Below are 123,694 nucleotides of genomic sequence, written 5' to 3' on the forward strand. Positions count from 1 at the left end.
ATCAAATAAATCAAACATGTTTTTAACTCATTTTATTTTTCATGAATTGTAAATACCACCTTCTATAATTTTTCATATCTAAAATACGTGCTTTGGGTGTTAAACTAAGCAATCTGATACCCACCATGTTAAGATGTACATCTGAAATTCTTTACTTGTAAGTTCAATTTAAAGAGTGTGAGAGGAAAAAATAGTTATTTTTAGAGTTTATAAATTTTTTTTAAAAAATGACTTTAGAGAAAAATTTTAAATACTTTTTAAATTTTTTCTTTTACAAACATATAAATAAGAGAAGAGTTTAACCTCTTTTTATTTTTCCTTTTCTATCTTCTAAATTTTTTTTTCTTCTTTTTAAACTTTTAGACAAAAGCTTAAAAAATATAGCAACCTCAACACTTAATGTTGACAATTTTTTTTTTAATCTTATAAAAATAAACTAAAAAATTTATAAAGGATAAATACTTTTTTTAAAAAATTGTTTAGTCTTTTAGTGTGGGGTGAAAGGATTTTGGCTCAAGCGAAACTAAAATAGAATTATACAACTTTAAAATAATTTAACTATCATGTTATTCTTTATTCACTAAATATTATCTTTATATACAAGGTTAGAGAAATATTAATATCAATCTTTAATGTTAATTTTAAGCAATTCAAAGTAAAACAGTTCCATTAAAAAATATATTTTTTATAAAAATATTTAAAAAGTGAAATAACTTTGATAATTTTTTAATAAAATTTATGATATTCATATGCTTAATCAACTCTAAAGATGTTAACAAAATCATAAAAAGTTTAAACATGTTATAAGTTGAATATGTTTAGTCAATCACTGGTAATATTGAGAATATTTCTTTTCTTAGTCAGTGCAATGAATTATCTCCGACTCCATTAGTGATGCAAAGTTTATGATGACATGCAAGATGATTCCATAACCAGCAGTCAATCACTAGCTAAACGTTACTGTAATAGATGGTGACAAGAACTAGGGAGAACATGAATGAAAGTTATCAAAATAAATGTATTTTTAACTTATTTTAAAAAAATTATAGTCAAATTTATTGCACAAATTCTTATATAAATATTATAAATAAAATCTGTTATTTAAAAAAAATGTGATTTTTCTTCAACAGTATTAGTTTTTAAGTACATATAAGAATTAAAGTGTGAAACTTTGTGTCATCTGGTGAGTTTAACTACTATTTTTTTCCTTCTTTTATTAATATTTTGAATACTTTTTGGCTCATTAATTTGTTTATTATTTTAGTTTGTTGATATTTATGTGTGAGGATCGTCTTTATTTATTATGCGTGTGCAGTAAAAGAAAGATTATGAAACCTACACAAATACTAATATCTTTCTCTTTTTTAATGAACACTTTTAATAATAGATAAGAGTTTAGTCTTTTGTTTATTAGTTTGTGAGTCTTTTGTTATCGTATTTTAAAAAAATAGTTGAAGGTAGTAAAAGATGCGAATTGATCAATGTTTGTTCAAGGAACTTAATTGTTGTTAAGTAAGATATTTCCGGGGTTTATATCCTAAAAATGACTGAAAGTTATATTTAGATTAATAGCCCTGATCTTGTAGACTCAATAATTTTTTCAATTCAAACCAGTAAAATAATAAAAGAAATTGTGATAACGAAAAGCTTGGAGACTTGGAGTTGTCATTTAGGAAACGAAAAAAAGGTGTTATTAATAGAGTTGAATTGTTTTGTTTTGTAGCCTAAACTTGTTAACTAGGGAGATCAACAATTAATATATATATCATGCTAGATGTGAGTCTCATTGTGATGATAATTTGCTCCCTTTAATATTTTCTAAAATCGTAATAGAAATACAAACGTTATATTTTGATGAGAAACTCTAAGTTGACTATTCTCAAAGAAATATTATTTAAACATATAGATAATTCATCTCTACATTTCCTAGTTCTATCTATCATTAATTAGTTTCTTAGAGACCTACATTGTGCTGCGTTTTTTTATATAGTAGTATTATTATTTATTATGAGTAAGAATCCGTTGACATCAAATCAAATGATAAAGTTAAATATTTGTATTACTTAACAATTTTTATAAAATAAAAGTTAATTAATTTAACTGTGAAACTATTTTATATTATTTTTTATTATGTATATCAAACATTTGTAATTATATTATTAAAAAATTAATATTTATTTATATCTTAAAAATTTATTACCATTGAAATAAAATAATGTAAAAAAATACTTAATAATTTTATTTTTTTATAAAATTATAATTTACTTAATAAGAATCTTTAAATTAATAATTAAATTAATTAATATTGTACTTTAAAAAATATTATTATGACGTGTAAATATATAATTTTTACATATGTACTAATGGATGCTAATTTTTTTATTATTATGTAATGAAAATTTTTTTAAGCCATTGTGTGCGTGATATTAAATTAACCCTATAAATAGAAAAGATAAGGATTGACTTTGGCTACAGCAGTGTATTGAGGATGCATATGGAGCCAAAAAGAGCCCACCTTTTCACTCCGATCGACCCGGTTCACACTCAAGCCGGTCCCAGTAACCAAGACTCCAATCCATCATCGCATATTTGAACCATCCATCATATTCAACCCAATGAATAATTGATGACAAATAAAAGAAAAAAGAAAAACACACAATGAATAATTGAAACCTTCTGCAAGACTTGTGTGAAGCATACTTAGATAACTTGTCTGACCAGTTTTCTTTATTATTATATGATGCACATATATTCGACACCTACTCTACATGCTCCTTCACGTGCTGAATACTGGCGATGCTTGCCATTCAGATTAAGTTTCACCAAATTAAAAAACTTAAGAATTTCTATTTGTTTATTTTGTTCAGAAATTTTGTACAAAAAAACTATATAACAATATGAGTGCTATGAAAAAAATTTACATGATTAGATGATTAATATGATGAAAAGAGATGAAGGGAGAAAAATGATTAAGTGTTATGAGAATTATTTTGCATATCTAATAATCCATTCTCAAGAATTGGAAAGAATGCCAATAACAATGCAAAACCCGTAATTCATACGAGCTAAGTCGTCACTTTTAGGACGGGTTTTGTGGAAAGATAGGAGTGTGTGAACTAGGCTTGTAAAAGGTTGTATTAATCGTTATTCAAATTCCACCAGTTGATGAAACATTAGGATCGATCATCTGTTATTCCTCCTGAATACCCAATTTTAAAAGTTTGATTATTGGGTGCACAAACAATAAAACCAGAGTTATTATTTAGGTTTGAAACCTCAAGCTTAAAAAAAACTAGGTTTTGATCATAGCGTGATCATAGACTGGTTAAAAAATGAAAACATACATAAATATGAAGGGGAAATAGAGGCTTTGTTCATAGTGTGAGAAATACAACCCGTACACATTACAATAAAAAATATATATACAAACAAGACAAACACTAAGATATTTCTCTGCAGGGACAACAATTTAATCAAGGGAATTCACCATTAAAAAAAGACAGAGAAATAAGGCAAATTAAATCTAAAGGAATTAATGCATATAATCCTTGCGAATTATTTTTATGATAGTATGCTTACAACTATATATGAACCAAGTCCATTTTGTTGTATTACTTTTCTAATAATATGAACAGGATTCAATAATAGAATCCTTTATAATTAAACATTTTCATCACATAAAATATGGCCATAAATAATTCTTAAAAAGTATCATTGGGGAAGGAATTCACAGTTAGATCATGCAAACCAAAGTCATTATCCATAAGCAAGCCATCAGAGACAACCATGGTAGTGGTAGGCCTAATTGAGTTACCCGAAGATGGAAGAAAACCACTGTTTTTCACATAATCAATGGAGTAACCATTGTGGTGTTCTTGCAACAACTGCTGCTGAGGCACTTGTTCCTCTTGCTTCTGCCAAGGAAGATGTGAAGGCACTTGATGAACTTGGTTGTTGTTGTAGCTTTTGGTACTACGAAATGGTAGAATTATTCTACTCGCGCTATGTTGAATCTTTTGTCCACTCCCTTGTTGGAAATTTAAGGTAATAGGTCCCTTATGGACCCCTAGTGTTGACATGGTTGTGCTAGGACAACCTGTGAATTGCTGTACTAATGCTCTAAAATTGGTGGTATTAGCATTGAGGAGTGTGGTTGGAGTTCTTTTGGAAGCTCTAGACCTCCTTCTAATGGGTTTGGATACACTACCTTTTGGTGTCAATTGGCCACTTGTTGGGCTCAATATGTTGTTGCTTTCTGATGGCATGGTGGGTGTGGGACTAGTTGTCATCACAGTTGCATCAGAGAAGCCTTCTCTGTTTGGTGGCAGAGCATCCATTAGAGGTTGTTGATAGAATTGCATCCATTGATCAGTAGTAGCAGTCATGGTCATGGTCATGGTATTGGTATCCCTCATGGGGGTTTTGATTTTGGTGAAGTAGGTGCTAAAAGGTGAGGCTCAGGGATCACTCTTTACCTCTATGACATACTCCTCCATTTTAAAAAAGAATGAAACTTAGCTCTATTATGTATATAGTGCCTTGTCATAGTCAAAGTAAAATGTCCAATTTTTGACTATTCTTTGATAGAGACGGGGGAGAAACTTGATTCCAAAGAATGGCGTGCTTCCAGGAAATAACGTGTTAGGAAGTTTATATTTTTTACATTCAAAATGAGACAATTTTTTCTTTAAACCCCAATTATCTTTTTTATTCACTCTCAAGACTTTGCCCAAAGAGATAATTTTATGAAATTATTTTTATTCATAAAATTCGAACTCAAAATTTTATTTAAGGAGAATCAAAGGTGTAATATTAGAAGTAACTCACATTGATTAAAATAGACATATTTAAATTTAATAAAACTTGTATTTAACTTAATTTTGAGATGTTGAAATAATAATTATAATGGGTGACGACATGAAAACAGGGAGTTGCATCACTTTTGGACTCCTTGTTTGTTATGTTGGAGCATTTGAGGGGGTCTTGGTCAGAAAAATGTGTACTGTAAGGTTGAAAATGATAAGATATGCGTGCTCATAGCCACCCACCCACCCACCATACTAGACATGATTGTATGAGGTACTCGTAGTTATAGTAGAAATTCAATGTGTGAACCCACGTGTTTTTACTAGAAGCAAAGTCCATGTCAAACAGATCTAATAGGAGAAAGAGAATAAGAGTTATGTCTAATAAAGACACTTCGCAGCCTAAGTCTTTTTTGACCATAGCTAAGTGCCTAACTGAATACCACACACTCCCATGTATCCATCTAAACCCCAAACCCAGAGAAAGAGAAACAGAGCATGTTCACATTTCCCATATTTATTTTTATGTGCATCTATTTGAAAATATATTTTAGCAATAAAGATAATAACTTTTAAAAATATTTTTCTCTAAAAAATGGACTAGTGTGTCATTGCCACGTTATTTTTTAACTCTCTAATTTTTGTTAACTTATAATTTTCAATTGATTTTGTATTTTGTTCTATAACTTTGTGGACGCCTCTGATTCAACCATGTCAAAACATTTATTTCATGTTTAGATTTAAATGATCATAAGTCAAAACAAAATTAAGCATGAAATACAAAATGAAAGTCATAATTCTGTTATTTTTCCTAGTAATTTCTTTATATTATGCGGATGTTTTTAAATTACAAAAAAATAAAATAAGGAGAATATAAGATATTGTTATTAATAATTATAAATACTTTATTATCTTAAATAAGAATAATTAAATATAAATATTTTCAAATTTTAAATAGCTATAGAATAAATCATTTAAATCAATTATAAGCTGGGAAAATCATTGTGAAGAAATTTTTATGTCATTTTAAATGAGTTTACTTTCAACAAAATACTTACTACCAATTTCCAGTTTTATATAATCTTTCTAATAATCCTATCGATTAATAGTTGTATTAATTACTTTTTTATTATCATCCCCAAGGTTACAAAGGTATTATCATACTGGAGTCTTGAATTGGCTGAGTTATCAATATCTTAAACAAAAGCAACACAATGGATCCTAACCATAAATTTTATCAAAGACTATAATTTTTAGACATGACCTGACTCTTCCTTTATTTTGCGCACAACTACTAAATATAACAAATAAAATAAAAGGTTATATTGTAACTTAGTTACTTTTACACTCGGTTCTTCTTGTAGCTATATATAATTTGATATATAGAAAAAGAGACATGGGTGATATAAACAGAAAAAATTGATAAATTATATTTTATTTTCTATGATATTACATTCTTTAAAATACGTGTAGTTTTTGTGGGTTACTTAATATTTTTATATATTTTTTTTAAGTAACACCATCTTATATATTATACTTGTCATGCAAATCAATTTAGATTAATTTTGTGTCAGCAATAAAAATAAAGGCAGTGTGAAAAGCATAAAATGTGACATAAAAAAGTAAAAGGAAGATAATTTTGTATAAAAAATTATAAATAAATAAATAAAAATGTTGCATACTCATAAAAAAATTATGTAAAGATTATGAAAGTTACAAACGTAGGCCTATTTTTAAAATTTCAGTACAATTAATTTGAATAGAACTAACTTTAAGCTTATCAATATAATTAAAATATGTATAAAATTAGTCATCGTAAAACAAGTACTTATCTTGTTATACAATATTCTATAACAAATTAAATTAAAAATTACAAATTTATGTCATTTACATACTTCTAACCTTTGGTTAAAAAAATTTTCAAAAATTTACAGATTTAAAAACAATATCTGTAAAATGTTATTACTTTGTAAAAGTTTTAAAAAATTACGATATCATACTCATAAATAATGGGAGTATCAAAGTGAAAAGTTATGATAAAAATCTGAATATGTTGGAGCAAAATGATCATCAAATGTTTAGACAAGTAGCACGAACTTGTTTTAGTTTAACTAATCATTTTAAGTTTAAACGTTATGTATATAACTATATTAAATACTACAAAATTATGTTTATATTAATTTCATTTTATTTCAAGAAAAACATCTCTTATAAATAAATATATATATATATATATATATGTATATATATAAATTCTAAACCCAACAGAAATAATTTAAACTCATGCATTATATTAATTTTTATTTAACTAATAAAAACTGCTATTACCAACGAACTTTGCATGAGTCGTGCTTAAATTATTTTATTATAATAGTTTTTGCCAACTACGGGTCAAATTGGCATCATTCAACCGCGAATTGACTTTCAAATCGTCTTTAATTTTCATTTATAATCCATCAGAAAAGCATTGCCTACACTTCAACCGCATCTATTGCACTCATATTCTCTTCAAAATAGGTAAAATTTAATATACCTGAGATGTTAATTTTATATTAATAAATATAACAGTAGAGTTCACAGATTAATTTAAAAAGATATTAATATTTTTTAATTTTTAAGATAGTAGAAAAATTACTGTCATTAATCTAAAGAGAATATAAAATATCCTTTCAAATTTATAAATAATGTAATAAATACTTAAAAAATAATTTTTTTTTAAAATGGAATCAATCAGAGTAAATTATGGCTTAGTTGCATTTTATAATTTAAACTATGTATAATCTTAGTTTCATAATTTATTTACCTAGTTAAGTTTTTTCATTTTTAAAAATATAGAAAATTTAATCTTCTATCATTTTTTATCTTTATTTTTTTCAAATTATTTATATATTAAATTGATTGAATTATCTTTACTTAAAACCGATCAACTAAAATATCAAATTTTATTAAAAATATTTTAAATTTTATCAAATTTCAACTAAATTTCTTACCTTTAAAATTTTAAAATTATTTCATATTTTAATTTCATTACAAACTCTAAAAAAATTGGATAAAAAATTAAAATTTGAGAGTTCTGAGCCGAACAAAATTAATGACAAATCCAAAATATGTACAATTTTAAAATTGAAAGGAATTTGTTTAACTAAAAAAAAATTTAAAAAAAGTGTACATATCCTAAAAATAATAAAAATGCAATTAAATCATAAATGATTTAATGTTAACATGAATAATTAATCTCAAACGCTAAAAATAATTAAATGCATTAGATCAACAATATTTTTTTAAATCAAAAATATTTTGATTGAATATTTTTAAATAAAAAATTAAAATAATAAATTAATATAAATTTAATGTATTAATATTTTTTATTGTGAATAAAATATAATTCTATTAAATTAAATATAAAATGGTGTCTAAATAAGATTTTAGTACTTAACAATAGTTTTAGTCCCTTTAAATAATTTTTTATTTTAATCTCTACTTTTAAAAAAAATATTTTTAGTCTTTATTATTGGTTCAATCCACTAAAATGTAATCAATTGTTCATATTTAGGTGAATTAAAAGTAATATTTTACTAAAATATAGAGATCAAAAATATATATAAAAAAGGATAAAAACTTTAAATTATAGAAATTAAAAATACATTTAAGCCTAAAAATATTATTTTGCTTTGCTTTATTTTCAAATATTACCTTTTGTTTAGAAAGGATAAATTTAATTGTCACTGCGTTGAAGGGGGGGGGGGGGGGGGAATCCAAACTCCTTGAACATGTATTCCTTTCATAATTTATCTCCTTTTTAATTTTAATTAAGAAACAAAAATGAGAATAATTATAATTATAAAGAACAACTATCAAAAAATGTCATGCATGCACCAGAAGTTTAGTCCGAATGAATGTTACAATAAACTTTTGTAGAGGCATGTAAAGTGTCTTCACTTCACATTTCAATGCCTTCATAGACTTTTTAGTCATTTTTTAGCACACTGAAAGGACTTCATTAATACTATACTCACAAACTTGTTAATTTAATTTACTACCTAAAATGTGGACGATAATTAATTATATTTTAGTGATTAATAAAATTAAAATAATTTATGTTACTATCAATCTTAATTTGCCAATATAATTAGTCAATAATGTTTAATCACAGAACTCGAACCGTACGCGTGTTTTCTTCTCGTTTAAATAGGGAAACACAATCTTATATTTTATTAGACACTTAGACACATACATGTAAGTTAGCAATGTATCATGCAGTAATTTTGTAAGTAATTATCCTTTAAAATACAAGACAGATATTTAAAAATTTGAATCGGAGGAAAAAAATGAAAAGGAAAGACAATTGATTTTATTTATAAAATTAACTTTTCTTTCCTTCTGAGTAAAAGATCATCATTTGCATTTTCTTTCTTACCCAAAAAGAAGATTATCTTCTCTCATCATATCTGTTTATTTTATGTAGGGATCATGCTAGAGAGGTTGACGTGCCACTGTGCCAATCGATAACTTTATTTTGGCTATGAATTTTTTTTTCCCGTCTTTTTCTTTTATATAATAATTAACGATGTAATATAATAGTTGAAACACATCTCGAATTAGATTACGAAAACTCTTCCTCAGTACTTAATTTAAAGCAATGTCAAGTCTGATGAAGATCAGATGTTTACTTGCCAAGGACACTGCAATAGTGTGTGTCATAATGAAATTCAATTGAAATTGAAGTTGGCAGGAAGAGACATGGACCCCAAAGTAGTATGAGCGTGATGTTTGTACTGAAAGATCACATCTTAATTTAAACGACGAAGAAATGTCAGAATTATTGCATTCTATCTAGAGTCCAAGATCTTACATGGAAACTCGTGCATTCTTTGGCTTTGCTCAGAGATTTGACTGAGTAAATGAAAAATTTTGGCGATGATATTATACCATCACCAGAAAATAACACATAAAACCATACTATTATAAATCATAAAATTATAAAGTTTAATTTTGAATAATGTCTTTTAAAAGTTATTTTTATATAAAAATTGTAATTTTAAAAAAAGAATATTATTTTAAGCTACTTTTTTATCCTCTTAATATCCTAAGAAATATATTTCAATATAAGCCTGAGATTTAAGCAATATATATGTAATGCGACAAAGAATCAAGTGATATTTTTCGTTAGCTTCCATGAAACAATTTTTACGCGTATACTTAGTCAAACCTCATTTTTCACTACACAAAAGATGAGAGAAACAGAGGTAGGTGGAGGTATGGGAAATCCGACTTCTGTAATGCAATTTACATGAAAATCAACTTTGACAAACTACTTTCTTCGTTCTTCTCCGTCGTTGACTCTTCAACTTGTTCAATTCAACACACAAAAATTAAAAGAAAATACCAATTACCAATCAGTGTTCACATTGCTATTTCTTGCGGAGAGAAGCGCGCAGTAGCATAGCAAACTAATATTTCACTTAATCAAAAATGATATGGGTAGGCCTTTTTATTTCACGACACTCTCCATCCTAAAATTTATTTTTAATACTAACTAATGTAAATTAAATTAAGTAAAATAACTTTAAAAAAATTCAAGCACTTGTTTTTTTCTTTTATATAACTAACAGACCATTTTAATAATAAATTGAGTGCAATTTTCATTTATTATCATTTTGTTCAATTATTTATGTATTTAAGTATTAGGTTAAATGATTAATTTTAATAAATTTTTAGAAAATATATTGTAATTTTAAAAGTTTCAATTGTCCTTATAATTTTAAAATCTTATAATAAAAGTCCTTACTAATTAGCAATCGTTAAGACTCTATTAACTTTCATTAAACTTCAAGAATCTTTGACAAATAGCGTTTTTGAATAAGTCTCAGTATTTCATGTGAATTTTTAAACAAATCTCTATAATTTTTTCCCCTCAAGGAACTCAATATCTGAAAGTAATGTTAAATTTCAGTTAATCTGAGTATTTAAGAAAACAAAGCTCCCCCTGTGCATATTTTTTCTATTCACAAAACATTACCTAAAAGAAATTAAGAGGCTGTTTGATTTGAAAGAAAAAACATTTTGTTTATTTTTTGTTATTACTTTTACTCACTAGTGTCCAAGACCCAAAACAAAAATAGAAAAAATTTATTCAAAAACATCTATCACATCAAACTCACAGACGTAATTAAAATTTCGTTTTTTTAATTAAACGCATTTAGTAAGGTGTATGCAGTAATCCTCTTTAAAATAATTAAACTCACACCCGTAAATATTAGAACCTGCTTTGCTTCCGGACACACATGGCTCCATAGAAGAAGTTAGGCAAAAATAAAGATGGGTGAATACAGCCATGAATTAGAAAGGAGAGAGACTGCTATACCAATTACAATTCAAGTACAATATACAATTAATTGGCAGCTACAATTACAACAGCAACCCTGGGAGGGCAAGAACTGAAGGAACATGCACAAAACTGGAATTACAAGTTCCGACTATAAGACATTTATACCCTCAGAAGCTAAAATCTATAATTACTCTCATTCCTTTCTTGCTATTCTACAATTATTTCAAGTATTGTAGTAAGTTTGGGTCTTCTATATCTTTTAAGAAGCAAAGAAGAGCAAACAACACTTACAGAAGAGAGAGCCATGCATGCACCAGCAACCCATGGTGGCAGCTTGATTCCCAGTGAAGGATACAAAACCCCAGCAGCAACTGGTATAGCCACAACATTGTAAGCCATGGCAAATACGTAATTCAATCGAATACGAGTAAAAGTCTTCCGGGAAAGATCAATGGCTGTGATCACATCTTCCAGGTTATTTCTCATCAACACATAGTCAGCAGCTTCTATTGCAATATCAGTTCCAGCTCCAATTGCCATACCAACATCAGCAGCAGCTAAGGCAGGAGAATCATTGATACCATCACCCACCATTGCAACTATGCTCCCATCCTTTTGGAATGAACGAACAACATCAGCCTTTCCCGCAGGCATAACCTCTGCCCTAACATCTTGGATGCCAACCTGTCCATACAATAAATTTATTATCAGAGTTTGACAACAACATTAATTTATGTTATAAAATATATGTTGCGGCTCAACATGTACTTCTTTGCTTTAAACGGGTAATTGGTCACTTATGATTCTTAATAGAGCTCAAGAAACTGGTAATTAATGATTAAAAATTCAAAATCATACCATTTCTTTCACCTATACTATTGTAGTTATGGGTAAGAAAACTAACAAAACAAAAATTCATCCATTGATTTCAATCATGCTTAGCAACGATTTGATTTAACTGTCCCACTACACACATCAAAACTACAATAATGCTTATGTGTTTATTGGTCTTCTTTGACAAGAGCCCAGATGTTGAATGCTGATACAAGAAGCATAGCCTCAGCCCTCAGGAAATACACTCTAATAGTAATCAGAACACCAAGTTTTGATAGGCAACATAATAAAAGATGATACAAATATATACAGACCTCCTTGGAAACAGCACGAGCTGTTCTCCAGTTATCTCCTGTAACCATAACAGGTGTGACACCCATTTTCTGAAGGCCCTCTATAACTACAGAAGCTTCTCTCTTTAGTGGGTCTGCAACCCCCAAGACTCCAATTACTATATCATCATATGCTACCAGTATCCCTGTCTTTGCACTTTCTTCCAGCTCTACCACAAAATTTTCCACTTCTGTTGAAATATCTATGCCACTTTCCACCATCAATTTCCTGTTACCAACCTGTTGAGGACAATCCGTCACATATAAGAAACTGTAGGGAAAATATGAAGCAAATCTATGTAGAGATCAACACAACCATATAAGTATTACAACAGTAAAAAGACACTACCAGAATACGCTTTCCATCAATCAAGCATTGAACACCTCTTCCTGGAAGAGCAGAGAAGTCTGAGACATCAAAAAGCCACCGAGGCTTTGCATCATTCTCAGTGTCAGTAAGAGCAGAAGAGTCATCAAAGAAATGAAAATGCCGTGCATATGCTAATATCGCTTTGGCCAAAGGGTGTTCACTGCTAGCCTGAACCATAAAAAATGAATTATAACAAGTTATAATTGATTCCTCTAAAGGCATCCAACAAGAAATAGAAGGGTGTAATTTTCTGACCATCAAACATGTAAGAAATTATGATTTGCTAATCTACTCTAATCTTGCTCCTCGTGCCATTACACTATTTAAAGAAGTCTATAACAAGAAGAGGAGAAGAAATATGGGAAATATCCCATATAAATTTTCTATAACTTCACTTGAATCTTAGGTCTGAACCAGATATGTATCAATACCGTAAATAGACAAAAAGAATAAAATAAGTAACAATCATCAAGGAATTGGAATTCACCTCAGCAGAAGCCACCAATTTAAGAAATTCTCCACGCTCCAATCCTGTGAATGCCTTGGCAGTAGTAACAGTGGCTTTTCCCTGAGTTAGAGTGCCTGTTTTATCAAATATCACATACTTCACCATCTGAGCCCTCTCCAAGGCATCTCCCCCTTTAATCAACACTCCATTGTTAGCACCAACCCCTGTTGCTACCATGACAGCCGTTGGTGTTGCCAAGCCAAGCGCACAGGGACATGCAATCACTACTACAGATATTGAGAACATCAGGGCAAATACAAAGTTATTTCCATTTTCTGGCAGCCATTCTTCTGGGTAAGCTCCAATAGAGCCAGCAATATACCTACATATAATAAGCCCAAACTTTAAGAGAAAAGTAGGAATAAACATTCCAATCACATCAGATCTCAAATCCTATCAATATGCCAAAACCCGTTCAAGTGATCTTACCAGCCCAAAAAAGTCAATAATGCCAAAGAAACAACTGTAGGAACAAATATGCTAGCAACCTGCAAGTCAAGAGAATGGCACCTGAGTTCATATTTAATATTTCTTCAATCATCTATGGACCAATCAACTAGTCCATGTTATAAAAACAACAGAGGGAGGGAAAGAGACTAATTTTGGAAAATGATGAGCAAATGAGCAATTAAAAACAGCCCCTTCAAAACTTGGAATAAGTGGTTTCACTAACGCCCAAATTTTCAGTAATCAGAGGTAAGTCTTCAAAAGATAACCCCACCTCTACAAGCCTAACTAGATTAGCCCAAAAAGCAGCTGACAAACAGACTAAAAGCTGACTCCTTGCCACTCAATGTAACTGTTCTTGAGAAGAGGTATGCTAAATTCCACAAGTTTACCTTAAAATATATAGAGAGAGTAACAACCATGGGCTAGAACTACCAGAAATCCATCATGAACCAAAAGCATTATCATCCCTCCTTTTAAAAAGCAAAAATATTAATATGTATCGTGTTCTATCAAAGAAAATCTAACTTAAAAAATTAAGATTGACAAAATAACAAGAGTTGTAAAATTAATGTGTGTGTGTGTGTGGCTGTCTAGTGCCAGGTCACTCAAAACATGAAACATTTGGCTGAACTGCAAAACTGTTTCACAAGTTAATGCTTTCTCTAATGCCAAATAAGCAAAAGGCATACACTTCATAAGCAACTCCAGAAGAAAATAAGGGTCACCCCTAATGCAACATAGCCCAACACACTCATAACCAAAAAACTTACATAATCAGCAAACTTCTGAATGGGAGCTTTGGACATCTGGGCAGTCTCAACCAAATTAATAATCTGACTCAAAACTGTGTCAGATCCTACTTTGGTAGCTTCAATGTGAAGGACACCATGCAAATTTATTGTACCACCAATAACAGAAGCATTCACCTCCTTTGAAATGGGTACAGATTCACCAGTTACCATGCTCTCATTTACATAACTTGATCCCCAAGTAACAATACCATCAGCAGGAACCTTTGCACCAGGAAGAACTTTTAATGTGTCACCAGGGTGAACAAGCAAAGAATCAATTTCCCTTTCTTCAATAGATCTACCACCTAGAAAATCAATATAATTTTATTTGTCACAAATGCATTGATGAAATCAAGAATATGACAAATGTCGACCTTCATCAATGATCTTTCAACCCAAATATAAGATAATCAAAGCCAAATATGTTTCATCTTCCTTTTATTAAGATAAGAAAACAAGACAGATAAAAAGAAAAGTATATGCACCTTTATCTTTGACAACTAATAAAGCTGTTGCAGGAGCAAGTTCTACTAATTTCTTGATGGCATCAGATGTCTTGCCCTTGGCGAGACATTCCAAATATTTTCCCAACAATACAAATGTTATGAGCATAGCACTTGTTTCAAAGTATGTTGGGGACCAAAATCCAGTAAGAGCTCCATATAGAAGTGCACAAACGGAATAAACATAAGAAGCTGTAGTTCCCACTGCAACCAGGACATCCATATTTGTTGAACCATTTCTAAGAGCTCTGCCAGCTGCAATGTAGAAGCGCTTACCAATCACGAATTGGATGAGACTCACTAATGCCCATTTCAACCAATCACCCATGAGGAAAGGCCCACATCGCCGAAGTAATAAGGAATACACAAGTGGTATATGAGGACAAACTACCCTCATGAAGAAAAGAGGAATCTGAGACATCAGACAAGTAAAAATAAATTCAAAAGATCTAAGAAGAAACTAAAAAATCAAGTAATGTTAACACAGTACACAGACTCAAATTTTGAATATGACAGTTATTCCTTTCAGCAACATCCAACCTCATGTTGTTTCTGTATATATATTTTTCAAGAACAGAAGATGACATAATGACAGAATGCCTCTTCTTTAAACAAAATTAATGTATGGATGAATTCCCCATGAAGTATACGTTTATGGGATGAGAAAATTGCAGTCTCAACAGTTAATATAATGCCTTCCGTTAATGTATGAGAATAGTAATACTGAAGCAATAAATGACTTCAATCCCAACCCCCCATTGCTCTTTTACTATTCTATTTTTCCTTCTTCAAACGGGATACATCTAAGAATCCCCATCTAAGGATAGACAAGTACATTTACTCCTATATTTCTGGTTTCCAAGGTACAGCACTGCTCACAGCTTTACCCAAATAATACGTAACAGTTTGCAATTACCAGTACATCATATAACAAGAATTTGACAAACGAGTTCACATATCCATAGAGATAACAATCAGATGGAGAGGAATACAAATAAAGAAAGAAAGGAAAATACAACGAAATTATATGATTGTTATATGAATTCAGATTAACAAAATACTCACACTAAGAAACAGACTGGAGATAAAGAGCCGAAACATAGTTGAGGTCTCTTCACCGTCTTTAGAAGCCATCCTTGTATAAGGGCTTCTAACATGTAATTTAAACTTTCCATTGCTTCCCCCCTGGATCGCATCAACTATGGATCTAGAACTGAGAACTTCGGGATCAAACAGAACATCCAATTCACCCGATAGCTGATCAAAATGAAACTGTCTTACTCCTTTTGTGCTGCTAAGAATGCCTTCTAAAACTTGTGCATCAATCAGGCTGAACACACCAACAACCCCTAAAATTATTTTATCCTGCTCATTGCTTTGTACAAATGAAGCTTCAAAACCAGCATCTTCAATTGCATTGACTATATCATCTTTACTAATTACACTGGGATCGTACTCAACTTCACCTGACGAAGTAGCCAAAGCTACCACAGCCCTTTTAACCCCTGGAAGATTTCTTAAAATACCTTCAACAGAGTTTACACATGCTGCACATGTCATACCTCCAATTGTGAACTGTCCCACCAGTGTTGCATGTGGTATCTTTCCAACTGTACTGGATTCAGGTAATATGTCTGCTTCAAACCCTGCATCTTCAATTGCATTTTTTATGTCTTCATCCTGAAATAAGACAAGTTTCAAAATATAACTCAATATCTATCAAAAACAAGCTTCCAGTACTAATTAATAAAATTGTTGAAGAAAGCAACTTTTGCGTTTTTATTATAAAGACCAGCGTTTCAGCCCTCAGCATGCAGCTGATCAAGAAAGGTATTATCTTACAGTATTAGCAGAACCAGATGGTTAAAGATGCCTTGATGGCCACACTAAAGATATTACAGCACAAAAATATTTGTACTACTACAAAAGCAATAACATGCACTCTTGAATGAGTTAATGAGAGGAGGATGGGTATCAGTTGAAGTCTGTAAATTATACTACAAGTTATCGAGAGAGAGAGAGAGAGAGAGAGCTGAAAGAAGAAGCTTCGCATCAATTTCAGTCAACATATTAACAGAAAAACCTGCATAGGGATAACCTGCTACTGAGGACCAAAAGCAAGTTCATATCCAAGAATAAATAACACCACCATAATACAAGGGAGTTGAGCAAGACGAAGAAAGAATGCAGGGATAGCATAGCATACAGAATCACACTAAAAATCTATTACAGTCATAGTTAACAAAATGGTCTTAATAACTAAGGGCACTGGTTAAAAAACAATAAATAATAAGTTTTTATTTAAAATGACGTTGGAGTGCATTAGAAATTATAGAAGTGAATACATTTTTACGTTTTTTAATAAAACAATTCTTTTTTTTTATTCGTCAAAGGACACCCATTAGCATTTTCCTTAACATAAACAATTGTAACTACTAAGTAAGAGCTGAATTGGAGAATGTTTCCCAAGGAGAGTTAATGAATAAATGTCATTTAACTGAGCCAAAGCAATAAATGTGGAAAGCAGAACTATAATAAACAAACACAACAGTAACAAAGTTCATCCAGAAAAAAGAGGTTCACGAGATAGCCAACAACATGATTACTGATTTAACGAGCACGCATCTCTATTCAAATATCTGACACAAACCAATCAAGCACGTGTCCATAACTAACAGAGCAAAACCCATGCAATCAATTAAGGTAAAAAAACTGCAAAACAAATAACAGTATATAGTAAAAAAAAAAAAAAAAGAGTATCAGAAATATTATCTCAAGACTAATCACGAAATAATAATAGATTAAAACAGGGAAGGAGTCAAACACTTCAATTCAAAAAAGTTGAATATTCAGAAGAAGTAAACGAAGCGAAACAGAGGAAGAAGGTAGAGGAACCTGGAGCAGAGCAGGGTTGAAAACGACGTCGGCTTTGTTCTGGAGAAGCGCGACGGAGGCACTGAGAACGCCGTCGAGAGCTTTGAGAGCTGATTCGACGGAATTGGAGCAAGCGGCGCAAGTCATGCCGGTGATGCTCACCTGAATCTGCCTCATTCCGGCATCGATTTGATCGTAGGAGTCGAGGAGGCGCACGTCCTCGAGGTCATCGGAGTCTTCGGCGGTGATTTTGCGGTCGCCGGAGAGGGAAGTGAGCTGCAAGTCTCTAACACCCGGCGCCATCGGGTGAGAGAGGGAAGAAAAGAAAGAAACGGAAAAGAAAACAGAAAAAAGAAGGTGAAGAAAAGGAAAATGGAAAAGACTGATAGGAAGGGAAAATATTTGGATGGTGATGTTGTTAGACTCTGCTCTTTTTTTTATACCTCGTTTAAATAACTCGCGATTCTTAAAATAATTTCCATTCAGCGGAAGGGAAGGGCGATTTGTTTACCATTTTGCCCTTAAACTTTTTGTAGAATTTCCATTGAGTCCTTTGTACTTCCACGCTCGCATACGTTGTACTGCACGCTACGGAGACCATGTCCGCTCGAAGGTGTGTGCGTCTGCGGATAAATGAAATTCTCTCCCTGACCCCTATCTTGAAGTTAAGACATAAACGCATTTATTATTTCTTATTATACCATTTTTCTAATTTTTTATACAATTTTATTATATATTTTTTGTCTGTTAAAAACATCATTTTTATTACATGATATTTATTTTCTTTTAAGAGATGTAAGCAATATTTTTTCTATTTTTCCTCTACCTAATAAATATGTTATAATTAATAAATGTAACATCTAATAGAATTATTCAATTTCAAGATGCAATTAATTTTATTTATATATAAATATCAATTTATTATTAAGTTAATTATATATCACATTGAATAAATATATATAGTATTCAGGGTCAAATTAGGTAGTCAATTTTATTTGCATACTAGTTATTGTAAATTATTTTTTAAAATATATTACTAATTCATCAAACAACTTTACTGTTAACAGTTAATCTATATTTTTTAAAATAAAAATAAATATTAGTTATAAAATTATATTTGTGAATATTTATTTTATTACAAAGTTATATATTTAATTAACGATAATATATAACTTTATTTAACAATTAAAATGAAAACAAGTAATATTTATACAAAATCAGTGAAAAAATTGAATCTCCACTTATACATGCGTGTGATGTGGGAAGGGGGTAAAATCGAGGAAACATAAAAAAGGTTATGTAGAAGTGAAAATGAAGGTTAAAAAATAAGAGCTTTTTGTAATGGAGCAAATGTTGTTGGAAGGATGACATTTTTCTCCACTACATTTCCATACTATTTCAATTACTTTCCACTACCCAAACTAAAACTAAAATATAAACAAAATTTAAATGTCTTTTCTTCCGCCAATAACATTGTGCTGTGTGGCACATCATCTTATGTGGCATCCATAAAAGCTGAACTTAATTCGAAAGCAAATTAATTGGTAGAAATATATGTTTATTTAAATGAGAAAAAGTAATACCTTCAATTTGGATATTTATATTCAAGAAAAATGCTAGCTTTTGCTGTTAAGTGGACACAACATGTGGCTGTTAATGTGCTTCCGCTAGTTATGCCCAGCAACTCAAGGTGCTGAATATGTGCACAATAATTGTGTATTTGGTGGAGCTTTTAGTTTTAAGATTATATATTTTTGTGTACAAATGTTAATTTATTTAACCATTGTAACTATTTTCTCTTTGAATGGAGTACCCACTGTATTTTATTTATGAAAAAGGAATATATTATTTTTAATTAATAAAAAATAAAGAAAAAAATGTTAACGACATGTTTTTAATATATTCTTTGATATATTATTGGTTATTAATTAAAATCTATTAAAATCACAAAAAACATATGAATCTCACGCTTATTAATATTTCTTACTCTTAATTTAATAACTTTTATTTATATTCTTGTAATTTTAATAAATTTTAATTAATAATTAAAAATATATTAAAGAAGTGTGTTAAAAAAATACATTATTAACATTTTTAAAAAAATTTAAAGTCTCTACAAAAATTTGTATCAACAAATATACTTTAGGTCTTTGTTTAAGAATAATTTTTGGAAAGAAAGAAGAAGAAAGAAAAGATTTATGTAATAACTAGGTTTTGTTTAAAAGTTAATTTGTTGAAAGAAAAATAAAATTAATAATTATCTTTGTTTGTGAGTTTTTGAATGAGGAAAAATATTTATAAATTCTCTAAAATTTTTAATTATATCTTTTAAAATTATCTCAGTTCTATTCTTTCTCTTTTCATTTTTTATTTTTTATATTTCAAACATTACATCATGCTTCTTTCAAAACTTTTAAACAAAGTTTAAGTTTGTATAATTTAAAGAGTTTGTATTAATTCTTTTTTTTTCAATTTATTTTATTTTTTTCTTATAAATTATCAAACAAAAAATTAAATATTAAAATAATTAAATTATAATAAATAATTTTAATTTAATTATAAATTAATATAATTTACAACATGTGATCATTAATAATTTGTTAAAAATTATAAGATATGTATATCTAAAATGAAGGTTAAATTAATATACCTACGTAAAAGAATAAGCGAGGAAAGATTATTTACAACTAAAATTTTATCACAGAATATATAATAAATTGTCTGAAAATAAATATTTTAATATAGTCACATCAAAGTGAAAATTATTTTATCAATTACTATGTGAATGAATTAACCTCTCGATAAAAAATTGACAAATAATATTTATTATGGTAACTTATTATTATTATTATTATTACTATTATTATTATCTTTATCTTTCATGGTTATGTAATTCAAATAATTAATTCATACTAATTTGCAAAATAAATTTAAAAAATTTAACATTTTTCACTTAAATAACATTAATTTAATTATTAAAAGTAAAAAAAATTATTAAAACAAATAATCAATTATGGGTTAGGAAAATTAACTCCTAACAACACAAAATTATATTTAAAAAGTGTAAATTATATTAATAAGTGTGTACAACGACATATGATGATAAAATATCAATAAATCTCGAGATATATAAATAATAATGTATATCGACTTCATTATTTAGATGTCACAAATATTAAAGTAGTACAATACATGGTTCAACTTTGTGGTGTTCTTTATCTTTTTAATAAATAATCATATAATTTGTATGTAAAATTATAGAAATTATAAGTATTCGCTTTAAAATTTTATAACCCAAAATCTTCGTACGTTACATGAAACAAAAACCCTTAAAAGAAATATCACAAATAAAGTAACCCATTTAATAACCACATTTTTAAATCCAATATATGTGTGCATTAAGATTCCTAATATTTTAAACAAAACATGATTACTGATCAGTTTTCATTTACAACTCACTCAAAATTCAATTATAACAACAAAGTATAGTTAAAGTACAAAATTGAGTTACTAACAAAGATAGCAGAAGCATATAAACCTTTATAATGAATTTATTTTTATCAGGTCGAGGACATAACGTTAAGAGAGTTTTTTTTCTCTCCTTTGAATAGGTGTATTGCATAAGAAACAAAAAATCATATAAATTATTTAAGAATGTTTAAAATTATATTATTTGTAAGATAGTAAAATAATATCATGTGACTTGTCATTATAAATTTGGATGCATAACACAACTAAAACATCAATAAAGTTTTTCATATTGAGGTCGCTACTCAGCAAATATTTTATTTGAGTAAAAAAAATTAATGCAACTGCTAAAAGGAAGAATATTATCAATAATATAAGACAAAATGATAAAATTACTTTTACTAGTTTTCAAGTGTGTGTCATGAGCTATAATATTTTTTTTAATACAAATAAGATCACTATTTGACGAGACTTTAATTAAGTACCATTATTTAGAGATTTATTTTATACCACGAATAGATTTGCTCAACCTATATTCAACAAGGTTCTTTGTATTTTTTTAAAAAATTAACAAACCATCAAACTAAACCATAAAAGCACCATTAGTTTAATTTCCATTTAAAAAAAAAGGCAATTTTAATGTTCACTTGCAACTAATTAGTTTACAATAGTTTGATTATACCACAAGATCCAAAATACAGTCAAAAACCACATTTGCCAACTTCTCATACATAACATTCGATCAATAAAAAACATACCATTTAAAAAACTTTTTTCAATTTTTATGGAATCGTTTTTATTATTGAAGTCAATCTCATACTCTTAAATGTATACTATATAGTTATTCAAATTAAAAAATTTGTGTGCATATTTTATTTAAAAAATAAAGCTTATTCAATGACAGAATTATGTTTCCGTCTCACGAAATTATTTTCTTTAAAAAATTCTAAATATCGTCAGGAACTACTTGAATGACGACATCCATTAAGAATAATAACCTATTCATATTTTTTTCTTGGACAGACTAATCTCATTCTATTATTCTCGCTATTCAAGTGGTTATAAAAAATATAACAAAACTAGACTCTTATTACTCATGCAAAGTGTAAAAGACAGTAAAGTTTGCTGCCACTAAACCCCATTTAATAGTCAATAGAGAAATGCTAACGATTTTACGATCAAGCAAGAGTTACAACTGCATGCATGGGAATGTTTTAAACATCAAGTAAAAAAGTTTCTGTATAGTTTTGCTAATTATTTCATCTAAGAATATATATATATATATATATATATATATATATATATATATATATATATATATATGAAAATAATATTTCTATATTAGTGTAAATTTAAAAACTCTTATACTTAATCTGAATCTTTATTTAACTTAAATTTAATGACTAGTAAAATAATAAATTATAATTTGTTAAATTTAAATTAAACGAAAAACTGTGACTAAGTATAAAATTTTAAACTAATACTGGTATAAGAAGATTTTACTCCATATATGTAAAGAGAGACATAAGTTTGAATAAAAATAATTAAATTAACTCAATTATATTTCTTCATATTTTAAAATTTATCAACAATTAAAATATTCCATCCCATCTCAACAAAAGAAAAAGAAAAGGAAACACGAATATTTCTGGTCTAAAATTTAAATGTACTAAATGCAATGTCTTACTCAATGCAACCATCTTGGGAGGTTCCAACTGTACTACACACTCTCAAATTATACAAGGGTACTATAGTAGTTTACTTCTTTAATTCAACTGTATGAGTGTGATAATAACATGTGCTACAAATATTATAATTATAATTCATTGTAATATATATACGTCCTGGATTTCAAATGAGCTGAGTATACCTCATGGTTTATAAAAATAAATGCTATAAAGCGTGTTTTACACGTCTGTACATAAATTTAGTAGAAAGTGAAGTAACGTGGATTTTTTAAAATATAACTACAAATTAAATTTTTGAACTAAAATACAGTTAAATGTATTCAACATTCGAATCACGGTATTGTAAGTTAAGGTATAAATACAGTTTTAGTATCTAAAAAAATTAATTTTGATATCCATACTTTAAAAAAATAATATTTAATCTTTATAATTAAAAAATGATTTAAATCTTTATTACCTGCGGTTCACTAAAATATATGTCCCAAATTTATAAAACTATGAAATTTAAAATATAAGTAAAATATATTTAAGCCGTGACTAAATTTCAGTGATTTCTACTTTAATTGATAATTAGAGGGAGTGATGTTGATATTAAAGAACAAAAGGTTATTTGTTTTAGAAATATTATTATAAACGACAAGTATGTTGTTGAAACGTGAAAACGCAGACCGTCTTTTTGAAACAAAACCGGAAGAAGGGAATATTACAGCCTTGGAATTCTGTGGGCCGGCAACTGCATGAAGACTTCTTTTTAGCGTGTACTGTCACTCATATATTTACTAGTTAGCAATCTGTATCTAATATTTTATTTTGTTTTGGATTATTATAAAATTTTTGTACGAAATTATATATAAATAATTAATGTAAACATTATTTTTATCGTGATTTTTCAGAATTTATAATCAATAATCAACCTCTGAATTGTAAATTTGAAACATTTAAGGTATTCTCGTTCATAGCGTCCATTTTATTTTTTCTACCTACTTTTTTATTAATTTTTTCCTATATTTTAAAGAACATAATTGCTGTTTATTTTTTTTTATTTTACATAAACTTTAATTTAATTTTTGTGTAAATACTCATTTTTATATTTATAACAAAATATTACCTTATACCAAACATTCAAAATTTCTATTATATTTATATTTATAAAATTTTGGTATGGTATGAATTGCAAACAAATTTCTAAAATTTACTAAAGAGATAGCACCCTTCAGGACAAAAGTGATATACCTGGAGTGTGCTTTTTTAGAATACAGACACAAATACAAATATCTACTTTAATAGAATCAGTTAGGGGTTGAAATTGGGTATGAGTTTTGAAATGCATAAATAAATATTTCTATAATTGAAAGTGGGAATCAAAATTTTATGTCTTTTTTGAATTTTTTTCTCAATCACATTTTTCTAAGTTAGTAGATATTTATAAGATTTGCAATTAATAAGATTTGATTTTTCTTTCGACACTATCTTATACCCCTAAAAGGAGTAGATTATTAGGTTCTACAAATACCATAATAAAATCTATTAACAATTTATTTAATTTTTTAAATACATCATTCTCAACTTCTTTTATTGTATAAGAAAACTTCTTTTGATGAATAAGAATCAATTGCGTCATAAATATTGATTCCTCTCTTACCTTCATTTTGTTTTGTGCAAATTCAAATATTACTTTATTATTATATGATTTGTCTATAACGTTAACTTCACCATTTTTCCATCTTTCATAAATTTCATCACTGAGTTAATACCATTTCAAAAATACATTTTTTACTTCCTCTAACTATTACATCTCCAAAATTACATCAAAACTTACTATTAAAATTAGAACCACTCAAGTGTTAAAAACAAGGTTTTACATATTTAGTTTAATATCATGGCATACTTAATGTGATATATATCAAAACATACTATTAAAAGTAGCTCAAGTCTAAATCCGTTAGACGAGATAGAGGATTTTAAATATTTTAAAAAATAAAGATGATTGTTATAAGATATTTTCTCAACTTCTGTAAAAAGAATAAGAAGATAAGACTAAAAATAAGAAAAAGATAAAAAAAAGACTAAAAAAAGTGTCAGTAGCACTTCAAATAGTAAAAAGTACAAGCATGACACACAACAAACATAAGTCCTATACATCAATTTGGAGCACTGAAAGCGTAAGGATATACGCATCATTATTTATGTCATGGATAATTTCAATATTCCATCCCTCTCTTGAAATTCAGTGGTAAGTTAGAGAAATATAATATGTAATATGTAAAATCTACCAAGCCTTTTCAGAGAGGCAATTATTCAATGGCATAAAGTAAAAATCATTTAAAAATGGAACAAACAAATTTTCAAATTAGTTAATTAATTTTGTTTTAGTCAATAAATTATTTAATTATAAAAAAATCATAAAATGACTATTCAGGCCCATTTGCAGTAAGGCGAGCGAGAGAGAATACAGGCCAGTGAGGCCTAACCCAAGCCCAATAGACAAATGACACGCTAGGGTTTCTATCTATATGTCAGCAAATTGCAAAAGGGTTGGAGCTTGGAGTGCCTGTGAGACGAGACGGCGAGAGAGAGAGAGAGGTAAGCGAAGATGGTGAAATTTTTGAAGGCCAACAAAGCGGTGATTGTGCTGCAAGGACGGTACGCGGGTAAGAAAGCAGTGATAGTGAGAACGTTCGATGAAGGCACACGCGAACGCCCTTATGGCCACTGTTTGCTTGCCGGAATAAAGAAATACCCGAGCAAGGTTATTAAGAAGGATTCCGCTAAGAAAACCGCCAAGAAATCGCGCGTGAAGGCCTTCGTCAAGTTAGTCAACTACCAGCACCTCATGCCCACGCGCTACACTCTCGACGTCGACCTTAAAGACGCCGTTACCCCTGACGCGCTCCACGCTAAGGATAAAAAGGTCACTGCTCTCAAGGAAACCAAGAAGCGCTTCGAGGAGCGGTTCAAGACCGGTAAGAACCGGTGGTTCTTCACTAAGCTGAGGTTCTGAGCTCACATTATCAAATTTTGTGTCGCTTTTTATTTTTATTTTTAACTATAAGAATGTTCTATCTAGTGTTTAATTCTGAACTGTTTTGGATCTTGCTTTGTTGTTGATTGTTACTTTATAATGCTACATTGAGGTTAGATTTTGGTGCCGCTGATTGAATTTTTGTTATGTTGTGTGGTTTGTGGATTTGATAGGGTTAAATTGTTTGAAATTAGTTACTGAATTGGAGCGGTTATAGGTTGATGTAGTTTCGTTTGTGAATGTGCTGAGTTTGCTGTTAGATTTGCGTGTTGACGAGAACGAGATCCTTGAGCGTTGTTTGATCCGGTTAGTTTTAGGTCCTCGTTTTGAGGGTGCTTGTGTTGAACTTTGGTCCTTTGGAAAATGCTGTGAAAACTCGAAAAAACTGATTAAACGAGCAGTGTCATCCATTCATTTAACCAGCCAAAACAAGAAGTTATAATCATTGTTTGAAAAATGTTGAGATTAAAATAATTAATTTATTATATATCTGAACAATTGATTCTTTAATCGATGGATTTAAGCTTATAACTGTTACCTTTACTTTCTGAGGTGAATCGCTCATTTTAAAAATAGCTAAATTCATTTTCCTTCTTTTATCTCGCGTTTTGGAAGACTTTTTCTTTTAAACAGAGGAAATTTTCATGTATACAATGACGTGGCAGTTGCAGTATCTGGTTTATCGATATAAAGTTCAGAAGACGATCAAATTAAGTATTATTTTTCTTCTTATTTACCCGAGGAGCAACATTTTTTGGCTTCTTGTTTTGAAATTCTGCCTTCCTTCTAGTCCAGATCATTCGATTTGAGGGTATCCATTGTAAAATGAGTCGGCATTATTTGGGGTGTGTTTGGTTTGGAGTTGGTAAAATTGATTTTCGATTATTTTGAAGAAACTTGTTTTGATTGAATTGATTAAGGTTTGAAACATTTGCTTGAGAAGTGATTAAGACAAGATGATTGATGCTGGAATTGTCTTCACAATTACTTTCAGACGCGTAGTTACTAACAAAAGGGGATACACCTTGAAGCGTTGAAATGGATTCACTAAACACGCCATTAATTGTTTATATTTAAATAGTGCCATGAATTATATAAGTAAAACTTTTTCACTGCACACTTGATTTAGTGATTTTGGAACAACCTTGACGTTTCCTAAAACAACTGTTCGATGGCACATAATTTGAAGTGATTTTTGAATGAAGTAAAAATTCTCAAAGTAGCAATAAAGAAAGCAAAATTATTACTTTGTCACAAGCAGCATGATTTAGCAGCATCATCCTGAACTTGAACCCGTTATATACTCTTTTGTTTTTCTTCTTGTGAGCCAAAGAACTTCGGCGGTGTCTTGTCCAAAGTCAGATCTATTTGGTGGCCAGTGAGATGGGCTGGTGAGACTTTGAACTTCAACCCAATGCATTGGGGAGGGAACTGCGGACAACGATGATTTATTTATTGAAGAGGATTTTACCAGTAATTTTAAAGTTTTGGATGATGATTTAGTAGTAAAATATGTAGAAAATATAAAATAGGGAAAGAATTGTACAAAATGCTATTATTTTAAAAACTTTGATTAAGTTACAAGTTCGAATGAATTTAAAGGAATATTTTCCCTATAAAAAATAACTGAGGGAATTAAAATTGAATAAAATGGATTAAAAGATTGAAGTGACTTTCAAATTAAACCTCAATTATAAAATTACATTAAAAAAAGTTAGAAGATTAAATCAAATCTTTATTTAAACTTAAGAGGACAAAATATACAATTTAACAAAAAAACATGGTGAATTGTTAGTAAATAGTACAAAATAGTACTCAGTAAAATTTCTTAAAAGCATGTATTATAAATAATTGATTATAGATTATCCAAATGTAATTTATAACTTGTATAGTTTTAATTAAGCTCATTTGGTCCGCGCGGATGAAAAAAATAATTGTAATTTTGGAATTTTAATTTAATTAGAATTGGAATTGATTAAGCAGTGTGTATTTAGTTTCATGTTAAAAAAATTACTTCAAAGTGAGAGTAACAATATTAAAATATAAAGTTAAAGCCACTAAGTAAAGTTTGATTTTTGTTAATTATCACCATAAACTTTAAACTGTGGTTAATTAGTATCATATAATTATTTAAATAATTTTTCTAACCCCTTTTGATAATTCATTAATCGCAAAATACTAGTGCAGACTTCCTAAAGGCAGCCTTTGATAAGCATGTCCCTGAAACAGGGACAAAGACAACCCATAAGTGGCGTTTGGAGGCAAAAGGACATGCACAGGAAAGTACAAAGCGGGACACAAATTACACAAATTTCATGTCCCTATGGAGATGAGGTACATGGATAATATAAAAATGGACAAAGTGACAATTGACTAAAATGTCATAATTTAATTTTGAAAATAACATCCACTTGTTCTTAGTTGATAACTTTTTCCAATTTCAACCTAAAATTTATAATAAATTAAAAATTAAAAATAATTCAAATTAAAGGGCAATTTAGTAATTTTATATATTTTTTCCTACATCTAAAATAACTAAACAACCTACACTCACACACTCGCACAACTTAATGGACATGTCTATTGTTACCAAGTAGAATACACAGATACTAGTGTATTGTGTCTCAGTCCATCACATCTACCAGTGTACATGTCCTCAAGTACATAGACACTTCTCCCAAATGCAGCAAAGAGTTTATAACCTTGTCAAATATTATTATTTCTTTTGCATTTCAGCTTTGTACCTAAACATTGGGTCAATGGCAACTTTGCATTTTAGTGTGGCCTTTTCTTTGCTTTTTAACTATACCATGGCCTAAGCTTGCCAAAATAATAATTTATCATGTTTTGACAATAAATTTATGATTTAAGCATTTAAAGTATGCATGTGTAATTAAATATGTAATTATTTTTTTAATGTTAATGGATAAATTGTATGTATGCTTTTTAATTAATTGACTAGAAGTAGAGAAAACTAGTAATAAAAATAATAATTACTCGTTAAACAAATAATTATATTTTTCATTGCAAAACCTAAATCTAATAAAATGAACAATGGTAAACAAAACTAGGAGTTACATATTTATTGTGCAATATTTAACTTATAATTTATGAAAGATTATTTTTGTCTCAAAATTATTAGTTATCCAATAACTAAGAACTAATAGAAATTAAATTTATATATATATAAAGATGACTCATCAAAGAAGAAAGATAACTTGAACTAAAACATAAAATAAATAATAACATTTATTACATTTTGCTCATAATATACTTTGTTATATATATATATTTATTTATTTATTATAAATCTAAATGTAAGTACATTTTTATTTTTGTATAAAAAGAAAGAGTGTGGATAACATTCAAATAACATTTTTTTTAAGATTACTTTTTTCCACATAAAGATTAAAAAATACATTTTTTGACATTTTAGTTAAAATAATTCACTATATTCTTTATTTTGAGTGGGAATAATTTTTTTAGAATAAAAAATTGTATGTTATTTTATTAAGGGTAATAAATTAATATAATTTAATAATAAAAATATAAGTTAGTTAATTTTTTAATATTTTTTATAAATTATTTTTGTGTGCATGCACATGCATGTGCATATGTGTTAAACTTTTAAGGGTAAGTTCAAGAAAAAAAACTTAGACAAAAAAAAGAAAAATATATTTTTTAATTTTAAATTTAGAAATTATATATTATTTATTACATTAAATTCATAATAAATATATTAAATTTATGTTAATATATATTTTTTATTTTAATAAATATTAAATTTAAATATATTTATTTAAAATACAAAATATGCGTTTTTCTTTCTCTAAAAATTATTTTTGCCAAAAATGTTTTATGTTTTTTTAATGAAAAGAATTATAATATTGTTATTATTATCTTTCAAAATTAAAGCAATAATTATCATTTCTTCAACCTCTACTAGATATTTCTTAAACTATCTTTCATTTAAAACGAATAATTATAATAATTAAAAATAATCAGTTATAATATTTTGTATTTTTGTGGGTAAATAGAGAATTCCTTATGTGACACTAGCTGGTTGATTTTATCTCAGACTTTGAATTTAATAAACTAATTTATCGATTTTAAACTTCTAATTAATTTGTTAGCTCTCAGATTGATTTTTTAATTTTAAGCTAATCTGTACACTGCTTTTGCAATTATTTTTTGAAGTCAAGAAAACCATCATTAAAAGTCTGCATAAATTATCAATTAAAAACTTTAATATGGAATAGAAAAATAATAGTTGAAGTGGACGCTGCACTTAACTTTTGTGAAAAATGAAAAATTAAACTTGACATCCTATAATTACGTGACCTTACTACAGTGAAAACACTTGTAGTCAAAATAAAAATAAAAATAAAAAGCTGAGGGCAAATAATAAGAGGAAGCAAAGTATTTGAGAGTTGATACCTAATCTGGGTCTTGCCCTTGTCTCTCCCAACCCAAGCCTTTCCCTTATGTACCAAATTCAAATCCCTTCTGTTTGCGTTCATCCAAACCCTACAACCATTAGATCGAACCAACGCGATTGCGCCGATCGAAAGGTTTTCACTCTCGATCCTTCCGAAAACTCGCTTTTCTGCTTAATATTCCTTCACCATTCATGATCCATCACACACTGATACATCGTTAATTTTATTATTTATTTATTTGATTAATTAGTTTTACTTTAGAACAATGCAGGTTCTGCTTTAACAAAGCTTGAGCCAATTACCTTTTATTATATAATATACGGAAGATAGGAGAGTTTGCAATTATAAGCGTAAAATTATGGTGTTGATGAATTATAGGTCCAATATTAATTTATTATTCTCTTTATCTTCCCTGTGGATTTTGCTTGTCCGTTTCTGTGTTTCTCTAGAAGGTGTTAAATGTTAATATTTGGAGTGTCAGTTATGCACAGTGAATGCATTCCAAGCTAGGCAAAGGAAGAATAAGGTTGTAAATAGTAACGCTACCCATGCATTAATATAATTTATGAATGATATTGTTATACCTTAAAGCTCTATGCTTCTTCTTTTGTCAATTTTAGGTCAGTTGTAATTTGTCTAATTCACACGTGCTGCAGCCTAATCGGGTTATCTCAATTTTATGTGTCTCTTTTATTTGGCCTGAAGTCCTAATTCTATTAATCTGAATGCGATCATATCATGTTTGTTGTGGGTATATATACATAGAGCACAGTTGTCTTTGTTCTATCAAATGGGGTCAAAACTCAAAACTCTTACAGTGTGAGTTAATATGATATTAATTGTCCGTATATCTGTTTTGGTTGGTATGAGGATATTTGCATGTCATGGACCATTTTTGAGGTGTTTCTCTGATAGGTGGTAAACTTTGTCGGTTCTCTTGTCTATTATTTATCTACGAAGTCAATTGTTATGCGCAAGGTTGTTAAACTTTAGGGTTTATGTAAACTCGTGGAGGTCCCATAAACACAAATCATAAAATTGACACGAATACGTTTTCTTCATGCAAAAAATATTGAAATAATCACTATAATAAAGAAAAATATAAGAACAATGAAAAACACACTCAAATAAGTTCAATGTACAGCGAGCAACTGAGCAAGGCACAGGGAGACTCACTGCAGAGAGGAAATGGAATGCTTGAAGTGAGAAATCAAAGCACGAAGGAGTATGAAATCAAAGTCACAGCCAGGTTATTCCTCACAGTGGATTGACGCACGAAGAAGAAAGGAAATCACTGCTGGATGCTTGGCAGCTGATTGTTGAAGGTCGTGCCAAAGAGTGATGCAGTTGGATGCTCTCTGTTCACACAGAGGAGCACTGGTTTCTCTCTGTTTTGTATACACAGTTGTGGGTCTGTTTGCACAAAGGAGCATACTGTGCAGTAGGAATCTCAAGTGGAAAAAATAAACCCTGTAAAAGGGGTAGAACACCGTTGTTTCAGGGGAAAACAGGCCTTTACCTGTTTTCAACTGAGATCATAAAACCAGAGTTGAACTTGTCAGTTTAATCGAGTGTTGCAGGTTTTGAGTTTGCATGCGATCTACCTCGATTTGGGCACCTAAGGTTGTGAACTTGTAAAACTTGTACATGTTTGAGTTAAAACTCTATTTTAACAACCATTGTTATGCAATTAAAATAATACAACATATAATTACTGTTAGTTGGTTTTGTTTTCAATATTTTGAGGGTTTATTTATGTATTTGATTGTTGCTATTGATTCCATTATTCCGTCAAGCAGGTCATTGTAAACATATTTCTTGATCATTCATTAGCTACAAAATATAATTGATGCATGTGTGTGTTGCTAATAAAGTGCATCAATTTTGCAGCTACTCAACCAGAACAAACAAGAAGAGTGAAAGGGATATCTTAGATTTGTTGCCTCAACTGTGTAATCCGGTAATCTGAACAGTAAGCACTTGTCATAACCAATCTTCATTTTTTTTTCAGTTGTGCTTGCAATGGGCAAGGGAATTAGAAATCTCTTAATTTATTATAAGTAATGAAAGTATATGGTGGAAAATTATTTCATATTTTCTTTGTATGCTTGGTCAGATTCTTCTTTACAACTAAACTAACTGTTGAAATTTGGCTTATCTACTCTCATCAAATATTTTAGTTCCATTGCGTCTGAAGCTGATAGCTTTATCATATGGTTTGTATGCTTATTGCTTACATGTTTTACCTTTATGTAGTATAGTTTTTATCCTTTTTTGGTATGTGCAGCCTTTGAATTTTCACATTACTTTGTATAGTTTTAATTGGTTGAACCCTTTTTGTTGACCCAGACTTTTCTATTGGGAAAGGTTCATGGTCTTCTCAACTGCCTTTCTCCATGAAGATGGCCCCATTTTTTCTAGAAAAAGGCCAAGAGTGTCAGATCTTGGACTTCAAGATATAGATTTACGTGCAGATGCAGGAATTTGCAGTGATATTTCCTTGTTCTTGCACCAAAATGTAGAAAGGTCTTCAATTTTCATGCATTATATGATATATTGACTCAGTCTTGTCATGTAAACAACTTATATGGTTGAATGTATTAATCAAAACTGTTTTAAATGATAACTTGTCAAATATGCTTTATTATTCACATGTTTACGTCAAGGTTCAATTTGCTCTGTACCATTTATTGTGATTCTTCCAATCAGTTCTTGATTTTCTCAGTCAATTAGCAATCATCAATTTGTCATCCTTGGACAGCATGGCAAATGGATTTTTCTGACATTAGATGCTCCTGTGATACACATTTTTCTGAATTACACATATATTCCATGTTATAAAAAGTAAGAATTATGATTGTTTCTGCTAAACTCACAAAAGTCCTTGGCACTCCATTTCTAATGAAATTGTTCTTCTCGGCCTATGATTCCTTTCTATAAATGTGGCTATCTCCAGGTATAATTTTGGAAAATTGTAAGATAGGGACTGTCCCATTTTCAGATGCCTTCCTTTACCTCTGGTGTCTTTCTTATTTTCAATCAATTTCCATGGAAGGTTTTTATTGCTCTTTGGTCTTTTCACTTTTCAACACCTCTTGTAACTCATTTTTCTAGAATCTTTATGGCAGTTTATTGCAATGGGGCCTTGTGCTGTGGTGATGTCTTGTGTGATTATGGGGCTTTTCCTCAAAGTGCTTAGCAACTTTTTTTTTTATCAGTTAGAGGGGTTTTGGAAGGAGCAAGAAAGGCAATGTTTTTAGTTAAACATTTTAGTTGGTGCGAGGCTGTGGAAATTAAGGCAATATTGTTAGATTATTAGATTGGGTTCTGCTTATGGCCTCCCTTTTTTGTTCTTTGTGCATGATTCCTTTAAAGGAGTCTACTTGAAAAATATGAGGAGTGATTGGAGAGCTAGTTGGTATTTACTACTTAAGTTTTTATTTACTTATTTTTTAATATCCTTTACTTAAGTAGGATATTTTGGACTCTATGGTATCCTTTCTTTCTGATAAAATAGTTTCTTTTCTGAAAAATGAAAAACACAGAGAGATGCTGACGATTAGCATACCCATAGATAACCAAGCTGCTGCTGAATTAAAACCAGTTTTTAAACTTGTGATATTAAAATGTGAAAATACCTTATTTTCCCTCTTTTCATATTCAATTCTCATACTTAAATGGTTCCCCTGGTGCAGGAGCACTAGTGATATTCCCTCTTCCAGCAATATTGATGATAAAGTTGATCCTGATTCTGGAATGGAGATGAACTGCCCATCGATTGTTAATAGTGGTGATGTTCCTGTGTGTTCTCCTACAGGGAATATTTCGCGCATGGACCAGAGTTTCTGTGGCTATGTGCAACAGCCTGCTTTTGTGAGTGGATGGATGTATGTAAATGAAAATGGGCAAATGTGTGGTCCCTATATTAAGGAGCAGTTATATGAGGGTCTAACTACTGGTTTCTTGCCATTTGAGCTTCCTGTGTATCCTGTGATTAATGGCACAATAATGAACCCTGTACCATTGAATTACTTCAAGCAGTTTCCTGATCATGTTTCCACTGGGTTTGCATATCTTAATATGAGTATCTCAGGCACAAGGATGCCTACAAATTGCTTCTCCTCTTCTTATAAGGAGATGGGAGTATATGAACAGGATAGATCTTTAGAGCATGCTGCTCCACTGACTGTTAACCCTGATTCACTGTCTGTTTCACAGTCTCATGTCAATTACTGTGTTAAGGAATCCAACCACTTAAATTCAAACTCAGAGGCATTCAACAGCATAATATTTTGTCAGATGGTAGTGGAATATCTACTCTATGCTTATCAAGAAAATGTCAGTTTGACATACCAGTTTGTTGTTTTGATGACATGTCTTGTTTCTTGTTTCAGTCAGGTGAAGAGTGCTGTTGGCTTTATGAGGACGAAAAGGGTATGAAACATGGGCCGCATTCTATTTCAGAATTGATTTCCTGGCACCACCATGGATATCTTAAAGATTCAACTGTGGTAAGATGCAAATATTATTTCAACAAAAAATGTATTATAAGCCGCAGATCTTTGTAGGAAGTGATCAATTGACAAGTTTTCGCTAATGCAGTTTATGATTATCCTGTTGTTGCCTCAAAAGTTGTTTCTTTTTTGGGTCTTATTATTACTTGTTAGTTTTCAAGAAGCTGGCAAATTGATTGGTATTTATTTTCTGGTCTATTGTTTTAAGGCTAAAATGCTAAATACAATTTTGGTTCCAGAAATTTGGCCTACTTTTCAATTGGTTCCTTAAAAATCATTTAAGGTTAATTGCAGAAGTAATTGAAATTGCTGCCCATGCTGTAATTTACTGTTTTGGCAATTTGAAAATTGTCATAATCAACAAACATCCAATTCCACAGTAGCATGTTTATTCTCATCTCAGTGCTTTCCATTAAGTTTATTTGATGATTTTTTATAGCGATTTAATATAAATTCATTTTTTGACGACTAAAATGAAGCATATTTTTTAAGCATCCAGTTGTGAAGTACGTCAATTTTCAGGTACCAAAACTATTTTTTAACATAACTCTTAAATTGGAGTTTGTTATCTATATGCATTATAAACCTATGATAGGATATGTGTTCCCTTGCAAAGCATGGACTGGACTTGTGCATCTACATCTAGTTAGCAGCCTAACAGGCACATGAAATTTGTCCAATGGTCAAATTTTCATAGGTTCAAAGAAGGATAAGTTTTGCAATAGCCCCTATTTTCTGTATGCTTCAATTGCAAATTTGGTCTAATTGAGAAAAAAGTGAATACCTGTAAATCAAAACATATAAAGAGTTTATTTTTTGGTGTTTGAATTTTATTTAATAAATTAGTGTCATGCCAAATTTACAGATTTCTCATTCTGACAAGAAGTGTTGCCCCTTTGCACTACTGTCTGCTGTAAATGCATTGAAAGGAGATATCTCTGGAACCATTTGTAGATCAGGTTCCACAAGCAATGAGGCTGGTGATATGGTAAACTTAATTTGTGAAATATCTAAAAACATTTCTTCCCAATTGCACGTGGGAATCATGAAAGCTGCTCGCAGAGTTGTGCTGGATGGGATTCTTGGGGATATCATTGCAGAGTTTGTTACTGAAAAGAAACATAAGAGGCATAAGCCTGAATCAGCTGACCAGACTTCTGAAACTTGCGTATTGGACACCATGATGGTGATGTTTAATTGCTTTGCAAGTAGTATTGTTGAAAACTTGAAATTGTGTGCATCTTACTAAGTTGTGGAATATTTGCTTTAACAGTCTAAGTCTTCTGTGGAGATGAGTAAAGGGACTGTCATTGCCAGTGATCCTGCAGCTTCCCACATTTTAGATGATCAAGCTTGTCATGAAAGTTCCAGATCATCTTCAACAACCATTAAATCAGTTGGAAGTGTTGAAAATTTTTGGTGGTCATATGCTGTTGTTCGCAAGGTACTTCTTGATTATTGCATGCAAGTCATGTGGAATGCAGTGTTTTTTGACACTCTAGCAGAGCACTTATCTTCCTGGAGGAAGAGGAAGCTTTGGTCTCATCCCAAGCCTCAACCATCTATTAATGGATGTAAAGATCATGCTGAAAAGAGTGTATCAGAAGCTGTGAGTAACGACTACTGTGTAGCTTGCTTACTTGAGTTCTTGCTTTAATTGTACCTATAATAATTATACAATTATTCTACAGTCAGTTCTCAAGCAAGATTCCTTTGAATGCAATGGTGATGGCTATAATCAGTTCGGAATACTGGCGAATAAAATAAATTATCATCCTCAGTTATTTTTGCCTCATAGTAGCCTCAAAGGTGGAAATTTATTAGAAGGTCATAGAGTTTCAAGCTCTTGTCATAACACTAAAGATGTGACATGCATTCTTGAAAGTGTGGAGAATGAGCTTTACTTCTCTTCAAAGGTGTCTTTAGCTGATTACATTCAAAGTTTTGTTGAAAAGGAAATGAACAAATTAATTACTTCCCTAGAAGCAGACAAATTGAATGAGGTAAGTTAACTATGTGTTCATATTCTTTTTTTGAGACTTCAGACTAGACAATGTTATGTTGAAGAATCGTGTACTTGTTGCAGGTTGATGTTAGTGACCGTGGTTTTTCAGAGATACTTTCTGGTAAATCATCTGTGAAGGAAATTCTAAATGACAATTCGATGGATTCTGTAAAAGCTGGGGATTCATTTTGCAAGTCTGCATCTGGAAACCATATGTCTAATGTTTTTTCAAAAGCATTTAAGGAATTGTGTGGATATGTAGATGATGTGGTTGATGAAGAGGATCTTACTGACCTACCACCTGGATTTGAAGAGAAATCTAGAAGAGGTGTCCCTTGCTACAATTCAAGATTTCGACCTTCAAGGTTGGTTGAATGTAATCCTAAGATTACAGAATATGTTGCAGCTGCGCTGTGCCGACAGAAGCTGCATGATGAAGTTCTAGAAGAGTGGAAGTCATCGCATCTTGATTCAATGTTCAATCAAGTTTTTATGTCATCAGGTGCCATAAAGAAACATTATCAGTCTAACTGCCATGAGGTAAGAATTTTATTAATTCAAATATTCAATATTTATGGGAGCTCTTAAAATACTGCATTTCATTTTCATTTCTGACTACCTTTGGTATTTAGTTTTATTGTCTCATTATTGTATCTCTATTGGTTTATTTATATTTATTTTTTATAATTCTTTAGAAAGGAAAAGCATTCAATGCAAACAAGGAACTTTTGAATCATGCTACTTCTGGACTGGGAAGAGTGAAGGAAGGAGCAAATAATTCTTCTGAAGTTCCTCTGGTGAGTGGGAAGTATACATATTATCGGAAGAAGTTGTCACGGAAAGAATTATTTCCCTCTCAATCTGTAGCAAAAGATGATTCTGGGCCAGGGAAGCAGCCTGTGGCTAAGTTGAGGAAACATGTTTCTGGAGATGGAAACAAGACTGCAGAAGTTAAAATGGCTTCTGTTAAACACAGAAAGACTAGAATTATTAAAGGGAAGAAGGATACATCTTCTAAAGGCAGGTCTTCTGTTAATGTCACTGATAGCTCGCAGGGTGATCAATTATCCTTGAAGAATAAAACTGGTCGGAAAGTGTTGAAATTTTCAAGTAAAGTTCAAAGTATATAATTTTCGTTGTTAATTTGTTGACACTAGTTTTATAATTATAAATTTGTGTAGGAATAACAGCTGTCCATTCTTCCTTATTCAGATGATGTTATGAATGTTGTAAAATCTAATGTAAAGAGGGCTTCAGCGTCAACTGATAATAGTGTTGGTATGAAGAAGATTGTCAAAACTGATGGCTGTGATGGCACCGTCAAAGGAAAGTCCACTGATCATTGCTCCAAAGAGATACAAAACGGTAGGTTAATGACATCATGGTTGATTCCTGTATATTTATCAGCTTCTTATTCCTTTTTAAAACTTATCTAACTGTTCTAAAATGTCTTGTATTTACTTTTCCGTCTAGATTCATTATGAGTGTGCGTGTGTGTATCTATCTATCTACTTATATATTATAGGTTTCCTTTTCCTGTTTACAGCAACAAATAAAGTGTCAAAATTAAAGAGGAAGCATCAAATGGATGGTACGGCATCTTCACATCGTACGAAGGTTTCAAAAATTTCAAATGATGATGCTAATCTGGGAGCCAGTAAACAGGTTACTGAAGCAAGGAGGAAATCTGCTAAATCCAAGCCATTTAATTTATGTCTTAGATCTGATGGATGTGCTAGGACTTCTATTGATGGGTGGGAATGGCATAAATGGTCTCGAAGTGCCAGTCCTGCATATAAAGCACGTGTCAGGGGTCTTTCATGTGTGCAGAAGAAGTGCATAGATTCTGAAAATAATTTATCTCAGTTGTCAAATGGTAAGGGTCTTTCTGCAAGAACGAATAGGGTGAAATTGCGTAACCTTCTTGCTGCTGCGGAGGGTGCAGATCTTCTGAAAGTGCCTCAATTGAAGGTGATGGGTGAATGAATGTGTTTTTGGGGATTCTTGCTTGGACTATCTGGATATGCCAAATTTCAATTATTTATTTGCATTTCTCAGGCACGGAAGAAGCGCTTACGTTTTCAAAGGAGCAAGATACATGACTGGGGTCTTGTTGCCTTGGAGCCAATAGAGGCGGAGGATTTTGTGATTGAATATATTGGAGAACTAATTCGTCCTCGGGTAAAGAAAAAACTATTGTTACAAAGATTCAGATTTCAAGGTTATATCATGTCGGTCAATTCTGCAAAGTGAATTTTGAATAATGTATCTCGTGCATAACAATATTAAATATTAATAGATTCACATTTGGCTTGTTCTCTTTATAGAATTTCCAAATTTTATAAATAAGTTGATGTTAATGTTGTACACTATGGTTGAAGAGATCCTTCCTCAGTGCATACTTATGCTGAAGTTCTACTGATTTAGTCTGAACCATGATAGTCAGAATTGCATGAATTGCGATTTGCTGTAAGTCCACCCAAATGATACATTTCAAATGGGGTTGTCTTCTAACCAGAATCACATGTTGAATTGCCTGATTTATGGTGGAATGTCATTCTGTTGCAATTCTGGCAATACCGATCTTGGATGGATAGCAAGCCAAACTGCCATGGTGGGGTGATGAACCAAGGACGAACTGGTGGGTGTGTCCAGAATCTTTTTGATCGAGATATTTATAGGAGATGGTGGCTGGAGCCATCACTGACTGCTCAGATTAATAGATGCAGTAAACCAATGATTAGAGCACGAGGGTATGTGGATAGTCCAGTGAAGAGAGCTTCTGGTGGACAGTCTGGCATTGACATTGAGGATGGTGGGGTTGTTGTGACTGTTAGGTGAAATGTACTTCAGATTTGAGCATCTGAGATGTATTACTGTGGCTAAAGAGAGTTAAAGAAGAGGTGGCTGAACAACAAAATTGGGGTTTTTATTGCTAGTTTTAAAACTTAGGGAGAGAAGAGCTTGGAGAACATAATAATTAATGTGCATTCAAAATAGGAAACCATTTATTTCTAAACTTAATTGTTATTGATCATGAATCTTAATAGGTCTTCCGATTTGCAATTAAATTCATGATTTGACGACCGTGCCATGATCAATATTGTAATAGAATTGCTTTTCTACTGGATCAACTAACTGATGTGGTTTTGTCTCACAGATCTCTGATATCCGTGAACGTCAATACGAGAAGATGGGAATTGGAAGCAGTTACCTTTTTAGACTTGATGATGGCTATGTGGTTAGTATGTGTGTGTGTGTGTTTTTTTTTTTTAATGTTAGATTTATTGCTTCTCTGAGGTATCTATGGAGTTGTTGTGTCAGATGAATATACTCTATCTTGGTATCGCTTGATATTTTAACTTATATTTTTCTGCAAGTGAGATGCTATGAAGTTTATGGACCAAATTGTAGTTAGAGTAGAACCTAATGGATTGTTTTGAGTTCTGAAATTTTGGGGCTTTAGAAGTGGGTGAGGATTCATGCTGTCTTGTTCATGTATCTAATATGGTTAGACATTAAAAGGTAGATGTATAGGCTTGTCATTAAAATCTTGGATGTCAGACCTAGAAAAAGATTGACTCTTTTGCAACTTGGGTTTGAATTCAATAACTTAGTTAAGCAAACATTTTTTCAAATTGGCCTGTGGAGGTTAACTAAATAATTAGTTGCAGCCTTTTTAATCTGATCACAGGGTGATCAAAATATAGTCACCACTTGACCTGGAGAACTAAAGTTCCCCATTATAGCATGTATGGCTTATTTGGTTGACATAGGTTCCTCATATAAGGCAATCCAGACACGTGATAATTTTGTCTTACGATTGATTATTCCACTTGATAAGCTAAAATAAGATTAAAACGTAATGTATAACAAGCTTATCTAAAAGAAGTGTTAAGTTACATATAGTTTTGCATGCCTGCTAATTCATATTCTCTAAATAAGCCTATATTGATAAATTCTAAGCACACATCATTTTCCTGTCTGAGTATATGTAGGTTGATGCTACAAAGAGAGGTGGGATTGCAAGATTTGTTAACCACTCTTGTGAGGTACTTGTGTACTATTATTATAGTTTGAAAAAACTGAATTAGGATTTCTTTTTGGGTATCCGCTCATTTGAAGAAGTGTTTTGGGGTGTATGTATGTGCTAATTCTAATCTTGATTTCACATTCTTCCTGATTTGAATTGAATTTTTGGCAGCCCAACTGCTATACAAAGGTTATATCTGTTGAAGGTCAAAAGAAAATTTTCATATATGCAAAACGGCATATAGCTGCTGGTGAAGAAATTACATACAACTATAAGTTCCCCTTAGAGGAAAAAAAGATTCCATGCAACTGTGGTTCCAAAAAGTAAGATCATGACACTTAAATTTCTTAGCATATCTTTATTTCCATGGTTTTCTTGTCATCATTGTTTGATGCATGAAATACATTGATTTAATCAAAGAGTGCTATGTATACATATATGTTCTACTTACATATCTGGTAAGGATAAATCATCCTACACATGGATATGTACCTAATTCTTTTTGTAGTTTACTATCAAGCATGTTTGGGTTCAGGCATTGCATTGAGTTAATACTTAGTTTCTCTCAAAGTTCAAGCCAGATCATGTAAACCCCAGCTTTTGCTATTGAATTGTTTGATTTGCTACTAAAATCAACAAATGGCCACTTCACCCCTGAATCTTTCACACTCTTTTGGTAATTTTGCTCGATATACTTAATGTAGTTTTCTTGAAAATTTGGAATTAGAAAAATAGTAAAATTATTCTTATGACATAGATTTGGAATTGTAAGATTCTAATAATTATGGTCATCATCAGTGGATATATTAGAAATGACAATCAGTAACATTTGTATTTTGGTGAAAGTTTGAGTAGCACCTATTGATCAAATAACTAAAACTTGCGTAAGGTGGATTGGTTAAGTGAAGAAAAGACTAATTGAGAATCCAATGAAAAAACTGGATCCAATTAATCAAATGGATATTGGATATAATAGATCAATAGCATTTTTGGAATTCTTAAATTTAGAGACAATTGCTTCTTTTTCAAAAACTCATGAAGCTGGGAAAAAAAAAAAAGAAATTATTTCTTCAAGGTAAGTTGAATCAAACACACTACAAATTAATGATAATCTAATTAGAAGTGATAAAGAGAGAATAATAATAACTTAAGGAAAAACCATAAGGCCATCTGAGTGGATTTTCTGAAAATTTGGTTTTTGATGAAAACAATGGTGTTATTTAATCCATGTAGATTTGGTTGTTTTATAACCATATATTATCTATTAGTTTAGTTGACAGACTTTTGAAGTGGATGGGTATTCTTTCAGAACTTTTAGGACAATAATAAACGTGAAATTGTTTTTTGCTTCTCCTGCTAACTGTTGAGACATACTCACTCTATAACATTTATGTACTAATTATGCAGATGTCGTGGATCATTGAATTAGGCAGTGATTTAGTTTCTGATGCTGGTAAGCACTCACTGCTGAAGGTGAATTTTATTGTTTACAACCTCACTCTTACTTTTTCAATATTTTTGCAGATTCTTCTTTTTGAGGTCCACTTGTAGAATTGTTGAGTGGACAAAATTTTTGCCATAGGTACGTACTTGTCCCGTTTAATTATAGCATCTAATTGCAGTTCACATCATTATGCTCTTCTGCAAAGCTATTATGGTCCATGTGTTTATTTAATCCTCAATACATGTCATCCTTTGGTGACAATCTTTCTAACCTAATTGTTGTTGTCATTGTTGCAGGATTATACTCCCATAATTGTGGGATGTTACATTCTGAAGACTTGAAGATACTGTTACTTTATATTTCTACTGACATCAATTGGATGAGTTGCATGAATACTTGTTTATGATCATACCTTGTACGTCTCACTCTCAACATAATCTGGTGTTCATGGGGGTTATTATTATTATTAGCATGTTATTTTATTTTTGTTACTTGACATAGACCCAACGTGGCTACCTCTAGATGTAGATTGGTGATGGCCAAAGGAAAATGAGGGAATTGTATAGATTCAGTTTCCTCTGTGTAAAGACTCGATAAATATGCTTGCCTATTAATACATGTTGCCTTATATTCATTTGGTGTCTGCTTAATATCTACAGTCTCCTCCATTCAATTTATTTACAACTTGCATTGTGCTTTTTAGCTATCCCATTTCCAGGATTTTCCTAATTACATTAAGATCTGTCGTTGTTGGCATATTTTTATGAAAATGTCCATGTACTTTTCCTCTATGTACTCTATATCTAATACTGTTTAATGTTTGTATGTACTATTCTAGTTCCAACTACCAATGAATACCAGTTTCCTAGGCATAAATTCAGAAAGTCTAGCTTAGCATGTGCCAAATCTTTTATTATGGTAGTGGGAGTAGCATTTTATGTGGCCGTAGCTCATTGACAGCTATTACACGATTATTATTGTGTACAGCTTCCTATTTTTTAAATAGGGTATATAAATGATATAGCTCTCGTTTCAGACGTCATGCATGTTATGTAATTGCAGTTTTAATGACTAGTTTTTCTATGTAAATTGTTATATTATGCATATGATCCATTAAATTAGTCATACCTGTGTTCAAAGTTAATTTGATGGATGTCTAGAAGTTTAGATGTTTGGTTTCCTTGATTTTCGGTTTGCTTTTAGGTAAACCAGATGGCGAGACTAACTATCGGCTATAAGAAAAATAAGAAATGTAGGTTATAATTGCCATAGCTCTCCATCCTTTTATTTAATAAGAGCTTGATGCCTTCATGATAATAATAAAACAAATTAAACAAATACATTTAGTCTTGTACGAGTTCCAGGTATTGATTTAAGTGTTATGATGTTTCAGGTTATGGATCAGCATCGTTGGTGATAGGTTGAACAGAATACCATTGATGATTGGTATACAATTTGGATTGCCCGCACGTTCGGTGATGAAATAAGTAACTCATTCATTCTTGTAGACATTTTTTGGCAGTTGAGTTTCTTCTCTTAGAAGCTGTAAATTATTGTTTTCGTGTTTATATGATGTAGTTGAGGAATGATTTGGTACAAAAGACGCCTAATTCATTAATAAAAAGCTTTGGTAACAAATAGTACAAGCTGTTGAAAATCACAACGGTCCAAATTTCAAATCCGCCCATTCCTGCTCCCAAGTTCTTCATCTTTTTTGTTACACCCTCCTTGTTTCTATAACAAAGACTGGATTGAATTATGTTAATAGCTGCGGCTGAATGTGTGACAACTATTTGATGTATCTACACCCCAACAATAATGGTATTGAAATTTCTTTTGAAAAAAGTGGGTTGTCAAATTGGTGTACATCGTTATAAACTTTTTCAACAGTTAAATATTCAATTTTCATGTGCTAGAATTTCTTTAGCTGCATGATGAATTTAAGGCTATTTCCTTCATTGAGATTACTTGCGTATATTAACAATAAGCTGACAATACTCTTTTGGGTCTGTGAAACTATGCCTTAAAAATTATTACCTAGGCTTGGAGCCGCTTTTACCATTTGTTAACAATTTTAGACATGGCCCAAAATTGGGAAATTGCTAAAATTTAAGAGTGAAGGTGCTTGTAATTGGGAAGTTCAATTTTGCTATGGCAAGGCTGATTGATAAGATTATATAGTCAAATTAGAGCGTTGTGACTACATGAATTTTGCCATAGCTCTAATTATGGGGAAAAAAATTAGAGCAATGTTTTCTATTTTATCACTCTAATACAAGAACTTTAAAAAATAAAGAAATTATGTTTAGTGACTACATGAATTTTTAATCTCCTGCGTGTATGGTAGATAATATGGTGTACCAATATGTGAGTATCATTAATCTTATTTTGTTCCCAGCTCTCAGCCGTGTATTTTATGTAGTTTAATTAGTCGCGAGAGAAGAAGCCTCTTGTGGAATTTTTCATGTATCTTGCAAGTGCGTAGAATTTGTTGATGCAATTGGCTGCCTTTTCTCTTATATTTATTTTGCTTCCCTCCTTCAATTCCTATGGTTGCAGGATTAACTCAAGTAGGAAAAATCGTTTTAGTTTGCTGAGTTGGATTGTGCCTACTGGTATGTTTCTCTTTCTGCCACTTGTTATTGTCGTTCCTGGTGAGTTCTTATATTTTCCCTAGTGATTCCCAGTTCCTTCTACCCCTCAGGAAATAAAGTGAGCGCCGGCCAAAGTGAATTCCTGGCCAAATACTATTACAATTTGGGGTGCGCGAATTAAAATGGGGTTAGGAGCAGTGGGTTTCGCTTTATTCTGGTAAATTGGCTCTTTATGATGCTTCATTTACCTCGGTAATTGATATGCTCACGAACTTACTACAAACGGACTCACTACAAATTCGGTTTTATACTAATTTTTAAACTCATTATTTTTACTTGTTTAAATGATTTACTCATTGTAACAACTATTTTATGTTAAAAACTAGAGAGTTTATATGGAGCTTGTACCGGTCAGATTAACGGCACTATATCTGGTTGGCATTATAAAAAGAATAATAAAATTACAAACGATACACCACAAGCTTCTTACCCTCGAAAAAGTGTAGAGATGAGCTAATAAATTAACATCGTTCGTGATGAGTTTGCTTAAAACAAAGTTCGTGAATGTGTGTGTGTGTATATATATATATATAAAGTTAGAGTAACAAAAGACACTATTTTGTACAATTAGATTCGCGTTTGAATTCATGTCGTTATATATCGACATACAGTTATTTTACAAATGCAAATGTAATCCAAGGATTTGTTTTTATCTTTGATGTGTTTAGCATTGGCAAATGGCATACTTCGAAAACCAATTAAGTTTGACAAGGGCCAAGCATTGGTACTCACTTTGTCGACCTTTGTGCTCATGATTATTGCATGATTGAATTAGAATATGATCATTCTCCCATAATAGGCGTTCACTAAGTTAATACAAATTTCATTGAGAATGGTGAATTACCTTGGCTTTGAAATAATGAGAATCCAATCGTTCTTAAACTTTTATAAGTGATGAAAGGTCTAAGCATATGTATGCACAATAGTCCGATCTAGTTTGAAAACTGTCATCCTAGAGCTTGGCTGCGCATATTGGTCCTGTGGAATTATGATAACATAACGCGAACTCAAAACTGAATAATCTAGTTTAAGAATGGGTTGATTTGTTGTCGTGCATTTACCTTGTTCTTAAATGGGCATGCCCATCAACTACCTTGTGCTTGGTACTTGCTTTTCCCTCATGCGGGCAATGCTTATGCGAATGGACACACTCGTGTAATTTTGGCAATTAACTCCGCCTGTGTCTCATAATATAACACAGCCGGTCCCCAGCCCGGACAAAGGAGGAGGGTTGCAATTTCATGTTTCTTATGAAATTTAAAATTTGCCCTAATCAATGTTGTACCTTGTTTGTTATTGATAATATCTTACATGTTTGATAGGTTTCTAATAATAATTCACTAAACATAGTATCTCTGGCTTAAGTTTGCATGTAGTCAGCTTAGTACGAATGGATAAGATCAAAATAATCTATACATAATGTATTGTTTTGGCATGTTACATTTGTGTTGTGCCATTTGACGTAATTTTATAAGTCTACAATCGTTGCACACATTTTAGTCAAACGATTTAACTTTGATTGGCTGTGATCACAATTAACTAAATAGTTAAATTCTTTTAGTTGTGCTATACAAACTCTTCAGCTCTTACGTTGATAGTTTATGCATTTCAACCCAAATCACTGGTAAAAATTTCTGAAGGAATTAGTCCTTAAAGTATTGTATTTATGTTTTATTTAGTGTAATAATTCAATACTTTAAGGGGTTGTTTGAGAAGGAGAATTTTGAAGAGAAAAAGAGGAACAAACAAATTTTATATTTTAAATAAATATAGTTAAAATTAATATTTATTTGAAATAAAAGATTTGAATTGATATATTAATATAAATTTAATATATTAATCATGCATTTATTATCATAAGTGATATATAATTATTTTGATTTAAGGTTAAAAATTATGTCTTTTCCTCCCCTTTCTTTGAAAACCATCCTTTTAAACATATCCTAAAGTTTTCATGATTAACCAGTTTTGTAATCACATAACAATACACAGGAAGTAATCTATCGCTCATGTTAATAAATCTTTATTAACATAATCAATGAAAATCACTATATTAACATTTTTAACCTATTGTTGAATACAACTTATCAGTAAGTTGCTGAGCATTGTTGACTTGCCATCCAAATATGCTTAGGAGTTACCTATGTAAATATGCTAATATACTGAGACAAACAACAACCCACTCAGAAATATATGTCAACTTCAGTATATGGAACTTGCAAATAATATAACAATACCATGCTATATATGATTTCAGATTCCAACTAGGACACATCTCTTCTTTAATTAGTCTTAATTATTGTTTAGTATAAATGTTTAGAGGGAAGAAAAGTTTTATCCACAGTAATTTTACTTTACTCAAACAAAATTGTGTTTAAGAGATGATGATACCTATATATATGTGTGTGTGTTATACTTGTTGTATTCTTCGTGCATTAAAACTAGACCATTAAAGATAAAAGCAACATTTTAAGCAGATAGATAATTTGCTTTTTTTATTTTACTATTTATGATGTAATAAATATTTATTTTTAAATAAAATTTTATCACTTTTAAATTTAATTAAAATAAACTTTAAGATACTAATAATAATATATTCTTATTTTTTATATATATCACCCCAACTAAAACGAGATGTATGAGTACTTTTAAACATCTCTGTTACCCAAAATTACAGGTATTTTTTATGAAAATAATCTTATTTAAGTTAAATAAAATTATTATAAATAATATTTTTTAAGTATTTATTAAAATTTAAATTTAAAAAGACAAGTTAAGTTAAAATAATTCTAAGTAAATTGATTCCTCGATATTTTTCTGAAGAGCAACATAATGAATCCTAACGTTACCTTTTACAGAAATACCATGACGCCTGTTGTGATGCTGTTACTCATATATATTTGAGAAATACATTAGAATCTTTAGTTTTTGACAAAGTCAAGTGTTCGTAGGCTTAGCCCTTTTTTTGTGTGCTCTAAGCTTAGCTTCTTCTTGATGGAACTTGGAAAGAGATAATTGAAACAAAGGAAAACTAGCATATTTCAAGAACGTAAGGCAAAGATTTGGGAACTTCTGGCCAAGATTGAGGATGCCCTAGTGGAACAACGAAGTCAGTGAGGTTACAATAAAGGATCGGAAAAGCACGGGTAACGTTGTTTACAATTTTACCATGGCTTGTAAGTCCTAAAATAATAGAATAACTGAAAATTTTAGTTCTCTCAAAATTCAATAGTGAAAACACCTGTCGAACATGTTTTTTATTTTTGGGTTCTTCAGAAACTATTTTTAAAAGTAATTCCAACCAGGGCAAATGTTAATTTACTTTCATTTTTAAAACACCATTTTGAAAAACATTATTTAAAATCACATTGAATAGATATCTTGAAACATGCCTTTAAAAGTAAAAAACATATTTTCAAGAACATAATTGAAACAAGTGTAACACTTTCTATTCTTCTCTATTTAAACTTTACCGAATAAAATTTATCAGCTTAATTCTAATTTATCAAGCGTAACACTCGTTTAAAATTCTAATTTCTATGGAATCTTACTCAACCTCTCATTAATGGTTTTACATGTAAGCACACTCTAATATATCAAAAGTAACATAAAATGTAGAATCATCTTTAAGGTGATAGTGTGTGTGTTTGGCAAAATGTGGAGTCATTTTAGCATGATGGTAAACGAGTGAATTATCCAAACTAAGCTTTTTCGTGTCTCAGGTTGGTGCTGTCAGTTTGGGTGCAGACAAAAAAGGCCAAAGGCAGAATCATGTCACTGACGGAAGGGAAAAGAAAAGTCAAAAGCAAAATTTGACTTAAAAGGGAATAATGTTTTTACACCCAATAAAAAAGAATAGAAAGTATGTGGACGAAGGAGCCTTCCTAAGAGAAAAGATTCTATGAATTTTCAAAAGCTAGCTGTATATATTATGCTTCATATATAGGAGAGATTAACATGTACCTTAGAATAATGAAACCATCGGTGTAAGAATATGTTTTGTCCATCGATGTTCAAAAGCATCATTTGCCCACGTAACACAACCCACCCTTCAAAAGGATAAAGGAGCAAATTTGATTGGAAATAATAATACTATTAAAGTGTTTATACATAGCAGTGGAATTTTGATTTAATCAAATGGATAGGAAGGGGACTATAGCAATGCCTGCAGGAGAAAAAGTTAGATACGAAAGTAACAAAGGCTATAGGAGGTCTTGGAAAGGAAAGAATCTTGTTCAGAATCAAATATTCAAGTACTGGATTTTTACACCCTCTTTTCTGGTTGTGAGCAGATATACTTTACCTATTGGGATCGGAAACTATCCAATCGACAGCAATATGCCCTATTCAAATCATTCACATACTCTTTTTAAAGATCATTAATGGTATTCCTTAATCACACAATAATTAAAAGACACAGACATATACGGGAAGCATTTGAAATAACTTATGAACAATTATTTAAACAGAAATATAATTAAAAATATAATATAAATAATTTTAATATTCAAAAGAAAATAAAAAGAAATAAATTTCTTCTAAACAAGAGGTAAAAAAAAAAAGATGAATTATATGAAGACTGAATATGCTACTTGCTATCTTCTATGGCAATTGAATGCTTGTGTACAAAATAGTAAAATATGAGACTTAAATATATACAAACATTAAATAGAATAAAATAATGTCTATTTAGACATTTTATGATTATTCATAATCATGTCAAAGACTTTTTTGGCATGGTTGATCATGCATATTTCCTTTTTCTTTTTTTTTGAATTCTTTTTATTTTGTTGGCACTTGCTTGAGCCATGAAATTCAGCCCATAGGTTTGAGCATTTGGTCATTGTCTTTTTATTCCCAGCTATTATTCTTCAGTGAGAGGAAGAGGAATTTTGTATGTATATTTACTACACGTGCCACTACTGCACACACAAAGGGTTATTGAGTTATTTGAATATACCTCGTAATGTGTTTTTATATTTTCTTTAATTTGAGTCACATGATCTTGTTTTCTTTTCCTTTATTTTGTTATTTTTAATTTCTCTCTCTCTTTGCTTTACTTCATTTCTGAATGTGATTGATTTATTTAAACAAAACGGTCAATTTGAGATAGACAAGGATCCATTGAGGAAGATATTCCCTTAAGATTAATAACTAGAAGTGAGGTTTCATTTGACTAATTAATTGTTTTAAAAATATTATCTTAATTTAGATATCATCAACGGGATAATATCTTAATTTAGACTTTCGTAGGAACCTTTGAGTATTACTAACTTAACTGCAAATGTAAGCTTTTCCTTAGCAGTTGAGAACTACTATTAAGAAAATGTGGTAATGACAATATGCAACGGTAATTTAAGATCAGAGTAAAATAATTCTAAAATTGTGCCATGTACTTTGTAGTTTTTTTTCTTTCTTTCTTTTATTTGGTAATGAATATTCGTTCTCTTTTAAGCATCACGTTTTCCCCTTTTTTTTCTAAAGGAATAAAGAAATAATTTCTATCTTCTGAATCAGAATTGTAGTGGGGACAAAGGAATGTGAATAAGTAATGCTGGTTTTTAATATTCTATTTTGTGCAGAGTCATTTTCTCCTTTCTATCACTAGGCGGGGATAACTCTTAACAAAAATCTTTCAAATTGAAAGACACATTATTGGTTACCAGACACCAGCTGTTTGATTTTTATTTGAGAACTTCTTATGTAATTTTAATATTCTACATTTTAATTGCCACCAATCACTACAAGTTACGACTTTTAACTTTTTCAATGATGTTGAAGTTGTAAAACATGCATTATTTCGTTTCCAAATTAACAATGGCATAAAAAACACTTATTAATATCTCTAAAATTATTCCTTGATTGAAGATTGATGTTGAACATATCCTCAAGGTGTATATTGTAGAGATCCCATGACAAGTTCCTCTTATCTAGTGTAATGCCTCGTGTACCTAAGTACTCTCTTGTTCTGCAGTATCCTTCACAAGAAACAGGTAACTTTTTAAATTCGTTTTCATTTATGGTGGATATATTTTCTCTGATAATATAATTTTGTTTTACATCTGTCGTTATTGCCTGATCTTGACCTAATGTGCACATAATTCTATTCATCTTTCAGGAAAAATTTTGGAACGACGTTGCTATTATTATTATTACATTTTTTTTACCAAATTTTTATTATTTTGTTTTGATTATTATCTCTTTTTTAGTTTTAATTTGATTCTTTTTTATTGTGGTGACTTTATTTCCCTAATTGTAACAATTTTTTACCATCATTAAAATGAATATCTTGACAAAAAAAATTAAAACTAAAAAATCAAAATGAACCTAGAAATATTACAACACCAAATCAAAAGTAAAGTAAAAACAACATAATAGTATTTTTGCTTATCATTTAGCAATAACTTTGATAATTTAGAAATACATTTTTTAAAAATATTATAAATATTGAATTTAGAATAAATACTATGATTGTGTAAAAAAATTATATTATCATCTAATTATGAATTATTATATTAATTAAAATTATTGACTTTTGTGATAAATGCAAAAAATATATTATTGATTGATAATGTAAAATTCGTTATAATAAAAATTCTTGAAAATAAACTCATAAATACTGTGCATATTTTTAAACTTAAAAAAAAAACTACAAACAAATTAATATCATTACGAAAAAGGATCAATCAAGTTCTACTACTAAAACGTTACTCATAAACGTATTACTAAGCGAAAATCAAACTATTCCATAAATAACTTTATTCAGGGTTTTAATGATGTGTGTAAATATATATATATATATATATATATATATATATATATATATAGTATACCATGAAAATATTTAAATATTTTTAGATAAAAAATAATTTTTGTTTGCATTAGTTTTGAAATTTGAAAATTTTTAAAAATAAATATTCTATTAATATAAATATGATTAAATTAAATAAATAAGACCTCATTATTAAAAAAAAATATAGCAACTAATAAATTTACATACTCTTTAGAAAATAAATTATACTTTTAATTAATGTGAAAATAAAGATATATGCTATTCAAAAATAGTGATGTAAGAATGTGAGAAAAAATTATAAAATTCTTTATTTTCAAGAATTAGAAATTAATAACATGTAATGAAAGTCGATAGGATGCTTAGTCGAACCGTGAAAACTACATTTTTTTTATTTTTATAAAAATTTGAAGAAAAAAAAACTAAAAAGAATATAAGTAGTAGAAATAAAAAATATTAATTAAAAATACGTAAATTTTTGTATTATTTAATATGTGAAAAAGAAAGGGAAAAAAAAAGAGTTTCTCTTAATTACTTAAATAAACAAGTGAATAATAAGAAATAAATAATTTATTTAAAATAAAAATGCTCATATTTTAAAAATTACACACTCTTTCGCTCTCTCGCATCCAAAAACAAAAAATGGAGTGAGAAAATTTATATGAATTATTTTTTATCAACCAAATTTTACATGAATCTCAAGTAGACTTTTTGTTTCTCTTTTATCCTCTCTCCTTTTAGAGGGGAATAGATTATCGTAATCTTTTTTTATATATAAATCATTTAATTTATCTATGTTTAATTTCATGTGAAGCTTTATTTGCATTTGATTCTTTAAAAAAAATACAAAAATAAAGTTTGTATGTGTTTAAAATTTGTTTTATACGAATGAAAAAATAATATCTTTTGTGAAATATATAAAGACTTTTCTTACACAATGATAAAATTTTGAATTAAAAAAAGTGGTGGAATTTTGAATGAAAAAAGTAATAAAATTTTGAGTGAAAAATAATTTTTTTATATAAGCTATTTATTTTATTCTCTTTTTTATAGATCTAAATAAGTAAAATAAAGTTTTTTCACTATTTTTTTTCTTATTTCTATCCATTCCAATATTTTGCGTACAGTATAATTAACCTACCCCTCTAAAAAAATAATTTATCAATGACTCAAATCATAAAATACTAAAAAATGAATCCAAAATTATTGAAATATAGAGATATTTTGAATAGATACAATAACAGAAAAAAAAGTCACCTACGATATAAAGGACTCATAGTAGAGTTTTGTCCAATATTGTTAATCTAATTTTATGTAATTTTAAGATTTGATCTTAATTTTTAATTTGTTGTCGCATGCAGTATGAAGATTTTTCATTAGGATTTTCAATTATATCAAGCATAAGGCAATTTTCTTACATTGAATAATTAAATGTAGGTCATATCGGCTCACGTGATTAGTACTTAAATACTAAATTCATACACACTGGTTATAAAATAAGGTATAATAATTAATTTAAATTTCACTTGTAACGTGTTTTAACTATATGAAATTAAAGAATCATCATTAATCTATTTATTCTTTCCAATATAATATTTTATAAAAATTTTATAAGTATGTGTTGTAGCATCCTAAATTTTTTTTTTTTATGGATACTGTATTTAAAAAATATATACTAATAAAAAAGAGATAAGTAGCAAGTTAAAAAAATTATTGTATGTAATTTATTTAAAATTATATTATTTATATTATTTATTATATATTCTTATTATATATATATTATATATTAAATTTTTTATTATTTTTTATAATTTTCAATTTTAAATAAAATATAATTTATATTTAAATAATTTTTTATTATAAATAAAAAATTATAACATTATATATTAATATAATATTATTATTTTATTTTTAAATTTTAATTATGTTCTAATTCTATTTTAAGATTTAAACATTTTTTAATTTATTCAAATGTAATAAATATAATAATTTATTATTAAATAAATTTATTATTTAAATATGTGTATAAATATTATTAATTAAAATTTTTTATTTACGGTACCTGAAAATTTATTAAGAGTACCACAGCATTTACTAATTTTATATGGGGTCTATTAGAGATATATAAATTTGACTTTACATTTAACGAGTCTTATTTATTTATTTTATAACTTAAATAAAGAAACACATACCAAGGTCTCAAACATGATTGTTTCCGAAGTTTATTCTAGTCAAATAAGGTGTTTTACAAAACGAGCTTCATTTATTATATGACAAAACTCAAGCAAATTTTACTTCAATAAAAAAATGTGATAAGAAATCGTATTTTTCCTTTAATTTATTTTAAAATATATATACTTATTTTAGTAGATATTTATAAAAAAAAAGAGTCAACAGTTAGGTTATTATTTCTGCAAAAACAATTCCAAATAAACATTCACAGTAATAAATATCACTATTTCTCATGAATAATAAAGGAGTAGTGAATTGTAGCCACTCCTTTACATCTTCAGTGCTTGTTATTCTCTATAAAAGACTACTCTGCTTCAAAATGGAACATAGAAAGAATCAAGCTTTAAATTATTTTTTCCAACAATCCTCCAATCTCCCCAATCCTCATGCACTGCCAACTGAAGGACCCTCAAAACAGTCCACAAGGAGAAAATGGTCACCAATATTCATCTGCTATTTCCACAGACCTATCGCTACTTTCAAGCACCTTCCAAAGCAAAAGCAAGAACAGTGGTGCGACCACAACCACCCACTACAATCCCAAGACAAACAGCACGAAGAAAACATGGTGGCCAAACCCAAACAGAAGAAATTTGAAGAAAAGCCACATCAATTGCTGGGACTGCTCAACATCACTTGAACTTTATGACGACCCATGGAAGATCAAGAAAGTGTTGACAAAGAGTGATGTTGGGAAACTGAACAGACTCTTGTTTGGGGCAGATTTGCTTGAGAACTTGATGCTGCCCGTGCTTGGTGCCGATGCTCAAAGAGGAATGGGAACCCCCATTAGGGTTTGGGATGCTGACACCATGACCATGCACGCTCTCATTCTCAAGCGTTGGGCTTCTTTTCAGAACTTTGTTCTCATTGGAGGTTGGAACCGAAACTTTGTCAAGAGAAGGGGGTTGAAGAAAGGTGATGAAATTGGACTTCTCTGGGATTCTTCCACAGGTTGCTTCCACTTCTCCGTGCTTAAACGAACTGAGTAACTAGTAAGTATAGTACCACGACTCTATTTCTGGGTCATGGAAAACAACTAGTAAGATAATTATGGTACTAGAAGTAATAAAAAGTGTGATTAGAGAAGTGTGTGAGAAAATATATTACTAGTTTTTCTTAGCACAGTGGAATATAATAGTGGTAATTGTAGAATAATATGTGTGCATTTTAATTATTTTAAGCTTTTTATTTATTCATATTATCTGTCGTACAATAAACAAACACGTATGTGCTATCCATAAAAAATTTATAGATACTTTACATACAAAAATTTAATCAATAATATTTAGTCACATGTTTAAATAATAAATTATTATATTAAAATAAGTTGAAGAATATTTAAGTTAAAATTAAAAAATTAAAAATTAAAATAAATAATAATATTATATTAATATATTTTTTATATTCTTAATTTTATTATTATTAATATTTAATTATTAAATTAATATATTATTTATAATTATTTTTATTTATAATAAATAAAAACTATTTAAATATGAATTATATTTTATTTGAAACTAAAAAATTATAAAAAAATTTAATATACCATATATATATATATATATATATATATATATATATATATATATATAAAAGGATCATGTAACAAATAATATAATTTTTATATAAATTATATATAATAATATTTTTTTAACTTGGCACATATCTCTTTTTTATTGGTAAAAGTTTTTTGAGTACGGTATTCATAAAAAAATTTGAGGATACCACAACACACACTAAAAATAAATTAAAGTGTAATAATAAAGTTAAAAGTTAAATAAATTACACTAAGATATAGGTGTCTGTTGTGATATCTTGAAATTTTTTTTATAAACACTGTAACTAAAAAAATTATACTAATAAAAAAAAGTCGCGTAAAAAATATATTATATATAATTTGTATAAAATTATATTATTTGTTACATAATCTTATTATTATTATATATTTAATTTTTAATTTTTTATAATTTTTTAGTTTTAAATAAAATATAATTTATATTTAAATAATTTTTATTTATTATAAAAAAAATTATAATATAATATATTAATATAATATTATTATTTTATTTTTAAATTTTAGTTTATTTAATTTTTATTGCATCTTATTTTTATTTAAATACTTAATCATTATTCAACTTATTTAAATGTAGTAAATATAATAATTTATTATTAAATAAATTTATTATTTAGACATATATATAAATATTTTTAGTTTCGAATAGAATATAATTTTTATTTATTATAAATAAAAAAATTATAACATAATATATTAATATAATAATTAAATATTAATAATAATAGAATTAAGAATATAAAAAATATATTAATAAAATTATTATTTTATTTTTAAATTTTAATTTATTTAATTTTAATGTAAATATAATAGTTTATCATTAAATAAATTTATTATTTAAATATGTGTATAAATTATTATTAATTAAAATTTTTCATAGTACGCTAAAAAATTTTAAAAGTATCATAGAATTTAGCTATATTTTATTCTATATATTACCTATCTTGCTGGTTATAGTAAACATGTCATTTGGTTAATACCATTCCAATAAACCAGCCCTCACTTCAAGGCCACGAACGTGCTAAGTTCCACTGCATGACAACCTTCAATTCCAAAAGGCTTGATTCACCACTTTTGTTTCACTCCTCAATAGACAACTGTAACTTCCTGCTTTTCGCCAACCCTCCGTTGTGTACCACTCACCATGTTTAAATCTTTAAAATTAGGGAAATGATAGATAATTTAGTCTAAGAAAATATTTTTTATTTTTAATTGTAAAAAATGAAACTTGTTTTCATTTCTAAAAGATTTGTGCAAGAACCGATCAAAATAAGAAACTATTTGATTTTTAAAAAAATATATATCACTTTTATTTAACTTTTACTTATAAGGATTTTTGGAACATAGACGAAGTAGAGGAAATTATTTTCAGCGTTTCCTGCATAAAAGATATTTTCTGAAGGAATCAGGTCCTAAATTTTTCTATCACTCTGTTTTTCTTATCTGACAGGATTTTTTTAAATAAATCTAATTTTTTACCAGATAGAAATTTTTTTATCTTTTTTAAAGAAAATATTATTGTTGTGACTTGTCTAAACTGACTCTATTCAGCCTAATTATAAATGATTTATTTAATTTTTAAATTTTTCAAATTTAATCTAAATTTTAATTAAACAGGTCAGACCTATTTATTATACATAAGATTACAGAGTCTATTTTTATATAAAATTAAAATTAATTTATACATTTTACCTCTTTTATAAGCTTTCTCATTTTAGCTTTTTAAAAATTAATTATATAACTTATTTTAATTTTAAAAAATTTAATTGATTTACTTTATTTTTTTTTTGTTTTTTTTACATTTTGAGAAACTGATCCATAGTTTGCAAATTCAATTCCTGTGCTACCAATAACCTGGATTCTGAAGGAAACAATGGTATTGTGGTAAAGCATACAGCAGCCAAAGATGAAAATCACTTTGTTTTCATTGGTTGAAGCTGGCATGAATGCGTATGTATATAATGAGTTCAACGCACGCCCAACATTCTAAAAGTAGCCAAAATGAGATTTAAATTACAACCTTACAATGGAATATCCACCAATTCAACACATGACAGTTTGCTATGCATAAAAAAATTCACCAAAGAACTTGCTGGTTGAGCTAAAAGGATATGTATATTCGATCAGTACTAATAATGCAACTTTCTGATGTACTAGGAGGCATCAATTATCATAAGTTGGGCCTAATCTGTGATGCAACCTAAAATGCTTTACTTTTGTAGATTGTAAAATCAGGAATCAAGGGATGGGTTCCAATGGCCAACATCAATGACCCACAGAGAGTTCCAATACATGTCATGTCGTCAGCATATATATATATATATAGCGTTACAAATAACTTACCTTATTTGTAATTGCAAAAACTATTCTGTCTTGTGCTAAATATGAAGAAATTGGTTAAGAGATCGACAAGTTGTACAGCACTAATCACACATTGCCTATTTGAATGGATTAAAATCGATAAGTTAGCGTAGTCCAAGATTATTAACAATTAATAACTACATTTTTTTGGTATTTAAACAACTTGACTTTGTAATTACAAGTATCCTTTCAATATTTGCTTCAAGACAGTGCCTCTCTCGAAGGACTTTTGCCTCATTCTTTGACTGAGCAAAAGATTGCTGCAGAGCCAAATTGGCACTTTCTGTATAAATCGAATAGTAGAACCAGTATCCCAAAGTATTACAGGCTTGTAGCAGCATTTCTTTTTCCTCTCCTGTATTTTGGTAGTAATTGTAAAATCAATTTAGAAACGATAGATCAAAGGCACTGAAAAAAATTAATTTACTAATAATTTGTATTCAAAATTAATAAATTAAATTTATTTTAATGCTATTAGTTGTAATTTTTATATTAGATTGTGATTTCTATATTGAATTATGTAATTTTAAGTTTTTAAGGTGTTTTAAACGTCCTGTAACAAAGTAAGTTTGGATATGTCCCGTAAAAAGAGGTGTACACAAATTTTGATGTTATGTTTTTGTAAAAAGTGAAGATAAAATTTGTGATAATGGAATCAGTATCTCTATTGAACCAAATCTTGTCATTGGATAAGATGAGGGTCATTGAAATATTTAATTTATTATATAAAAACATAAGCATAACTTTTCAATTTAAGGATTGTCAGATTTTTCACTACACTGGATATTGCACAATTTTCCTCAACAAATATCAATTTCTATACATAATTTATGAATACTAATTAATTCATTAATGATAATATAAATAGATTATTTAATCTCTGAAACGAAAACATTTTTAGATGTTTGTTTTGATTTTCATCATTCTACATACTTTTTGATAAATTAAATATTTTAAATTTAATATAAATATCTATGTATAATTTGTGAGTATTAATTATTCAATGACAACTTTTAAGTAACAACAGAGCGTTCAAATTTTTATCATTTTAAGTAATATTTTCTTATGTAGATTAAATATTTATTTTATTTTATATTAAATTAGATTTAAATTTTTATATCAACTTCTAGTATATTAAATTAGAATTAAAAAAATAATTTAAATTATTTTTTTAATATTACTAATTAAATAAATTCAATTTTATAAAAAACTGATATACTCATTTTTTTAAGTTCTATTATTTTACTTTTATAATGAATAAATTTTTTAAGAAGTGAAAAAATTTATTATAAAAATTTATATCATTGAACAAATAAATGCATATATAAGAATATATATATATATATATCACAGGAAAAAAATATTTATATTAATATAAATATTTATTTGATAAAATTAATATAATATATATATTTAATAAAGTTGATGATAAAAATAGAATAATACATGTGACAAATATATGTAAATTTAATTATTAAATAGTTTAAATTTATTTCATTATATTTTAGTAATCAAATTTTTAAATTTTAATATTATAAATTATTTCGTGTATTGTACAAGATTAAACACTAGTATATATATATATATATATATATATATATATATATATATATTTCTATATATAATTTGTGAATATTAATTTATTAATGATAATATTATTAGGTTATTTGGTCTCCGAAACAAGAGTATTTTTAAGTCTTTGTTCTGATTTTTATTCTAAATAATTTTTGACAAATTAAATATTTTTAAATTAATTTAATATAAATATGTATGTGTAATTTGTGAGTATTAATTATTTAATGAGAATTTTTAAATAACAAGAAAATCTTTAGAAATTAGTTTAAATTTTTATCATTTTAAGTATTATTTTTTTTATTTTAAATTATATTTTAAATTTTTTTCAACTTCTATATATAATTTGTGAGTACTGATATTTTTATAATTATATTTAGATAATTTCTCAAATGAAAATGTATTTAGTGATTTTTTTTCATTTCAAGTGATTTTTTAAATAAGTATGCGTTTTTTTTACTTTGATATTAAATTAAAATTTGATTTTTTTTCATATTTTTAAATTTTAAAATTTATCTCTTTCTTTTATTTATTTATTATATTATAATGTTTTGTTTAAGAATACATCCAATTTCAAATAGAGATTGATAGGGAGACGTATATTAGGTGAATTTGTTTTATTTAAGTGACATTTTTTCTTAATTATGCCACATGATTCTTCTGCATGTAATCTTTAGTTTCTTTTAAACAATTTTCATTGTAATTTTGAATTTTAACTTTGAAAATCTTATTTACTTTACTCAATCCTGAAAAAATATGGTATTTCATTAATTGTTATGATAAAAATATCTACTCTTTTAAAATTTATAATAAAAACTGCATTCATATTATCTATTTATATGTAATTTTTTTATTAAAAAATGGCTTTATAATTATTTAAGATAAAATAAAATGTTTATCTTAAATAAATTTATTAAAAAATGGCTTTATAATAAAGTAAATTTATTTTAATGCTATTAGTTATAATTTTGATATTAGATTCTGTGATTTCTATATTGGATTCTATAATTTTAAGTTTTTAAAGTGTTTTAAACATATTGTAACAAAATAAGTTTAGATATGCCTATAGAAAGAGGTGTACATAGATTTTGATGTTATTTTAAAAAAAAAAAGTGAAGAAAAAGTATGTGATAATGGAATCAATATCTCTATTGAACAAAATCCTTTGTTATTGGATAAGATAAAGATTATTAAAATATTTAATTTATTATATAAAAATATAAACATAACTTTTTAAAAGATAGTATCTTTTCACATTAGAAAATATAACTTTTCAAAAGATAGTATCTTTTTAAAAGACAGTATCTTTTTGCATTAAAAAGTATAAAAATTATTATTATATTTAATCTGAATTTTTTATTTAATTTATATTTAATAAATTATAATTTATTATTTTATTATTTATTAAATATTAAATATAAATTAAATTTATTATAATTTTTTTAAAAATTATACTAATAAAAAATTCTTATTTTTTAAATATAAAAATTATCATATTTTTTACTACAATGGATATTGCATAATTTTTCATAACAAAAAAGATATATATCTAACTAAGATATTTAATAGAAAGTCAAATTGTCAAGTAAATCTAGCCACGGGTGTGCAAAACAATTTGATTAAAGTTAGTTGATCAATGATCATGCATGGTATGATATTTCTTCTTTTTATTTCTTTATTTTATGGTATGAATATTGGAATTATTCATATACGGGCAGTTGTACTCAAATACGAGAAATGTGTCTTACAGATTCAACTTTCTCCGCTCCCTTTGCACCGATTCCCCGGTGGTGCACTGCATTCCACATAATAATATTATAGATATACAATTATTAAAACAAAGAGTTACATTATTTATATATATAAAAAAAGTTATAACACTTTTTATAATATTATTTTTATTTCTCTTTTATAGTATAAAATATTGTCAAAAATTATATAAATATAATGTTTTTAATATATACTCTTTTTATTTATCAATTTAGAGAAAATAATTTGTATCAAAATAAATTATTTGTTGAAATTAAATGTTAAATTTATTTATTTATTTATTTTTTATTAGTGAATTTTATTTTTTTTAAGCTTCATTTGGAATTAATTCTTCAACTTTTTTATTAATTTTTTTATATCAATCTCTATGATAGAATGTTTTAAAGTGATTTATTAGACAAGAACATTTTCAAGAGTCAATTTTATTTTTTATTATTTTGAGTAATTTTTTCTAAGTTGAATATTTGTTTTAAATTTAATATTAATCTATGTATATAATTTGTGAGTATTGTTTTTTTAAAAAATATATATTTGTATGTATTTTCACAAACGAGACTATTTTCAATGAGTTAGTATTGATTTTTAATTTATCATTTTAAATGATTTTTGTATTTTAAACATTTTTTAAAATTTAAAATAATTTTTATGGATAATTTATAATTATTTTTAAGTATTTTATCAAATGAGAACGATTTCAAAATTAGTTTGAATTTTTGTTGTTTTAAGTGATTTTGTTTAGATTAGGTACTTATTTTTAATTTAATATTAAATTAAATTTTGATATTTTTTATATCAATTTCTATATATTTGTGAGTGCTAATTTTTTAACATTAGTATTTTTGAATAAATTTTAAATAATAATAATTTTATAAGTATGTTTTAATTTTTATCAGTATATCTATTTTTTTTATTATTAATCACTGTGTTTCTTTTCATATTAATTCCTGAATAAGAATGCTTGTAGGCGTTTTATAAAGGAGAATATTTTTAAGAGTTAATAATGATTTTCATCATATTAAGTGGTTTTTTATATTAAGTAATTATTTTTTTTACACACACATCAATAGATGTATAGACACACACACATATATATATAGGGCATTTTATGTAAGATAATTAATTAGCAAGAGAGAAAAAAAGTAGATAGTGAGGTAACAACAAATATAAGTTATTTTTTTAATCCAATAGTATTATTAATGTCTCTCACCTCTTATAATAACAAATTTTTCTCACTTTGAACAATTTGTCCATCTTTAAGGGTACCTTCTGTTTTACTGGGATTGGTTATTGTTTTCTAGGATTGACTGAAAGACTGAATTATGGTGTTTAGGCTTGCTAAGTCTATTTTCATGTCTTCTTCAGAGGCGATATCCGCCCATGATTTTTTTGGAAGGTTACTCAGGCTTCTTTGTTGGACAGCTAAGAGTGTGTTAATAGGCAAAGCATAATCTGCTTTATTTTGTTTGGTGATTTTAACAGAAGAATCAGTCTTTTTGAAAGATTCTTTTGGAGTTCCAGATTGCTAAGTTGATGACTCAACAATTTGGATTGATTTTTGAGTAGATGACTCAATGGGAGTAGATGACCTTGAAGAAGTAGATTTTGAACCTGCCGAAGTAGATTGTAGTTTAGATTTGTTTAGAGTAAGGGCAAGCCTTACTCTTCCGCCTTTGGTCGTGCCTCCCCTGGAATGGGTTGTTGCTTTTCTAGGCATTTTACTTATCTTGTAAATATTCACGGGTAAGATAGTCAGGAAGAGAATTGGAAGTGCCTTTGAGATACTCTATATCAAAATAAAAAACACTCAAAATTACTTGTCATCTAGCAAAGATTTGTTTTGAGGCAAGATTTTTAACATCTTTTTGTAAAATTTCTTTAGCAGACTTGCAGTCTACACTAATAAGAAATTTTTGATTTAATAAATCAGATTGGAACTTTGAAACACATAAAACAATTGCTAAAACTTAGTTTTTAACAATTGAATAATTTTGTTGTGCAGAATTCTAATGTTTTGAAGTGTATGCAATGATATGCTCATGTCACCCAATTCTTTGTTTGAGAATGTCACCGTAACCTATGTCAGAGACATCAGTTTCAACAATTTTGAGAGCTTGAGGGATAGGGAGATAAAGACAATTTATCTTCCTGACTCTATTCTTTATTTCTTTGACGACATTAGTATGAATATCAGTCCAAGAAGGAGGATTATTTTTAAGCCTATCATGTAATGGCTTAATGATGTTATTTAGGTGTGCAATAAAATCACCTACATAATTAAAACATCCTAAAAACTTTTGTAATTGGGTTTTATCTAGGATTCTATCAGGAAATTTATCAGCAAATTCAATGGACCTACTGATAGAAATGATAGTTCCTTGATGAATATTGTGACCAAGGAATCTAATATTAGTTTGAAAGAGGTTAATTTTAGACTTGGAAACAGCAAGTCCGTTACGTTTGATGACATTGATAAAAACATTTATGTGTTTGAAATGTTGATCAATGGAATGGGAAAAAATTAAGATATCATCGATATAGATAATGACGAATTTTGAATAAGGATTGAAAATGTCATTCATGATTTTCTGAAACTCAGAAAGAGCATTTTTTAGACCGAAGGGCATAACATTCCATTCGTAATGGTCAAAGGGGACAGTGAAAGCAGTCTTGTATCTATCACTTTCACAAATTTGGATTTGCCAAAATCCATATTTCATATCAAATTTTGAAAAGATCTTATCAGAGTTTAATTTGTTAAGGAGGTCTTTCTTGTTGAGAATAAAATGCCTAATCCATTGGAGAGCTTGGTTAAGAGGTTTGTAGTTGACAACTAACTTGGGAGTACCCCTTTCTATCTCTGCGAGTTTATTCACATAAAAGGCAGAACAAGACCTTCATTATATATATATATAATGAAAATACTTTTAAAGCTAAATTTTGTTTTCATTATTCCAAGTCTTTATTTGTAAATTAATAATTTATTTTATAATTTAATATGAAATTAAATTTATATTTTTTTATATCAATTTCTGTACATAATTTGTGTATACTATTTCATTAATGATAATGTTATTAGGTTATTTGATCTCTGAAGTGTTTGTTCTGATTTTTATCATTCTAAACACTTTTTGATAAATTAAATAATTTTAAATTTAATACAAACATCTATGTGTAATTTGTGAGTATTAATTATTCAATAAAAAATTTTAAATAACAAGAGAACCTTTAGAAATTAGTTCAGATTTTTATCATTTTAATTAGTATTTTCTTATGTAGATTAAACATTTATTTTATTTTATATTAAAAAAATAAAAAAATTTATATCAACGTCTATATATAATTTGAGTACTGATTTTTTGAAAATATTTTTAGAAAGTTTATCAAATAAAAATGTATTTAGGGATTTTTTTTTTTCATTTCAAGTGATTTATTAAATAAGTATGTGTGTTTTTATTTAATATTAAATTAATTTTTTTTCATATTTCTAATAAAATTTATCTCTTTATTTTATTTTATTTTTTATATTATAATGTTTTGTCTAAGAATACATCCAATTTCAAATAGAGATTGATAGGTAGAGGTATATTAGGTGAATTTTTTTTATTTAAGTGACATTTTTTCTTAATTATGCCACATGATTCTTAAATATGGTATTTCATTAATTGTTATAATAAAAGTATCTACTCTTTTAAAATTTATAATAAAAACTGCATTCATATTATTTATTTATATGTAATTTTTTATTAAAAATGGCTTTATAATTATTCACGATAAAATAAAATGTTTTGAAATGAAATGCCCATGCATTGCTCAAACTATTAATTAGTTATTAATATATTTTTTAAGAGAAAAAAATGGAATTCTGTAAAAAATATAAAGTATAAGGTTTAGTTAAATTCAGATTGAGTCGATTTCAAAACAACCTGACTCCCAGAATCAAACTTGTATTTGTAATTATTGTGATAAGATAGTTGGTGATATGACTTAATAGATGTTTTGTGGTGTATAGTAATTGATGACATATATTTAAAAGAAAAATTATACAGGTAATTGAGAGTAAACCTTGAACGTGGGTGTGATATTTGATAATATAGTTTACTGTTTTTTTCACCGGAGGTGCGACAGAAAAGAAAGGCACAACTTTTCTGACAGGTCTCAAGAAGAGTCATGTTATACATCTTCTTGTTCTTCCCAACAGCGACAAGAGTGTAGAACGTCCCTCATAGCTGGTTCGCAGAATCAATTCTGCATTTTTCAGAAAAGGGTCCCAAACCTCCACGTGATTAATTTGTATGCATCTAGTCCCCTTTAAAGAAACATCATGCTTTGCTTACCGTAACTTAGCACCAAATTACAAGTTTTTCTATATCAGTTTACCATTATAATTTCTCAAAAACAAGTTATTGCTTTCAGATTATTTTGGATCCTTGAAATTGTATTCATACCCTTTGACACACATAAATTAAGTACCTGTGCCACACAACAACGCATACACGTGTCCAGAGGCCCTAGCTTTTCAGACAATGGTTATAAGCACCTTACTACATGGTTACACGTGTCCTAATAAAAATCACATTTAGTTATATTTTTAATTATCACACATGGTAGGGTGTGATCCCTATTCCTTTGCAGCAAAATATTTTAGCTATTCATTTTATATTCAACGATCTATTATTCTTTTTACAGGAAAAGTAAATGACTGCCGAGGATCTAAATTCTATGACAACATTAAAATATTTATTAAATGTTGTAAAGCAATACTAATGTGTGAAACATGTGAGAACGTAACATTAAAAGTTATAAGACACTTCCATAATTGTTTATCACTGGTATTTTGTGTTTGATGGAATAAGCTGTGAGCTACGAGATTGTAATTTTTAACTGTAAAATTGGTTAAAAGTTATGGATTTATAATTGAAAATTTATATTAGTACAAGTACTTTATAGAATTAAAATCATTTAACAAATTAATTATATAATTAATTGATTTATATTAAATAATTCAAAAGAATAGATAATATTATATTAATGTAATATTAAATTCAATTATTATTTATTTTAGTTATTTATGATTAATTAATTAATTATATAAAAACAATTTATTTATATACATATATATTTAAATATAAAATATTTAAATTATATATTTTTTAATATAAAGTATATTTAATTAGAAGAAACAAGAGAGCAGAAGAAAATAAATAGTAAAAAAAATAAAACTATTATGAAAGTGATAAAAATAATAGACAATAAAATTAACGTAGGTACATAAAATTTTAATTATAAAACGGTGAGTTGTCTCTTCAAAAAATAAAGAATAAAAATATTAGAAATTATCTTATAAAAATTAAATACTACTTTAGATAGTTTTTGAAAAAATTATAAACTCTTTATTTTATATTTATCAAACAATTGTACAAATTTATTAATTTTGTCAATAAATTACAAATTACTAAATAAGTTACAATCTAAAATTATCGATCATAGTTTTAAGAGGTTCATTTATAATAATTGATAGACTAATTGAGAGCTAAAAAGATGACTGAAAGGTAAAGGCTGAAAATTAATAAGTTAGCTATTTAAATTAAAATGTTTAATAAAATTAACTCTTAAACTACCTGATAAACATAAACTAATATGAAAATTTACAAAAGAAGTAATTATGATAATACATTAAGGATGAAATAAAGTATAATAATAAGGTAGGAGCTTATAAGCTTAAATGATACATGTAGTATTTCATAAAATACTACCAAAATGTTATATGCATACTAAGATTAGTTCATTTATAAAAAAAAAAAAAAGGTATACTTTAGTCAAATAAGCTTTCAAGTCAGTTAAATAAACTAAATATTCTCTTAAGAACTTGACACACTCTTTGGTCGACGTATATATAGGAATAATACATATCGGTGAACTGAAAAACCAGGGAAACTTTTTGTACCTCATAGAAAATAAGATTCTCCTTAATCCAATTTTAGTATTTTCTTTAGAAACATTAATTAAACCTTCTTCTGAGCATAATATAGTTGGCTTAATTGAAAAAATCAATTAATCTAAAGTTACATTAGATACTTTTGAAAGCCTTTACCAAAACTTGTTGCATGTCTTCACACTAAGATGAAAAAATCTCTTAATTAAAATTTCTTTTTAAACAGTAGAAGGAGAGTGCATTTGTACTTTTTTTTAAATTTTTTGTAATCTGCTTTTTCACATTTTGATTGCCATGCTTATTGGTTATTTCACATCAATTTCTCTCTTGTATTTGAATAGGTAAACGAATTAGTATACAAGTTACAGATAAAAAAAAAATCTATAGATGTGAGGTGAGACGTGTAAACTTTTATTTTCTTATATTTTCTTTCATTTTTTTCAGCATAATAAGTGGGTTAGAGCACAACTAAAATTGCAGTACTAGTCGAAGGGAATAGGAAGCAAATGCTGGAGAGTTGTTCCCTCGAAAATATGCTTGACTTGGACATTCTAATTACCAACCATCATATATAAAATATCCATAACAATGGCAAAGCAATATTTAGCATTGGAGGAAATCAATTTACCAAGGTTGATGGCTGAGAAAGGAAATGAGAAGAAGAGGAAAGTGAGTGGAAATTATCGATTTCTAACATTTGGACAAGAAGAAAAAAAGGAGAGGAAAAGAAAAATTGTGTGGAGTTCACCCACAATATTTTTCTTGCTTGAAAGTGAGATTTTCATATGGCCCACAACCATGGCAAGGATGAACTTTTCATGGTTATGGTGACAAAAGTCTAAGCACATAAGAATGAGATGGTTCAAGGGTGACCATTGCAAGTTGTGGATGACACAAACTAGTTTGGGCCTTTGTTGAACAAGGTACTCCTTACGTGGATGCGATGGATGATTAAATGTTAGCTTACCGGTTGACCAAAAACAAAAGTCCACTTACCGTGGGGGCAGAGGCACATACAAAAACATTACCGTTAAGAAATTTATAAGACAATAAAAAATATGAAAGATTAACGTGAATATAATTTAATTTTATATTTACATGTATTAAGAGAAAAAGCCTACTATGTGTGAAACTTTTGAAATAGTATTGCACATTCACAACACACAAACCCTTCAAAATAGGCCAAAACTCTGCTTCCAAAGACAAGGAAATACCAAAATCAGTGAAGTAAAAAGGGTTACAATAGGGTAAAAGCACCCTGGTGTTATACGAGAGAAACAAAGCCTCCAACTCCAAACTGAAAAACCTGTTCCATTTATGTGTATGAATAAAATGGGACCAAAGATTTACCTGAATATTTTCCCAGCCCTGTCAACACCGTTAATTTTAAGGTAAGACGTACATGAAATTAATACATATCTCTTTAAAAAAATTATTGACAACGACAACCCAATTTAAACCTTACAAACAGAGCACTTGGAGAGAATTTACTTTATGGTTTAACAATGATAAACTTCAAAATCAACATTAAATCACCATTCATTAATACAATTGTGTTAAATATTCAAACAAAAATATATGTAGTCTCAGTTGCTTTAATATCTTTTTCAACTTATATTTTTAAAATCAAATAAAGGCTTTTTTAATTTGTTGTTGTACTATTATTATTTTTATCTTATAAAACATATAATATCATCATTTAACGTTAATTTAAAAATTTACTAGCATAATTTTTTATAATTTTGTAATAATTTATTAACTACAAGTATATATATTATTATCATAAATTCAACTACTATTTATCCACAATGAAACTAATTAATCGCTTAATTCGTTCTTCATTTTACTATGCGAACTAAAATTTAAAATATTAAACTCTGAAGGTGACCCTTGTTTAATGAATCCACCTAGAATATTGAAAACTAGAGAAGAGGATAACATGGTTAGAGCATTTAGTGGGTCGTCTTTTCCTAGATGTCCAAAGGAAGCTTCAAGGAAAGGTATCCAATTGAGATTTATTTGTATTTGATGAGAGAAATATGGATCCTATATTGTGGGTTGAATTCGTTTATATAGTCATGCAAATAAAAGAATTCCTAACAAATAGGGTAAGAGATGTTACATTATTTATTGAATTAACACTTCTATCATTAGAACCGCTATGTTATTTTATAATCATAATAAAATTTGTTTAATTACATAAATACACTTTGTATTATTATTGTACCAACAATTATTCCTTTTTTTATGATTGTCACACATTCTTTTGTAAATCCCCATTTCAAGAGTGATGAAAAAGTTAGAAGTATTAAATTTGAAGATGTTAATGTAGTGTTAACATGCAATTTTGAGCATCGGCACACTCGAAGAAGGGTATTAATTATGTTGCTCTTCATACTACATGTTAACAAGACTATAATCAGCATTGAACGTGTGCAAACCTTAGAAAATCAAGAGCTTTCTGTTATGTGTGTATTAACAATGTCTAACCTAACCTAGTGGAAACATGCACTATTTTCAGAAAGTGATATTACAATTTTCATTACATGTGCGTAGACCCACTAAAATGAGCTTGATCATAATGACGATGACAAGGAAAAAACTTATAAATAGTTTATCTAAATCAAATAAATTTTTTTTTTATAACTTTATATCAGGAGATTAAGAAGGATTATGGGAAATCAAATCTTGAAGGTCAAAATTACTAGATGCAAGGATCACTAAACCATATTTGCATCGTGGATTTTTTTTTACCTCTTTTATTTCTTTTGTTTTGTTAGTTTTTTCTACAGATTAAATTTTTTATATTAAAGGACAGTGAATCCTAAATTTAACTCTTTTGCAACATAATTTAACTATTTAAGAACTAATGTTATATATTTACTTTTACAATTAAAAAATTAGTCAGTTAATTAGATTTTAGAGTAATTCATTATAATTGATATACTAAAAATAAGAATTGATTATTATCAAATCTAACGAATTCTTAAATCTAACCCTTATTAAAATGAAAAGACTTAAAGAATAAGTATTCTTAATTTGAAAGAAATTGATTAATTATAAATAAATTGAAGTATAAATAAATTGAAGTAAACTAAATATATTAAATTTAATCTAGAATTAAATGTTAGAACTTATGAATTGATACTCAAAATGTATTTCTCAAAAAAATAATGCCCATTTATTTTATGTTATTTGTATGATTCGACGCGATTTCAGAATTAATTTGTATCAAGTATCAACTACTTTTCCTCTATAATTTTCACTTGTCAATTAAACAAAAATTAGAATAGAAGGATTAACACACTTCTTTGAAAGTTGATGATCCATTGAGATATTTTATTTTAGAAAATTTCTAACTACAGTGAACATCATTATTTATAGGAGATAATGAAATGGACTAAAGTAATTAATTTAGTTAAAGTTGTTAAAAGATTTAAACTTTATATTTTAGGTTTGAATGAGTTTTAGATATTTTAAATTTAATTAATCTAAAATATTTTTATCAAATTTGAATTGGTATGGTTTATTAAATATAAAATGTAAGTTGAAGTTGTACTTAGACTCGACCTAAATAAAAAAAATCAACTTTTTATCCAATTTAATAAATTTCAGAGTCTAAAATTAATTAATCGTACTAAATTAAAATCTAACTTATTTTGTTACTTCTATTATTTATGATGTAAAAATTTTAAAAATAGTTTTTCCTTATTTCTTTAAAATATTTCTTTATTTTTTGGCCTTTGTAAAATTTCTTTCATCCTAATTTTACAAAGAGTTTTATTTTGACAAAAACACTAAAAGTAAATTATTGACCATTACCTTAATTTATTGTTGCAACATAGCTAAAGGTCTTATAAATACCCATTTTGCAATCACATACTGACAATTTGGCATAGTGAATAGGCAGAAAGTCACGTTAAATAAAACATTTGGAGTTTAAAAGGGAGGAGCTTGATACACTAGGCCATTGATAACATATTTAAATTAACTTATTTAAAAAATAATATTATTTTCCTGAACATAAGTTACGTGGTATTAACTTAAGTTTATAAGGTTACGTGAACAATTAATGTAAGAGATTCGATCCTTTGCTAAATTATTTTACTTTTTTGTTTAAATCTATGTATCAATAAATAAATAAAATAAAATAAAATAAAAATCGTCATGCCATCAATACTTTTTACTTTACGGAATCACAATTTTGGGTGTAAGGTCCTGTCATTAGTTTCTTTTTAGATAAAATCAAAAAAAAAATTATTCGCATCTTTCCTTTCATTATTCTTACACCTTACTTTTTGTGAAAAAATAAAAATAATAGTTAAGAATTTTTTTAATTTAATGTTGAATCAAAATAATTTTAAATCATAAAATATATTTAAAACCTGTCTCTAATTTTATTTATATCACAAAATTTATATTAAAATAAGTGTGATGACAATAAAAACTAATTTTACGTTGAAGCTTTTAAGTTAAAAGTTTTTAAGTGTTTTTTGGTTTTTTTTTAATACATAAGTAAAGAAATGAAATTCACAAGTCTTGAGGACCAATAAACGTGAAAGTTGGCCTTGGCCTAATAAACCAATAACACATATCTCTAAATTTTAGAACCCTAATTTAGCGCTTTTTTAAAAAAATCTAATTCTTTTAGAGCAATTCCAATAACAAATATTAATTTGCTTCTTTAGTTAATCAACTCTTATAGAAGAGGATTGGACTATTAGAGCGAGTTGAATGGGCTCAAATGATATTAAATATAAAGATGTAAAGTAATTAGCAAAATTTATTTGATGAAAATTTTAAAATTCTATTATTATAGAAGAAATTTTTAAAATTATATATAATAAAAATATCATATAAGAAACTCCTCTCAAAATTATAAAACAATAAGTTAAGCAATTCTACTTGAATTACCCCTAGAAAGGCTTTGGCAGTATACTTTCAGATTTACTTTAATCATTTCTTATCATGATTAAACTCTAGGTTTGAAAACCTAATCTATGTGAGAATTTCTTATATATATATATTAGCCTTTCCAAACAATATTATAGGCAGTCCAATTATCATTTCATACAATTTGGTTATTTACTTATTTGTGTATTTGAAAGCATATTTAGTACAAATTTCAACATGTTTTCATATTTTTTTGCAAAGAAATATGTCTGAGACTTTTTTTTAAAATTTTAATTTGATCCATTTGTATGATTGGCAGTAACTTGTTCAGATGATTGTCTTTATTTCATCTCTTTTATTTTCAATACTTTTATGCCTCAGTTGAATGATGTGAAAAAATAATATATATATATATATATATATATATATATATATATTATTAATACTCTCTATTGTATACTATACATGTGAATTTTAATTCACAATACTTTCTTTTATAATTTTATAAAGAAAATTATGTTCAATTGTTGTGCAGAGAAAATAATTTTGATAATAGTTGTGTATTTAACGTGTCGTGTAATATATTACATGTATATATTTAGACTAGTTAGAAACATGTGATAAAATTAATGATAAATTAAATTTTAAGTGTTTAAAAATAAGTTTAAATTTTTAGAAAAAAAATAATTCACCTTAATTTTTTTGAAAAGAAACATCAATATAAATGCCTCACAATAGGCAATAATAGTGCCTGTACTGAGGTCTGTGCACAGATTTCTATAAGCATAAAACCTTAAATAAAATAAAATTTAACAAATTAATATTATTAAGGAACATAATATAATTATACAGTATAAAAATAGATTATATTTATTAAATATAATTAATAAATTCTATAATTAATTATGTTAAATTTTAGAGTTATATTTATATTATTTAATAATATGAAAATATTTAAATTTGATAAATCATATAGGATCAACTTTGTGTCAATCTTATATTTTTTTTAAAGATACATATACAATTAATTTATCAAAATTAATAAAAATAATTATATATCATAAATTTATCTTATATTTTAAAAATATTTATAGAAATAAGAATAAATTTCATGTAAATAATAACAAGATATCTATTAATTTAAATTTCATGATAAATAAAATCTTAAAAATTAATAATAAATTAATTTTTTTAATAATTTATAATATTAAGGAGTACTGATTGTTTTGTGTTTTATACTAAGATTCCCATTTCCAAAAGATGTTTTAGAAATTTAACGTGGCAAACAAACCATTATAATGAACACTTTCAAAACTAAAGATTAAAAATTAGAATGGAATGACAAATATTTTAGTCAGCATCGGATTCTTGTGATTCACCTTTTTGTCACATTCTTCAGTGCCCTGGTTAATCAAGATTACAAAGCCTCACTAATACTATTTTTTTTTTCTTATAACAATGACACTCACATTAGTTTAGAGAATGTTCTCCACCTGAAACTCTGCCATATGCAATTTTACAAATGTCAGCAGCATTAAGACGAATTTGGAAATTGAAAATCAGACACACCTCCCAAAATTAGTAGACAACAAGACTACAATTGGGTGTTTTGAGTCATTCAATAAATACAATATTACTGATTTTAGCATCTCGATGAATTCAAAAAATTAAAATAAGCATACAACGTTCCAGCATTTGCAATTATATATGTGTCATCTTCACTTGAAATTTATGATAAAAGTAATCAAGAGGATGGGGATCACACCATGCATTCTACTGTTTAGGATAGATACAAATGAAGGGAGGCTTTGGTCATATGACCAGCCTAGAAATCGAGGTGAAACTATAGATAAGAGACAAACGCAATTCTAAGCTACTTCATAACACAGTTTTCCTAACAATATTATCCTTATTTATTAGAATAAACAAGAGAAAAACAAATGTGACTTTGCATTGGTCATTACATTATCCGGGCATTAATTCTAGGTTTGTAGTCCCATATAGTATCGAATTTTTTAGCACTTAATAACTTTACATGAACCTCTATATGTAGATATATATTTAGGCAAAGAGTATACATTTTATTTTTTCAGATTTGAAATAATCCCATTGTAAAATAACATAAATAGGCATGTGCTTTATTCTCCATAAGATTTTAAAAAATAAAAGTAATACATTATCATTTTATGTGAATACGGTTCTTGAAAATAGGCTGTATATGCTATGTGATGACCATCAAATGTCAAATTTAATGTATTTAGTAAAACCTTTAATGAAATAAATTATATTTGTTATACAATTTTTATTGGGTTATTAAAAAATAATAATAATAATAAATGTTTTGGGCTTAACTTTATATCTGCAGCATTATTTATTTTCCCTGCATATCCCCATTATTTTATTTGAATGATAGACTGCTGCATGATAACTTGGGAGAGAATGTGAACTTTTGACGCCATTGAATAAATATGATTTAAATTTGACCAGCATGATTGATTGGACAGTACAGACCATATTTTTCGAAAAGCTTTTGAAAGATCTAACACAATTTACTGTATATTGGTAAAAAAGAGACTGTACTCGTTTCTTTTCTATTTTTTGAAATTAAATTCTGTTTCAAAACCCAATCATTACAATACTGCTCAATAAGGTTTTCACTGTTTGGTTTGCATAGTTTCAGGTATTACCATTCAACTTTAGAAACCCAATTGCTTGTATCAAAAGAGAATTTGGTCTTTCTTTTAAGATTAGAATATGAATAACAAGAGATCCAACTTTGCTGCACAACTGAAGTAGTATGCTGGTGAACTAATCTCCTCACAGATTGTATAATTTATTTCCTTTTTTGGAAGAGAATTGCTTCCACTGTTTGTTCAAAGCAAAAGCAACATTTTTTCTTCCATATCAGTACAAATAATAAATTCAAAGTCTTCTGTCTCTAAACTTAAGTTTTACTTTTTTTTCCACTGACAGTTGATATTAAAAATAATACAATGGTCTCCATTTTTAATTTCAAATCATTATTTCTTTAAGCATACTTTTCTATTCGGTGCTATTGCTTTTATAAGCAAGTAAAGCAAAATTGAAGCTCCACATAATATTATTTTTTGCATAAATGAAATCAGCATCTGATGTGATGCGTGATAAACTTGCTATTAAGAAAAAGAATCTAATGAACATATCACTTTATTTTGTAAGTGAAAGTACAAACAACTAAGCATGTCAATAAAAAATACAAGTGATAAAGCAACTCTTGTTTAATAATTTTTTAAAACTTATTTTTCTTCAATAAACGAGTAAAATTACTACTTTTTTTAGTTCTTTTCATAAATCTTTCAACTGAATTTGATAATTCTTAATAATTTTTTTTTAAAAAACTTTTAAAAGTTTAATATTTTTCTTATATTTATATTTTATAAGTATTAGACCTTTCTAATTTTTAAGCGATAATATAATAATAAAAATTAACTTTAAATAAGGATAAGAATGCAATGTTATGATTATTTTTAAAAAGTACTTTAACATCTTTTAATAATTTGTTTAGTATGCGTAAATTAGTCGAAAGAATCTTACAGTAAAAATAGAAGGATACTTGTCACTCTTATATTAATTTTTCTAAAAATTATAAATAAAAATATAAAATTTAATTTAAAACTTATTTGATTAATATTTAAAATAAAAATAAATATTAAACTAAAATAAAAAACAAAATTAGAGAACTAAAATCTCATTAAAAATTGAAAATAAACTCTTAGATTATTGGCTAAAAAATAATTTATCTAACATAAAAAAAAATGTAAAGTAAAAAAAATGATATTTATGTTAAGAATATTACTCATATAAACAACATTAATTAATCTCATTCACGTGCACACCTACGCATACATATTTAAGAAAAAAATATAGAAACATATTTTAAATAAATAAATTACAAAGTTAATAGTACTATATTTAGTAATACATTATTTTTTATCCAAAACTTTAAACTAAAAATTTTAAAAAATAAATATTTATTTGTAAAATTATATTACTGAATTTTTAATATTTTTTATAAAATATTTTAAAAAATGCATCCTAACAAGTTGTTTATTATTATTATTATTATTAGTAGAAGGGGCTAAGGTCTAAAATAAAACCAGAATAACTAATAATTTTAAGTATCATCTTTTCTTAGCAAATGAATTTACTACGGGTGAATCAGACATAAAAATTCTACAACCGAAAGCTTCACTATGAGCCTAATTAAAAAGTCAGTCAATACATTAATTCTGGCTTCTTTCATTTTGAATAACAATTTTTTAATTTTCCTAATAATAGGAAACCAACGGTGGAGAGAATCACACTTCTCTTGAATAATATGAATTACAATCCTAGAATCAAATATGCAATAGCTGTCATCAAATCAAGACTCTTAATCAAACAAAGTCCCCAAAAAAAATCTCCATAACTCAAATTATTCATAAAACTAACAATAAATACACCTTAAAAGTCCTAAACTAATATCAAAATTTTAGAGTATGTGAAATTGGGTTAAAAATTCAAGAGTTCCTATGCTCTAAGATCAGGTAGATCATGATTACAAATATCAAATTTCAAGGAGTACAATCTCTTAAGAGAAACAAGTACTAAGATCATAGATAAACAAAAAACTAATTTCTTAGAACATGCACGATGAACTTAAGAGATAAATTATTGTATTACACATAATACAAATGTTATAATTAGTCATGTTTCTTTTAGTCCTCTCTTCGTCTATTAACAACATGCCATGAACTACCTTTAAAAGAATGTTTTGATTTTTTAGGCACAATCCCACGTCAAAACCAAACCAAAGTTAATTGATTTTTGCTATAGCTAGATTTTGATATTTTAATTTTAAAAAAGTTATGCGATTTTTTGAAATATTTCATGCATCATTCCATGTGTATATATTTCTCTATGAAAATCTTTTATATTTTAACTTGTTAATAAATTATATTTTCTTATTTATTTAAAATATTTGTTCACTAAAACAAATCTTATATTTGAAAATTCTCTATAAAATTTATACAATTTTACTTGTACAATTCAGTTGTTTTCTTTTCACTTTCATAAAATAATATATTATTTTATATCAATTAAACTTCTGTGGTCTAAATGTTTTTCTTTTTGTAAAATTTATTAATTCTTTTTATAGAAAAATACGTACTTTTCCATCTTATTATGTGCAAAAAAAAAGTGTTAATCGTTTAAGCTTTTCTTTTATTAAATTCCATGAATCGGTTCAAACTTTCTTTATTTGATGAAACATTTAACTGATAAATTCTCAGCTAATCTCAACTATTTAGTAAAGGATAATTTGACAAAATAGAAGAATAATTACATGAAAATTGTAGCAATATAAAAAATTACACTATTTTCTTAGTAAGACCTTGGCAATAATGTCAGAAGTACACCATCACCGCAAGAATTAATCTGCTAGTTTCTGTTGGGTAAAATGTTTGATTTAATTTCTTTTATTACAACACACGTTGTAATACAAAATTTATGATTATATTAATTTAATATATATATATATATTTGATAATTTAAAATTAATTTTATTTAATTTTAAAATAAATAAGTTCATAAATTGATAACATTAATGATAAATATATTTAATAATAACATATGACAATAAATATTAAATTTTTAAAATATATTACTCCCGGTTTTATAGATGTCGTTCCCCACCAAAATTTGACTTGAACGTTTCATGTTTTAGAAAATTAAATTCTGAGTTTGGCAGAAGCGTTAGAATTATATGTCGGGTCATCTTAATCTGACATAGTATCTTATAATTTTTAAAGGAAAATATAATTCTCAATTATCATATAATAAAATCGAGTCTTTCAAATTTATAACATAATACTAATATTATTTAATTTAAAATATATTTTTAATTATACATTACTGATATTATTTTTATATCAAACTTATATTTTATTTTGATATTCTACATAATAAAAATTAACATTAAAAATAAAGTCAGGTTATCAATATTAAGCTCTATTTTTAATTTAAAACAGTAGAAATAATATTTAAAACGTTACATTTAAATTATATTTTATTAATTTATAAAATAAGTCAATAAATAAACTTGACCCAATGATATTCTATACATTATTCCCAATAAGTCAAGCCAGAGTCAATAAATTCATCTGTACCTCAACTTATAAACATTTTTATTGTCTACATATAAAAAAAACTGTGGAGAAAACAAAATTTACTTTAGTTATTTTGAAATAAGGGAAAAATGGTCTCCAATTATGAAGTGAAGGATAGTTTTGACAAAAATAAAAAATAAATGATTTCCTTAATTAGAGAATATGTAGAGTTGAAGGATATTAATGAAAAATTGTTGAATATTGAATTGTAGGTGATAATGTGTAAATTTGAATAAGAGTTAGAAAAGAAAAAATTAGAAAAGTAGAGAGAGAGAGAGAGAGAGAGAGAGATGGAAGAAAGATGGGGATGTTGATATAAAATTGATTTAGAAGAAGAAAAAAAGAGATTTTTATGGAAACATACTATTTAGTTATAAAGTAGTAACTGGTGAGGAAGGACATATGGTCAAATGTGAAGGTGGGAGAGCTTAATAAATGAGGGCCTGAGCCTGAGGGGGGTGTCATAGTGGAGAGTGCTCAGATGACTGAGGGCAAAAATTGTTAGTATGCACAGACAGTACAGATTGGTGGGCTGTCTTCCCGCCATTAAAACCACTCTCTTCTTTCCACCACACCCATTCATTCACTCTCTTTCTCTCTCCTCTTCCACTCTTCTATAAATAGATAGAGATGTTATGTTCTAGCTATACCTAGGGTTCTCATCACCATCAATTTTAAAATAATAATAAAAATCAACATCAAGGAAGCAGTTGACATAAGCAAGTAGAAGTAGTAGTAGGAGGAGCAGCAAGACCTCAACTCATAAATATCAAAGGCATCAAAGGGGGGGAGAGAGAGAGAGAGAGAGAGAGAGAGAAAGAGAGAGGCAAGGAGGAAGAGAGAAAAGGAATGGTAAGAGACATGATGGGCACAGGAGTGTATGGTGGGGGAGACATGAATGAGAAACCTGCATGGCTAGAGAGGTTGATGGCTGAGACATTCTTTGGTGGTTGTGGGGTCCACCAGAATCGCAGGAAGAACGAGAAGAACGTCTTTTGCTTGCACTGTTGCCTTAGCATCTGCCCCCACTGCTTCCCTTCTCACCGCTCTCACCCTCTCCTCCAGGTATTATATTCATCATTCTCTTCTCAATTCCTTTTCTTACTTCATTAAAGCTCTCATTTTTCCTCCCCCTCTTCCCGTTTCTCAACTCTTTCCTCTTCAATTTTCCAAATTGCTAATTGGGAATTCGTTTCCTGCGGCTTCAAAGTTAACTCTTTTCCTTTTTTTTTAGCTTCTGCACCTTTATCTCCTCTAATTGTTTGCTCCCTATTTGCAAATTACTTGGACTTTTAGCTGTTCCTTGCTACTCCTTCTTTTCTACAATTTTCCGTATGCCTGGTTGTTGTGTACTCTCTCTCTCTCTCTCTCTCTCTCTCTCTTTTCTTTACTTCTCTGAGTCTTTTTTCTTCAGCTTTTAAAATTCAGATGCAGCTGGATCTCTCTGAGTTTTATCAAAATTCTCTCTTTCAAGATCACTTTCTTGTCACCTTCTTTGATTATTTTATCTCTTACATGCAGCTTTAGAGGGTATGTATACTTAGCAGCTTCCAGTGTTTTTTTCAAAATCCTTTGAACACTGAAGATGTGGGTCAATTAGCTGTTCGTTTCTCGTCAATTTCATTACAATTTGCAACGAAATGGTCACACAAGAACGTTGTCCCTGTGTTTTTGTTCTAATTTGTTTTTCCACATACAATTCACTCAAACCCCTTTTCTGGAATTTTGGAAAAAATAATAAAAGTAAACTTAATTTTACTTTCCCAAAGACGAGAGGAGGGAAAACTGAAGAAGTTATCAAATTGAAATAGATAGTTTAATTTGGTTCATGCAATTTTTGTTTAGGATATTTTCACAAATTTCCTTCCGCTAGATTCTCTTCCCTATTGAATTTATCTTTGTATAAATAATTTTTTTAAAAAAAGAACAATTAGAGTTTAGTTTTCTAAAATTAAAGAAGCCTGTGCTTCTCGTTGAGTAATTGTCTGGTTGAACTCACCAATATTGTCTCATTGTATTTGGTGTTCCCCATATCTATATTTATGCATATTTATATATGGTTTCCGTAAGGGTTCACCGTGTCTTCCTTGATTCCCCTTTTTGGTTTTGGTTTCTTTCCCATTAATGGAAGATCTCTTTTTTATCCATTTCTCCCTGCAAAGGTTTATCAGCTGTTGCTTTCATTGAAAGCGAAAAGTTTGACCCAATGGTTCCCAATTCATGTTGTGTCTCTTTATTTATTTATTTGCACAGGAACCCATCACTTCTCCTAAATTATTCCTCACTTTGTACTTCATTTAATTTCTCAAACCCCCTTTAATTGAATGGAAGGTTTATACATCCAGTGTTGCCTGGCTGTTCTTACCATTTAATTTTCTCACAATTTATCCTTCATATTTCATTAATTGTGCTAGTAACTAGTGACAGTTAAGTTTACCCCACGGAGAAAAAGAGAGAGGGATATATAAAGGAATAGACTAGAAACTTGGGCTAACTTTGTTGATATATATATGGAAAGTAGTGGTTTTTTGCTTTTACTTTGTTTACTGTAAAGTGTAAACCCCATTTGTTTGAATAACCAATAATGAGTTTTTATATTTGCAATGTCACAGGTGCGAAGGTATGTTTACCACGATGTGATTCGATTAGATGACCTGGAAAAGCTCATTGATTGTTCCAATATTCAGGTGAGACAAAATTCTGTAGAAAAAGTTTATAGATTCATAATTGAGGTATATTTAAATTATTTAATTTTCTTTGAAGAAGTGAACGTAATTAAATAAATGGTTGACAGTGTTAATTATTTTATCTGTCTATCGTTATAAGAGATGTTTGTGACAAGAATTATTTAATAATTAAAATATAAAAATTACTGTATTAAAATAGTTGATGTAATAAATAAAAAAGATGGTTTGTTGGTTTTGTGAAGAATGATGATAGGTGGGAGACTGAAATGGATATTACTTGTTTGTATGGCAGCCCTATACTATTAACAGTGCCAAAGTAATATTCTTAAATCAGAGGCCACAATCGAGGACATGCAAAGGTCCTGCCAACGCTTGCTTCACTTGTGATAGGATTCTTCAGGAACCATTTCATTTCTGTTCTCTATCATGCAAGGTTTTTATTCTCTTTTCTCATTCTTCCTCTTAATTCACTCAAACAATTTCAAATTATCTCCCTTTAAAATATTTAATAATTTATTAATTATTTTTAAAACAATACTTACATTTATTGATATCTCATTTAAATTCTTCAATAAATTTATACTTGTATTTTATTTTCTTAATAATGGTATTTTAGTCAAAATATATCATTTTATCATAACAGCTTCTGTGTTTAATATATATATTTAAGTTTACATTACTTTAATAGACAAATAATGAGATGGAGGGAGGATTTTTCTTTGTTGATTAAGAAACGTTAAAGATATACTTTTTTAAAAATAATTCTTAATTATATTTTTTATAATTGAATTTTAAAAAATTTAAAATAATTTTTAAAATGTGATTAATTGATGACATAAGTGCTTTGCTTCTTTTTTTTTTTTTGTAAAATTTTTTTAAGGGCTTGTGTTAATATATTTTTTATATATAATATTTCCTTAACTGACAGTTTTATCGTAAAAGGAAAATAATTTAATACCATCTATTGAGTGCACCTGTAATTATAACGTTAATTGGAATGTTGTCTGTTGTAAATGATATTATTAGCTTTGTTAATAATATATATATATAACCAAAAGTAAACTATTAATTCATAAAAATAATATTATATATTTTATTAATATTAAGATTGTATATATTAGTAATTATTAATACGTTAAATGCTGATATGATATATTATCTTGTTCTGTCTACTAACAGTAGATAATACATCAAATATAACATAATCATATACTATTTATTGTTAGAAACAAATTTTCTGTCGGTTAGTAAATGTTTTTTTTAATCTTGTTTAACACAATGGAACATGTTGGCGGTGGGTAGTAATAACTAAAGTTTATCTTTAAAGCAAAATATCGTATGGTGATAAAAGTAAGGGTTAATTTTGATAAAACATTTTACACATTTTTATTCAAAAGTTTAATTACGTTGTATAACCGTATAATGTCACATCATTAAATTCACATAATTACCTTAAAGATTCCATTTTTTTTTCCATACACGTCAATATATGATTAATGTTATATTAAAATGAAATTCATTATTTGATGATCGTAGTATATGATTAAATTTTCAAATAATACATTTAATTTCCTAAAATTAACTTTAATATAAGAATGATATAATAATAACAAAAAATAAAACTTAAATTGAAAATTAAATTGGGTGATGATTATGGGTTTCTAATGTAAAGATATTGCAGGTGGATTACATGGTGTACGAGGGTCAAAGCTTGTCCAGTATTTTGCATCGATTCGATGAATCTGACTTTGCAATTTCGCAGTTCGAGGGCCTAAGGGTGGATGGCTCAGAAGTAATTGATGAAGATACCCAAATTGCCCCTAGTTCCTCTTACTCCAACACTGAAGCCACCAGCAATTCTGTAATTTCACGCGAACCAAACAACATGAAGAAGGGCAAAACCAACAGGTTCCTCCCTGGGATCGTCCTCTCTCTTGGCAGCAGAAGAAAGGGTGCTCCTCATAGGGCTCCTCTCTCCTAGATTCCTATTACTATTATTATAATTATAATAAATCGGTAAATTTTAATTAATAATATATTATCAATTAGTATAAATTTATGCTCAAAATAAAATATTTCAGTTTTAATTATTATTTATGTCATATATATGTATGAAGAAAAATACTATTTGTAATATGTGCTTTTCCTTGTTAGCTATTAAGGGTGTGATTAGTTTTAAGAGCTTTTTCATTATTGGAATTATGGTATGTGCATGCATTGCTAGGATTTTCCGTTGACATCTATGGCGGTTTTCAAACCACCGATTTTGTATTCGATGCTATGGAAAATTGGCTTGTGCATTGTTTATGAGGTATGTTGTATAAACGGAAAGTACAATTTCCCTCTTATCTTACATCTTGTGCATGCTTTAGTTTTTGCTTTGGAGTCTTCAATTATAATTTAAATTTCGGATTTTCTAAACTCAACCAAGTTTTTCAGCAGATCATCTACAAGTATAGTTAATCTATATCCACTATCACTTTAGAGTGACTCTACTAGTGTCTATGAAATCCTACTGTATTTGAGGAATAATGTGAAGAAAAAATATAGGTGTTTTGTCAAGGAATATTGTTCCCTTATTATAAAAAATATAGGATAGAAATTTTTTATAATCTTTAAAATCTAAAATATTTCTTAAAATTACAGTATTAATTATTAACTGGTTATATTTTCTATTTTTTGTGATTTAATTGAAAGGATTTTATAAATAAGATTAATAAAAGTACAAATTTTATAGTAGAACGTGTCTGATTGTATACGAAACTGATCTTCGTAGTTATTTTATTTTATTTTTATGGAGATTTTGGTTGGAAATTAAACGTAGTCCTGGGACAATATGGGATCACAGCAAAATTCGTTTCAGCACTTTACATAAAGTAACTTTTGATCTTAACCATACTTCTAGGGAAGCGTTTTTTGTTTTAGGATCTTTTAGGCTCGAAGTTTCTAGGCCGTAGTCACAGTACCTTTACCTTTTTGTTATTTTTCCTCGTGATTCCTTGTAAAAAGACATAATAATAATTAAAGAACCTAAAACAACCCCCCAAGAGGTTGACCTATAAAAGTGTTAACATAAAAAAAAAGTTGCAGTTTAGGCCGGTCTCCAGAATTGACCTACAAGGTATTAGACTTGAAAGATAAACATAAAATCTTTGTACCTTTGATTGGCTCTTTCGCCATGAATTCTTGATCTAACACTCTAATGCTTCCATGCTTCCATGAACCTCTGAGAAATACCCTAACAAGCTAGCTAATAGATCAAGTGTAATTGTAAAATTCTTATTATATATATGGGCTTAGCTTACCCATTGGACTCTAACGAGCTAAATAGATCGAGTGTAGTAGCAAAATTCATATTATTATTGTTGCTAGGTCAAGTGCCTCCAAATTTTGCAAATTTGTTAGGCATATATACATCACCCTAGCCAACACACTTTTGCACAAGTCAATGATGGCATTCTATAGTCCTTTTGCTACTACACTCTTGCATTGACGAAAAAACATTCTATATAGCTAACACTATACTTTTTATTATATTTATTTTATCATCATTGATTAAAAGACTTTTACCTGAAAAATAAGAACTGGCTGAATAATGTATGCCTAGGATCGATTTAAGTTATAAAAAGAAGTGTAACAAAAACAAGTGATGAGATGCTATTTATCCTTACAAAATTACATAAAGAACATAAGTAGGTAAGGGTAGAAACACAATTGAATTGAGCCAAGTTTGCAAGATCTAAGTCTAACCATGTATGATATATTTTCATCCTTATTTGTGGGAGCTTTTGTGGACTGCAATATAATCCCATTCTCTATTGTTTTGCTTACTTTTGTCAAATTTATAAGGGATACTGATCAAAGCATTGGTTGGTTGGAAAGTCTTCAAATCGATTTGGGCAGAATTAAAACTAAAAAGTCATTGTCACCCACCGTAGTCGATTTTGAGATAGTTTATGTTAGTATTTTAGATTGTCATTTGCAACAAGAATTGCAAATACATTAGCCTAATATATTCAACATTTTTTGGAATGTGAAAGATGTGTGACATAATCATGCGTTGAGAGAGGGGTATACATTATCTAAACTTAAACTTAGTTTTTTTTTTTTTTTGTAAAAATCTAAACTTTGAGTTTTAAAGCAATTGCCGAAGGGCATATTACATATAAATTATCAACATTTATATTTTTACACTCATTTTTTCGCATACTCGTTTTCATCCTTCCTTGTTTTAATCTATCTCTTACTTCTTAACGTATCATTTTGCACATCTCTTACTTCTTTTTCGATATTTTTTTTCTTTCTTATCTCTCTTCTTTCTACTTACAATATATACTACACGCAAAAGGTGAACGTGAAGATATCATCATTCTAAAATTAGTTATGAGCCTTTACTAATGTGTTGAACTTTTGGAACAGTTTTCTATGACATCTGTATTCTAGCCCAAGTGGTAGGAGTTCGCAATACTTCTTTAAATAAAGCATTGACCTTTGAGACCTCGACACGTCTCATCTTGCAGCTCTATACTCTAGTCTTGGCAACTAGCATAATAGACACTATATACCCGTGAATGCTGTAGGTACACAAATATATTGGGTCTTGTAAGAAAAATAAAAATAAAAATAGGAAAGTACCCTATGAAGGAACCTTTGAATGGAGACGTTGTATAGTGTAAAGAAATTGCATGGAGGATGCATTAGTGCGAGCTACTTGCCTAGATGAATCTTCTAGTGGGTAGAATAAATCAGTACTAATGAAAGAGATTTGCTTCAAGCTTGTACCGCACATGGTAGCTAGGTACGTAGTATAAATACAACCCATTATTCTACCTATCTTTTGTGTGATCTCGTAGGACTATTCTAAACTTTACACTACTAGTGGGACATGAAAAGGTCCTCAAACACGACAAAGTAACACGTAACATCTAACATAATAATATTATTACGTAAAATGAGACACAGGTTTACAATAACGGCCGCTGCACACGATTTTCTTTCTTTATTAATTCAACTCTTTTATAAACTTCTGCTTTATTATTCATTTAATTATTTATAATCATCTTAGTTAATGCAACTCTTGATAAGATAAATGCATGCATATGAATTATTTATTTTAAAATAACTTTTATAGTTCTGATTATTTAGGTTTATACATTACACTTCTCATTATTATATAGTGTTTTTTGGGTTTAAAATTAAGTCGAATTCATTTTAATGAATTTAAATTTAAGCTATTGAATATAATTTGATGTACATGCACACTCATATTTTTATTAAAATATATATTTTATTAAAAAAATACGAAAATAATCTCCCAACATCCTACATAATTCTCATTTTATTTATTTTAATACAATAAAATATGTTAATTGCTTGGATTATTTCCATTAATTAGATTTTGTCTAAGATAAAAAAAATTATATGTTAGTGTAAATAGAACAGGACAAAGCTAACAGTTTAACGCCCTGATTGGTTATATTAATGGATATAAATATATAGTTACTGATGGACAGCTCTATTATATACAAAAAAAAAAGAGAGAGTGTATTTTTGATGCATTATATTGTTAAATAGACTCATAAGATATGTGCGAATACTTTGTTTGAAAAAGAGAAAGTAAAAGGAACGTTTAAAAAAGAGAGAACAAATTATGCTTTATGATATGTTTGGTTTGCGAAAAATAAGGAAGAAACAAAATAAAGGAAAGTGAATGATATTTTATAATGTTTATGTATATTTTTTGTTTATTTTTAGAGAAAAGTGAGAAGAAAGGGTTCTTGTATAAAGGGGTTGACTCCAAAAACAACTCCTTATTTATTTTTTATTTAAAATTTAAATATATATAATAGATGCTTAAATTTAAATTAATGATAAATATGTTTTTTCTGTTTTTATTTATATATTTTACACAGTTCCTCACTACAGATGAGCTAAATTCATTGTATAATATACACTAATTTATATCATTTAATTAAAATTTCATTCAATTAATAATTAATTAATGAAGTATACTACTCAGGAGAGCTGGCTCAATTGGCAACACAGGTTGAGATTGTGGGCTTAAATGTTTGATTATGACTAAACACATATTGTAGAGAGGTGAAGAGCCTTAATCGTGCTCAGTCCAAGTTCAAAATAATTATTGATACTAATAATACACAATTGATGGTGTAAATAAGAAAAATTGATGAAAAATATTAACCAATATCTTAAGAATATTGATTAGGAAATAACAAAAATATATTTTGTTGGCTAAAAACTGTAAAAATGTATTTATCCCATAAATTTTCAATGCATTCTAATATAGTTTTTTTTGAAATATATATATATATTATTCATTATTTTTAACCACTGTTCCAAACCATATTTTGGGGGGGGGGGGGGGGGAGATTTGTTAGTAAAACCTTTAAATAATATTGAACTTCTTTAATATCACATTCACAGGGGTCAACCCGACAAATATTTACGTATTAAAAAAAAATGGGAATTTGGTTCCTTAACATGGCCTCACTGTTGCCCCATCTTTGAAGTTAAAAAGGAACGTTGAAGCACCAAAAGATTTGACCAAAAAAACAACAAAAAAAGCTCCAAAAGACAAAACCAAGTCGTTTGTATGTGTGTAAGCAAGAAGATCTTGTTCCTTCACCAAGGTGTCCTGTCACTATCAACTGTGGATTACAACTTACTACATGTAGAACTATGTATTAGCAGTAAAACTTTTATATATTTTTTTCTTTTCTATTACTATTGATTACGTCTCTTACTATTTTATGTTTTTTTTATCTTCCTCTTTCCTCCGTTCATTTTATATCTAAACAATGAATGTCAACGTATATTTCTCCCTAGTAGTAAATAGGCACAGTACGTGTGAGAAAGTATTTATGGTTTAAGTTTTTATTTTAAAATATGATTTTATAGTTTAAGTTTATAACTTATGTTTCCCATTGTTAAAATGCTTGTTTTCCTTCTAACTTAAGATTACTGGCGATGCCCAAGGTATATTAAACGGGTCTTGCTCAAGCGTCGTAAATACATTGCCTAAGGAATGAATAAATATTTTTTTTATTAAAAAATAATATCAAAATGCATTATAAATTATGATAAAGCATATTAAAAACAAGGTTTGATTATTTTTTATATTTAATTCCAAAATAACACTTAAACATTATGGGCATTGATGCTTAGCTATGTATTAAGTGACAAATAATTTGATGAATAAAAAATAATTAAGTAACATCTAATTTGAGATAAGTATTTTACATTCTTTAAATGATTTTCGTAACAATTGTTCTATTACTTAAGGCATTAAATAAAAACAGTCATTTTTATCTTAAAAATATTTAATAATTTCTTTATTTAATAATTAGGAGAATTTATTGACATAAAAGAATAGAAAGATTTAGAATTACTTGTACAAGATAGAGGGAGTACTGTTTTTTTAATCAAAATTAATGTTTTACCGCAATAATATACAATATTAAGTCTTCACCTTTTATCAAGACAAAACTCAATTTTTTATTAAAAAATTATCACAAAAATACCTAAAAGATTGTATTTAAGTTTTATTCAAGAAATTAACGACAAAAAGTTAATGACAGAAAAACAAGTTAGAAAGATAAATTATAAAATTATTATATTAATCATTAGTTTTTTAAATCATGTACCTTGCATTTTGTTTTCTGCAGTACAGTACACTTCTACACTTTAAATACCCTCTAGGCAGAATAAGAAAACATTCTGAGTGAGAAGGTAGTATAATCAAAATTAACTTTCATTTTCCTAAAGAGTATTTTAGTGAATTTCTTAATTTTTGAACATACCCTAGAATTTACTATTGTTTCAAAACAAAAGGAGTATAGAACTAGTTTAGGTTATGAAAGCTTTCCTCAATGTATCCGAGTCAATGGAATTTCTGCTGCATGTCATATGCATGGTATGAGTGAAGGGATCCCACTTGCTGGTTACATTGACCCAAATCCATATAAAAACGAAGCTTACACTGTACGTAAACTTGGGCACATCAAGGTGTTGAAGTATCAGAGCATTGTTAACCCACAAAAAAAGCATCAACGCACTGTTCTAGTGCTGGTCAAAACCCGGGCTAAAATCCGATTGCTGAGGAAGAAAATTCCACCTGAAGAGATACCCACCGGCACCCATATAGTTGCAGGCTATTTATTGCAGCTTTTTTGTGATTTACGAGTTGGTTTGTATATGCCAGTGATGCCGCTTGTCTACACAAACGTACACACACAAGATAGTTGCAACCTATTAATTTTTTTAAAAAATAAGTATATTAACAAATTGCCCTTTCAAGAAATATATAGATTTGTTGCAAGCCTAAAATTGGGCCTTCGAAATCTGGCCAGTCAAAATATTATCTGGTAGCAGGGTTTTCCAGCTAAGATATATGGAGGCAACAGCCTGGCAGTTTAAAAGCCACAAAAATCAGGAAGTGATATGCTGACTTACCCTGGATAGGAATTATTTGCTACCACCAAAGTAGGTCATGACTTGGTCTTAACATAACCTCCTTGAGTCAACCAAGCGCTACATATACCAGAATCATTCTCACCTCATAAATAAATTCATACCTTATCGATTTCTAAACATTGCACTATCCACGCAAGTGAATCATATCCAATCAGAAATCCGAAATTTGAGAGAAATTGTAATTAAATCCGGCAGTAAAGTAAACGTTTGCCTAAAAAGCATATAAACTTAGTGTGAGTGAGGCTTCCCTATATTCACTTCTCACCAGATAGAATGACAACAGTAAACAGCAAGCGCCCATAAATTAGCTAAAAAAATAAAACCACACCTGTCATTTGAAGCACAAAATTAAAGATTCAATTAACGCAATTCAACACAATTTACACCTTAATTTCAACCTCATCAGCAAACACTACCTCTGGTACAGTCAAACCTCTATAAAAATTCTAGTTGACCAAATATCAAAGTTTACAAGAGCATAAGGAATGTATTCCAGAGCAAGAAACCACAGTTAAACACTATTCCCTACCACATGGTACGACAAGCCCACTCCACCCATTATACCACATGACAATTTTAAATAAGATCGGCAACATTCATGGGCATTTCATCAATCTGAGTACTGTAATACTGTTCAATATCTCTCAAGATCTTGATATCATCAGTCTTCACAAAATTTATTGCAACACCCTACAAACCATGAATATGTCTCATAAGTAAAACATAATAAAGACAATAGACAACAGTCTATGGAAATCACAAAACCATAAGGAAGTATGACGGTACTAGACGGACAAAGAATCAGTAGATAACCTCTCAAAATTGTCCTATAGTGCAAAATAGATTCTGATATGAAAATCAGACAGTGACTACTGGGGTCAATAAACATTAGTACTAATTTAGACATTCCCAATACCTTTCTTCCAAATCGTCCAGAACGGCCAATTCGATGGATGTAAAGCTCTCGATTATTTGGAAGGTCATAATTGATCACTAGAGAAACCTGATAACAAATGCAAATGCATAATCAAAATCAAGAATAAATTCCTTCAAATACAATTCATAAGGACATAACAGAAGAATTCCTCAATAACTTTCAATTGATATTAGCCAAATTGATCCTACAAAAACTTCCATTCGTTTGCATATCTTAAGAACAAAAACGATTTGCTACTATAATAGCACACACCTTCAATTGCCCAAAACATAAAAAGACAGACAACAAGGCACAAAATTAGGACCAATAGGCAATATCCAATAGAAAGAAGCCAACAAATGATCAGTAAAATTAGAACCAATGATTCAGAGTTACAATTAGAAGGTTCAATTTTTGTTAACTTGCTAAAATTAAAAATACCAGGGCACATTAACCAATAATATTCATTTCTGTAATTTGTCCACTTCTCTTTAAGTCAGTAATTACTTGCTATATTTTCAACTAAGCAGAAACACATACAATGCAACCCAGAACAGAGCGATGATTCAGGACAAATTACCACATACTCTAGACATCGTAGAGGGTATTAGTGATGTGAATTTGCCATATTCAAGAGGCACAAATAAAAGTAATGTAGAACACAGAAAGAAAGACTAGTGCAACAACTTGCCTGCTGTACATCAAGACCACGAGCCCAAACATCTGTTGTTATAAGTACACGGGTTGTTCCAGCACGAAATTCTGCCATAATTGCATCTCTTTCTTTCTGAGGCATGTCACCATGCATTGACGAGACGGTGAAATTATTGTTACGCATTTTTTCAGTTAACCAGTCCACCTGTTCAAAGAAGATATAAATATTAACATCACAGAAATGATCAAAATGGGCAAAAATATACAAATATTACAAAATCTAATACAACAACAGCAACAACAAAGCTTAAAAAAATCTAATAATGTACTATTTACCCTATGTTCAAAGTGAAATGAAATGGAAGGCCTATCCTACCAATATTTGATAGTTCTCATTTACCTTTCTCTTGGTGTTACAGAATATAACAGCTTGGGTGATGGTGAGAGTATCATATAGATCACACAGGGTATCAAACTTCCATTCCTCTCTTTCCACCGCAACAAAAAATTGCTTGATGCCCTGTCATTGGAGGGTGGGGCAATTGCATAAATATCCAGTTAAAAATCAAACTGCACTAAGTCAATGAAAACAGTTGCTTACCTCCAATGTCAATTCATCACGTTTTACAAGGATTCTTACAGGATCAGTCATAAATTTATTTGTCATCTCCAGTATTTCATGGGGAAGGGTAGCAGAAATCAAGACAACCTACACAGTAAGAACTTAATGATTCAAAGGCTATCATATGCTTCATAATATTAATCAGGCTAACAAAGAATATGGCCAATATATATCCACAAGTCTACAGCAAGGGCAACATGCATACACCAGTTAAGTAACCTGGACTACAGACCCTAACCATGCATCCAATTAAGTTACATACTGAAACTCAAAATGAACTTTTGAGTAACTGGACCATAATTAGTTTAAAATCCAAATAAAGACATTGGGAACTATAAAATTCTGTAAAAGAAGCCCCTCCAAGGCTCCAACTAGCTACTTCATTTAACGGCGGTGCAGTGATCAAATGATTAGGGCAGGCTGCTTATTGCCATGAAAAGTAGCAGCTCCAATATTTGATCTAAATATTAACTTACAAGTCTCCTGTCATTGCCAACAAGCTTAGGCACACCACAACTCCACTATGCCAATTTATTAGTGAAATTCTTCTGAACTGCAATTCAGGCTTGCTTCAATAGCATTCTTATTTATTTCCATTGTCATGCCTTAAGTAATAGTGAAACCACATAATCTACTGGCCAAAAATTTACAAAACACAAATCATCCTAAATCCAAGGTATAACCAACAAGACAACAAAAACAAAAGCAATGTGATTGTGGTTGATACCGTAGCAGTCAAGAAAAAATGATAACGTATGAATGGGGTCAAAAAAAATGATGGCATTAATAAAAAGCACAGGAAACATCAGATATTTGAACAGAGACCAAAGGAGTTGGAAGTAAAAAACAGAAGCACAGAGCAGAGACTGATTAAGTACTACGTATAGATAATGAAATGTGAATAAAAAACAGAACGCATAAAACAGAACTATAAAACCTCTAAACAAGAATAGAAAAAAAAGAAAAAAGGAGCTGTGCCGTGATGCATCATGCACGAACAGAGGAGTGATCAGAAACAATACTGGAGAATTGTGGGTTGGTTGGAAACAATGTTAAGAAGCTGTGGTGCAGGTGAGACTTCGTGTTATGTTGTCTCAAATCAAAGGAGACGAATCAACTATATTTACTCTAATTAGAAATACTAAGCATTTCTGACGCAAAATGGGGGTAAAGAGCAAAAAATACCCATAAAAACAAGTTAGCAATGCACAAAATATCAGGTTGAATAAGCAGCTCTCCTATAATGGCAACCAAAATATCTGCAATTATCTGGGATATTAGCCACAATTTGAAGCCACTATTCCCATTACAGCAAAATGCTACAAATATGCACCGTTCCACTGCTATAGCATGCTACTGATAACTACAATAATATTTCAAATTGCAGAAATTTCATTCCGACATCCGAATACATATTAACACAGATGAGGACTTCAAGGGAAAGAGAACCTGAAGATCTGGTGGGAGATATCTATACACATCATAAATTTGATCTTTAAACCCTCTGCTCAACATTTCATCAGATTCATCCTGTTATTGAAAAGAATAATATAAGATAGTCCTTCACCCATGATAGCAAAAAAGAAAAATGCAATCAACTATTGGCAAGTGGAAGTAATGAACTCACTAGAACTAGCATCTTGATAGCTCTTGTGCGCAATGTTCTCCTTTTAATCATGTCACAGACTCGGCCAGGAGTTCCAGACACCACATGAACTCCATACTCAAGCTTCCTTATATCTTCTCCCACACTTTTACCTCCAATGCATGCATGCGCTTGTATATTAATGAAATCTCCAATAGCCAATATAACCTTTTCAGTCTGAGAGGCCAGCTCCCTTGTCGGTGACAAGATTAAAGCCTGAACCCTGTCAAGAAATCATAAAATTCATAATAAGACAATAACTTGATAGCACACATCTAAAAGAAGCTTGTGTATTCAGTTTGGAGCAAAACACACATTTTAAGATTAAGTTCCTACATTCTAAGGACATGTTCAGGTGGAGGGTTTCGGAGGGAAAGGGCATGAACGTTAAACTTCTCACTTTTGAAATAAGAGTTATATTATGTTCATAAACGAATAACGCAAAAGTTTCATGATAATCTACCATTTCGCCCCTTTCCCTTTTATTCAGAGCAATTTCAGATGGAGGCTTGAGAACGAAAGGACAAAAACAACAAAGTCTTCCTTTTCAAAAAAGAAAAAGAAAAAGAGCGTTATGCTGTGTTTTATAAGAAATGAATAATCAAATAGCTTCATTTTCATTATAACCAATCATTCCATTCCTTCACTTTAAAAAAAATCTGAATTTATATAACATTCACCTGAAATTAAAAATTCACCATCATTTCCCTTTCCAACTTTCTTCTTCGACTTCATCATCATCTTATGTTTATTAAATCCAAACCATCCACAAACACACAAAACATCACCTACACCAAAAACCCTATAATAACCAATAAATCCGACACCATTGAAAAACCCTAACCTAGAAATCGAACCGCTTCAGAAAACACTTACACAAACACACAAAAACAGAAAGCGGATAAACGATAAAAAGAGAGAAGGGACGCACTCTCTAACGGAGGTGTCAACGACTTGGCAAACCGTGAGAGCAATCATAGAGGTTTTTCCGGTGCCGGATTGTGCCTGAGCGATTACATCACGTCCTTGGATGATGGGCGTAACGGCACGTTGCTGAATAGCGGAGGGTTTCTCGAAGCCGTATTGGTAGATTCCTCGGAGCAGATCGTCCTTTATCCCCATCTCTTCGAAGCTCGCGATCGCCTTTACTCCCTCCGTCGTCTCGAAGTCCATCTCCTCCGCCACGTTCGGCGCTCGCCGCCGGTTCGCCGGCACCACCGACGTTGTCGCCATGGCAACGCTTCGATTTGGTTTTGGTTGGAGGAAGAGGAGATTCGAATTTGCGAGCTTCGTTTAGATTACACAAAGCCCTAATAGCGGTTGCACCATATATGCGTGTGGCCCATAATTACAGCCTTTTTGTTATTGGGTTATCCCTATATTATTGACCAATAAGAGTAAAATATATTACACCAACCTTTTTTATTTTTACGAGGTATGACTTCGTTGTCCACGTGGCATTACTTGTAAGTAATCTTTTCGTTGAATTAAAGAAAAATATTTTTTAATTTCTTAAGAAATTAATAAACATACTTTTATAAAAAACGAGTTTACTTTAATAAAATAATATTTCAGTAGTGTTTGGTTAATTTTTAAAAATTAAAATTATTATATATTTTTTTAGCTCAAAAGTAATTTTGATGTTAAAAAATTTGATAGTATTTTTGAATCTTAAGATTTGAAAAGAAGAAGAAGTGAGAGATACATGTATTATTAATAATAATTTCATGTGAGATTTCTATTAATAAATAAGGGTTTTTTTGGCTATATGCTTTTATCGTGGTTCTTAATATTGTAGCTGCTACAGGCATACAACCCTTTAATATCATATTATGTTTAGAATTACTATTAAAATTTAAAAGCATCTACATTCCTTCATTGATATACGAAGGTGGAGTACAGCAACGAGGTTGGGGCTATAACAATATAATTAACAAGTTCAGATTAAATTCTAGAGTGGAGGAAAATTAGGGATTGGTTCAAGGTTTGAAGTGTTCGTTCATGGCATAATGACAGACTTGGCTTGTATTTGTGGCATTGGAGTTGGATTCATGATGGTTGGTTGGGGATTGGGGCAACAAAAGGGAAGGGGAAGAAGGTAAGGTTAAGGACAAGAGAAAAAATGTGATGGCATGTCACTTGAAATTGTAATGACAAGTTGTAGTATTATTGTGGCAATCAATAGAATTCATTTAATAGAACTCATTTAATGTTGAAGATCAATAAAATGCCAACATTAAATTAAGTAAGTAAAAAAAAAATTAAAAAAAGTTTTGAGGACTTAAATCAATTTAAGATATATTTAAAATGTATTTAAATTATACTAAAATTTATATTGTAGTAGGACTAAGAAGTATGTCCAATCATTGTGTTGCTAAAAAACAGTAGGGTTCATTTGGATTAAAAACTTATTGTATACTTAATTGTTAAAAAGATGTTGTGGGATACATGTTTTGTTAAAATACAATGAGTTTCAATGAATATAGGTGTTATAAATGAAAATTGAAGGCGATAGTAAAAATTGAGGGAACGAAACAAAGATTATTTTAGTAACTTGGAAAACAGATGTTTAAAACACAAAAGCAGAATTAATAAAAAACAATCTTAAAGAGAATAAAAGTCATTAGCAACTAAGAAAGTGGAGAAGAAGTGCGCAGTGAGAAGCTTATGAGAACTGAGAATGAAGGAAAAATCATTTGCTGTAGAAATAAAAATAAAGGTAGTTGAAGAATGAAGACTCTAATTCAAAGTGTTTTCATCGACACATTAATAAAAGAAGGAAATCAAATGTCTTTTGCTTGAAAGTCAAAGGACATAAAATATAAATAACTCGTGTAAAACAATTTGTCTATAAACACTTTGTAAATGAATTCGAGTGCAAACGGAATTGATTTCTATTTTGTCAATGACTATAAGAGACTCACCATTAAGGTATATTTCTTATTCTTCATGTCAAAATTTCATAAGTATAAATTCTAGTAAGAAGTTTCAATAGCTCACTCGTCACCATGATTCTAAAAAGAAGTCCTCAAAAAATTATTTAAGATTATACAATTTTACTAATTAGGTGCATGTCTAAGGTGTTGACTATATTTCTAGAAAAGAAGTTGGGTAAAGTGATGGATTATCTATGAACTTAGTATGCCTTCATAAAAAATAAGGTAAATCCTATTATTATTTTGTTAATAATACCTAGTGATTATTAATTCATCGACAACAAAAAGTTATATTTAGATTTTAGATATTCTAAACTACTTCTGAACATTTTTAAATAGTTTTAATAAAATAATTATTTTTAAAAATATATTTTCCTTTTTGTAAAATAAATAAATACAAATAGAAATAATAGATTAGAGGACATGTTTAAATTGAAAACTGGTATATGATAATGAAAAAATAGTAGAGTTGTTAAATTGAGTTTGAGCTGGTCAGTATAGTCTACTAAAATTGGCAGAGTAAACTGAAAATTTTAGGTTAATGAATTGTTAATTTTGGATCAGCTGGTCTGTTTTTGTTTTAACCTGTAAAAATGTATGTTATTGGCAGATTAGGATGATCTGGATTGTCTGACTTATTTTTTATTTTTAAAATATATTTTTTTTGATTAATTTTTATGACTTACCCATTAATCTAATATACTTATTAATTATTTTTTATTTTTTAGCGGACTCCTAGTCTATTCTTAAATGAGTGAGGCTAAAAAATTTAATTTATTTTTTAAATAAAATGAACCCAAGCTAATTTATTTTCAGATGAATTTTTGGCTGCTGAACCGGGTTTGCCACTCTTAATTAATAGAGAAGTCCAAAACTAATAATGAATGAACTGAGTAAAAATTATATAAAAAGTTAAAATAAAAACACCAATACATATTATAATGACAATAAAACATTTCGAATATTCTATGATTGACATTCCAGAATGGCATCAGACAGCACTAACTTATGTTTTTGGTCATTTAAGGCGTCACCAATAAAAAATTATAAACAATGATAAAACTAGGTTGGAGTCGAACTTATCCCATTCTGGTCCATTTCATTTCAGGGAATGATTGCATCAGCAAAACAATAATACATTAAAAGGTTACTTGTTTTAAAGTCATCAAATTAAGTTTTATAATTTTTAATAGAAATGTTTAATTTAGATCAATTTATATATTTTTAATAATATTTAATAGTTTTAAATATATTTTATTAAATTTAATTTTAAATTAAATAATTAAAAGGTGCTGAATTAATTAGAAAAAAACAATCCACAAAAACCTAAACAAGTGGTAGAGTGGGTTCCACCTTTCTCTCTCTCCGTTTTCTCTCTCTCTCTCTCATGGTCACAGATTATTTGTCTGTTCTTGGAGACACTGACAGGGTGTGCACGGAAGCACCCAGTGTTCAGCGTTTACGTTACCCTTTTGGTTTTCTCTTCCCCACAAACCGAACTGGAACTGTCTCGTTTTCATGTTTGGTTACTTGATGAATCTGACCTTGGATTTTGGTTCTGCGGCTGACACCAAACTTCTCCTACTTCTTCTGCTGAACACACTTCTGGGTAACAAGTACCAGGTTTTGTGACAATTGAGGTTAGGATTGCTGTTCAGCTTGAGCTATGCTTGAATTTTCATTTCTGGGTTTCAAATTTAAATTTGAGATTGTTCTATTGGTCCTTGCAAGTTGAACATGTTCTATGTTAACTGATTTTGCATTCAAAAATAGGTATTTGACCATTTTGAATCTTGTTTATTACAAATAAGCTTTACTGAAAAGTAATATAAGGTAGTCTATCCTAGGTGGTGCCGTTGGTTTTATTCTTCTTATGGGAAAAAACTCTGCGGTAGTTAATGTGGAGATTTCCATCATTTGAATATCTAATACTCCCTCCCTTTCATAATTACTTTTTATTTGTCAATTTAAAATTTTAAGAAGATATTAATTTTTTATTAATATATTTATTTATTAGGAGTAATTCTCACTGATTAACTACTATAAAAATTCCAATATTACTTTTGGAGTCGGTTAACAATGACTTTTTAACACTTTTGTAAGAATATTTTAGTAAATAAATTTATTTTATTATAATAATTAGTAAAATTAATTATTTTTTAAGATGTGTGTATAAGTACTATTAACGCTTAAAATAAGATAGCGGGAGTAATTAACACTATATTTTTTTTTTTATTTCTCACTTGTTTGGCTTTAGTTGTGCAAAAAACATTTTCCTGATGTTAAAGAATGGACCAGTCTATGGTGTAGTCATATAAATTATGTGTCGATTCTAGAAATAGGGTTTGTCAATTCCTTTTTTTTATAGGTCAGATTCGATCCTTGGATTGAGTAGGCATGGAGTTCATACGAGTTTGCTTTCAACTGTCGGGGTGTTTTGTTAACCACATGATTTCATGTTTTGTTACCAATGTTTCCTTGTAGTGAACTGAGGGGGTTATCAAACAGCACTTAGTTGTGAACTGAGCACTAATTCTAAATGGCTTCAACAGTAGAGTATGATGAAGATGCTGATAACAGAGGTGGTATCTGGGTTTTGGATCAGAAGATTGACCAGCCAATGGATGAAGAAGCTGGAAGGCTAAAAAATATGTACAGAGAAAAAGTATGGTGCAACTTTTCTTAACATTCTTTCTCCTTCTCTTGATGAATTCAGCTTTATTTATTTACGAGACTGCAATTTGCTACGCCTAATTGGCATTCTTAATTAATTGAATAATTTGAATACTGGTAATGATTGTATATCAATATTATATCCAATTAAAAAGATATTGTAACTAATGTAGTTATCATTCAGTGCTCAAAAAATGCTTAAAATAATCAATGTTGCTTAGAATTCAAACATGGAATATACAACTTTGATTTTGCCCTTTTTTCTGCTCAATTATATTTCCATCGCTTAATTAATATGTAAGCTTTTAAATGTAGTCCAGGACCAAGTATCCAAAAAGATTTTATTTAAGCTTAGATCGAAGCATGTGAAATTGTGAATGATTTCATAGGCTTTGGCAATACATTAAGATTTTAGGAGAGCTGGTCCATGATATGGTAGTAGAGCCTCAAAGATTAAGTGTCAGAATTTCTATCCTTGCTGCCTATTCTTCATACTAAATTAAGCTTCAGCGTAAGGTAAAATGGACATATGCAATATATATGTGCTTTAGGCTTTCAGAGATATTGTGTGAGAGGGTGTGTTAGAGATATAAAACCATTCTTGGGCCAACATCTATGCTTAAGCTTTTAGGGGGAGTTGGTTCCTGGACATGGTTTTGAAACTTAAACTATTTCGTGGAGTTGAAGTGGGCAGCAAGGATTAGACTTCTGACTTCTTGGTGAAAGAGATTCTCAAGCCAAGTTCAGAACCAACTCTCCTTTAAATTTAAGCTATCTGGTGCACTTGATTGGTTTTATATTTTAACAACAGTGATGCTTTATTTGCACAAGAAAGACCTTTTACACTAAATTGTATTCTGGAGCATTAATTTGAAACTGTTAATCTTATTTCAAATTTAAACACTTACAAGAAATTCAACAATGCATCTAAATGTTGAGTAGACTTAGAATTCCATACCTTTTCTTGTCTGTTAAGTGATTATAACTTGAACTTTCAATCAAGATTTCTTCACTTGCTAATTATCTTAATAAGATATTATGCTAGTCACTGGAATTTGGTGTATAATTCCTTGTTTATGTTGTTTTGCTTTGTTCAGAAATTTTCTGCACTGTTGCTTATGCGGCTTGCATATCAGAGCCTTGGTGTAGTTTATGGAGATTTGGGCACTTCCCCCTTATACGTTTTCTATAATACTTTTCCTCGTGGAGCTAAAGATCAGGAGGATGTGATTGGAGCTCTTTCTTTGATTATTTACTCTCTTACTCTGGTTCCACTTCTCAAATATGTTCTTATTGTATTAAGAGCAAATGACAATGGTCAAGGTATTTGCTTGTAATTGTTGGTGATCAAGGTTTTATGGTTGGACTGAGCAAATGTATTATAACTTCAAGTTGTGGTAGTCAGCTGCATTTCTCTATCTTAATCTTATTTCTGTGAATAAGATTCCCTTAGAATGCATTATGTTGCATAGTAAAGATTTTCATCCTATATGATAATGCTTGATAGAACCAAATCTGGAAAGGGATGAGTATCTTAATATCATAAAATTTCCCCTTCCTTTATACCTTTCCTGGATTATTCACAGAATTTTGCTATTCACAATATCATATCATGTTGGTAAATCAGGTATGCACTTAAGTCTAGAGTGAATCATAACTTATATTTCATGGGATAGCTAACTTTTCAATTAAAGATCCAAATGAATTCGGTTAATAACTAAGTGAAGCACACTAGATTTTCCATATATGGTGTGTTGCACAAATATCTCTGTTGACACTGCTGATCTGCTACTAAGTTTTACTACACTTGCATCTGTGGAGCAGGTGGAACATTGGCTCTCTATTCCCTGCTCTGTCGACATGCAAATATAAAAACCATTCCAAACCAGCATCGTACCGATGAAGAGCTAACAACATATAGTCGCTCTACCTTCCATGAAAAGTCATTTGCTGCAAAAACCAAGAGATGGTTAGAGGAACAAGCTTTTATTAAAAATACCATTCTTATTCTTGTCCTTGTTGGTACCTGCATGGTGATTGGAGATGGGATTCTTACCCCAGCTATATCTGGTATGCCTTCTCTCTGAAGCTGGTCTTCTTGTTCCTATCTCTTTATTATTTTTCTGTAAATGTGAGCTTTCATGTCATGATATTTACCCAAGTTCGCTATCGGTCAACTGATTTATATGCTTCTTTATTTTATTAGTCACAGTGTGCAAATTTACCAAACAGTAATGGGAAACTGTAAAATCATGTTATGAGATGAGATAAAAGGACAATGATGTAAATATAATTTCAAATTCATAGTATTTTGAATGACCTTGTAGAGTATTTGGTGGTAAATGACTCAGCAGCAGAGATGTATTTAAATAAAGCCTGGAAGGGCCTAGAATGCATAATTTAGTACATTGTTTATAAAGCTTTTTTGTTTTCTTTCTTCACTTTAATTATGGATTATTAAAAAATTAATTTAATTAGTTCATCTCATTATCAGCTCCATGTATGTTGTATTGCTTAAGGCTCCAGATAAAATGGTTCTGCTTCAATTTGCATTTTTAGCTTTAGTGTCATCTTAAATACATTCCAGTTATTTCAAGATATTCATTACGAGATTTCTGTCGTAGTTTTATCTGCTGCTGGAGGCATCAAGGTAAATCACCCTGATTTGAGTAACGGTATGCTCCTACACCTATAACAGTACATTTTCTTCTATTTCTACCATTATGTGTTTCAGTATTATAGTTCCAATTTCAACTATTTTAAGCTCTTAGTTCTTACACTTGAAAAAGTTTCTTTTGTCTTTTTTTTTCTCCCTTGAATTGCAGGAGTAGTTGTGCTGGTTGCTGTAGTAATATTAGTTGGGCTATTCAGCATGCAACATTATGGTACAGATAGGGTTGGCTGGCTCTTTGCTCCAATTGTCCTGCTTTGGCTTCTCCTAATTGGAGGTATAGGTATATTCAACATCTGTAAACATGGCAGCAGTGTTCTGAAAGCCTTTTCACCTGTGTATATATATCGGTATCTAAGAAATGGAGGTAAAGAAGGGTGGACTTCCCTGGGTGGCATCTTGCTCAGCATAACAGGTATCATCAGTTTTCTTACTGTTGATTTCCTCTTCCTATTTCAGAATTGTTAATTAGTGAAGTGAATAGATGATTTGAAATTGGCAACTTGTATGATTTATTTCAGGGACAGAGGCTCTTTTTGCTGACCTAGCACATTTTCCAGTCTCATCTGTACAGATTGCATTTACTCTGCTTGTGTTTCCTTGCCTTCTTCTAGCCTACTCTGGACAAGCTGCTTACCTTATGCATAACTTGAAGCATTCACAAGATGCTTTTTATCGTTCTATTCCAGGTTTGTTATATTTGTCACACTATATTGAAATTTATAATTGTGATGCACATGTGGTGTAAAGAATGTTGTCAACAATCATGTTGTCTCTTTCTTATTACAAATTTCATGGTGGAAGTTTCATTTATCTTTCTCTTTTAGTGATATTCTATGTTGACCAATGTTATGAGATGTTATAAAAATAAGAAACCCTTTCACTGAACCTCTTAAGCTTATGTTGAACCACGATTGTGCCGTCTCTTATTTATGGATTTTTTATTAGACTACCAATTGGGTGGCCGGAAATTGTTAATTCAAGCTGATTTTCCTCCTCTGTTTCAGAGTCCGTTCCTCTTCCAGTTCTAGATTTTGTCTTGATTGAAGGTGATCAAGTATTTGTGATGTTTCTTTTTCCTTTCTTTATTATGGCTGTGGTTTGATGTGCATGTTGTTTAGATGGATCTTCAATACTTCTTTGCTCTTTATGTTTGGATCATGGGATGGTCTAACATTCTCTGAAAGAATTATTGCTTCTTTCTTCTTGGTGATAACCATGTCTGGTATCCTTCTGCCATTTAATAGCTTGTTTGGCATTGGAGATGCTGTTGAACATATTTTTTTATGATTCTGGTGTTCAATTCAAAGCATACTGTGTTTTTGTGAATTGATCATGTTTGGATATGATTTGGTGTGATTTCCATTGACATTTTTTTTATCATTTTCCCATTCTTGGTTGGCTTCTTGATATGATATCATCCTGTTGAGGAGGAAAAATAAAGCTAGGTAGTAATTGCTGACAACAATTGGGTGGCTGGTGGTGCCATGTTGGGCTGCAATAACAGTGGCGAGAGTTGAGGAGTTCCCAAAGAATTGTCAATGGTGTTTGTGGCAGCACTTGGCTTTTGTGTGTGTGTGTGGAGATTAATGCCTTAAGTTTCTTTTTCAGTCAAGGGTTTGCAGATCGAAAACTTTAGATACGAGTAGAGAACCCTGTTTGTGCCACTGCCTACTGGTAGCATGATACCTGATTCTGTTTTGGAGACCTGGTTAGAGGTCATTGGGTGGTATCATACTTGGAGACCTAGATGGAGGTCATATACTGGGTGGTATGACACTCGACTGAAAGCTTTGGAGATTAGTTTGGAGGTTGAGATGGCCATTGAGGAGAAAGACCAAAGATTTCATAAACTTGTTTCATTTGCTTGGGATGTGTGCCATGGAGAAGCAAGCAACTATATACCTAGGACACTACCAAGATTTGTGATTTAGGGGGAATACTAGTTGTCTAAGTTGTGTGTTTGGTGGGCTGGTGTTCTCCTTTTTGTTTATGGTTTGCTACTTCTAACAACTCAAGCTTGATGGGAAGTTTTGTTGGACATTAGAGTTATTACTTGTTACTCTTCTGGTCCTAGGCTTGTACTAGTAGTACTTGTTGATTGACCTAATTAATAGTCCAAATAGGTGCATTTGGTTTTTGTATGTGTGTAACATCTTTTTATCAATCTCAGAATAATGGTTTCTGATTTTTCCCTTCCAGTTGAACTACTTTCAGCCATGCCATCTCTTTCTCCTTTCTGGCATTTTTTTCAACCTATGTTCAAAAGGCTTTGAAGTTTGAACAGCCTGTCTGGCCCAATATCATATCACATGGCCTCACGTGACCAGGTTTAATAGATTCTAAATCAACGGTACCAAAGCCTCTATGACCAAGTTGTCCAGTGTTTGATCCTTGCCTATTCTTCTAAATAAAAAAGTTGAAATTGAGCATAAGGTAGGTGGGTTGTACATTATTCATGTTTTAAAACCAATGGGCTTTTTCATGAGGAGGCATGGTAGAGGTGTTATAAAACTATAGACAATTCATTTATCTTCCCCAATAGCTTAGTCTTTTTGCAATAGTTGCTTTGTGTCAGCTAGTCTATGATAATTTTCAAGTTCTAGTCAATGACTTTTTATATCTATTTTTTAAGTGAGTTATATGAGGGAGAAAATGGAAATAGTAACACATTGAGTATGACTCATATGACACTAAATGGTTTACATTGTTGCTCATACATTCAGTCATTTGAAGAAAATGCAAAATTTACTGTTACAGTTCAGTTTTCCTGAAGACTTGCTCTAGTCTAGATATGCCTAAAACTGTATGTTATGATAAAAACTTCATGGCCAAGTCAGACAAGTCAATTGTCATCGTAAATCCTTTGACTGCCATACTTTTTTGTTCCTTATGTTTCCCGGGCTCGATAAAATTAAGTGATTGCACAGTATCCTTTCTGTGAATGCTTTCAATCAATCATTTGGACTTCTTTGCCATACTAATTCTTTTTTTGTTATGTCTGTGGAGATGAAACTTTGGCAAAAATCCTCTATTTCTTCCTTAGAATAATTCATGCTTGTTTCTTCATACATTAATTTCTTATTCACTAAATGTTGATTATCCTTATGTCTGCAGACAAAATATACTGGCCAGTATTCGTTGTTGCAACAGCAGCTGCAGTAGTTGCAAGTCAGGCCACAATATCTGCAACCTTCTCAATTATTAAGCAAGCCCTTGCTCATGGTTGTTTCCCAAGAGTTAAAGTTGTACATACATCAAAGAAGTTCCTTGGTCAGATATATATTCCAGATATCAATTGGATCCTTATGATTCTTTGCATTGCTGTTACTGCTGGGTTTAAAAATCAAAGCCAGATTGGAAATGCATATGGTAAGTTTTAACCGGTTGAATGTCATGATTCATGAGACGTATTTTTCATTCTTTTACGAGAAAATAAATTTATTAGAAAGGACATCGAAAGTCCAACTTCCAGGAGAATATGAAATCCTTAGAAATAGCAAAATCAAGTGAAAAGAAATTAAAAAATGGTTACAAAGGATGATCAGTACTACATGAAAGGGCCTTTTCTCTATTTTTTCAGACCAAAGGGTCTAAGAAGTACCGCATATGTGTTTCACCTGTCAGAAAGATATGCTGATTAGGAAACTATGTCATGCTCATTGACTTGTTTACTGCCGTTCCTTTTATTTACAATGACTTTGTCGCCTGTCTTTTTAAGTGTGCACACAATGATATAATTGCGATTGTAATGACAGGTACTGCAGTGGTGATAGTCATGCTGGTTACTACATTGCTTATGATTTTAATCATGATATTAGTTTGGCGCTGCCATTGGATTCTTGTCATTGTGTTCACGGGCTTATCATTGATTGTGGAATGTACATACTTCTCCGCCGTACTCTTCAAAGTCGATCAAGGTGGATGGGCTCCCCTTGCAATTGCTGGAGCATTTCTTGTTATTATGTATGTTTGGCATTATGGTACAGTGAAACGCTATGAGTTTGAAATGCATAGTAAGGTCTCCATGGCATGGATTCTTGGGCTCGGGCCAAGTTTAGGACTTGTTCGTGTCCCTGGAATTGGGCTAGTTTACACAGAGCTTGCAAGTGGAGTACCCCACATCTTTTCTCATTTTATCACCAACCTACCCGCTATCCATTCTGTTGTTGTTTTTGTATGTGTGAAATATCTTCCTGTCTACACTGTCCCAGAGGAAGAACGGTTCCTTGTGAAGCGAATTGGACCTAAGAATTTCCACATGTTTCGATGCGTGGCACGATATGGATACAAAGACCTGCATAAGAAAGACGACGATTTTGAGAAAAAGCTCTTTCATAACCTTTTTGTGTTTGTTAAGCTTGAGTCTATGATGGAGGGTTGCTCAGATTCAGATGAGTACAGTTTATATGGACAGAAAACTGAGCAATCAAGAGAAGGCCTTTTGAACAACAATACAAACACTGCTTCATTGAATGTGGATTCAATTTCATCAGTGGATTCAATAGTATCAGTTAGATCTCCATCACATGCAAATGTTACTGTTCAGTCCTCTGGTCATGTAAGCAGCCATACTGAGGTTGATGAACTTGAGTTTTTAAACAATTGTAGGGATGCTGGAGTGGTTCACATACTAGGCAACACAGTTGTGAGGGCCAGGAGGGATTCAAGATTCTACAAGAAAATAGCTGTTGATTATATATATGCATTTCTTAGGAAGATATGCAGGGAACATAGTGTGATCTTCAATATTCCTCACGAGAGCCTCTTAAATGTTGGACAGGTTTTCTATGTATAGTCTTTCCTTCCCTTGTATTCTCTGTGGTGAGTAATTCTTGTGTGAATTAAGTGTCTATAGGTACAACCATTCAAAATTTTAGAGTATATTTTGAAATAACAAATAAATTTGCATTGAAATATGTATTGAACGCTGCATACACGAGAGTTTTCCTCTTTGGCTGGAATTGTGCCCTGTTGAGCACAGTGTAGCATGTGAACGACCCCTTATTGGTATGTACCATTCCTAGGGACTTTCTTCGGAAGAACAACATTGGACAATTATCTGTTGAAACCTGAAATTCATTATTCATTTGATGTTCCAAATGCGTCACTGGGTAGTTCAATTCTTCTAAAATTAGCTCTTTCAACTTAATGTTGCATGTAAAATGTCAGTAATACATTCTTTTAAACACACACAACACATTTTATATGATTGGTCAAATTTTTAAAAAATTAATACACTTGCTGCATTTTTACGAATTAGGACTGATAAATATATGAGGTAATTTCTTTTCTTTTCTTTTCTCATATCTAGAGTAGTATTTTAGCCAAACACTATTAAGATATGCATTACATCGTTTTTTTTAGCATGATTGTGCACATTCTTTCACAATTGCATAGTTTGCGATTGGATTTTTTCCCAATAAAATATAGGCTATACAAGGATATCACGACGTGCTCAAATATTTGTGGATCGCAAAATACATCAATATGCCAAGGAGCTATTTAACTACAAGAAAAATTGTTTTTTTACTACTTTGGCGATATTTTTAGATTTTTTTGACAATTAGAATATGTTTTTGGAATGAATTTATATAAAAAAAATTATATATAATATTACACATAATGTTAATTTTTGGCAGTTCAAATAACGAATTATTTTTTTAACATATACATGTATAATGAATTTTTGTTAAAAATTATAAAATATCTCAAAATTTATCATTAATAACATTAAATATTATAAATTTTTTATTAATAATTTTTTATTATGTGTTGTTGGACGTGTTAAAAAATCGAATAATGAAGTTGTGACAGTTGCCTAATTTTACATTTTAAAAAATCAACAGTACCTTAATTAGTCATTCCTTCGCATCCTAGCTAAAGAATTTTAAAACTTCATCAGAAAAGTCTGTTGTGGCTACCAGCATGGCGATTCGGCTATAAATGAGAAATTTTATTAAACTACTAAGGAAAAAATTAAAAAATTAACAAATTATAAATTTAAAGGTAAATGTCTTCTCTTGGAGATTGATAAAAAATAAATTACCAACAAAGGTGAAGTTATTGTGCAAGGAAATGTTAGATTTACTAGAGGCTGTGTACAGCATGTGGAAAATTTGAGCATTTTGATCATCTATTCTTTTACCATGAAATTATGTCAAGGATCAAGTCTGCTAATTCAATGACTAGGGTATATAACAATGATGCATCTATTTGGAACAGTATTTCCAGTTTCAGATGTTGCCTTCAAGTAATGCTGGAAAAAGGGATGCATGTTTGGATGGTAACTTGCATTGGTATAGGGCTACACTATGATCCATATGGCTAGCTAGAAAAATATTGATTTTCTAGTCATGATGTTGCAGCGTTGCAGAAGTATCTCATTAAACTTAAAATATGGTGTTGGTTAACGTGTAAAGGGTAAAGAGTTTTATTTTCCAGATTTTCTACTGGGATTCTATTCTTATAAATTGTTTGAATTTAATAGTAGACTGCTTAATTCACAACTGTTAAGGCAGGTGAAGTCTTTCTTAGCGACTGAGGTAGCTATATATGGTAATGTAAGTTTAGCTACATGTAGTTTGATGTCATAAACGATTGCTTGAGTCTTTAGTTCCACTTTTCTACTTTGGAATAGTGGAATTTACTTAGTTATATTGGAATTGAGACTTTTACTGAAGTTGTTTTTCGTGTATGGGCAAGGTTTTGAATATCGTTTGTGCACGGTGGTGTCTGCTGAAATAAAATAACAAAATTAATTAATAGCTTGGTAAAGATGTTTCATTATCAAAGCAATTTTCAACATCACAGGAAAATAGGGCGCTGCTATTAGTCAAGTGGTGGTATCATTAGACTAATTACTTTCTGCATGTGCTAGTGGGATATGTTAGGTTTAATTTATTTAAACTTGCTGATGTGGTGCTGTGTTTAATTAGTCAATAATACGGTTATGATACTTTGTTATGGACCACGTTATAATTATAAGGGGTTCGTTTTATGTTAATTTTTCTTGTAATTCAAAGATTCCATGTCTAACATTGATTAAAACTTGTAATGAAGATTGGTCCTTTGGAATAACTTTGTTTAGCTTTTCCAAGAAAAAAGAAACTTAGGTAATGATTCCTTAGTTTGATGATTCAGCGATTATCACGAGATAGGTAGCTTTGTTTTTTTATTCAGAAAATTAAAATATGTGATAGTTTTACTTTTAATTGATTGTGCACATATATCTTTTTATTCCACATTCATAATAGTAAAAAAAAAAGAAAAAGTTAGTCACATTTTTTTCCCTTACATTCTAATACATATTTGTCAAGAAGAGAATTTCAAAATTTAAAAGCATTATTCATATTCAAATAGACATTTCATTTAAGTGCATTCGAAACAGTGCTTTTATAAACTTTTATCTCTATCAACCCCTTATTCACCTTCATTTCAAAATTTTTAATTTAAAGAAGATTTAATAGTATTTAAAATAGATTCAACCATGGTTATGATAAGAATACTTGTAACTTTTAGACTTTCGGCCATAAAAAAGTTCTTTACGGGTAAAATCAGGAAAAACTTTCATTAGGAAAATATAGATAAAACAATAAATTAACTTATTTTATATTGGTTGAGACGAGCAGTACTAGGAATATTTCGTTACCACAAATATTATTCAAAGAAACTCTAAGCTGCAAAATAATATAAAACACAATGGAGACAGAGTTCCTGTAGGCAACAAAGTGATCTTGGCCAATTATCCAATGTGCAACAAATATAGAGAGGATAAGGTTAAAAGCAAGATTGACATTGCTATATAAATAATAACTAATAATAAAACTAAATGAAGTGTAATTTTGAATTGACTTAGCAACTTCAAGAGGAAAGATAGTCGAAATTCGAATTCTTCAAATATTTAACATAACTATATTTATTAAAATTAAAATTTAAAAAAAATTAAGTTGAAATAATTTCTATCAATTAAATCACATATTTAATATCAACATTAATTATATTTTAAGAAGAGTAAAATTACATATTATTAGTTTCTTCTTTAGTTAAGTTGATGTTGTATATGTGTTTGATGTATTAAATTATTGGTAAATTTTTTATACGAAAAATAGTAACCTTAACTTTTAGATATTAATTTAAATAATTAATAATAATAATATATTTTTTACAAAATTATTATACTTTTATAATTTTAATATGATAAATTAATAAATTTTTAATAAAAAATTACTACTTTTAAAAATATATACGAAGGATGAAATTAAAAAATTTAAATATTTTTTGAGAAATTTTTATTATTATTAGTTTTAAATATATATATATATACATACTGCTATTAAACGAATCTTACAAAGCCCAAAAACACAACACAATTAAACTAACATTTTAGTCCAAAAGAAATTCAAAAGATTTATTATAAGATTATATTTTACCAAGATAAATATAACAATGTCCTCAAAAGTGAAATATTTTTATTTTTATCCGAAATTTTCAATAAAATAAATGTATAGTTTTTAAAAAAATCACTTTCAATTTCTTAACAGACAGCAAGACCCATATGATGAGAACTATATATATGTAAGAACCATGTGTTGAAATCAAATATGTAACGTGGGTTTCAAACGCCATCACGGTTCGACTCTTCAGTTCTCAGAGTGGTAATGTAATCAGTACAATTCTATTAGGATATATTTGACCAACTTGGTTTGATCTCAGCATCAGGGCCGTTCCTGACTTTTTGGGTCGTAGGAAAAATAAGAAATTAAGGTTCTTTAAAAAAATTATAAAATGTAATAAACAAAATAAACACATATATTAATAAATTTATTAAAATAATATATTTTTTAAATAGCTATAATTTTTTTTAATAAAATTATTAAAAAAATATTCTTTCATTCAACCAATTTCTATATTATAATTAATTACTAAAACAAAACAAATCATAAAAAATAGATTTTACGAGTATTCTAAAATGTAAAATCATTAACAATAACATTAACATTAATATTTTTTAAATTTTTTTTATCGATTGATAAAATTGTGAGACTATTCAACGGCTCTTGTGACATTGATAATTTTAGGTAGGTTTTGATTAATTTTAACTCTAAAAAATTTCTTTCAGTTGATGATATAATCATTGGACTCTAAAAAAAATTCTATAAGTGATTAAAACATTTAAATAACAATTTGTAAATTTGACAAACTCAATAACTGTTTAATTTTTTTGAAGAAAACTAAATTTCTTCATGAGCTTTAATGTTAAGAATAGTAAAATTTTGGAATTAAATAAAATTTTGAGTCTACAAAAATTAATGAGTCAACTACATTTATAACAAGTGAGGTGCGAGAAATTAAAAAGTCTTTTTTATTTTTCTATTTTTTTTAACTACAAATTGTAAGAGTTAGAATTTTTTTTAAGTAAAAATAGTACACAATTTTTACTTTGAACCCTCTTTTTAAGTTTGAGCCCTAAGTTATCGCACTTCCAAATTATCCTCAAAACCGGGCCTGCTCAGCATGCTTCTTGACGTTGGCAAAATTGACCAAAGAGAAAGCAGTGTCACCTTTCGTTTTGGCTTCGTCGGCGAACAACAGAAGAGAGAACGGTGTTTACTGATGTGGTGGTTTTGGTTCACACGCAGAGAAGAATTTGAATCACTGGAAACTGAAAGAGAAAGGGAAACGGGAAGCGCCATCGCTCGTTGACAAAGTCATTACTCTGAAAAATATAAAGAAATTATAGAAATAATCGGTTGTTAACGCATATCAAACCATTATATGTTTAATCATATTTTTAGTTTAAATTATGTGCAATTTTAAATTTTTTGGAGTAAACTATTTTTTTAATCATGTAAATGTATTCCTTTTGTTTTTTGTTTTAATGTAAAATCTCATATTTTTATTTTTAATTTAATTTTTTAGGCTTATAATGAAATTAAAAATAAAATAATTTTCAAAGTTTAGAAACGCTTAATAAAATTTTTCAAATTTTATAAATGTGAGATCAAGACCGAGAAAGAAAAGGTTGATATTTTTTATATTTTAAATTAATTATAATATTTTTTTTCTAAAATATAAGTATTTTCTACTAGATGCAAACATATTTTAGAGACAAGTTCAATTCAAATAAAATTTCTATACGTAACAAAACTTTTATTTCAAATATTTAACACATGCATTTAGTGGATTTCGAATTCAATATTTTAATTGTTTAACTATAAACAAATTAATCAATTTTTAATTAGAAATAAAAGTTTAAAAGTTTTACATAAAAAATGCTAGAAAATAAAATATTATATTAATACTTTTTATTTATATGAATAATGATTGGATAATATATTTTATTATTAAAAAACAATAAAAAATTAATAAAATTGATATATATATATATATATATAAATGAATATGTGGTTTTGTAAAAATTGTTATGTTTTGTACAACATTGTATCTTAATATTTGTTGATTAAAATTATAACTTTCAGGGTGAAATTTAATTTGTTTTATTAATTAACGAAGTAAATCCACATCACAATTATTATTATTATTATTATATAATATTTGTAACATTTTTTTTATTTTTAAAAACTAATAATGAATTTTTTATTTATATTTTGAAATTTTAAAATTAAATGTTAAATTTAAAAAAAACCCGCAATATGAAGTGAATTTGGAAGAACTGACTTCTCAACATGGTTTTTTCAGAAGAGTTTACGATGTTAAGAAATAAATTTCTCTAAAATCGAATATCATTTTAGAAAAAAAATTACACTGAAAACTCAATCTTTCTAAAGCCGTGGCAAATTGAAATGACTTTTCCCTTGTTTTCTCTTGAATATTCTGGGGCTAAGAGATTAGTAGAACATACAATCTTAGAAAAGAAAGGGAGAACGATGATGTAATCAAGGGTTTGTAGGAAAACTCAAAGGAGAAAGAGCAAAAACAAGATTATAAGTTTAACAAAATTTGCAATGTATTTCTCAACTCTCAACAAATAAATCTCATTTGCACGGTAAGCTGTGAACTGTGAATTATATAATGAGAAAAAGTAAGATGGTGTTTTAATTTTGATTCAAATTCAATGAAATTATTAGTATTAAAATTATTCAGAAAATTTTAAATAAATCTCTATATTTTTTAAAAGATTATAATAACTAACACTAAATTTCTACATTACTTATAAATTTCTGTCAAAGTATAAGAACCTATTGAATTTTTTTGGTAATCAAAGTAATGATTTTTATGTTTGTATTTTAATAAAAATCAAGACCAATTTTCTAATAAAATAATTAAAAAATAGAAAAATAAAACATATCAAATAATTCAAGAACTAATTAATTAATTTAATCTTTAATCTATATTAATTACCAAATAGTATCGATCAACCAATTAGATTGCTAAGTCATAGCAGTTTTTCTTGTTCTATTTTGCCATTGTAATTAACTTATATTTATATTCGATACTTCTAATTAAATACTTCATGTATTTTATTAAATTATTGCAACTTTTGCTCATAAAAATAATTTTCAGGGATGCTTACTTTCAAAGCATAAGAAATTATTCTTACATAGAATTATTATAAGTCAATTTAAGAAGACCTAGAACTCACAACCAATTCTCATAGATTGTTAGAGGTTTAATTTTCATTTAGGTTGGGTGCCTAGTATGAAACTCGTTTAAGTGCAATTGATTGGACACACTGCAATATTATATAATTATTATTATTTTGTTAGTACAAATATTTACTTAAATGTTAAAGAACCATTTATAAGTTTACTGTTAAACATCGTAAGAGTTTGTTCACTATTTTTCATATATCTGGTTACTTTTGACCCATTAATGCATGTAATAATATATCAATAACATTTTCAGAGATATAATAATGATAATGGTATTATTAAGTATCTTAAAAATAAATGTTTATATAGATGACAATTAAATTTACTTTTTTTTAATACCTATATTATGAATTGGTTTTTATAACATATATTTCTACAAGTTATTATTCTTTTATTGTAGTTTTTTTTATTAATTGTTAGGCAACATTCATCGTAATAATTCTTCCCTGCAAAAGAAATGATCCACTTTTGAATTAATGACAATAGATAATAAAGTTACAATTTTTTTTTATCGAAAAATGAAATAAAATAAAATAGAATGACAGAAGCAATAAATTAGTGCATAATGAAAAACTTAAACCGCGGGTCCACATAGGATGATGAAGCATGAGTCACAGTAAGGTTGACAATAAGAGTTTAACTTTAGATTGACCTTCTGCTATAAATATAATTATCTACGTAATGTTTATTAAGAGGAAATTAATCAGAGAGCTAATTTACTTTTCTTTCCAAAATTAACTATACAATTTGATAGTTTCTGAGATGTTATAAAAAGTAGAAAAAAATATAGTTCTAATCTGTGTAAGTTTATTGAATCCGTGTTTGAGTTGATGATGCAGGAAATGAAGGTGAGATCTACGATCATGTGAAGTGGAAATACTTATAAAAAGCTAATTTAATATTTAGGTTAATAAATATTTTAGTAAAGTAATATAATAGTTTTTGAGATCTTAGTTAATGTGTTTTTGAGCATTTAACTCCTTCTATTAGAAAAAAAAAATTGCAACCTTAAAAATTAAGTGTATGTAAAGATGAGATTATTTTTGTTGATTATGTGAAAATATTAAAAAAAGAATAATATTCATTTTTTGAATGATTTTGGAAAATATAATAAATCTTTATTTAATTTTTCATAAAGAAAATAGGTTATTTAAAATAAATTATTTTTTATTTTTTAAACACAAAACTAACTATTACACATGATTGTCTTTTCTATAATTTTAATACAAGAAAAATTATTTCATACTATTCACTTAATAAATTATTTTAAAAGTGTTAGAAAATTTGTATTAATTCTAATAAAAATTTATACAAAACAAATGTTGAATTCATATTATAGTTTCCATTATTCCCTAACGATGTTAAGTTCATATTACTTTTCTTTACTAGTAGTTTAAAGAAGTCATTAAAATTAAATCACTTGTATTAAATTTATATAAATATAAATATTATGAATAATATGTAGCTTTCTTTATATAATAAAAAATATAAAACAAAATTTTTAACAAAAATTACATTTTATTTAATAATTCAAACACACTAAATTTTTTAATGGACTTGGAGGAACCGGGATTCTCTGCATTTATTTCTGAGCAAGTGAGTTGACTATGTGGAACCAAATTGGGCTAGTTTCTTTTGAGTAGATTGACCCAATACATGTTCCATAAAAGTTAAATTCATATTACATTATTATTTTAGGAGTAAGTTGACAGTACTTTGGTTCGTCACTGAAGATGACAGTAAAATTATTATTTTATGTATAAACAATGTGATTAAAGATTAAATTAATTTAATTTATCAGAAATGAAATTAGTAACATATATTTTAAAAAACAAAATAGCAATTTAGTTAAAAATATAAAGAGAAAAGTTATAATATGGAATCCGTTTATTTGCAAAACCAGGTACGGGAAGGGGAAGGGAGTAGCCGCCAGTGTTGAAAATAGTCAAGCTGTCTCCGGACTCAAAATGAGAAATGTTCCCCACCTACTGGAAAAAGGAAATTTTGTTTCATCCCTTTCTCTTTTTAGCTTAGTTGCCCTTTCCTCTCTTCAAACTCGAAAAAGGAAATAAAACACTTATATAAATAAGAGGAAAAAAAATAAAAACTTGACTTTATAATACATTTTTATTTATAAAAAGTATATTCTTTAATTATCTTATATTATACAAAATTATTAACATTAAAAATAAATAAAAGAAAGCAAAAAAGATTTGTCCTTCCTCTCTTACACTTTCCCTTGAGTTGGGTATTTTTTTTAGGGTACTATAAAAGTTTTACTTTTTACCCTCGTTTCTTTCTATTTTTTTTTAGATTATAAATGTTTTTTACTTTTAAATAATTAAACTCAAGACCCACCTATTAAGTTAAAATATTCCTTTTACCAATTAATTTATATATTTGGTAATTACCCTTGTTTCTTCCTTCTAATCAAAGAGATAAAAAAATTTGATTTTCTCTTTTAAAAAATATATATATTTAATAAGTGTCAAATTTTAATATGAATCAAGGCATGTATTATTTTTTATAAATGGAATATGAATCTCAATTTTCTTCTAATTTAGAGAAAATTAAACTGAATAATTATTTTAATTAAGAGGCAAAGATGGATATTTTTTTTTATCCCTCTTAATGAATCTTTTCTTTGGTTTACATGAAAAATAAGTGGAAAGAAAGGAAAGAAGGTAAAGAAGAAAGGAGTTCAATTGAAGAACTAAATCTGCTCACCTTTTGCTCAAACGATGGCTAGCTCTTGCTTGAGCAAATCTGCATGAAGTACTCTTGTTGCTTAGGTCAGAATTAATTAAAGTGCTCTTAAAGAAATTAAAAAAAAAGGAGAAAATCAGGGAGGTGAGAAAGAGAAATAAAGTAAGAGACTGGAGCATATAGAGAAAAGTATTGATGAATCATTCTTCATTCATTATTATTTCTTTCTTTTTTCCTTCTTCTGTTATAATAACTACCATGAGTGATTAAACTCTTCTTTGACATTATATATAATTTTCAACTTTAATGTATTTTGATGATTATATATATAGTTAGTTATTTCCATAAATGTTAGTGATTTAATTCTATTTATAATACTTGATTCTATTTTAATTGATAGTATTTTCGTTTAGGATCTAATGTTTAGTTGAAAAACAATCTATAAACTTGTATTGAATAAAATTCATTCCATGCATTGTTATACTTCAAATATATTTCAATACATAAACTGCTCTTTAATACTTATTTTTAAGGTCGAATGATTTAGTGAATAATTGAGAAATTATTATTCAGTGGATACTCTTAGAAATTTTATATGCAAGAAATCAATATAAAGAAATATAAAGATGTTGCATCTACTTCTAAAGAATGCATTTCTATATATTAAATCATTAAAATACAAATGATAATGAATGATAATGAATGATAAAATTCAATACTAACTTTAAATCATTGCATTTCAATACTTTTATTATTTTTGTATCAATCATATTTATTATTATCAATTTGATAAAATCTCAACCCTTAAATATATGTACAAATGTCATTGTTTTTTTTAGATGTTTTAATTAGAATAACAAAAATTATAGTAATATTTATTCATCACTATTTATACGATCAGTTAGTAGGCTTGTCAAAGAGATCAACAATATTAAACTTAGTAAAATGATATCTAATAACCTATTATTAAAGTGGATTTTATTATTTTAATAATTAATTATTTTTATATTATTATGAAGATCGATATATAAAAGTTTATATAATTTAAATATTTATAATAATATATCATATGCTGAAGTACAATGGAGTGATAAAATTTTAATTAGCAATTAAATCGTGTCAAATATTACAGAATTAACCTATCTTATTAAAAATTAAAAAAAAAGTAGTTAGATAGATAATTGTTTTTTAATAAATAATTATTAAAGAGTCTTTTTTTTTTATATGGAAAAAATAAAAAAATTACTAAAATATAGTGTTTTGGAAAAAATTATAAAAATATGAGAATTTTTTAAAAAATTGCTGGTAGTAATTTTTGACCAAATATTTTTAAATTTTTTTAAAAATGTTGATAGCAATTATTTATTTATTTTTATAATTTTTTAATATATTTTTTTAAAAATCACCGGTGGCGATTGTTAAAACTTAGTAAGTTTTCATTTTACCAATACTTACATTAAAAATTGCCATTTAAATTTCATATTTCTATAATTTAAAAAAAAATACTATATATATATATAAATATTTTAAATTCCATATATAAAAAATTATTCCATTATTAAATATTTATATTTTTTAGTTCAACAGTGATATGATTTGATTTTGACATGCAATGGGTAATGTTGAATTTCATTGTTATATATTAATTACAATTATAAATAATTTACCTTATTTTTTTTTAATTTTATTGAAAAAGTAGTGAGATTTTTTTTATCATTTTTTATAATTTTTTAATTTAAAAATAAAGGAAGGTAATTTCTTTTGAAAGCATTACATTTTTTAGTGTTAATAAAACATAATAAAAAAATATAAATGTTTTATTTTTCTGTTTGGCTTTCAGTCTATTATAGAATGTCATTTACTAAAAATAATAGACATTATGATCCTTTTTGTTGCTCCAACTTTTATGAATTAATATTAATAATTGTTGATTAGTATGTTGCCTCATATTCACCAGAAAATTAAATTTTAAACGACAAATACTATACAAACACAGCTAAATGAATTATTTAATTGCTCGCATACGATTTTTTTTACAGTGTTGGAAAACAAATAATATTACGAGTAAAAGAAAAGATTTTCTTGGTAATATTAGTAAAAACGTCTCAACTTTTTCTTAATTATAAATTATGCCAATTTTTTTTTGTATGATTCTTTGGAACAGGTAAGCCATAGATGAAAGAAAATTAAGGTGTTGTTTGATTTTATAAAAGAAACTTTGCTTTTATATTTAGTTATAAACATGGTACATTATTTTTAATTTTTTAATATTTTTTATTAAATCTTTGAAAAAAAATAAAGTACCATTCTCTAATAAAAACGATTTTTCAAAATAAATTATCTTTAATGGATTGAATACTCTTTTCTTTAAAAGTGAGACTAAATTATAATAAATGAAACATTAAGGGTTAGACTAGAAATTTTTTTGAAACTTTAAAGTTAACGTCCAATAGAAATTTTTTTTTACATTTAACAGAGCGCAAATTCAAGACTTCATTTATTATTTTGTAATAAGATGAATGCAAGTTTATTTTCTCTTTCTAAAATTTTATAGAAAAAAAGAGAGGTTATAATAAACAAATTTCAACGTGATCTCAAAGAAATTAGAATCAACATGTTTAAATATTGTGAAGTCTGATATGCATATATAGGTATTTTGAAGTGTAAGTAAAATTTAAAAATATGTAAGATATAGTTGTATTATTATTGTTAAATAATATTAAAGTCGTATGTCTTAAAAAAAGAAAAAGTATAGTAAACAATGCATTCATTGTTAGTAATAAAAAATTTATTTTATAAGAAGATTGTTAATTACATAAATAATATTTAAAATAATGAAAAAATATTAAAATAAAACATTTTATTTCTATGTTTATTTATTTGACAGCGATATGTGAAAAGTTGATTTTTTTTTTATTAAAATCAAATTATATAAATGTAAATAATAGTTTTGAAATAGATAAAGATATAAAAAAAAAATTGGAATACTTGTTACGAAAAAAATATCATGTAGTTAAATAAAAAAAATGTGCTCAAAATGCTCTTATTTTAAAATAAATATTTAAATTTTTTATTTCAGAAGGAATAATAATTGAGAAAAAATTTAAAATATTGTATTGTTTTTACTATATATATATATATATATATATATATATATATATATATATATATATTGTGTGTGTGTGTGTGTGTGTGTGTGTGTGACACTATTAGTCGGCAGAGCTATTAAGATGACTTGGTCCATATAATTAAGAACCCAACAAAGTTATAGTATATCAATATTATTAAATAGTATTAGTAAATGTGAAATTCAATAAGATTTGTGGATACTATCGCTTTTACAATATACTTGAAGTATTTTTCCCTTCAAGATTTCTCTAGAAACAAAAACATAAGATCATTAAAATTGAATGGTTCAAATTAGTCAAGTTGACAGTCTTATTATTAAAATTAAATTAGGTAGGATAAAAAAATAATTAAATAATTTTTTATCAGGTAAAATAATTCTATTAAATCAAATAACTTTGTAATATTTTATCATAATTATATTTATAAGAAAGTTATTTTATCATAAAATATATCCATAAATCAGTTATTAATTTTTTAAAATTTATTTAATGATTTTATCCATAATATTCTTTTATCTATTTATTATATCTCTTGAGATTGTGCTAATTATTTTCTTTCTCCTTAGTTTTTCATTTGTCTTTTTGTACACATCTAAATCGCATAAACTAATTAAAAATATTAAATGATAACAGTGATAACTGCATTTAATTAATGTTTTGTACTTATGGTTGCATTGATTTAAACTACCTTCACCTGCTTGATTACTTACGAATTGACTGGGTCGTTAGCATACTTATTTGCTTGTTATTTATTGTTTGAATGTGGATGTTGAGATGAGGATAATATTGGTTTAGGGTTTAATTAATTATTAAACGTTGATGGACTACAAAGTTGTAATTTTTCAACGATGCAGCCATTAGTTGTATAGCATGAGATCAAAAAAATAAAAATTAAGCATAAATTTTAAGTGTTTATGGCAATTGTATAATAAATATCTGAATTTAAAATTATCACATGCCATTAAAATAAAATTATAATATTAATAAAAAACAGTTTTGAAAATACTAAAAAAATACATCTAAATTTTATCCTAATTTAGTTATGAGTATTATAGCACAAGACAAATGAAATTACTTAAGCACAATTTTAATAATGAATAAACCGAATATATATTAATTTATAAATTAATCATAGTACCATCAGGTCAAATCATCTTCACCAGATCAATTTTAATTATCTTAATGTCAAATCATATCATTAACACTGCAAGTCCAATGATCTACAGCAAATTTGAATTAGTTTGTGGATTAACTTGACCTACATCTAATTAATTAATCTAATAGCAATTCGAGCACTAAATTGAATTGAAATGAAATGAAACATAAATAAATTTAATAAGGTTATTATTTTATTGCATATAATTTATATTCTGTTATATTTTCATTAATCATCTTATTTATTAAATGATAAAATAATATATTTATTTTTTCGTTTAATATTTCCTTCATGTAGTATTATAATGATTATTAAGAATACAATGTAAGATCATATAGTATTATGCTTATATTATTTGCATATGATAATTGTATATAAATGAAAGAAAAATAAAAAAGAATAATTTTACTTATATTTTTGAAACTCGAAGGGGAAAAAAAGAGAGACGTAGAATAAAATAAATTAAATTATGTAACGCTCTTTTAAAATTTACATTAAATTTTAAATAATTCAAATAATTAAATTTAATCTAATATAATATAGTCTCATTTTATTTTATTATATTTTTAATTGATTCCAACATAGTCCCCATCTAATAATGACCTACTAGAAAAAGACCTATGAATGTTAGATGTTAATTAAAATGACGAGCTAGATACATCATGTGACAAAATTTGTGCGTTGGACCCTGTCCATATGTTTTTATTCTAGTCATAGTTCATTCCAAAATATAAGCCAAGTCGAAGAATCGAACTTTTGCACTTCATCGCGAATAAAAGCTAAACCTCGAATGTGACTCAAATTTGAAATACATAGGCTGCTTATATATATACATACACGCATAAGCACAAGTGACCCCATCTTACCCATGAAGGGTGCAAGGAAATTAAGGAATTAAGAAATAGACCAAAGTTTTTTTTTTTTTTTTTTTTTTTTTTTTTTCCAGTTAAGAGGAGGTCACATATGGAGGAGGCATATATGGGGGATCAAGACAAAGAAAGGGGAGGTGAAGAAGTGAAGTACCGTGGTGTGAGGAAAAGGCCATGGGGTAAGTTTGGGGCAGAAATTAGAGACCCAACAAAACCTACGGGAAGACAATGGTTAGGGACATTTGATACAGCAGAAGAAGCTGCTAGAGCTTATGATCGTGCAGCCATTGCTTTGAGAGGTTCTCTTGCAATCCTTAATTTTCCCGATGAGTACTATTCTCATCTACCTCATGTATCCTCGTCGTCTTCTACTAATGTTGTTGGAACTTCTTCTACTTCACGATGGAAGGGAGTTATTGAATTTGAGTGTTTGGATAACCAGGTTTTGGAAGATCTTCTTGAGTCATCGGAAGTGAAGAAAAGGAATTATGAAGGCTAAAATCTTCAATCTTATTGAATTTGTTTATGAAGCTCATAGACCAATCTATGGGCTTCTTTATTTTTTAACCTTGTATTAATATTTGAATGTCTTCAATCTTCAGAGTCTTAGGGTTCAGATAAATTTCCAGAAATATTCAAGCTTTCCCACTTTTTAGGGTCTTAGTGGGATTTTCAAATATTACTTGTTGAATTTTGTTTTTGGCCAGCAAAGAGCAAAAGTTCATTACTAATTGAGTACCAGAAGTATTATAGCTAGAAGTAGAATTATAAGATCGTGAAGTTGTGTGTGCTTCTAATGCGCCCAACAAAACCATACGATAATAGCCGTTGTCATAATATATATTTTAACTGATTCGGATGGATTCCTGTTATCATGGTGCCTTTTTGAGAGAATGGTTGCGCGAGTTTTTCCATTTTGCATCTCAACCACTGTAATTGCATTCTGATATTGGTAGTATGTATAGCTAAGAGATTCGGAATTTGGAAAATTGGTTTCTCCAATGTGGTTGATTAATTTAGTAGGATTTGGAAGATAGAGACCTCAAATCTAGCAATTCAAGAGAAATTTACATACTTTTGAAGACAAATTCTGTGAGAGGTAAAAGTTATTGCAAGGGAACGAAGTTTTAGATGCAATACAAACATGCTCTATGTGTTGAGAAGTAAGCTGATTTGGATTTTTTATACAGATAATGGCACGCCATTTCAGTAAGTATGTGCTATGTGGTGTGTCTCATTTCTCTAATTTATTTAACTTTGGCGTTTGGCTTCGGATGAGTTCTGTATTTTGTAAACATTTGCATGAATATATGCTGGTTGTTGGTGGAACTTTGTATGTTATTACATGGTATTGTTGAACACCATTGTGCTGTGTGGTTCAATACTATTGTTTCCGAAAAGGTTCCTCAATAGCATTGCCTCTTTTCTCTTATCATTTCTGTTGCTAACAATTTCATGATCTACTTTTATGATGTAATATCTCTTTCCATGGTTTTAATATTTATTTTAATGGTAGGGATTGGAGTTGGACATTAATTTCACTTTGTTTAGTTCAAAGTTAATAGACCCGAATTATAAAATTTAGATTTGGTATATTTAAAAACTGATATTTCAAGTCACCTCAAACCGGTCTAATGCCTTATGTTGTTTTAAAATTTATACTTTTTAAAAAATCTATATTAATAATAAGACTTTATGAGGTAATGATAACATTTTGCATGCCATGATATTATTTTTATATTATTTATTTTAAATTATATACTTTTACATGTACTCAATTGTAATTTTATATTTCTTTAATTATATGATTTAACTGTACATAATATATTATTAAGATTGATATATTCTGTTAACAAATTGAGGTGATCCAATTTTATCTTATATATTATCGAATAATATATACAGTGATTAAGTCAATTTTAAATATCAATGTTTTGAATTGAATAAAAATAAATTCATTTTGCAAACCATCCTCAAACCGAAATAGTTGCAGTTGATTCTTACAGCTTCTGGTTAAACAGCATTGGTTATTTTCATGCATTGTTAAAATTACTGAAGTGATGTTTATATTTATGCATTGTGTTATTTCTCTGTTTTGAGGATAAATCGTAATTGTGAATTGTTATTTTTTATTTATGTATTTTTTATTTCCATTATTCTGCACATTGATATTAAACATTATCTTGTCCTAAAAATGTTTATCATCATTAATTAACAAGTCCCCAAATCAATGCAATCATTATTAGTATCAAGCTATAAAATTTACTTTCGGTGTGAGGCCTTAAATATCTAAGGTAGTATTAGACTCTAATTAAAGACTTATTAAAAAAAGTATGTTTTTTTCTTAATTTTTTTTATAAGATACGAACTTAAAACTAACATGATTTGATAAGTTATAAAAATCTGCTATGAGAAAAGAATTTATATGAACTAAAATGTACAGAGATAAAATCTCCAATAAAGAACTCATCCCTCTGCTGTTGTTTCTAAATCCCAGTGATAGTGACGAGGAATGGAAACTTGCAAAATACACTACTCTTGAAGTTAACA

General features: G+C 28.5%; 9 protein-coding genes across 15 annotated transcripts; 6 read left to right on the forward strand and 3 right to left on the reverse strand.

Moving 5' to 3' along the window:
• Positions 1 to 3,334: 3,334 nt before the first annotated feature.
• Positions 3,335 to 4,488, reverse strand: LOC113853016. The gene has a single exon (XM_027483443.1). It carries the CDS (start codon positions 4,413 to 4,415, stop codon positions 3,702 to 3,704), a length of 714 nt encoding a protein of 237 aa, XP_027339244.1. The 5' UTR covers positions 4,416 to 4,488; the 3' UTR covers positions 3,335 to 3,701.
• Positions 4,489 to 10,973: 6,485 nt separating this feature from the next.
• On the reverse strand, positions 10,974 to 18,227 carry LOC113867590 (copper-transporting ATPase RAN1-like). Of its 2 annotated transcripts, none has more exons than XM_027502986.1 (9): positions 17,817 to 18,227; positions 15,987 to 16,601; positions 14,904 to 15,333; positions 14,398 to 14,723; positions 13,607 to 13,665; positions 13,157 to 13,499; positions 12,649 to 12,837; positions 12,282 to 12,539; positions 10,974 to 11,817 (listed from the first exon to the last, which is right to left on the reverse strand). In XM_027502986.1, the coding sequence occupies exons 1-9, from the start codon at positions 18,096 to 18,098 to the stop codon at positions 11,341 to 11,343; spliced, it is 2,979 nt and encodes a 992-aa protein (XP_027358787.1). In that variant the 5' UTR covers positions 18,099 to 18,227; the 3' UTR covers positions 10,974 to 11,340. The 2 variants fall into 2 exon arrangements, with proteins under 2 accessions (XP_027358787.1, XP_027358796.1); XM_027502995.1 differs by lacking the exon at positions 17,817 to 18,227 and adding an exon at positions 17,520 to 17,564 and having other exon boundaries at positions 11,020 to 11,817.
• A 7,252-nt stretch (positions 18,228 to 25,479) lies between these two features.
• Positions 25,480 to 26,089, forward strand: LOC113852474 (60S ribosomal protein L27-like). Its single transcript, XM_027482760.1, has one exon. The coding sequence runs from the start codon at positions 25,545 to 25,547 to the stop codon at positions 25,950 to 25,952; it is 408 nt and encodes a 135-aa protein (XP_027338561.1). The 5' UTR covers positions 25,480 to 25,544; the 3' UTR covers positions 25,953 to 26,089.
• Positions 26,090 to 30,392: 4,303 nt separating this feature from the next.
• LOC113867532 (histone-lysine N-methyltransferase ATXR7) lies at positions 30,393 to 44,072 on the forward strand. 3 transcript variants are annotated; one of them, XM_027502918.1, is made up of 21 exons: positions 30,393 to 30,544; positions 32,303 to 32,400; positions 32,761 to 32,938; positions 34,108 to 34,714; positions 34,807 to 34,923; positions 35,792 to 36,112; positions 36,200 to 36,535; positions 36,618 to 36,929; positions 37,013 to 37,471; positions 37,627 to 38,053; positions 38,144 to 38,296; positions 38,478 to 38,902; positions 38,990 to 39,112; positions 40,092 to 40,172; positions 40,930 to 40,983; positions 41,136 to 41,287; positions 42,372 to 42,417; positions 42,489 to 42,546; positions 42,705 to 42,823; positions 43,612 to 43,660; positions 43,802 to 44,072. In XM_027502918.1, the coding sequence occupies exons 3-17, from the start codon at positions 32,784 to 32,786 to the stop codon at positions 42,391 to 42,393; spliced, it is 3,744 nt and encodes a 1,247-aa protein (XP_027358719.1). In that variant the 5' UTR covers positions 30,393 to 30,544; positions 32,303 to 32,400; positions 32,761 to 32,783; the 3' UTR covers positions 42,394 to 42,417; positions 42,489 to 42,546; positions 42,705 to 42,823; positions 43,612 to 43,660; positions 43,802 to 44,072. The 3 variants fall into 3 exon arrangements, with proteins under 3 accessions (XP_027358719.1, XP_027358727.1, XP_027358735.1); XM_027502926.1 differs by lacking the exons at positions 40,092 to 40,172; positions 40,930 to 40,983; positions 41,136 to 41,287; ... (3 more) ...; positions 43,612 to 43,660; positions 43,802 to 44,072 and having other exon boundaries at positions 32,303 to 32,384; positions 32,762 to 32,938; positions 38,990 to 39,271; XM_027502934.1 differs by lacking the exons at positions 32,761 to 32,938; positions 40,092 to 40,172; positions 40,930 to 40,983; ... (4 more) ...; positions 43,612 to 43,660; positions 43,802 to 44,072 and having other exon boundaries at positions 32,303 to 32,384; positions 38,990 to 39,242.
• A 10,382-nt stretch (positions 44,073 to 54,454) lies between these two features.
• On the forward strand, positions 54,455 to 55,142 carry LOC113852891 (B3 domain-containing protein At2g33720-like). The gene is made up of 2 exons (XM_027483288.1): positions 54,455 to 54,519; positions 54,550 to 55,142. The coding sequence occupies exons 1-2, from the start codon at positions 54,471 to 54,473 to the stop codon at positions 55,074 to 55,076; spliced, it is 576 nt and encodes a 191-aa protein (XP_027339089.1). The 5' UTR covers positions 54,455 to 54,470; the 3' UTR covers positions 55,077 to 55,142.
• Positions 55,143 to 79,267: 24,125 nt separating this feature from the next.
• On the forward strand, positions 79,268 to 83,041 carry LOC113853147. The gene is made up of 4 exons (XM_027483621.1): positions 79,268 to 79,438; positions 80,986 to 81,060; positions 81,353 to 81,493; positions 82,742 to 83,041. The coding sequence occupies exons 1-4, from the start codon at positions 79,268 to 79,270 to the stop codon at positions 83,039 to 83,041; spliced, it is 687 nt and encodes a 228-aa protein (XP_027339422.1).
• Positions 83,042 to 89,827: 6,786 nt separating this feature from the next.
• On the reverse strand, positions 89,828 to 94,727 carry LOC113864754 (eukaryotic initiation factor 4A-3). The gene is made up of 8 exons (XM_027498825.1): positions 94,322 to 94,727; positions 93,373 to 93,613; positions 93,195 to 93,275; positions 91,725 to 91,832; positions 91,524 to 91,643; positions 91,161 to 91,328; positions 90,470 to 90,556; positions 89,828 to 90,243 (listed from the first exon to the last, which is right to left on the reverse strand). Exons 1-8 carry the CDS (start codon positions 94,621 to 94,623, stop codon positions 90,130 to 90,132), a joined length of 1,221 nt encoding a protein of 406 aa, XP_027354626.1. The 5' UTR covers positions 94,624 to 94,727; the 3' UTR covers positions 89,828 to 90,129.
• A 3,022-nt stretch (positions 94,728 to 97,749) lies between these two features.
• LOC113868041 (potassium transporter 10-like) lies at positions 97,750 to 106,800 on the forward strand. Of its 4 annotated transcripts, XM_027503597.1 has the most exons (10): positions 97,750 to 97,966; positions 98,811 to 98,991; positions 100,097 to 100,322; positions 100,824 to 101,069; positions 101,624 to 101,674; positions 101,825 to 102,085; positions 102,192 to 102,359; positions 102,678 to 102,719; positions 104,788 to 105,042; positions 105,429 to 106,768. In XM_027503597.1, exons 2-10 carry the CDS (start codon positions 98,866 to 98,868, stop codon positions 106,466 to 106,468), a joined length of 2,415 nt encoding a protein of 804 aa, XP_027359398.1. In that variant the 5' UTR covers positions 97,750 to 97,966; positions 98,811 to 98,865; the 3' UTR covers positions 106,469 to 106,768. The 4 variants fall into 4 exon arrangements, with proteins under 4 accessions (XP_027359398.1, XP_027359405.1, XP_027359412.1 ...); XM_027503604.1 differs by lacking the exon at positions 102,678 to 102,719 and having other exon boundaries at positions 105,429 to 106,800; XM_027503611.1 differs by lacking the exon at positions 102,678 to 102,719 and having other exon boundaries at positions 97,750 to 98,099; positions 105,429 to 106,769.
• Positions 106,801 to 121,253: 14,453 nt separating this feature from the next.
• Positions 121,254 to 121,643, forward strand: LOC113852282 (ethylene-responsive transcription factor ERF098-like). The gene has a single exon (XM_027482519.1). It carries the CDS (start codon positions 121,254 to 121,256, stop codon positions 121,641 to 121,643), a length of 390 nt encoding a protein of 129 aa, XP_027338320.1.
• The last annotated feature ends 2,051 nt before the right edge of the window (positions 121,644 to 123,694 follow it).

Source organism: Abrus precatorius, unplaced genomic scaffold, assembly GCF_003935025.1.
Source record: "Abrus precatorius isolate BTA unplaced genomic scaffold, Abrus_2018 Scaffold10, whole genome shotgun sequence".
Lineage (NCBI taxonomy): Eukaryota > Viridiplantae > Streptophyta > Magnoliopsida > Fabales > Fabaceae > Abrus > Abrus precatorius.

Excerpts from the sequence above, each read along its gene's own strand:
- LOC113853016 (XM_027483443.1), bottom strand. The coding sequence starts at position 4,415 with ATGAGGGATACCAATACCATGACCATGACCATGACTGCTACTACTGAT.
- LOC113868041 (XM_027503597.1), top strand. The coding sequence starts at position 98,866 with ATGGCTTCAACAGTAGAGTATGATGAAGATGCTGATAACAGAGGTGGT. Across the intron at positions 100,323-100,823 it reads AGCAAATGACAATGGTCAAG|GTGGAACATTGGCTCTCTAT; the intron begins GTATTTGCTTGT and ends TCTGTGGAGCAG. Across the intron at positions 102,360-102,677 it reads TTTTTATCGTTCTATTCCAG|AGTCCGTTCCTCTTCCAGTT; the intron begins GTTTGTTATATT and ends CCTCTGTTTCAG.
- LOC113853147 (XM_027483621.1), top strand. The coding sequence starts at position 79,268 with ATGAATGAGAAACCTGCATGGCTAGAGAGGTTGATGGCTGAGACATTC. Across the intron at positions 81,061-81,352 it reads TTGATTGTTCCAATATTCAG|CCCTATACTATTAACAGTGC; the intron begins GTGAGACAAAAT and ends TTTGTATGGCAG. Across the intron at positions 81,494-82,741 it reads TCTGTTCTCTATCATGCAAG|GTGGATTACATGGTGTACGA; the intron begins GTTTTTATTCTC and ends AAGATATTGCAG.
- LOC113867532 (XM_027502918.1), top strand. The coding sequence starts at position 32,784 with ATGGTCTTCTCAACTGCCTTTCTCCATGAAGATGGCCCCATTTTTTCT. Across the intron at positions 32,939-34,107 it reads TTGCACCAAAATGTAGAAAG|GAGCACTAGTGATATTCCCT; the intron begins GTCTTCAATTTT and ends CCCCTGGTGCAG. Across the intron at positions 38,903-38,989 it reads TGAAAGTGCCTCAATTGAAG|GCACGGAAGAAGCGCTTACG; the intron begins GTGATGGGTGAA and ends TGCATTTCTCAG.
- LOC113852474 (XM_027482760.1), top strand. The coding sequence starts at position 25,545 with ATGGTGAAATTTTTGAAGGCCAACAAAGCGGTGATTGTGCTGCAAGGA.
- LOC113852891 (XM_027483288.1), top strand. The coding sequence starts at position 54,471 with ATGCACTGCCAACTGAAGGACCCTCAAAACAGTCCACAAGGAGAAAAT. Across the intron at positions 54,520-54,549 it reads CAGTCCACAAGGAGAAAATG|ACCTATCGCTACTTTCAAGC; the intron begins GTCACCAATATT and ends CTATTTCCACAG.
- LOC113852282 (XM_027482519.1), top strand. The coding sequence starts at position 121,254 with ATGGGGGATCAAGACAAAGAAAGGGGAGGTGAAGAAGTGAAGTACCGT.
- LOC113867590 (XM_027502986.1), bottom strand. The coding sequence starts at position 18,098 with ATGGCGCCGGGTGTTAGAGACTTGCAGCTCACTTCCCTCTCCGGCGAC. Across the intron at positions 16,602-17,816 it reads TCAACCCTGCTCTGCTCCAG|GATGAAGACATAAAAAATGC; the intron begins GTTCCTCTACCT and ends GTCTTATTTCAG. Across the intron at positions 13,666-14,397 it reads TTCAGAAGTTTGCTGATTAT|GTTGCTAGCATATTTGTTCC; the intron begins GTAAGTTTTTTG and ends CTTGACTTGCAG.
- LOC113864754 (XM_027498825.1), bottom strand. The coding sequence starts at position 94,623 with ATGGCGACAACGTCGGTGGTGCCGGCGAACCGGCGGCGAGCGCCGAAC. Across the intron at positions 90,557-91,160 it reads GTGGTCTTGATGTACAGCAG|GTTTCTCTAGTGATCAATTA; the intron begins GCAAGTTGTTGC and ends ATTTGTTATCAG. Across the intron at positions 90,244-90,469 it reads CTGGACGATTTGGAAGAAAG|GGTGTTGCAATAAATTTTGT; the intron begins GTATTGGGAATG and ends CATGGTTTGTAG.